We start from the raw sequence: 144,179 nt of genomic DNA, 5'->3' as shown, positions 1-144,179 counted from the left end.
GGAATTTGGTACGCTTGGCACATTGTTTATGTATAGTGCATCATAGGCTATAGTATATTTTTGTTTAGTGTGAAACTAAGCAGTTGTACAGTATATTGTGTCCACTTCAAAATGGCATAACAGTGATGTTCTGTTACATGAGTATTCATTTACCAGTATTACCCCTGCTGGCATTTTCTATATGCAGTTTCTTTCTTTTGTGACCTTGACCTGTCATGTGACCTCAGTAAACAGGAAGTGTGTTTCTCTCTTGGAAGAAGATCATGTTAGATTCTGCATACAGTACCTTTGAAATGTGAAATGTGTTGTTTTACAAGGTCAGCCATAGTAGTACAGCGCCCCTTGAGTAAATTAGGGTTAAGTGCCTTGCTCAAGGCAGATTTTTCACCTCGTCGGCACGGGTATTGGAACCAGCGACCTTTCAATTACTGGCCCAACACTCTAACCACTAGGCTAAGTGTTGCCCTATCTCCCTCAATTCTTATGCCTTTAATAGCATTGTCGGTATCTAACATATTCTTTAACTACTTACCTAATGTTGTGGATGGCTATTTTGTTGAACTTTGATAACTTTGTAAAGATTGACATGATTAAACATGCTAGCTAATGGCTCTATTGGGTTACTAACCCATTCATTAAAGCTAACCAACGTTAGCGTCTATTGACGATTCTATCTTCTGGCCGGGGGAGTTTTGTTAAGAGCCCCAAACGCTCGTTCTAAATGTTAAAACGCATCGCTTGCAATACAGTTTTTCTTTCATATCAGCGATAAATAATTTTCAAAAAACAAAAGCTTAAATGACTAAACACCTTTATAGGGTTAGGGTTAGTGTTCCTACACGGCCAAATCTCCATGTTACAGCACTTAATTATGGAAGACATATTTAGCTACAGGTATCTAGCATGCTCCAAACACCTGTGTGTAAGCGTAACCGGGAGGAAGTGTAGTTCGTCAACTGGAGGCACACACAGTGTAAGTATCTGTGCAAAAGTGCTACAATAAGTGTATCTTTTTTATTTGAAAGATTCTTTCTCGCTGATATGAAAGTTAAGGGGCATATCAGCATATGTTTAAAACAAACTTTTCGCGAGCAATGATTATTGACTTTTCATCGTGGGCGAAGCTAACCGCTGAAAACCCTATGGATAATAAGGGGTTTTGAGAGCTATTGGTTTACATGCGGATTCTAGCTAGCTATATACGTATCTGTTGTTTTCTCATGCAAGACCATGCTAGCTTTGTCAACAACAAAAAAAAGGAGGATGATTAGTTAGTAATTTTAGGGAAAGGATGAGTGAAATGGCAGCACTGTGCTGGGGCACCAATGGTGCATTCTGTACACAGTGTTTATGGAGGAGACTTCAACAGGGTCTTGTCATTGGCACTCTCTCTAAGTGACAGGGATGCAGTGGAGACGGGTCTAAAACTGGCTGGTGGGTTATTTTTAGAGTTGGCCGGAGGAGAGAAAAGTTGCCAGCCTCACAACTAGGTCAGCTATAATGCTCTACGTGACGATGAGTCGGTGTGTTAGTATCACAGCATCTCTGACTGGTCCAACTCTTCACCCAGACTCTGTCCTACAGAGCTACCGTCCTGTAGGTTTTCACTCCAACCCTGATCTAGCTATTAGCTGGTTGATAAGCTGAATCAGGTCAGTTACAACTGGGGTTGGAGCGAAAACCTACAGAAGGGGTAGCTCTCCAGGAACAGGGTTGGAGAGCACTACTCTAGTCTACAGTTCTGTACACTACCCAGCCTCTTACTGTGTCAAGTACAATACCACTAGGTCAGGACCAGTGGCGGTCAGTGCCGTTTAAGATGAGGGAGGGCGATTCTTTTTTCATGAGCATGGCCTTATTTCCATTACAGCATATTGGATGACTCTCATTCATATTTCATTCACCCAGTTCATTGTAACAGCGATAGGTTTAGGCTACTACATGATACTGAAATGTATACCCATCATGAGGTTACTACAACCTAGCCTATGAATTAAAGTTTACAACGTAGGTCGAGAGACAAATTTGAGGTGACAGTGACATTCAATGCTGTCTTGCACACTCTTGCCTGCATCAAGCTGATATAGGGTGTAATAATTAGTCCAACAGTTGCAAACAAGAGTTTCTATTGGACAAATTCAGGTATGCTTATCCCCGTTTTCTTCTGTTTGCTTCCGTTTAAGAAACGTTTTTCAACAGAATCGGCGGAATGAATACACCCCTGATCACGCGTAAACAGAGTTCACTCTCAAAACAGCCACGTTGTATTCCTTCTCTTCCCTTCACTTGTGGACTTCAATGCACAACACATCAGCAGTATTTGACCAGGTGAAAAAACCTTTCCAAGCCAAACGGCTACACACAGCCTACATCGTTGTCACCATATTAGCTAAAGTAACGTCATTGTCAGCATAGCTAATAGAACTAACACGTTAGTAAATCCGCTACAATCATGCAGTAAAGTTAGTGTACAGTCAGTAAGCAGTTACACCGGCGGGCCCAGGTAGCAATACATTTGTAATACCAAAAGCTTACCTTGAGCTTGAGTTCCAGTGTTGTGTTGGAAAGTCATAGCCAGCTAGCTAACATAGCATCCCTCTGTTTTAGCATGGTGTTTCAGTAGGCTAAACTAGCTAGCTGCATTTGCTAGCTAAGTAAGTGAAACTTAAAGTGAAAAGAAATGATGAAATTTCTCTCTCTCTATTTCTCTCTTGCTTCTCCTTCATTTTGGAAGAAATTAATTTGCTCAAAACTGTTCAACTATGGTCTTTCTCTCTCTTTGAGTGAACTCCTCACCACATTTTATACACTGCAGTGCTAGCTAGCTGTAGCTTATGCTTTCAGTACTAGATTCATTCTCTGATCCTTTGATTGGGTGGACAACATCTCAGTTCATGCTGCAAGAGCTCTGATAGGCTGGAGGACGTCCTCCGGAAGTTGTCATAATTACTGTGTAAGTCTATGGAAGGGGGTGAGAACCATGAGCCTGCTAGGTTTTGTATTGAAGTCAATGTACCCAGAGGAGGACGGAAGCTAGCTGTCCTCTGGCAACAACATGGTGCTACCCTACAGAGTGCTGTTGAGTCTACTGTAGACCTTCTTTGCAAAATAGTGTGTTTTAATCAGTTATTTGGTGACGTGATTATATTTAGTATAGTTTTATCTAAAAATTATAACTTTTTTAATGTTTTACAATTAAAAATTTTTATGAAATTCACTGAGGAGGATGGTCCTCCCCTTCCTCCTCTGAGGAGCCTCCACTGGTCAGGACTACTATAGTTACTGATGAAAAAGAAATTAACAACATTAAACCGATCAACATTGATGTACATTAACCAAAGCACATTCAGAATACATTATTGCTATCCCCTAACCACCTCATTTTGTTAGGAAATTACAACCTCCCTCTATCCTGCATCACAGGGTTTGCTTTTGGAAATAATTTTGATTTGTACAGTCATATTATAGTCAAATCACAGATCATCATGACTGTTTGTTACCGCTGAGCACACCAACCTTTTTACTGGTCAGAGACTCAAGAGGTAGATGACGGAATTACTGTAACATATGTAGATGTGTTAATTCAATAATGGAGAGAACAGGTTAGTGTATTTGTGTGAGAATGATGAGCCACTGTTAAAGTACCATGACCTCCATCTCAACTCGGACAGGTAAACAGTCTAATTGATTCCCACTGGCGCCTTGCTGGACCGCTTGCCATATTTCCAGTTAAATGCTGTCCTATTCCCAGTGTTTCCAGAACAGACGAGCACATCATCTGTACCACTGAAAACATGTCAAGTTAGAGCGAGTAATTTGTGGTGCTGAATGACAAGTACCAAGTACAGACTCCTTCTCAGTACTCTGAGCGCTCATTAGACAACACATTTTCAGATGTCACAGAGCTCCCATGTTTTTGTAGTTTTGGTGGGGAATAAACAAATACTGCTTGAATTCTGCAATGTCATAAGAATGAGCAGAAGGAACTTAAACCTCAATTGACATGTCTCATACAGCCGACTTTTTAGAACGTTGACAGCCATCTGTGTGGATTCTTTTCACTCCCACTAATGAGCTACTGGTCGAAGAGACCCAATCTACACAGGCCTGTCCCATGGGCCCAGTGCAGCTGCTGGGAACACACACACACACACACAGGCGTACACACACACAAATGTATGCTTTCACACACACTCACACGCATACACACACACATGCACGCACATACACAGACTATACCAGTTTCCTGCCATGTTTGAAAGTGTACTGTGGCTAACTTATATGTGAAGTCACACATGAATCTAAACTAAAAGTGAATGCATTGCACAAAACACCATGCAGTGTAGAGGACAGCACAAAATGTTGTGTGAGTTCCACTGAGACTTAAATAAATTATTTAACATACCTTCTGTGTTTGTGTGTATTGGTGTGCACCTGCGTTTGTGTGTGCGCATGTTTTTGCACGTGTGTGTTTCCTAGGTCTCTTCTTGTGTGAGAGAGAGAAATGCATTGTAAAGTGTGAAGGAATGTAGGCATGGCAAGAATGTGTTATTAAGTCAAAGTTTGTCTATTGTTGTCTTTCCCCCCTAATATTTCATACAACTTAATGCTATGACAATGAGTATAGCAGCAACTATTTGATCCCTATCATGTCTAGAAGCAGATGAGCTGGAATGCCAGTGATACAGCAGCTGAATAGGACTGACAGGAAGTGTATAATCAATGTCTCCCAGGACTGGAGACCGAGCCGCTCTCCTTTGTTTCTTTTTGTAAATACAAGCCTCTTTAACATCACAATATAATCCATTATCTCGCTCGGCAAGGTACATTTTGGGGAGTCGTCGTTGCACAAAACATACATTTTATTTTCCCTCTGCTTGGAGATCACTGGGTTGAGATCTAAAGTCATGCAAATGTTACAGGAGGGAAAAAATACTGGCAAACGCATTTCTAATTATTCTATATCAGCAGATTTGCAAGGAATAGAATGTATTTTTTATAAAGAGAAGAGTTTATGATCAGTGAGAGCTTTGGCATGGCGCTGTTTAGGAATTCACAGCATTTTGATCTAATCACAAAATCAAAATATTCATGAAACACAATGATATCTCCACCAGGCAGGCGGCCAGCCATTAATTTAGAAATCCAGGTAATTTATTAACGTTTATCAGAGGTTTAAAAAGTCTTCCTCTGTGTTTGTAATGCAGGTTAGGAGAGAGGCATTATTGTAAAAGTGATTCCTGATGATTTATAATGGTGTGGGTGCAATTTGGACCAGGTATTCAATTAGAATGGATGTTTAATTTTCAGCTTCGAGATATCCAGTTAAAAGTTATATTCAAATTGTATTTCCCACTACACACATATCTATTATCAGCATGTAGGATAACTCTGCTTTTTGCTTCTATCATTGCAACACTGTAATGATCCATCTTGGGTTTCATTCCCCCTATTACTTTAATTTACATTTACATTTTAGTCATTTAGCAGACGCTCTTATCCAGAGCAACTTAGTTAGTGCATTCACCTTAAGATAGCTAGGTGGGACAACCAGTTACAGTCATTGTAAGTACATTTGTCCTCAATAAAGTAGCTATCAGCAAAGTCAGAGCTAGTAAGGGGGACAAAGTCACGTGCGAGTGTTCAAGAAAGGCTTTCTTTTGTGGGGTGCGAGGGCGGGGTGCTGTGGGATTATTTAAGATACTCTTTGAAGAGGACTCTGCTGTCCTAGATTCAGGGGGAAGCTGGTTCCACCATTTGGGTGCCAGGACAGAGAAGACCTTGGACTGGGCTGAGCGGGAGCTGCCCTCCCGTAGGGGTGGGAGGGCCAAGAGACTTGAGGTGGCAGAACGGAGTGCTCGGGTTGGGGTGTAGGGTTTGAGCATAGCCTGAAGGTAGGGAGTGGCAGTTCCTCTTGCTACTTCGTAGGCAAGTACCATGGTCTTGTAGTGGATTCGAGCTTTGACTGGAAGCCGGTGGAGTGTATGGAGGAGTGGGGTGAGATGGGAAAACTTGGGAATTTCTGGATAAACTTGCAGGGGTTTGATGGCACAAACTGGGAGCCCAGCCAACAGCGAGTTGTAGTAGTCCAGACGGGAGATGAAAAGTGCCTGGATTAGGACCTGCGCCGCGTACTCTACGGATGCTATAGAGCATGAACCTGCAGGAGCGAGTCACTGCTTTGATGTTTGCAGAGAACGACAGGGTGTTGTCCAGGGTCTCGCCAAGGTTCTTTGCACTCTGCACTAGGGGACATCCCGGAGTTGTCAACCGTGATGGAAAGGTCTTGGAGCGGGCAGGCCTTCCCCAGGAGGAAGAGCAGCTCCGTCTTGTCGAGGTTGAGCTTGAGGTGGTGGGCCGACTTCCAAGCTGAGATATCTGCCAGGCACCCAGAGATGTGTGTCACCACCTGGGTGTCAGAAGGCAGGAAGGAGAAAAGTAGTTGAGTGTCATCCGCATAGCAAAGATAGGAGAGACGTGACGATATGACAGAGCCGAGTGACTTTGTCTATAGAGAGAAGAGGAAAGGGCCTAGAACTGAGACCTGGGGGACACCAGTAGTGAGAGTACGTGGTGCAGACACAGATTCTCTCCACGTCACCTGGTAGGAGCTGCCATCCAGGTAGGATGCAATCCAAGAGTGTGCAGAGCCTGAGACGCCCAGCCCTGAGAGGGTGGAGAGGAGGATCTGATGGTTCACAATTCGAAGGCAGCGGATAGATCTAGGAGGATGATAACAGAGGATAGAGAGTCAGCTCTGGCAGTGCGGAGAGCCTCCGTGACACAGAGAAGAGCAGTCTCGGTTGAGTGACCCATCTTGAAGCCTGACTGGTTAGGGTCAAGAAGATCATTCTGAGAGCGAGGAGAGTTAGTCAGAGAAAGCACGCTCAAGTGTTTTGGAGAGAAAATAAAGAGGTAGTCGTTTTTGACTTCAGAGGAGTCGAGTCTTGGTTTCTTAAGGAGGGGAGCGACTCGGGCCATTTATAAGTCAAAGGGGACGCAGCCAGTGGTCAGGGATGAGTTGAGAAGGGGATGGGGTCGAGCGGGAAGGTTGTCGGACGGCCGGACCTCTCTAGTCGCAGGATTTCATCTGGAGAGAGAGGGGAGAAAGAGGTCAAGGCGTAGGGTAGTTCTGTGTGAATGAGACCAGTGGGCTCAATAGGCTGAGTGAATGAGGAGCGGATGTCGTCAACCTTCTTTTCAAAGGGGTTGACAAAGTCGTCCGCAGAGAGGGAGGCTGAAGGGGGAAGGGGTGGAGGATTAAGGAGGGTAGAGAGCTGGAAAAGAGTTTCCTAGGGGTTAGAGGCAGAAGCTTGAAATGTAGAGTGATAGAAAGTGGCTTTAGCAGTGGATACAGAGGAAGAGAAGGTAGAGAGGAGGGAGTAAAAGGATGATAGATCCTCCGTAAGTTTAGCTCAGCTGCCCGCAGCTCTGTTCTGTAAGCTTGCAATGAGTCACTCAGCCACGGAGCAGGAGGGGAGGGCCGAGCAGGCCGGAAGTAAAGGGAAAATAAATTTGATTTCTTAAAGGCCCAGTGCAGTCAAAATCCCGTGTTTTGTATCATATTGTACAACAGATGATGACACTAACACTGTAATAATGTGACAACATTTTTGATAAGTGTCTTTTCTTGATAGTTGCTGGTTGAAAATACAATCTACACAGGACCTTCTAATCAGCAGGTTTGAATGGGCGGGAGTTTTGGCTTTCCATGGTGACATCACCATGCGGAAGATTGATTAATGGACCAATAAGAGTTCCAAACCTCTCTGCCAATACCAGCTAATTTTCAGTTTTTCCCCTCTCCACTCAGACCATTCCCAGACAGTCCTAAAAAAATTATTGCTTGAGAATAGTTGTTTTTCTTCTAAAAAGCTATTTTTGCCAATTTTAATGGAAATCTATTACAGTAAGGTACTTAACTGTTACCCAGAAATGATTTGATATTGATACAAAAAATGTATACTCGCAATAAAAAAATATTAAGTGGGGTTGAAAGACCGTTTCACCTCTGCGCCCCACCATCCCCCAAGCCCAATCCTCCTCCTCCTCCTCCTCCTCCTCCTCATCGTCATCATTATTGTCATCTGCTGTAGCTCGTTCAGTAATTGCATTGTCATCTTTCTGTCTAAACTGGCCTAGTAGATTGACTATATGTCATACTGTATGTGTGCTTGAGCTGTAATGTCAAGTTCCACATCCACCGAGTATCCTACAGTTCCTGTGTTGTTTCAGGGAGGGACAACTGCAAACTCCATATTACACATAACAGGTACAGGTAGAAGACCATCTGTGGTGCTTTTTAACACACACACACACACACACACACACACACACACACACACACACACACACACACACACACACACACACACACACACACACACACACACACACACACACACACACACACAGTCATTAACATGCTCTACTGTATTTATTTAGGGAATAGGTTAACAGAGACAAAACAAGATTTAATTCAGTTAATTGTTAAATGATATCTTACTGTTTTTCTTTAATACATCAGAGAATCCTCTCCTCTACATGTTTTGAATGCGTGGAGAGACTCTTTCCCCCCATCAGTGAAAAATCATCAAGGGGGTTCGGGCGTTTTTTCTTAATCAATTCGCTCTCTTGTGTTCAGATGATATCTCATTGTACATCTAGCCATCTCTCCCAGAAAGAGATATTGATATCATTCCATTGTTCAACAGAAAAGCTTGGGAGAACGTACGTGGAAAACGAATAACTGTTAGTGCGTCTGGATGTCATTGTCTTTGCGATATTACTGCTGAGTGAATTCAAAGAGCCTGAAGCAGAGCTAAGCCGATCCCCGGGCTCTGATCGCAGCCTGATAACCACAGGACAGATCAATAAGTGTGTTGTAAAGGTTAACTGCTGTTATGTTGTACGTTGTTATTGGACTACGTGTGTCACGGTGAATGATACTGACACCTTTTCTCCTCTTCCTGTTCACTGCTGCAGGTTGGGCTGAAGTGGAGGAGGGCCCCTGAAGAACCATAGACGAGGGTCAAGTGTGGAAGGGTTGAACCTGTCGCCTTCTGAGCCAGTCATCCATCCCCAAGACCCTAACGTGAATCCTCATAGCTTCAGCTCCTGAAACTCAAAGTTGATAGGCTTACAGTGGAAACTATCCTTGACTTTACTAACTAAAATATATACTTGTCTTTATTATTTAACTAAAATATCAATCAAACTATTAATTACATCATTAACATCTATTGCCACTGACCAAAGTGGATCCTACTTCAGTATTTTGTTAAATATAGTACGCTCCTCACTCTAAATTCCATAGAGGAACAGTCATGACATTTATCATACAGTATATGGGTGCTGAGCAATTAACAGCTTGTGCTGTACTGTAGCTACCTGGCTGCTTGTTGATGACTTTGTCTCTTGTTGCTGAGGTGCGTTAACTTGCCGGTCCTCAAGGATTATCACTGCTACCAAATTACATAACTGAACTAATGAGTTACATACTCACACAGATTCTACTGTATTCCCGACGGGCTGCCTCAGTCACTGCCTGAGTAAAATACCCCAGCGCTCCCAGAGGACCCATAACATAACACATCCCTGCCTGCCTGTCTCTCTGTGGAAAGGAGGTAGAAGGCTACAGGGAAAACGGTGGGAATTAAGAATGAATGGTTGTTCTTTCTTTTACCTGACAGGCTGTGCTGAATGAATGGTACACTTTAATCGTTTTCAGTGGGATGTTTAATTTTAGCCTGGTTAAACCTGACTGAATGCTATGCTCACCATTGTTTCACTTGGCATTCAGTCTGGTGTACCAGGCTAGTTTTATTTGTCTAGACGGTTGATGGGAGCAAGTGTCTGCTTACTGTACTGTAGCCTACACTTTTGTTCCTGATGTACTTAGTGTAAAGTAAGGCAACAGCTTCTTGGGGTGAACATGTAGGAGAGCATTCCTATTGTAAAACATAATTCATGGAATAAAGGTTTTTCTGCATTCTTTTCCTCCTGGATGGTAGACCAAATATTATTTTACCCCAATCCAACACTAAACAGCATTATTGTTGACATTGTGATACGACCGAAACTGAGACCAAACAAGCACTTGCGGTGGAATAACACTTAACTGGCGGTTTGCACCACTCCTCTCACAGAGCAGAAAATTGAGGTTGTGGTGTCATTTGTATTCACGGTAATATTGCTCTGCAAATAATATTCTGGTTTGTTTAATTGTTTCATGTTCAAGATGCATGTAGTTTCTCAACCTTCCACCTCATTCATTCTGTATGAACACGGCTTCATGCGTAGATCTATAGAGCAAAAACCTAACTAGCCCACAGATTTATACCAGATAAGATTAACAACTAAATAGTTTTGGTGTTATTTCCCGTGAATAGGCTTTAGGGAGGTATTAACTCAAACATGAAAGCTGCTAGTTTCCTCGCAGTGTATTTAAATATTAGTCATGGCTGTTCACTGAGGTCTAAGTTATTACCTGTTGTATTTATACCATGTGACACTGCAAACGGAGACTGCTCAAACATGAGCTCTTGAGATGATTACATTTGTCTAGGAATGTATTCTACCACACGATGAGAAAGAGAAGAGAACAGAAGAGCAAGCCTGTGAGCATGCCCAGGGAGCCTGCCCAGGCAACCATGTCTGACAAAAACACTAATTAGATTCCATACCACTTTACAATAAGGTACCCTTATACACTTTATTCCTTAACATTATACAAGATCCTGTAACACTTTACATTAAGGTACCCTTTTCAACCCTAAGGTAAAGGGTTTATAGCCAGTTTATAGCCAGTTAAGTATGGTTATTATGTCATTTATAAATCATTAAAAAACGGTATTTTAAGTCATGGGGTGATATTATTTATTCGTAGTAGGAATTATCCAACAGAATCCAATAGAATATCATAGGATCCAATTAAATAGATATCATATGTAATACAATCAAATACAACAATGATATAATCAAAAAAAGTTTCAACCGTTGAAATTCAATATCTAGCAATGTATCCACTTCTAATATAACTGATACAACTTTGCTAACAGATACAATATGTATTATGTTACAATGAGCTTAGCCCCCTAATTAATGAATGTTAATTCCCTTACAGATGTCAACTGTTTATTATTTCTCCCACCAAATTAAAATCTACACTGGGTTTATTATCTTTCTAGCTACTACTGTATATTACCTCCAGTCTTCATTATGAGCCTTTTAAAAGACACTTACCTCCGGATGCTAATTGTTTTTGTTTGATTTTGGTGACACTTTATCAGGACCGCTGGTTAATTAATAGCAATTATACATTAACTATTAAGAAGGCACCTTATTAATTAATAGCCTCAGATGCAATTAAATTACTGATGTACACACTAATTTAGCAACCAACTTTCCTTAATCCTGTGTAATTTCAAAGGGATTTCCAGAAACAGGAAAAGTGATTCTATTATTATAGCCGCAGTAGCTAGGTGTTAATTAAGACAGTAACTAGAGGGAGCATCTAACAAGGAGGGTAAGGGCCAGCTGGATGGAGTCTAGTGGGGAGGGGGCTGGCTGACTGGTGAGCAGGCTTGGATAAAGCATCTAGTGTGGGGCTGGGTAAAGCATCTAATGTGGAAAGGCTGGGCCATCTCTTCAAGTTTAACGTTTGTTTGTCACATGCACAGGATACAGCAAGTGTAAAACAGTACAGTGAAATGCAAGAAGAATGCAAGCTATATACAGGTCAATGTGGAGGGGGCTGGATATCTAGTGGGAGAGGGCTGAGGTATCTAGTGGGGAGGGGGTTTGAGCATCTAGTGGGGAGTGGGCTGGCTGGATGGAGCATCTAGTGGGGAGGGGGTTGGAGCATCTAGTGGGGAGGAGACTGACTGGATGGAGCATCTAGTGGGGAGGGCGGTGGAGCATCTAGTGGGGAGGGGGGTGGAGCATCTAGAGGGGAGGGGGCTGGCTGGATGGAGCATCTAGTGGGGAGGGGGGTAGAGCATCTAGTGGGGAGGGGGCTGGAGCATCTAGTGGGGAGGGGGTAGGCTGGAGCATCTAGTGGGGAGGGGGTTGGCTGGAGCATCTAGTGGGGAGGGGGTTGGCTGGAGCATCTAGTGGGGAGGGGGGCAGAGCATCTAGTGGGGAGGGGGATGGAGCATCTAGTGGGGAGGGGCCTGGCTGGAGCATCTAGTGGGAGGGGGGTGGAGCATCTAGTGGGGAGGGATGGAGCATCTAGTGGGGAGGGGGGGCTGGTTGGATGGAGCATCTAGTGGGGAGGGGGTGGAGCATCTAGTGGGAGGGGGGTGGAGCATCTAGTGGGGAGGGGGTAGGCTGGAGCATCTAGTGGGGAGGGGGTTGGCTGGAGCATCTAGTGGGGAGGGGGGCAGAGCATCTAGTGGGGAGGGGGATGGAGCATCTAGAGGGGAGGGGGCTGGCTGGAGCATCTAGTGGGAGGGGGTGGAGCATCTAGTGGGGAGGGGGTGGAGCATCCAGCGGGGAGGGGGGTGGATCATCTAGTGGGGAGGGGGCTGGAACATCTAGTGGGGAGGGGTTGTGGCAGTTAGTATGGAGGGTGCTCGGGGCTGCCAGGGATTAGGCTTGCTAAGGAAGAGGTGGGCTGGGAATTCACCCCTCACACCAAGGCCACATTCCTCTTCCACTAAGAAGTTCTGTTTTTTGTTTTTTTGTTTTTGTTTTACTCAATGAAGAAGCCTTCAGTTTGTTTGAATATATATTAGAAGATTTCTTTTTCACTAATATTTTCTTTTATAACTGTATTTGGGATTTCCAAGACCAAAACATGTCTTTATCAATCATGCTAAGACGTGTAGGTGTGTAATACAGCAGTTACAAGTAAACATCTCACAATAGGAAAGTGGGAGCTTAAAGTTCTTGGTCCCCCAGATTACTGTCCACTCCTCACGCTCTTCATTCCACCAAAACATTTAAGGTAACCGTTTCCTTCAAACTCTTTTGTGGACAACCAATGCATATGCATGCACATAATCATCCACCCAGAGCAATACTGTTCCTATTCATTCAAGCCTTCATTAGAAATTACCACTTTTTACATTCTAAAAACAAATGACATTATGTTTTTCTCTCAGCTGTGAAGACAGAGGAAGTAGACAGCTACAAGAGGAGCTCTTGGGACCTCAGTGGTACGTTTATTCCCATCCTAAACATTTTGGAAGAGAAATGCATTTCATAAGGGAATATGAGAGTCAACATGCACGTTGTCTGATTATGTTAATAGTAAATCAAATGACGCATTTAGCTGTAGTGTAATGCCTGAGAACCTAACAAGGACCGGTGCCAATGGGGTCTACCATTGTGAAGTGTAACCAACTCATGTCTCATTTTCACAAATAGTAGACCACAACCAGTAGATTGTGTGTTCAAGGATTGCTAATGTCACACCTTTTACACTTACTTGTTTTCAATGCCCTGCCCCTCCACATGAAAACGTATAGGTAGATCACACAATGCATACTTTAAGACAAGTCGAAACTATCTGTATGGCATTGTATTTGACAACTAACCTCAATAGCAGTGCAAATGTAATCATTATGAGTCACTAATACTTGGCAGACTGTTGTTTATGTGACATTGCACATGGATATGTTCTGTTTTGCCGCACTACAAATAAGCATAGCAGCTCTCCTACTCCTGATCAATGTGATTTTGACATTTAGTTCTTTAGTCAGAGTACATGAAACACTTTCTAAATTACCCAATGTCAGCATCCACACTAATTCATGTTTACTAAACTTGAAAGTGCATAGGCTACACTGAGAACCATAATTACAAATATGCCTTCAACAGCAATTTGTTTCTTGGTTGACAGAAAACATAAAAAGTTGGTCTTAGAATGAGCACCCAAAGCTAACAAACAAATGTATTTCAAACTATTTCAAGGCCATTTTGATCCCTCTAGACATCCTATCAGTAACATGTCCCTGATCGGTGAAGAAACTGCGAAACACAGTCAACCCAGCAATTAGTGCAAATTAACAGACATTTTAAAAAATGTCTTTGCTTAGAAAATGGCTGCTTTGTAGTTCAAACAAATTCCACTTTGGCCTTGGAGTGGGAGTTTTTCCTGCAAATGCTTAAATCCTAAAATAAGTACTGCAATCTTCTGGCACAGACGTACTGTAATGCTTTAAAAACAATTTAGCAACTGTCATCGCTGTAATTACAGTAACTAATTACCATCCTAGGCAAAACAAATAGCTTAACATAATATGCAGGCCCAATCAATTTAGAAGAAATGCAAATTCAAAAAGCAAAAAAAAAAAAGGCTTTTTGGCAAACCTAAAAGGGAATACAGGCGAAATAATACACTTTGTTTTATCCACACATAATTCCCAGGGAATATCATATCATGAATATTTGCATTCAGTTCTTATCAGTACATTTGCATTTTCCTCTTATCAGTCGGCAAGCCAGGCACAGCCAGATAGGGAGAGCTGCCTCAACGCCATACACACATTTCTAATGAGTCACGTCCCAGCCTGATATCATTTTGGCTAGAACTTTATCACCAAAACGAGGAGGTCATTTTCTCGTGGAGTTGGCTCATCTTGGAACTGTCTTTTGAGTTTTTTTTATTTTTTGATGTGATTCAACTGAGATTCATTTTTTAAAGCCCAACAAAAAGGATTATTTCCTCTCTTCCCCCAACTGCAACAGCCTCATATCAGTGGCACGTATGCCTGCAATGATTATCACTGTGTCATAAAATGTTTCAGTTTTATCAGAGTATTATTTTATTTGCCACAGCATCCCCCCTCTGAACAGACAGCTCATCTGCATGAAGAGAACAGCACCATTTGAAGCAGCAGCAGCAGCAGTGTCGACAGGCAGGCCAGGCGACAGGCTACATACACAGACAGCTAGCTCCCACTTCCCATTTTATTTAGTATACATATGCAACAGTCTCCGCAGGGAAATTTTAAAGTAATTGTTTGATAGCGTTTTTCAAAAAGGTATTCCACAATAACAATTTCATGGTGCATTGCAGAGTATAATTATAAATGTGTCTTTTCTCTTGAACGGCCGAGGCGAGGAAACACTGCAGGTCAAGTAAAGGATCCTAGTCAAATGGTCGTCTCATTAGTCCAATCTGTTTCTTCCTGCTAATTATTTTTTTTCACTCTCTGAACTACTCTGTCCCAGACCGCTGGATTCCCAGTGTTATGAATAATGATTTTCATTGTAAAATCGTTGTTCGTGCAAATATGTTTTGCATTAATTACAATGTTGATGTGACAAAATGTTAAACATTCTTTTGATGTAATGTAATCATGCATTTATATGCAGCATGCTCTATTTTCTTAATGCTTTCTGACAGTTAACAGATTTTTGTTCAGTGTTAGTTGCGTGGAATTAGAATGGCACAGAGGGGAAAATAAAAAAGACAACAGAATAATTCAGAAGAAAAAAGTCAATGATTAGTTTTTTAAACTAATATCAATGTACATCATAAATAGTAAATGAAATGGACAATGGCAGATGATTGACCCTCCGTGTGACACACAATGCACCTGTGATTGCAGTGGTTTTAGAGTAGCTATAAGTTACAGTACAGTACAGTACAGTACAATACACAGTACAGTACAGTACAATACAGTACTGTACAGTACACAGTACAGTACAATACACAGTACAGTACAATACAGTACAGTACAATACACAGTACAGTACAGTACAGTACAGTACAATACACAGTACAATACAGTACAGTACAGTACACAGTACAGTACAGTACAGTACAGTACAATACACAGTACAATACAGTACAGTACAGTACAATACACAGTACAGTACAATACACAGTACAGTACAGTACAGTACATGCAGAGGCCCATGCAGAAAACAATAGACAGGTGCGAAACACCAAAACAAAGACGTCTCCCATTCTCTAAGGCTTGCTTGGTTAGGGACTTTATCTCAGGAGAATATGCTGGGAGGGAATGTGAGGATGAATTTATTTATCTCCAACCATTTGCCAGCCAGAGAAATCGTTATTCCAATGTACAACCAGGAAACTGGATGGTTTTGGAGGTTGGTCCCCTCTCTGGGTGCTGCATGGCTGCTGCAGCTTGGGAGAGGGCAGCCAGCCGGCTTCACCTTAAGTATTTCCTTTAAATCTTATCTCACCCTTTGTTTAAACAGAGGAGCGAAGACATTCCACTTTGCCAGCCCATGAACATGTTGAGGCTCCATTCTGTTGTATTTCTGCAAGGAAATTGTCCCAACATTATAAAGAAAATGAAGATTGAGGTGGAATATGTGTTTGCAATATGTTTAGCAAGCACAATCTTTTTTATATGAAATAGGACGGACAGACGGACGAACAGATAGACAGAGGTGAAGTCAGGTTGGTTGGTGGTTGTCTCCATGTGCCCCTTCTCCCAGGCTTCTCCCAGGCTTCTCCCAGGCTTCTCCCAGGCTTCTCCCAGGCTTCTTCCAGGCCTGCCAAGGTGTGCCAGGAGCTTAGTGCTCTATGGAGCAGTCCAACAGCACACCACACCATACCCTGCTCTGGTCTCCCTCACACTGTTTTTCAGCAGGCTGCCTCTGCCTGCCACTAACCCCATCAGCCAACAGTCAACAGGCTTGCTGTGTGTCTCTGTATCTGCCGCTCTCTCTGCCAGTCCTATCTATATATCTACCAGTCTCTCTCACCCTTTCCCAGTCTCTCTCTTGACTTTTTCTTGCTTTTTATCTCTCTCTCCCCTTCCCTCTCTATCTCTCTCACATTATCTCTCCCTCTCTCTCCTCTCCTCCCCTCTCTCTTTTTCTCTCTCTCTCCCTCTCTCTCCCCCCTCTCTCTCTCTCTCTCTCGCTCTCGCTCTCGCTCTCGCTCTCGCTCTCGCTCTCTCTCTCAAATCAAATCGAATCAAATCAAATCAAATTTTATTGGCCACATGCAGGTGTAGACATTACAGTGAAATGCTTACTTACAGCCCTTAACCAACAATGCATTTATTTTTTTATAAAAAAAGTAAAATAAAACAACAACAAAAAAGTGTTGAGAAAAAAAGAGCAGAAGTAAAATAAAATAACAGTAGGGAGGCTATATACAGTGGGGAAAAAAAGTATTTAGTCAGCCACCAATTGTGCAAGTTCTCCCACTTAAAAAGATGAGAGAGGCCTGTAATTTTCATCATAGGTACATGTCAACTATGACAGACAAATTGAGGGAAAAAAATCCTGAAAATCACATTGTAGGATTTTTAATGAATTTATTTGCAAATTATGGTGGAAAATAAGTATTTGGTCACCTACAAACAAGCAAGATTTCTGGCTCTCACAGACCTGTAACGTCTTCTTTAAGAGGCTCCTCTGTCCTCCACTCGTTACCTGTATTAATGGCACCTGTTTGAACTTGTTATCAGTATAAAAGACACCTGTCCACAACCTCAAACAGTCACACTCCAAACTCCACTATGGCCAAGACCAAAGAGCTGTCAAAGGACACCAGAAACAAAATTGTAGACCTGCACCAGGCTGGGAAGACTGAATCTGCAATAGGTAAGCAGCTTGGTTTGAAGAAATCAACTGTGGGAGCAATTATTAGGAAATGGAAGACATAAAAGACCACTGATAATCTCCCTCGATCTGGGGCTCCACGCAAGATCTCACCCCGTGGGGTCAAAATGATCACACGAACGGTGAGCAAAAATCCCAGAACTACACAGGGGGACCTAGTGAATGACCTGCAGAGAGCCAAAGTAACAAAGCCTACCATCAGTAACACACTACGCCGCAAGGGACTCAAATCCTGCAGTGCGAGACGTGTCCCCCTGCTTAAGCCAGTACATGTCCAGGCCCGTCTGAAGTTTGCTAGAGTGCATTTGGATGATCCAGAAGAGGATTGGGAGAATGTCATATGGTCAGATGAAACTTTTTTGGTAAAAACTCAACTCGTCGTGTTTGGAGGACAAAGAATGCTGAGTTGCATCCAAAGAACACCATACCTACTGTGAAGCATGGGGGTGTAAACATCATGCTTTGGGGCTGTTTTTCTGCAAAGGGACCAGGACGACTGATCCGTGTAAAGGAAAGAATGAATGGGGCCATGTATCGTGAGATTTTGAGTGAAAACCTCCTTCCATCAGCAAGGGCATTGAAGATGAAACGTGGCTGGGTCTTTCAGCATGACAATGATCCCAAACAAACCGCCCGGTCAACGAAGGAGTGGCTTCGTAAGAAGCATTTCAAGGTCCTGGAGTGGCCTAGCCAGTCTCCAGATCTCAACCCCATAGAAAATCTTTGGAGGGAGTTGAAAGTCCGTGTTGCCCAGCGACAGCCCCAAAACATCACTGCTCTAGAGGAGATCTGCATGGAGGAATGGGCCAAAATACCAGCAACAGTGTGTGAAAACCTTGTGAAGACTTACAGAAAATGTTTGACCTGTGTCATTGCCAACAAAGGGTATATAACAAAGTATTGAGAAACTTTTGTTATTGACCAAATACTTATTTTCCACCATAATTTGCAAATAAATTCATTAAAAATCCTACAATGTGATTTTCTGGATTTTTTTTTCTCATTTTGTCTGTCATAGTTGACGTGTACCTATGATGAAAATTACAGGCCTCTCTCATCTTTTTAAATGGGAGAACATGCACAATTGGTGGCTGACTAAATACTTTTTTTCCCCACTGTATACAAGGGGGTACCGGTGCAGAGAAGCTGTTGAGAAGTCTTTTGGACCTAGACTTGGCACTCCGGTACCGCTTGCTGTGCAGTAGCAGAGAGAACAGTCTATGACTAGGGTGGCTGGAGTCTTTTACAATTTTGAGGGCCTTCCTCTGACACCGCCTGGTATAGAGGTCCTGGATGGCAGGAAGATTGGCCCCAGTGATGTACTGGGCCGTACGCACTACCCTCTGTAGTGCTTTGCGGTCGGAGGCCGAGCAGTTGCAATACCAGGCGGTGATGCAACCAGTCAGGATGCTCTCGATGGTGCAGCTGTAGAATTTTTTGAGGATCTGAGGACCCATGCCAAATCTTTTCAGTCTCCTGAGGGGGAATAGGCTTTGTCGTGCTCTCTTCACAACTGTCTTGGTGTGTTTGGACCATGATAGTTTGTTGGTGATGTGGACACCAAGGAACTTGAAGCTCTCAACCTGTTCCACTACAGCCCCGTCGATGAGAATGGGGGCGTACTCAGTCCTCTTTTTTTTCCTGTAGTCCACAATCATCTCCTTTGTCTTGGTCATGTTGAGGGAGAGGTTGTTATCCTGGCACCACACTGCCAGGTCTCTGACCTCCTCCCTATAGGCTGTCTCATCGTTGTCGATGATCAGGCCTACCACTGTTGTGTCGTCGGCAAACTTAATGATGGTGTTGGAATCGTGCCTGGCCATGCAGTCATGGGTGAACAGAGAGTACAGGAGGGGACTGAGCACGTACCCCTGAGGGGCATCCTCTCTCTCCATGCGCCAGCATTGGGCCCAGAGTCAGGTCTTGGTACATGTGAGGTCGATGCATTAGTGCCCCATTCTTCCCCCTCTCTCAGAGGGGGTCCGCTGTCCGCTCCGACTTCTACAACTGGTGAGCTGCCATCGAACCAAAACACTGTTAATCACAAACTCATGAGCGACTAAAGACCTCACAAATGAGCACAGAGATGGTGTTTGCCGAGCACGGATATGGGGGCCTTCCAAGGCAACAGATCAGCAGGCCAGTCTTTGTCTGTGGATCTGGGGCCTCATTCTGTTTGGCTGCCTTTGGGGCCAGTGGGACAGGGGATAGAGAGTCTTTGAACACAGCATTTGCAGCTTTAGGAAAATAAGCTTGTGGGTGATGGAGATGTTGCTCTGGCATAATGGATGGAGACTGAGATTAAACGGAACCTCTGTCTGTTTCTAGACAGTTGATACTGTTAGGGGTAGTAGAGATGTATTTAGATGAAATAGGCCACTGCTGTGGTGGAAAGCTACAGTTCTGTATTAACCAATGCGAAAGTGACATCAGAGGTCTTTTGATTCAGTAACTTAGTGCCATCAAATTCAACTATTATCTGTATCATCTTTGGCTTTCACGCAAACATCCACACACACATGCACACACACACACTAACACGAACACACACACTGAAAATTGACTGTTTAGAGCGGGGGAAATAGCATATGATGGAAGACAGAGTCTGTGCTGGGTGGAGTCGTACTGATTAAGTGATTGGGAACATTCTGTTACTGAAATGCTTTCTGCAATCCTGACGATAACATCATCCTTGGCTTTATCTCTGTTCTTGAACTTATTTTAAACATTCCCCAATGCTCTCTCTTCATTACATACTGTCCTCTTCTTTTGGCATCCACTTTCATTACTGGACTTATCTCATACATCCTTCCTCTCTGTCACTCTGTTTATTGTGTGGCAGGGGTTCGAAGATTAGCTGTTCCCACATACTCCTAACACCATTTTATAATGAAGGCTAGCTCCAGTCCAGCTGCATTGCACGCTGGTGCACTGCAGTCTGCAGACCAGTGCAGTGCTAGGAAGGAACTAAATATGTATTTATAGTTTATGTAAATTAATTAGACTGCGGAAAGATAGGCCCAAAAATGGGTGCATTTAATTTGAAATGGCATATATGGCAATGCATTTTTTATTCAATAGCTAATCCCACGGAAAATACCCTGTCTGCTGCCCATATAATAGTATATCATCCCAGCAGATTTGTTGCATATAGGTGTCTGATAGTATTTGATTGATGAAGAAAAGTGTGCATTGAATCAACTGAGAGTAGCCCTATTAGCCTATTAGCCTATTAGCCCTATTAGCCTATTAGGGCTATTAGCCCTAGCGTGTGCTGTGTGCTGCATGGGCTTTAAGGCACATGGCTGAATGACTGCAGCTCTAGCTAGAGTATATTTACTGCAAAGAAATCAAGGCCTCATCATCCTCATATCTACTGTACACATACAGTACGTCATAGTGTGAAAGATGGGGATTGGTTACTGAATGCTCTGTTTTAATACCCAGAATCAGTCTGCATGGGTATTCATTTAAAACAAGTATCATCTGAAGCAATAAGATGTCAGCTGTAGGCCTAGTACTCTGACAATTTGTTTTAGATTTGTCTAATTGTCTTATTTGTTTCTGCATGCACATGGTGATAACTAAGCTGTAGTGTCTTCTCACCATACAGCCTTGGCCAGTGGAATACTGCAGAAAACTCATATTGAGTGTGCATTGACATCTTACTGCCTCTGAAGCTAAGCAGAGTTGGTCCTGGTCGGTCCCTGGATGGGAGACCAGATGCTGCTGGAAGTGGTGTTGGAGGGCCAGTAGGAGGCACTCTTTCCTCTGGTCCCAATAAAATATACCAATGCCCCAGGGCAGTAATTGGGGACATTGCCCTGTGTAAGGTGCCATCTGTCGGATGGGACGTTAAACGGGTGTCCTGACTCTCTGTAGTCACTAAAGATCCCATGGCACTTATCGGTGTCCTGGCTAAATTCCCAATCTGGCCCTCATACCATCATGGCCACCTAATCATCCCCAGCTTCCAATTGGCTCATTCATCCCCCCTCCTCTCCCCTGTAACTATTCCCCAGGTCGTTGCTGTAAATGAGAATGTGTTCTCAGTCAACTTACCTGGTAAAATAAGAGTTAAAGAAAAAAAATTAAATACTGTATCATAGATTATTACAAGGAATGGAAAAGGAAAGTATCCCAATGAGCCGACGATATCATCAATGAGATTCCTGTCTCAGTCCCGCTTTCTGCATGTAGTGAAACCTTGCCCCTTCCAACAAAACGATACAGTGTCTTTCTCATCTGCACCATATCACCCCGTCTGTACTGCAGAAATGTAATTGCATCACTCAACAAGCAGGTTAAGATGGAGGGCTGGAGAAATTAACATATTAATTTTTATTTTTTACATTGAACATTTCCCAGTTGTTTTAATAACCCATCTCAGACCTGTGATCTAATCTACACGAACAGTACAAGCAATTAAAGTTAAAATTAATTACTGTCTCTGCTGATATTCTAATAACAGGGCTTTGAGTTTTGTAGCCAGGAAGTTGATATTTTGTCATCCGTGTTTTATCTCTTATGGCCGTGCGTGATTGTCTGTACTTAATGTAGCCAGGAAGGAGAGCAGGAAATGGTAGATAAAGAGGAAAGACTTTCCTTTTCCCACACTCCTGACCATAGCACCTCTCTTGACAGCTTCAACCCCCCACCATCACCCTCTTCTTCTTTTAACGGTTCCTTTATCATGACAGTATTTAGAGAAGATATGGTAAGACTGCCTTTTGATAGAAATTTGATAGGCCTTATGACTGCCTTTTGATAGAAATTATACAATTGTTCATTAGCAAGGGTAGATAATGCCCCCTCAGGTCTCATCTTCTCCCTTTGGGATCTCATTTAGCACTCGGAGCATTCAGCTCTGCATGCAGCAGCCTGCCACACGACTATAGACGTGACACCACACAGGGCCCTGCTCTGATCTGAACGTCTCTCTGCCACAGAGACATAGCTATTGGAAATGTCAAGCTATCTGAAGGGGATTGTATGGCATATGGGCCCTGTACACACTCTAATAAGCATGGTGGTGAGTGTCCCTATGGTGTGTGTATGGGTGATGTTACTACGACCCCTGTCCTGTTATTTTTCCTATAGGCTATTATGTTTAAAAGGGAAATGGTCTGCTAATACTGAATGTCATTGATCAGATAGAGATACAGGAAAGGCATAGTTAACTTTTATTCAATAAGAATTTGGAGTGGCTAAAATAATGAATGTAATGATTTTGTCATGTGCTACACGTCTTTATGCTAATAAATGTATTATGGATAACTTTGGCCATCATATGGTTAAAAGAGTTGTCAGAGAACGCATTCACGGTAAACGCTGCAGATGTCAGCTCAAGTGTAAATGACCTTAAGAAGTCAGGTGCAGTGTGCTTGTCTATAATGCGCTTTTGGTTGATTCTCAACCTAATTGTACTGTATGCTTACACACTTTCTTCTGACTTCAGTGTTTTTCCCTTATAAACTCAAAAGCTACATACAGTGGGGAGAACAAGTATTTGATACACTGCCGATTTTGCAGGTTTTCCTACTGACCAAGCATGTAGAGGTCTGTAATTCTTATCATAGGTACACTTCAACTGTGAGAGACGGAATCTAAAACAAAAATCAAGAAAATCACATTGTATGATTTTTAAGTAATTAATTTGCATTTTATTGCATGACATAAGTATTTGATACATCAGAAAAGCAGAACTTAATATTTGGTACAGAAACCTTTGTTTGCAATTACAGAGATCATACGTTTCCTGTAGGTCTTGACCAGGTTTGCACACACTGCAGCAGGGATTTTGGCCCACTCCTCCATACAGACCTTCTCCAGATCCTTCAGGTTTCGGGGCTGTCGCTGGGCAATACGGACTTTCAGCTCCCTCCAAAGATTTTCTATAGGGTTCAGGTCTGGAGACTGGCTAGGCCACTCCAGGACCTTGAGATGCTTCTTACGGAGCCACTCCTTAGTTGCCCTGGCTGTGTGTTTCGGGTCATTGTCATGCTGGAAGACCCAGCCACGACCCATCTTCAATGCTCTTACTGAGGGAAAGAGGTTGTTGGCCAAGATCTCGCGATACATGGCCCCATCCATCCTCCCCTCAATACGGTGCAGTCGTCCTGTCCACTTTGCAGAAAAGCATCCCCAAAGAATGATGTTTCCACCTCCATGCTTCATAGTTGGGATGGTGTTCTTGGGGTTGTACTCATCCTTCTTCTTCCTCCAAACACGGCGTGTGGAGTTTAGACCAAAAAGCTCTATTTTTGTCTCATCAGACCACATGACCTTCTCCCATTCCTCCTCTGGATCATCCAGATGGTCATTGGCAAACTTCAGACGGGCCTGGACATGCGCTGGCTTGAGCAGGGGGACCTTGCGTGCGCTGCAGGATTTTAATCCATGACGGCGTAGTGTGTTACTAATGGTTTTCTTTGAGACTGTGGTCCCAGCTCTCTTCAGGTCATTGACCAGGTCCTGCCGTGTAGTTCTGGGCTGATCCCTCACCTTCCTCATGATCATTGATGCCCTACGAGGTGAGATCTTGCATGGAGCCCCAGACCGAGGGTGATTGACCGTCACCTTGAACTTCTTCCATTTTCTAATAATTGCGCCAACAGTTGTTGCCTTCTCACCAAGCTGCTTGCCTATTGTCCTGTAGCCCATCCCAGCCTTGTGCAGGTCTACAATTTTATCCCTGATGTCCTTACACAGCTCTCTGGTCTTGGCCATTGTGGAGAGGTTGGAGTCTGTTTGATTGAGTGTGTGGAAAGGTGTCTTTTATACAGGTAACGAGTTCAAACAGGTGCAGTTAATACAGGTAATGAGTGGAGAACAGGAGGGCTTCTTAAAGAAAAACTAACAGGTCTGTGAGAGCCGGAATTCTTACTGGTTGGTAGGTGATCAAATACTTATGTCATGCAATAAAATGCAAATTAATTACTTTAAAATCATAAAATGTGATTTTCTGGATTTTTGTTTTAGATTCCGTCTCTCACAGTTGAAGTGTACATATGATAAAAATTACAGACCTCTACATGCTTTGTAAGTAGGAAAACCTGCAAAATCGGCAGTGTATCAAATACTTGTTCTCCCCACTGTTTAAGTAATGAGCACTGGTCATGTCACACTGACTCCACAGTTATACTGCGCAAAACAATCATGATTCTCTATGCCAAGAACAGACCAAAGTGTTGTGACAAACAGCCACGTTCCCCTCGTCGTCTCCTGGATCATCTATAAGGCGATTTCAACGTGCAGAAAATCAACTGTTTGGAGAGGGGAGACTGTGAGACTGTGAGACAGACAGGGATTAGAATCGACGTCCGGATCAGAATGAGATGAACATTACATTCAGAGGCAGAGCCACACGGGTTTATCTGCCCTTTCACGACTGCTGTCATCATCTGAGAGTTCCCCTCAGCCCAGCCGCCTCGCGCCTCGCAGCCAAGATGACACGTTTTTTGTTCTGCCTTTCGGCCTCAAAAAGTTGCACTTCTGGAAAAAAGTCACCTTGCAAAACTTATTACAGTTGTTTGAACGAATGAACCAAAAAAAGTCTGGAGGTGCCTTAACCTATAGGTGAAAATCACAGAATCAAATACCTACATCGAAGGCAAAGAAATCAAGGTTCCTAAAGGGATATGAGAGTGAAATATTAGATTAGAGTACTCTGGGAAATGTCCTATGCAGCAAGCCTTTTGGAAATATCTGGTAGATTTTTTAATTGCAATTTTCTGAGTCCTTTATGCGATATAAACATATTGAATGATTATGTGCTAATTTTCAAGTTACAGTTGAAGTCAGAAGTTTACATACACCATAGCCAAATACATTTAAACTCAGTTTTTCACAATTCCAGACATTTAATCCTAGTAAGAATTCCCTGTCTTAGGTCAGTTAGGATCACCACTTTATTTTAAGAATGTGACATTTCAGAATAATAGTAGAGAGAATGATTTCTTTCAGCTTTTATTTCTTTCATCACATTTCCAGTGTGTCAGAAGTTTACATACACTCAATTAGTATTTGGTAGCATTGCCTTTAAATTGTTTAACTTGGGTCAAACGTTTCGGGTAGCCTTCCACAAGATTCCCACAATAAGTTGGGTGAATTTTGGCCCATTCCTCCTGACAGAGCTGGTGTAACTGAGTCAGGTTTGTAGGCCTCCTTGCTCGCACATGCTTTTTCAGTTCTGCCCACAAATTTGCTATAAGATTGAGGTCAGTGCTTTGTGATGGCCACTCCAATACCTTGACTTTGTTGTCCTTAAGCCATTTTGCCACAACTTTGTAAGTATGCTTGGGGTCATTGTCCATTTGGAAGACCCATTTGCGACCAAGCTTTAACTTCCTGACTGATGTCTTGAGATGTTGCTTCAATATATCCACATAATTTTCCATCCTCATGATGCCATCTATTTTGTGAAATGCACCAGTCCCTCCTGCAGCAAAGCACCCCCACAGCATGATGCTGCCACCCCGAGCTTCACGGTTGGGATGGTGTTCTTCGGCTTGCAAGTCATCCCCTTTTTCCTCCAAACATAAAGATGGTCATTATGGCCAAACAGTTATATTTTTGTTTCATCAGACCAGAGGACATTTCTCCAAAAAGTACGATCTTTGTCCCCATGTGCATTTGCAAACCGTAGTCTGGCTTTTTTATGGCGGTTTTGGAGCAGTGGCTTCTTCCTTGCTGAGCGGCCTTTCAGATTATGTCGATATAGGACTCGTTTTACTGTGGATATAGATACTTTTGTATCTGTTTCATCCAGCATCTTCACAAGGTCCTTTGCTGTTGTTCTGGGATTGATTTGCTCTTTTCGCACCAAAGTACGTTAATCTCTAGGAGACAGAACACGTCTCCTTCCTGAGCGGTATGACGGCTGCATGGTCCTATGGTGTTTATACTTGCGTACTATTCTTTGACAGATGAACATGGTACCTTCAGGCGTTTGGAAATTGCTCCCAAGGATGAACCAGACTTGTGGAGGTCTACCATTTTTTTCTGAGGTCTTGGCTGATTTCTTTTGATTTTCCCATGATGTCAAGCAAAGAGGCACTGAGTTTGAAGGTAGGCCTTGAAATACATCCACATGTACAGCTCCAATTGACTCAAATTATATCAATTAGCCTATCAGAAGCTTCTAAAGCCATGACATAATTTTCAGGAATTTTCCAAGCTGTTTAAAGGCACAGTCAACTTAATATACAGTGGGGAGAACAAGTATTTGATACACTGCTGAAAATCCAGAAAATCACATTGTATGATTTTTAAGTAATTAATTTGCATTTTATTGCATGACATAAGTATTTGATACATCAGAAAAGCAGAACTTAATATTTGGTAAAGAAACCTTTGTTTGCAATTACAGAGATCATACATTTGCTGTAGGTCTTGACCAGGTTTGCACACACTGCAGCAGGGATTTTGGCCCACTCCTCCATACAGACCTTCTCCAGATCCTTCAGGTTTCGGGGCTGTCGCTGGGCAATACGGACTTTCAGCTCCCTCCAAAGATTTTCTATTGGGTTCAGGTCTGGAGACTGGCTAGGCCACTCCAGGACCTTGAGATGCTTCTTACGGAGCCACTCCTTAGTTGCCCTGGCTGTGTGTTTCGGGTCGTTGTCATGCTGGAAGACCCAGCCACGACCCATCTTCAATGCTCTTACTGAGGGAAGGAGGTTGTTGGCCAAGATCTCCTGATACATGGCCCCATCCATCCTCCCCTCAATACGGTGCAGTCGTCCTGTCCCCTTTGCAGAAAAGCATCCCCAAATAATGATTATTCCACCTCAATGCTTCACAGTTGGGATGGTGTTCTTGGGGTTGTACTCATCCTTCTTCTTCCTCCAAACACGGTGAGTGGAGTTTAGACCAAAAAGCTCTATTTTTGTCTCATCAGACCACATGACCTTCTCCCATTCCTCCTCTGGATCATCCAGATGGTCATTGGCAAACTTCAGACGGGCCTGGACATGCGCTGGCTTGAGCAGGGGGACCTTGCGTGCGCTGCAGGATTTTAATCCATGACGGCGTAGTGTGTTACTAATGGTTTTCTTTGAGACTGTGGTCCCAGCTCTCTTCAGGTCATTGACCAGGTCCTGCCGTGTAGTTCTGGGCTGATCCCTCACCTTCCTCATGATCATTGATGCCCCACAAGGATGTCCTTACACAGCTCTCTGGTCTTGGCCATTGTGGAGAGGTTGGAGTCTGTTTGATTGAGTGTGTGGACAGGTGTCTTTTATACAGGTAACGAGTTCAAACAGGTGCAGTTAATACAGGTAATGAGTGGAGAACAGGAGGGCTTCTTAAAGAAAAACTAACAGGTCTGTGAGAGCCGGAATTCTTACTGGTTGGTAGGTGATCAAATACTTATGTCATGCAATAAAATGCAAATTAATTACTTAAAAATCATACAATGTGATTTTCTGGATTTTTGTTTTAGATTCCGTCTCTCACATTTGAAGTGTACATATGATAAAACATTACAGACCTCTACATGCTTTGTAAGTAGGAAAACCTGCAAAATCGGCAGTGTATCAAATACTTGTTCTCCCCACTGTTTGTAAACATCTGACCCACTGGAATTGTGATACAGTGAATTATAAGTGAAATAATCTGTCTGTAAACAATTGTTGGAAAAATTATTTGAGTCATGCAGAAAGTAGATGTCCTAACCGACTTGCCAAAACTATAGTTTGTTAACAAGACATTTGTAGCGTGGTTGAAAAACGAGTTTTAATGACTCCAACCTAAGTGTATGTAAACTTCCGACTTCAACTGTACATATAGCTACATATCTCAAGTCAGAAAGTTTGAATGGAGATTTTAATTGGAGAAAAAACATGTGTGTCCCAGGCTTCATTCAAAGGTCCCTAATTCCTTAGTAGACAGCCATCTACATTTATTTGTGATGCAAGGAAAGTCATCTTCATTTTTAAGGGTTTTATGCCCTGATATCGGTGGCTTCACATATGTAGCCTACAATGTCATTTTGGAACTGGGCTGTTATGTCTAAAGGTCTCAGTGAAGGATTGAAGTGGACTTCAGATAGACGGCCTGGCCTCTATACATGTGCCATGTAGTTCACAAACACACATTTGGCGTTAACATTTATGTTGTTGCTCGTTGTGTGAGATCTGTAACATTAAAACATGGCTCTATTTCAACGTATCATATCTTATCCCAGCCCCATGGACAGTGTTTGTAGAGTAGGGTAAGGAAGTGGATACCCCCCTGTGAGGCTTGGCATGCTGTACTACTGCTACTGATCCACGGTGGTGGCTGTGGCTGTGGCTGTGTAGGCTTCTCCCATGGTACTAGACACGTTATGAGACGTGATTAGAGTATCTATGTCTGTGTCTGAGGGGACAACAGATGGAGCGACAGGACGTTGTGGAGGGGCGATGGTAATTAGGGGGAGAAAGGAGAGAGAACGGTAGCTTCAGAGCCACTGAGTTCAGTGAAGTCTTAAACAACACTACCCGAGTGGCACGGGGGCTTGTGTTGCCCTTTGGCCACTCAACATGCCACTGTTACACTCTGCTAGACTATTTTCACATTACATGTCTTTTCCCCTACTTTTTTAATGTGTGTTAATATATATTCTCTTTTGTATGTTACAAATCACTGTTATTATGTAATATAACAGCACTGGAACAGAGAAGTTAGAGCTTGGGTGCAAGGGTATCTCAGTAAAAGCATATCCCTCTGAAGAAACAACATTGTATAAAGAACACACGTACTGTATGCCCTGACCTAAAGACTGAAGCAGAAGGAATGACAATTGATAGTCTTGAGGGCCACATACACTTCACTCTCAACTAAATTAATCCAACTATTTTAAATGTTATATTACACACCTTTCATGTAACACACTCAAAAGGCTGGTCTTGACTCTTCATTTCCTCCTTGCACACACAGGCTAAAGAGTTGGTTAATTTCTCCATAGGATTAATTACTTTGTCATCCGTCAATCTGTGGGACCATGAAATAGCCACAGAGCCACTGAGCGAGCTGCCTGCAGGTTGCTGGTGAAATTATAGCATTGGAATCCCCATGGGGCGCATATTAATGAGTCTACACCGACGTGTTAACAATTCACATTAAAATGTAATGCATTCTTTAATTAATTAAGCTCTCATTTATAAACATCCAACACTTCCCACTCACTCCAAATTTGACCTAACAATAGAGTATTCATGTTTTATGTTAGAGGCATAACATATTTAAACGTCATTAATACATGGACACCAAGATAAACATATTTTTTTAAATTCTATTAGCAGTATTAGGTGATTTCTTTAAAAAAAGAGGGTTCCCCCATTTTAGACCAAATAATAATTACACATTCATTTAACGTTTTGGCCGGCATGGTCATGGTAACATTTTAGTTAAATTGGTGCAGAAGTGCTTGTATATCAAAGAGAACGTTTTACATTTTAGCCATGAACTTCTTAATTTGAGACTTACAAAGGCAATAATGTACAACTCTCAAACAAATGTGGGACGTCCTATTAACTCAAGGTATGATTTCATGATATAGCCAGGTTAGAAACCATACAATACTGGCCTACTCCATAACATCCTAGAGGCGGTCACTCAAACATTTTCAAGAGGGTCAGCATCTTTGCATTCCAGAGTCCACATTAGTCTCAGATTGATCTTGGGGGTAATGTTTAATTATCAGTGGTACCCAGACAGGAGCAAGAGCAGACAGCCAAAAGCACAGTGGGAGTTTTAGAGAACGGGTAATCTCCAAGGTGTGTTAGCCATGTTCAGAGGAATGGGAAATCAAACGACCCAACGTACTGGAGAATATTTTAGGGTTTTACTGGAAATTATTTACAAAACACATAATGTTAACATTTTGATAAGACATTCTCTATGATGATGTTCCAGTTTTAGTTAAAGGACCAGGCCTTTACTGGGGGATAACATGATATAGGCTAGATTTGGTCCTTTCCAGTTTGGCTTTAATCTCTCAAAGACATGTTTCTCTGGAGGTTAAACCCTATTCTGTATCCATACATGTCCATATCATATCCATATGTCAAACAGGCTCCGTTTTCTGCCACTATAAAATTCTAGCCACTTGCAGTATTGACTGATGGATTTGATGTAATTCAGAGCAAAGATGAAAGAATGTCTAACACAACAAATTATGTATAAAAAAAATAACATACAACAATGTTGATTTGATAAGGATGTTTATATCTTCAAAAGGATGAACACAGAGTTGGGAATTACCACATCACATGCTCTGTTTGACTGCTCAGCGCTGAGGCAAAATGTCTTCCTACCCATAATCACTTTGTTGTTAACGACGTCTGAGACATGCAGTGTCACCCCTGCCATTTAATCAAACAAACCTCATTTGGGTCAGCCATTTTGGCTCCAGGTGAACATCTCAAACTCATTATTATGGTCCTTAAAGCCCCACCCCTGTCCCCTACCAGAACCACAATGGACGCTGGTCACCGGAGGAGCTGGTGAGAGAAGCAGGAACAGCTGTTCGTCATCTGTCTTGTCTTGTCACTGCCTGTCTCACTAGCCTTCTCATCTCATGTTGGGGTTTTTTCTAAAGTTTTTGGTTGTGAATTTCACCATCCATGATGCACATCAGAAATCACTGAGACTTTGTGTTTGTGATTTCCCTTCCAAGCCTCTCTCTCTCTGCCTGTGGGATCCGCTGCAGTCCTTGGGCTTTTCATCAGCTGCCATTTTCGACGGCATGCAGTAATTTCATGGCTCATTGCAAGCACTGAAAACCTTTGAAACTGCAAATGTTAACTTTGCCTGGCCCGGAGCCATTTAGGAAGCGATTAATTTAGCAAACAGAAGTGAGCCACTTTCTCCTCCTAGCCTTCGCATAATTTTTGGTCTTCTATCGGTATTCGAGTTAGAGTGAGCAATGTAATGATGATTTCTGTAATTGTGGTGGTGTGAAAACGCTTCCTACCTCGACTGCCCTATCTAACTCCATCTCTCCTGACTGAGCCTCGTCTGCTTCCTCGTACAGTGAGAGCACGTACTGGAGCAGATTGAGAAGAGGAGGAATCACTTACAACAGGCTTGACCTTATTTCTTGTAGCAAGTTGTTAAAGCATCTAAAGGAACATGTTTGTTTATTATGAGTTCAGACTCTCCCTGCTGTGTGATTCTCAAATTTCACATTTGTAATGTATGTGCTATGATACTACAGTACTGTATAATTCCTCTGTCATACATTGAATACAGAAGATTTTTGGGTTACTCTTTATCGGAACTTTCATTAACAAGCCATTATAAATGCTTATACATGTTTATAAATAATTAAATATGTATTTATTAATGTGCTTATCAATGCATATTCATGTAAGTTATTCTAAAGAGTCACTTGTAAGACGCTGTGTTGTCTTTGGTGCTCTTAGAAAGTTCTTTATATTCTGTTGGGAGACTGTATGTGTGTGTGACCAGTCTTCCTGAGGGCTGTGTGTGTAATCAGTCAGTGGTTGTGTGAAGCTCTGTGCAGCTAGCCATGGTAGAGGCAGAAGGCTGTGGGTCGACCAGCCATCCCCTACAGCTGTCCCCCTGCGTTCTGGCACACAACAATACTGACTGAAACATGAAAACAAATTCTCCTGCCTCATAGCAATTAATTTCTCTTTGCCGGGGATACCTTCAGTTTTGACAACATAACATATAGCAGGTTGTGTACAGAAAATCTGGCGCTGCTCGGAACAAGAACAATAACCTACGAAAATCTTTTTTCCCCAAGAGTAATTTCTCACTCCTTGGGGAGCTGTAGTGATGCCTACATTTTACATCGTGGACATACCATTGTAACGTAAGAGTGGGGATTTCAAACTATTGTGAATATAGACGGTTCAAGTGAATGTGTTGTAATAGAATCCGTTGTGGAATTGAATACTTTTCTACATGGTAACAACACAGATACCGCAATATTCGATCAATTGTGTACTTTCAAAAACTAACAAGACCCACTCTAATGTAAAGTACTGTAAGGTCAAGAACTCTTGACAATTTCTGGGAAAGAAAAGGGAGAGAGAGAGAGAGAGAGAGAGAGAGAGAGAGAGAGAGAGAGAGAGATCTCACAGTAAGCAAAATGTTTAAATAGATCCATATTTCTATTCTGGTGTGTGTGTGTGTGTGTTTTGTGTGTGGGGGGGGGGGGGGGGGGGTGTGGGGGTGTGGGCGGTGCCGCGTGCTATGTTTAGGAAACAACTGCTTCCTTACCTGCATGCCTACAACCACATCTGTTTCCTGTTTTAACATGGCAACACTGCAATCTCCCTATGCCATTAATTGTATTGAAAGCCATTCACATAACCATGGCAGCAGTGTTCAAACGTTCCCCCCACCCTGCTTATCATAAAGGTCCCACATGTCCTAGCAATATCCCCAAAATAAAAATGATAAATCTCTCCTAATTACGTCCCTCGAACAATGTTGTTGGACAGCCAATGACATCAAATGAAATAGTGTTTTGATACTGCGAAAGTGGAGTCAAGGTCTTATATTTTCATTGCAGGTACATTGGACAGATAACTATGAGGAAGAGAACAGTAATTATATGGGGGAAATTACATCAGAAATTAAGGTAAATTGTGAAAGGGTTGGCTCTGTAAATGGGTTTGAGCCATGAATTAAAAAGGCCATTAACTGGGAAGAGGTAGGTGTTATCCTCACTGTGACCAAAACAAAACAAATGCACTAAATTGAAGGGGGGGTGGGGGGGTTGTATGTGTGTGTTGTGTGGGTGTGTTGTTTGTTGGGGTTGAGAGGCGTATTACCAGTGTATCCAATATAGCTTTTCAGTTTTGTGGTGTATTGTTGTCTATTGTTCCACAAATAAACATACATTAATATATTGAAAGATGGGTGTGACTTGACTGAATTGTTGTACCAATTTATTCTCCCCCCAACATACCTAAAAACATATGTTAGTTCAGTGTACATTAGGGTGGAAACTACTCTCTCTCAATATTAAAAAATCATGACGTTTCAGCCATCATCAGAAACATTGTAGTTCAGTGTACACCCATATTTTCTACACTTCTGTGGACACTGCCCTGTATCTCCCTGTGTGCCATGCCATGCACAGCATTCAAATTCAAAGAGCAGAAAATTGTCCTGCGAGCAAATTGTTGCTCAGTGACTCTATATCAAAGCCAAAGGATCTGAGTTTCATTCCACCACCACAGTTTTTATCAACCGCGTGTCTCATCTTTTCATTTTCAGCCCAGAGAAATGTACAGGTGTTGAGAGAGCTCCCCTGTCTGATAGAAGAGGAGACTGGGCCAACAAGGTGATCGGGCAAAATTTAGATGAAGTTTTCTTTTTTCATTTAATCAAAGTTGCTCCAGTCTGATGCCTTCTCCCTGGGCCAGATGTCAAATGTTTGTCTATTGATGTCAATGCAGAAGTAATCACAAAGTCAATCCATTCCACAGATGCCGGCTAGCTAGTTTCTGCACCGACCCGTTAGTCTCACCACTGCATCACATTCTTTGCTGAACACCTTTGAGGCATGTGAGATTATTTCTTCCATCTGAAAAAGTGTAACCTCTAGAAAAAAAGTCAATCACAGCATAAAGTAATTAAGCACATTATCAACGGTGAGGTTAATTAGAGGGCAAGCTAGACCAGTAGCATTGCAAACAGCAGCACACACACACACACACACACACACACACACACAGTATTTCCTTCTTTTTTTTTACATTAACCTACAGAAGCTGATTCTCACTGCTTGGATTCTGAAATTTATTAAACCAACTTTCAATCAAATTCAATTAATGAATACTCTATGTAGATCAAAGCTATTTCAATGTTTTGTCCTAACATTGCATGGCTCTGCTGCTGGCTCTATTTTGCTGAACCAGTCAAACAATTAATTGAATTGCATCAATTTAGACTACGACCCCATTGCAGGCAGAAGAGTGGCAAATTAAAGGTAGCATTTCCATAAGCACACATTAGGCTACCTGTGATTTGATGTATTGTATGCTGTTGTTTATAACATGAAAGAATAGCACTGTGCTGAAATATCATTACACAGTGGAGACAGCCTCTATCTCTGAAGCGCAGCCCAGTCTGAAATGGCACATGGAGTTGCATGGTTACAATAGCAAGAGTATTCCATAATTATTGACAACCAACATATACTCTCTCTCTCGTTTCAGAGTGATATGTCCCTCAAGCGCCACTCACAGTCAGCTATGTGAAGACGGCCGTATCTAGCAAACGTTTCTGGAACTAGTGGCTGAAGAGGTATACCATAGTAAAGGTATGTAACAGGGATTTCTTCTGTCTCCATGTTTGTTCCTCATATAGGCATCGAAATACTAATGTTAGTTGAGCTTTCTGTGCTTGACAAAGCTGTGGTACTTCTTTTGTTTAAAAACAAAAGCATAAGGAGTGCTCAGCCATGACAAAACAGCTGCTTGCTTGCATAAAACTTTAATGTAGGGATATAGACAGACAGCTCATATTCTCCCTCTCCCTCTCTCTCTCTCTCTCTCTCTCTCTCTCTCTCTCTCTCCTCTCTCTCTCTCCCCCTCTCTCTCTCTCTCTCTCTCCCTCTCTCTCCCCTCTTTTTTATCTTTAAATGGCATGAAGGTTGAGATGGCTGGAGTCCAAGATCATCACGCCCGAGACCACACAGATGAGGAGAGATAACAGTTGTCTCTCTGTGAGCCTCTCTCTCACACTGCCTGCCATGTTTCTATACAAGTAGCAGGAGCAGGGAGGGATGTGGTGGGGGGAAGCCACCTGCGGCCGTGACATCACCACTGTAGAGGCCAGGCCCAAAGGCTCCGTGGGCCCCCGCCTGCCTTATCACCTATCATGTATCACCTGCAGTTCAACGTCAAGCCCAAAGAGACAGATTTCATCTGTCATCTCTGAGAGGATCTCAATATAATTCACTCCAACCGATCTGACAACCATGCCAGCCGGGGGTGGAGAGAGGAGAGAAGGGATAGAGTTGCCAAACCTAATCTTTCAGATGACGAGGCCTTTTTCTGCTCAGTCATGTCCTTGTGTGCATTTGCAAAGGAGGGGATGAGATATCAGATCTGGCTGTTATTAGAAACAGCATCTTGGGTTAAGTGGGTCCTGTGGTTTCATTCCTGTTTAAATTGAATACATGAACAACTCAACTTACTGTTCTTTTTGTTTCAGGGTAATGCTATACTATTTCGCATGCTGAGGTATTTCAAGTATTCCAATAATTTCATGTAGTTGTTCAAGGACAGGGGAGGGGATGTGCCTTCAGAAAGTATTCATACCCCTTGACTTATTCATGTTATTTTGTTACAGCCTGAATTAAAATAGGTTAAATGAAAAAAAAATATCTCACCCATCTACACACAATACCCCATAATGACAAAGTGAAAACATGTTTTTAGAAAGTGTTGCACATTTATTGAAAATGAAATACAGAAATATCTAATTTACATACGTTTTCACACCCCTGAGTCAATACCTTGTAGAAGCACCTTTGGCAGCGATTACAGCTGTGTGTCTTTCTGGGTAAGTCACAGCCATTAAACTCTGTAACTGTTTTAAAGTCACCATGGCCTTACAGTGAAATCCCTGAGCGGTTTCCTTCCTCTCCAGCAACTGAGTTAGGAATTACGCCTGTATCTTTGTAGTGATTGGGTGTATTGATACACCATCCAAAGTGTAATTAATAACTTCACCATGCTCAAAGGGATGTCTACCAATAGGTGCCCTTCTTTGCGAGGCATTGGGCAACCTCCCTGGTCTTTGTGATTGAATCTGTGTTTGAAATTCACTGCTCGACTGAGGCACCTTACAGATAATTGTATGTGTGGGGTACAGAGACGAGGTAGTCATTCAAAAATCATGTTAAACACTATTATTGCAAGTCCATGCAACTTATTATGTGACTTGTTAAGCACATTTTTATTCCTGAACTTATTTAGGCTTGCCATAACAAAGGGGTTGAATACTTATTGACTCAAGACTTATTGACTCAAGCTTTTCATTTTTAAATAATTTGTACAAATTTAGAAAAACATAATTCCACTTTGACATGATGGGTTATTGTGTGTAGGCCACTGACAAAAAATCTTTGAAATTCAGGCTGTAACACAACAAATTGTGGATAAAGTCAAGGGTGTGAAGGCACTGTACATGTAGTAGGTATGTCAAGACAAAATCTCTTACAATTATCCATGATTATTTAATAAATCACTTCCATTGAAAATAAAGCCTAACTTATTTATTTGTTGTCACAAAACATATTGTTGGTGTAGATGTGTAGGAAATCCCTTAGCATTTTGAACACTTGCAAAAAGAAGTGGAGTGAAAACCCAATAAACGTCCATAAATGCCGTAAGCAAAACCATAAATGGTATCAAAAAGCATAACTTAATTAGAAAGACTAATCAATGTTAATGTCTTCATATTTAGTGAAGCAGGGTGGCATAATTAGGCTAGCGATTCCCGTCTCCACTCTTAGTACAGTCATGGCACTAACAAGGCTTGATGTCTAGAATGGCCGCCCACATAAAACTGCTAATTGCAGGTCTTGGCCCTCCAGCACACTCACTGTCATAAAGACAACAAGCGTTTTAGCGGTATGGCGTTAATAAATAATGACACTTTTACAACAGCAGTTTTTGGAGAACTCCCAAAAACCATACCAAGAGATGTTGGGAACTCGGCACACTTTCCTTTCAAATGACGATTTTCCTTGCATTTAAAGCCTGATGTGCAAATGTGTTTGGCTAATCAACAATATCTTACATAAAAGGTAATGTTACAAGATATTTACAGTATAAGACTACATTATAAAATAAAATAGCCTACCTGGCAAAGGGACCTAGTGCAGCACCTCTTTGACATTAGTAAATATCTGTTCATAATAACATGTTACTCTCTCTCACCTCTTCCATAATGAGAGGAGAAAGTTTATATGACAGGTGCATATACGATGAGCAGCAAAATGCGGTATAGAGGTAGCTGATGTGTTTGATCACTTTCCCCTCCTGGGGACCTGATCCATCAGCACTGTTCAAGGGTAACCAACCACTGTCTTATAACTATTATTATTCTTTCTTAATCGGTTTATAAATATTTATGAATCGCCAAAGCTACCCCCACCCGCCGTCTTGCAGCAGCTAGAATGGAAGCTCCACCTAAATACATTCCAGGGCTGAGCTGAGGCGGCCATGGGTTTGTAAGAGAGATAGTGTGGGCAGGAGATTTGTGACAGAGCAGAGCATGAAACCCATCAGTTGATGAGTGGAAATCCCTGCTTTCTAATTAATAGAGGTACACAGGCCAGGGGATAAGGAGGATCAGGGAAATGACATCAGGAAGAAGATACCATCACTCATTTCTGAGGCCCTTTGTCACACTTCAGAATCTGCTGTAATGAATCACTCAAGCATTCTGCAAGATACATTTAAATGGTTGGAGAAAATTCATTGTCCGTTGGAGAGCATTTCGATAAGAATCTTTTCTTCTCGCCTCTCTCTCTCTCTCTCCCTCTTCTTCGTCCTCTTCTTCTTTTTCTTCTTTGTCAAAGAAAAGGGGCCTCCTGATCAAAAAACGAAATCAAGACCAAAGCCAAGCAACAGGTGCACTCTCTGAAAAGCTGCTGCTGGAATCTGCAAGTGGACCTGAAAGCTTTTAAGGGGAGAGAAAGCAGATCTGAGATGTTTCAGGAGAAAGGGGAAGATTAACAGCCATAAGGTCAACAGGAAGTATCAAGGTCAGGGAGGGGAGGTGAAATACAGTACAATATAACACACATCATCTACCATTCTTCAAAGGTTGTAGGCTGCTTCTTCTCTCTGTGACTGCAGAGACTCAGACAGGCATAAGGTTGAGATGAGCTAGAAATGAGGACCTCCCTGTTTATTTAGCTGTTCTTTGAAATCTATGTGTTTGTGTTAATGTAAGGTTATTTTACAGTAGGTTAACCGCTGGTTAGTGTTGTTTGTCATATTCCCATGTATTGTTTCTGAGATCATACAAACTACAATTGTTTCTTTGATCAGTGAAACCAGTGAGGGGTATGTTGTTATGAATGTGGACAGTACGGTTGCATGTAGGGAAGAGATCTCTGTGTTGTGTAGAATATTGTGATTTCTGTTAACAAGAAGACTGTTGATGATGCTTAGATTTCTTTTCTAAATGTTTTCTATGTGCTACTTACTAATAAAAATGTACTGCACAGCCTATTGAACTGTTGAGGTGTTTTAGCAGAAGGGCACTATGCAAGGGTTATAGGGCTCTATGTGTGTGCCATTCAGCATAAGAAATGCACCTGTGATGCATTGTACATAGTGGGTCATAGAAAATGTCACCAAAATATCTTACTTTACTGTTTCAGTTGATATAATTGAGTCATTTCTTGTTATAACTTGGACCATGGAAAATGTAACTGGACAACAACCTCTTCCCCCTTCAAGAGGTATTGTGTAAACTTGTAGTTTCAGGGCCTTTGAAGCAAATTAATATACCAGAATATACTTTTTCATACATGTCATAAGGAGGTGAAATGGGAATAAACAAAGCAATAGTAGCTGTTGCAATGTTCACAAAACTGGCAGTTAAAATGCAACAACTGTACTATATACTCAAATATCCTTTAGTCTTTCTGATGGTTAAATCTGAAGCTAAATTAAGTGGGAAAACAAAATGCTATATATCTGGCAGTATCATACATTCTCACAGGGGATTTACTAAGGCTGCCCATGGACATTACTACTCTAATTTGTTCAGTGCACACAAGCATATTGCAAAAACGGTTTATACTACAAGTAAATATCGTTTCTGTATTCTCTCCTCAGCCTGGTCTTTGTTTGCTGTGAAGAGATAAGTTTTTTGGCTGCTAAGTAGTTCCATCCAACCCTGGGGTACTACTGTATTCCCCAGTGAAACCAGATTTGTATACTTTTTTCCCTTCTTTCTTTTTATTTTATTTAGCTCAAGCCTTATATCCCAATGCAATTATTTAATATACACCCACTCATAGTCTGCATATGTTACTTTTTAATTACAGGAAAAATCTAACTTGTTAGATGATGGGCTGGAAGGTGCCATTGCATTGTTATTTTTTTTCATCCCTGTATTCTGATTATGTGGGCTGGGCTCCTTTGCTAAGCGATGATAAGCAGAATTTCCATGTTCTCTGCATAATTAATCCATCTTTGCCTCTCTTCATGCCAACTCTGCCGTTATCGCCTGCACATGCCTGAATTGCAAAAGAATCCTCTCTTCAATTGGAAGTTATTGATATTCCAAAAAAAAGAAGGAAATCCTTAAATTTAAGCCACAGATTGTTAAATGGATTAATTTCGCGGCAATCGCAGGAATCTAATGTATGAAGACAGGCAAAGCAAATTGAAAGTGTCTCCTGTTTGTGGAGTTTTAGTCCCAAAATGATAGGGTTTATTGGTATGTTTTTTTCCCCATAGTCAAAAATTACCATTCATCTGCATCCTATAAAATACTTTTATATGGTTGAAAATTCAGAGGAATTTCTTTCAATGCCTGTCGTTTGGCTGGATGATAACAACTTCAGCTTCCACACATCTGGACGCTTTTGATACTGGCTGAAAGGAATGTCTGAATATTTAATATTTTTATCTGTTTTCATCGATGGTTTCACCATTAAGGATGGCTCGGCTATTTTGCATGGAGCCTGGCAGATGTAGATTTATTTTCTGAGCTGTCTACGCTCTGCCTTTCCCTGAATATATTGATGCATTTTCCCATTTTGCTGTGCACTGGTGCCTCTGCATATGTAATAAACTAGCACACACACTGTTATAAAATCAACCAACTGACAGTGGCATCATTCTGGTTTTTAGAAGCAGCTCTGTTATTGCCATTTCACAGGTTTCAAAAACAAATTAAACACATAAAAACATTTAAGATGTATATTATTAGTAATAATCATTTCATATGTGTAGGAGTTACAGTACTTATTGAAAATATAGACTAAAACCAACTTTAGCATTGACTTTGTAATGTAATAATTATAGATAGATCAACTCATTATTCAGTATATTTTCTTGGCAGTAGTTCCAGTTAAGATGTTGCCTCAATTGGATACAGCTGTAATTCCGGGGAATTCATCTGACAGAATAGAGAGTAGGGACACTACAGTAGCTATGCATTTAGCATCCAAATGTTATGCCAATAGTTTTCCCTATTGCAGCCTGGCATGGCGTTTCCCTCTGATGCTGATAATAGGATTCCTATAAAGACACACTCCTGAAACAAACCTCTGAATGTTGTGTACATGAGCTACTGAATAGTGGTGTGTCCAACATGGATACAATTAAAGGTTTTATAATGTGAGGACAAAACCCCAAAATATGACTCTTTAAGTTATTGAATGAGGTTTAATCCTAATGGATACCTCTTCCAAAATAAAGCCTTCAAAACTATTTCAAGACAACAGCATGACACTTTGATTAATAAAACATGTACCCTACCCCTTTTAAAGGAAACAGGCAATGGGCAAGTATATGCTTTTTGTATATGAATAGATATACAGTGCCTTCAGAAAATATTCCTACCCCTCGACTTATTCCACATTGTGAATAAGTTGTGTTACAGCCTGAATTCAAAATATATTAAATAAATAAAAATTACTCACCCATCTACACACAATACCCCGTAATGACAAAGTGAAAACTTGTTTTTATAAATTCTTGCAAATCTATTGAAAATGCAATTTATAAATATCTCATTTACATAAGTATTCACACCCCTGAGTCAATACATGATCCTTTGGCAGTGATTACAGAGTCTTTCTGGGTAAGTCTCTAAGAGCTTTGCACACCTGGATTGTACAATATTTACATTATAAAATTCTTCAAGCTCTGTCAAAGTTGGTAGTTGATCATTGCTAGACAGCCATTTTCAAGTCTTGCCACAGATTTTCAAGTAGATTTAAATCAAAAGTGGAACTTGGCCACTCAGGAACATTCACTGACTTCTTGGTAAGCAACTCCAGTGTAGATTTGGCCTTGTGTTTTGATTATTGTCCTGCTGAAAGGTGAATTTGTCTCCCAGTGTATGTTGGAAAGCAGACTGAACCAGGTTTTCCTCTAGGATTTTGCCTGTGCTTAGCTGCATTCCATTTATTTGTTATCCTGATTAACTCCCCAGTCCTTAACGATTACAAGCATACCCATAACATAATGCAGCTACCACTATGCTTGAAAATATAAATAGTGGTACTCAGTAATCTGTTGTATTGGATTTGCCTCAAACATAACACCTTGTACTCAGGACTAAAGGTTAATTGCTTTGCCAATTTTTTTGGAAATATTACTTTAGTGCCTTGTTGCAAACAGGATGCATGTTTTGCAATATTTTTATTCTGTACATGCTTCCTTTTTTTCACTCTGACTAATAGGTTAGTATTGTGGAGTAACTACATTGTTGTTGAGCCAGCTTCAGTTTTTTCCTATCACAGCCATTAAACTCTGTAACTGTTTTAAAGTCACCATTGGCCTCATGGTGAAATCCCTGGGCGGTTTCCTTCCTCTCCGGCAACTGAGTTAGGAAGGACGCCTGTATCATTGTAGTGACTGGGTGTATTGATACACCATCCAAAAGGATATTCAATGTCTGCTTTTTTTATTTATACCCATCTACCAATATGTGCCCTTCTTTGCAATGCATTGTAAAACCTCCCTGGTCTTTGTGATTGAATCTGTGTGTGAAATTCACTGCTCGACTGAGGGACCTTACAGATAATTGTATGTGTGGGGTACAGAGATGAGGTAGTCGCTCAAAAATCATGTTAAACACTATTATTGCACACAGAGTGAGTCCATGTAACTTATTATGTGACTTTTTAAGCAGATTTGTACTCCTGAACTTATTCAGGCTTGCCATAACAAAGGGGTTGAATACTTATTGACTCAAGACATTTCAGCTTTTCATTTAATTTGTAACATTTTCAAAAAAAACATAATTCCACTTTGACATTATGGGGTATTGTGTGTAGGCCAGTGACCAAAAAATCTAAATTTAATCAAATTTAAATTCAGGCTGTAACACAACAAAATGTGGAAAGAGTCAAGGGGTGTGAATACTTTCTTAAGGCACTGTAAATGAAAGGGGGAAATCACTATAATTGTGAAAACACTGACCGAGGCAAACTCCTGTTGAATTGTACCAGAGGATAAAATCAGGATAATCTCATAGCCTAGAACCAAATCACATCTTAGCTAGCTAGCTACTATGATTAACATTTACGTTAACAGTCTGTCACAATATACTAATGACAGGAGATCATAGGGACTAGCTATTTCAACTATTTTGATTATGTATTTTACATTCTGCAATTTCCCACACACAACATATGACATTGACTTCTCTTTACACCAAAATATCACTATTGCAAAGTAAAGATACTTTAGGTCTACAAGATACTTTAATGATTCTTTCTACATTTAAACATTAGAGTCTTTAAAAGGATGTAAGTCATGTAAATCCCAAATGATGTCACAATCTCCGACTTTTGACCATTTAAAAAGACATCCAGATTACCAATAAGAAAATGCTAAGGGACAGCACTGTCCCATGTCGCTCTTTTCCTCCTTTATAACAACAACAAGGTTTTATTTCCAGATTTACACATCACTCCCGATGGGAGTGGCATAGTGTGTTCATCTGGCCCCCTCTCTTTCCTTTCATCACTTCCCTAAACCCCATTTTAGCCTAATCTTTAAAATGCTTTGGGGTTGTGTGGCATTTAGATTTTTTTAGTCCATCTTTTTTATGTTGTTGTTGTGTTTTGTTGTCACAACCAAGTGATAATCATAAGAGCCCGTCGTTGAGTATCTTCCCTAGTAAACAGACAGTACCTGGATGTGGGTGCAGAGCAGAGCAGAGGAAGGAGGGAGTGGTGTATCTCTGGGGAGAGAGAGAGAGAGACAGATCTGGCTGTTGTGTTGTGTACTTCTCCAAGGCCCGAGGTGCTGTTGGCAGTGGGGACAGTGGAGTGGGCACACTCTCAGACATCTGTTTGCACGCTGCTGCTGGAACTGCTGGCTGGGGGGAGCACTCAGCCGGCACAACAACCACCTCCACCAGCACCTACCCTACCTTCGGTTGAAAATTGACTCTTGCAGAAATTGACATATTGATAGGGCATATACCTCATTGTGTGGTTTTAAATGACAATAGTGCTTGTTGTTGAGAGTAGAATGTAGTGTCCAAGATGCTATATGACAAGATTAAGAAAATGTTTAACGTATGATGTGACAAAATTTACCACAACTGGCCACGTAGATAAGTTGTCAGACTTATTTCAGAGGGCATTTGGATTTGTGAGAAACATTAATATAATAAATCTATAACCTCTTGAACTTTGGTACCGTACCTGATATTTTCACCAAAAAAGTAATTGCGTTCTTATCTGAGGCCAGAAGGACAGGCGTGGTTGGCACTGAAACTGCCCAAGCCTCCAGCTGTCTCCACTACCTACACACGCGTACACACACACACACACACACACACACACACTTCACGCATGTACGCATCTACGCACACACTCACACTAACACACACACACACTCCCATGCACACTTCACTTTCTCTGGCCAATCCCCTAACTACCACAGCAGCAACCAACAGAAGATATGTCATACTCTACTTTCCTTTTCAGGCACAGTTAAAACATAGTTTGAATTTTCAGAAAATAAACGCAAGCAACCCACCCACCTGACACACCACCTTCTGTGCTGTGATTGTGAATGACGATACTCAAATGTGACTCGACAGTTCTAATCAAATGATTTAGCATTGCATCGTATCAACCCTCTCCCTGTAATCAGATTATGAGTGCACTGTACTGTGTCTCTGTACACTGTATACCTTCACCTATTAATATGATCAACCTTGTGTCATTGATTTCCCCAGCGATGGAAACACTATCATGTTAATTATCACAACCATCTGGTCCAGACAGTGAAAAAGCTTCCTCTGCCTGTCTCTCACAGATTTGTAGCTGTCAGTCAGTCAACCCTCTGTCTTCAAACAAGTCACCAGGGCTTAGGAAGAGCAGAGCAGCAGAGACCACGAACGCTACTGTAGCTTCAGTCTCAGGGGATTTAGGAGTGGCGTTAGATTCATCTTCAGCTGGCAATTTGACTCTCCTTCTCTCACAATACTGTTGCTCGCATCTCCTATACCACAAATCACTATTGATTTTGGTGCTTGGTTGGTTCACACTGGAAACCCTTTTGCTGCATGGATATTTATTTTGTGGTGTTTTAAAAAATACAACCTAATTTCTTCACAGTATGTATTCCTTCAGTTAAATGTAATTGATTGTATTCAGTGAAGATTACGTTTTCAGTCGAATGAGACAATAACACGCTGGCATGCTGAATTTACCCTGACATACAAAATGATAACTTTATTGTGTTGTGTTGTAAATAACATGGTGATAATAAGAGGTATTACAGTTTTTTTCAATCGCTTTGTTGAAATTTTCACAAGTATGTGGTACATTTTCACAACGCTTAGTGCAAAACTCAAAACAGATCATCAAAATGGCAGTTGTTTCAAAACTATGGTTGCAAAGCTACCGGTAATTTACCAAAGTTACCGGAATCTTCAGTAATTTTGGTAATTAACAGGAAGTCTACGGCAATCTATCGTAACTTTGGTAATTTATACTTTAATAACTTCTTAAAAAATTACTCATGTAAAGTATTCATTTATTATATCTGTGTCCATATTGTCCGTGAGTTCCTAGTAGATAGACCATATGGTTCAAGAGAAAATAGACTAATTAATGAAAAAAGCATCTAATCAACAATGGCATTATTTTCAATTAACTCTGCAACTCTTCAAACTATTGACTTTTTTCACAACTGCCACCAGTTTGACACCCAAAACATGCAACCCTCATATCAAATCAAATCAAATCAAATCACATTTCATTTGCCACATCGCCGAATACAACAGGTGTAGGTAGACATTACCGTGAAATGCTTACTTACAGCCCTTAACCAACAATGCATTTATTTATTTTAAAAAAAAAGTAAAACAAAACAACAAAAAAAAGTGTTGAGAAAAAAAGAGAAGAAGTAAAATAAAATAACAGTAGGGAGGCTACATATTAAACACCAATGGTATTCACTAAATGTATGGTTTATATTTAGGATAATGTTTTACAGCTTTGTCATTAAAACATTTTTTATTTTAAAATCTTATTGAATTATTTCATATATTTTACCTGTGATAAGGGCGGCAGGTAGCCTAGAGGTTAAGAGTGTTGGGCCAGTAACTGAAAGGTCTCTCGTTCGAATCCCCGAGCCAACAAGGTGACAAATCTGCCATTGTGCCCTCGAGCAAGGCACTTAACCCTAATTGCTCCTGTAAATCGCTCTGGATAAGAGTGTCTGCTAAATGACTTAAATGTAAAATAAAGCCACACAAAGGGACCAGAGATTATAACAGACAATCCTGTGATAATCTGAAGTACCCAAAAGGGCCACTAGATTTGGTAGATTACATAAAATCCTTGAAAGATACCAACATTCTGGTAGTTTACTGGTAAAAAGTTTCCCTTTTCAAAACTCTTAGCACATTTTCAATTGACTAAGTACAACACACAAAATCATAGTCACTTTTTACCAAACTTAATCAGTGTTTCATCTAGAAATACATGTTTCACATTGCAACACATGTTCATATAAAGTAATTGCTTTTCACAATGCAATGCTCAATTACTTTTGATATGATTGTCTTCTCATTTGTTAAAATACATTTGACTTAATCCGACTGCCCTTAATTGATAATCACTTAACCTTTTGGTAAACCTATACATTTTAAACTGTTTTCTTTCTACCATAGATTTCGATAACTACATAATGAAAATGTATGTTTATAAAGTATAAACATATAAAGTATGATATATCTGTAATGTACAATTATGATGATGACTATTATGATTTTACTTCACAGTAAGTTTTAAACAATCTAATATTGACAAGATCAGAGATTTACTCTACCATGCAAATGAAAACAGCAGTAACTACACTTTGGTCAAAATTGAGTTAAGACTGAAATCAGGCTATTTAGTATCTGTTTTATCTTGTGACAAAGTGTCCTGGTTCAATTATCTTTCGTTTCAGAGAAAATGGAGTATCAAATTTGCAGTAACTACAAAATCCAAGTAAAAACCAAGGCAAACAGCAAGAAGTGAAAGTTACTGCACTCTGGCTTTGTTCCACCGTGTTTTGACTGCAGTTACTGCGGTTTGCCTTGGTATTCTATCGGGCTCCGAATTCAAGCCATCCCGATTATGACACAATCTCACAACACTATGAGACAGCCAAGAAAGTTGGATAAACACATTTAGATTTTAGATAGTGCACTTTGCTTTTGCTTTACCCAAATATTGTTTAAGGTCATGCAAAGGCAGAGTGCAGTATCAGCATTTTAGGGGTCATAGGTCAGATCAGTGGTCATGGTTTATATGTATAAAAATTACATTTTAGTCATTTAGCAGACACTCTTATCCAGAGCGACTTACAGTTAGTGAGTGCATACATTTTTCATACTGGCCCCCCGTGGGAAACGAACCCACAACCCTGGCGTTGCAAGCGCCATGCTCTACCAACTGAGCTACAGGGGACCTATCACAGATGGTAACTAGGCCTGTACCAAAACAGAGTTATAGTACTCTAATCCAGGACTCGGGCTTGGGACACCAGGGACTGGACTCTGCTACAAGGTTGAGTGACTACATCACTGCACTAAATTTTTGTCAAACAGTAGACCTGCCTGTAACATAAAAAACATGACATTTCAGATGTAAAATCCGTTGTTGACTGAGCTGATTTTCTCCTGTGTTTTTCAACAACCCAGACCCTTGAACCTTAACCCCTTCCCCAACCTTCTCCAGAAGCTGTTATATGCCCTTCATAATACAGTTTTTTTCATTCACTGGTGCAGTTTTTGTGGTATGTGGTACCTTACAGCACAAAAATCTAAACAGATCATCAAAATTGCTAATGTTTTAAAACTATAAGTACATTTTAAATTGACTAATTACAACAAACAAATTCACAGTCACTTGTTCCCTGCACCAAATCACTCTTTCAATTTGCTTACATATTCAATCTAAGTATCTGCTTTTTAAAATGTAATATTCACTTTACTTTTGATATGACTTTCTTGTTATTTGTTGACAATACAATTAACTATCACTTAATCAAACTGCAATGTAAATAGTCCATGTGGCCATTTGATTAATTGTTCAGCAGTCTTATGGCTTGGGGGTAGAAGCTGTTAAGGAGCCTTTTGGACCTAGACTTGGCGCTCTGGTACCGCTTGCCGTGCGGTAGCAGAGAGAACAGTCTATGACTAGGGTGACTGGAGTTTTTGACAATTTGTTTGGGCCTTCCTTCTATCAATTTGACATACATTTATGTTGGAAGGTAAAACCAAATCATATATGGATGTAGCTTTAAATACTTCATCATCATTCTCCATCAGCCAGTGTGCTTCAATAGGACAAAGAGTCACTATACGTGCTACCATTTGGAATGATAGTGTAGTGTACAATGCACTGCTGAAATACCTGGGTTATATATAACAGTATATTACACTCATTATCTGAATTTCATTGATACACTTTGAGCTGATGAATTTCAAGCAGAGAGACAGGCGATACTGTATCAGTTGACAAGTCACGTAAAAAAAGGAAGTGATCTTGTACAATGTTGCATGCTGCATTTTTACAGTAGCCAACTGCTTTACAATACCCCTATTTCTGATGATTGATCCTACATATATACTTTATAAGGATAATGAAACTGTAAGACTGACATATTTCTCAACATGCTCACAACCTGCCATTGGATTCAAATATATTTTTAAAAAATCTTCATGTCAAGTTATATTCAAATACTGTATGGAAAATGATATTTACCATCTGCTATTCTTTCTATTCAGCGTTCAAAAATACGTTTTGAAATGTGTATCTTGTATTTTTTTGCTATTGGATTACATGGTATTTCAAATGACTACATGGTGAGCCTATCATTATCTGATGTATTGGTGACTAAACAAAATCTTCTCATCATGGTATTTCACAGAAACTTTGATTTTGCATGAATGACTCAGGGGTGACAGATGTGTGAAACCCCAATAAATGCACAATCAAAGGTTCTGAACATAAGATAGGGGGCATTACAAGTGTTATCAGTTTAGAGTTTTGTACTTAAGAGTTTTTCAAAATATAACACTTACATCTGAAAAATGTGCCAAAGTGATTGAAAAACAAAAACCCTAAGATAATACATCAGTGCATTATCACTTATCTACCTACAACATATTTGGCTGGAGAACCAAAAAAAACTTTAAAGCCATTTTTCTCAGATTCACTGTTTGCCTTCAGTTCAGTTGGCTGCCCTGCCCTTGCCCTTAGTCTGCCTCTTGCTCTCCTATCGCCATGGGTACACCTTCCTGAAAACGATGGCACTATACTTTGGTTAAACCTGTTCTTTCTTAAAGATTACTGTAGATGCCCTTAAAGATTAGAATGTTCCAAAGTGGTTAGCCAAAAAGATGACAAGATAGTTGACACATTCATCATTCAGGGTTACTATCAAACAGATACTGTATGTCACATTTCTGTTTCGTCCATAACTTGTTTTCTGCTTGTAGCAGGGCGTATTTACATTAATATTTTTCTATAACTATAAGTCACATCCCACTGGGCACAAACTGGTTGAATCAACGTTGTTTCAATGTAATTTGGAAACTATTGTGACGTGGAATCTACGTGGAAAATACATTGGATTTGAACAAAGTCATCAACGTTGTTTTGAGGGTGAAATTTCAACCACAGGATTATGTCATCATGGTAACCACATTTCCACATTGACAAACCTTGCATAAAATATGTTGAATTTGTACCTTTAAAACAATGTCAGATATTGCAACGTTATATCCACTATCAGAAAAATATATATTAGGCTTGGCAGCGTCTCCTACTGGAGAATCTACAGCTACCCTTTGGTCTCCCATCCAAAGTTTGAACCAAGCCCAATTTAGCTATGATATTTGTCACTGACTATTGCCAATGTGCTATCGTGAGAATGAGCATGATTGTTGAGAGATCTCCACTTAAAAACTAAATACTGTAGATTCACTGTTGTTATCGAAGTCATTCCAAAGGGTAGGTTTAATAGAGCAAATGAAATGTGACCATACTTTATTGATCATCAATTATGTTAATTAGGCCTATATAGCATTTTCAAAGTCATCAATAGCTATTGTTCGAATTCAACCCAGAATTCCACTACAAATAGACAATACAATAGGCCTAGGATTTCAAGCTCTGGTTGATTTAAAATGTAATGATAATTAGTGATATTGAATTGTGTGCCAACGCAACCAAATATCAACATTTGAAGGAGATGTATATTTTGCTTGGATAGTTCCATCTGTGCCTACAAATAAACAATTATATGTTGGATTCACATCTCCATCTCAACCAAAAAATCTAAGTGAAAGAATAGGACTAAATCAAATCAAACTTTATTTAAAGTGCATTTAAAGTTTGATTTGATTCAGTCTAATTTGTAATTTGATACAGTGTAATTTACAGTACTGTGGGAAATTACATTCAGAGGGCAATTTTGAAACATGTATCTTGCACTTTTAGCTAAACCTGGAACATGACAAGAACTGTCTGTCACCAGGAGAGGAGCAAGCAAGTTCAATGTTGGTCACTGGGATATGGAAAGTGAAGGCAGCGGCAGGGGCCAACTGAAATAAAGAAGATAAATGCTTCCATCCTTAAAGGGATACATCGGGATTTTGGCAATGAAGCCCTTGACCTACTCCCCCAGAGTCAGATTAACTTATGGTAACCATTTGTTTGTCTCTGCACCCAGTATGGAGGAAGTTGGAGTCATTGCGCTAACGTTAGTTAGCATTGGCTCGCGAAACTACCTCCAACTTCCTGCATACTGGATGCAGAGACATACAAATGGTATCCATAAGTTCATCTGACTCTGGGGAAGTAGATCAAGAGCTTCATTGCCAAAATCCTGAAGTATCCCTTTAGGATGCAGCATAGTTGACTAGTTAACCCTTTCAATTATACCTAGTCTCAGACCCCCATTCCAAAGTCCTGGATTGGGTCATTTCACAGGTGACTTGCTTACCTTACTTGACAGTTCAACTGAATAATTGAAGAAGTCGATTTCTAGTTTCTGTGAATGTTTAAGAAATGCTACTTAAAGTCAGAGTAATACCAATAAAGGGGATAAAAAAGTTAATGTCAAAAAATGTACTCAAGGTGGTAGGCTGCAGCAGCAGTATTACCGGAGGGAAAATTTGGAATTCAACGCATTTTACATTGTAAAGTAGGTCTACTATGCAATTTTAATAAACCAACAAATATGAAATGTACTTTTCTTTTCCTACAATGCAATGATTTGAAGCTTCTATGGTGTCATATTCTGATAGTCAGGATTGGCCAGAGTCCAGAACAAAGTAAGGTGTGCATGTGTAGCCTCGCAAGCCGCCTGATCTCGCGAGCTTACATGAGTGTTCGCTGCACGGATAGCACCGACGTAATCAGTCTGGTAATTACAAGGCTAGCATGTGTGTGTGTGTGTGTTTGTGTGTGTGTTTGTGTGTGTGCAGAGAGGGAGAGCTTCTGTCTGTGTGTGCAACATTTTACAGCTGTTTATGTTTACTCTAGGCCTATGAAATGATCAGTTGGGTTTTCATAAATGAACAAATAAAATATCCTTCAGATAACTTAAAATATTCATACTAATCTAGTAGTGTCTAATTATTTTATCTAAAAACTAAAAGGGACATTTTGACATGGTTTCAAGTTTGACATGGTGGGAATCAGAATGAGCCGACTGAAACGCCCATCCAAAACCCGAGCCAAATATTGGTGGTTCAAAATGTGTTGAGTATCATTTGGCTAACCCCACAAAATGTGACATTCCACTAGTAGTTAACAATTAAGAAATCACTACTTGGGTAGCACACTCTAAAAGTCAAGTTTAAGAGCGGTGGCTACGGTACCCGTGGAGGCACAAACCTTATCTTCAAACAAAAGCGCGAAACGCTTTCACCTCCCCAGTCAGTCCGTGCGGATCGCAACTCAGTGCAGCCTCATCTCGGAGAACGCCATTGAGAAAGAGTGAGTGAAAGAGAGAGAGAGAGCTAGAGAGAAATAGAGCAGAGCAGGGAAGAGCAGAGCAGGGGAAGAGAAAGGAAAGAGACAGAGCTACATACTCTGTGAAAAAAGTGTCCATAATTCGTCACCCTTTCTTTCTCAATTTCCATCACAAACCCTACCGGCGCTTGGATGAACCAAAACCTATCGATCAGTCAGTGCTACACCTGGATCTCCTGACCAGCTCCGAGCAGGCATGTCCCGAAGGAAGCAGAGCAACCCCAGGCAAATTAAACGTAAGTTTTACAGCCTCGCTGTCCTTCTGTTATCTACCAAAGCTTGTTGGAGTAGTTAAATTAGGTTAGTGAGGGACTAGTTACTTCGGCACCGATGTCAATTGCCAATCCCAGACTTAATTGATACTGTTGATGTAGTTTCGTTCATTGATAAATTAGTTATGGTTTTGATCAATCATATGAGAAAGGTGTTCCCTCTTCTGATTTTTCAAATTATGTGTTTACAAATATAGGAGCGAGACTATGTTATTTTAAAGTTTGCTTGGTGTTTGCTAGTAAGTGGATAGGTTACTTTATAATATTTGACATTATTTATGTGAAGCAAATCAGGATATCTTTTTATTCTTGTGATATATTATAATGTGATAATATTGTTGTGAAAATAAATATGATCTACAGACATTAAACACCTAAAGCTAAAGAGTACATATCCTTTGCAAACTGTATTTTTGGAATTCTGTTTCCAATGAAACCAAATGAAGTATTATATCTTAAACCTAAGCCAATAAAGCCATTATGTAGTAATACTAATGAAGGAAATATGTCAGATGTACCGAATAGCCTACACCAAATGGGTAATGTCCCCCTTCACACACACACACACACACACACACACACACACACACACACACACACACACACTCTGTATAAATAAATTAAACCTAAATTAAAACTTTACAACAATAGCATGAACCCAGATATAGGTTGTGATTGTGTCACTGTATAAATATATAATTGGTTATACACAATTATAACTGGACAGGTTATATACATTGAGAAATACCGAAAAGTGTTAATAACTACAAGTTATATGTCAAATACAATGGACAGTGTTTTTGATAGTACTACATGTACTTGTTGCTGTGCTTCATCCCCCATTTCAACAAAGCATTGTGGCTCTGGATCTCTGATAATTCAAGGGTTATTTCAGTCACTTCAAATACCAACGCTTTGAGTGAAATACCAAGTGACATGAGACAGAATTGCTCTATATGGATTTTATTTCCTGTGATTTTAAACAAACTGTGAAATGTGTATGTAATTACAAATGTGGAATTGAAATGGATGGCCTAGCAGGCTTCCCAGTGGAAGTGTGTCATACTCACGGTGGTCATAACAACGTTGCATTTTAGGTCTGCTCTTTAGAGTCTTCTCTTTAGAAACTTGAAAACAACGGTGACTTTTTATTGTGCCTTTATTAATTTTCTATTGGCAAAGATTCATCGTATTCATCATACATTTCTTGTTATAAGCAGTGTAGTGGATTGTGGTGTTAAGGAACACCTACTGTATAAACAGCGTTATGTGGTTATTCAATATTGGCCATGTCAGTTTAGCTGTGTGACTGTCTATGTCGTTATTCTATATTGGCCTTGTCATTTAGCTGTATGACTGTCTATGTGGTTATTCTATATTGGCCATGTCATTTAGCTCTATGACTGTCAATGTCGTTATTCTATATTGGCCATGTCATTTAGCTCTATGACTGTCTATGTGGTTATTCTATATTGTCCATGTCATTTAGCTGTATGACTGTCTATGTGGTTATTCTATATTGGCCATGTCATTTAGCTGTATGACTGTCTATGTGGTTATTCTATATTGGCCATGTCATTTAGCTGTATGACTGTCAATGTCGTTATTCTATATTGGCCATGTCATTTAGCTGTATGACTGTCAATGTCGTTATTCTATATTGGCCATGTCATTTAGCTGTATGACTGTCAATGTCGTTATTCTATATTGGCCATGTCATTTACGCTGGGCTGATTCACTGGGAAACCCTTGTCCTCAGACTTGCGTTTATTTGAAAGAGCAGGTAGGAGGAAGCTCCTTTGGGATGTCTTATTGTTGTCTGACTCATAGACACTCATGAGACAAAAAATAATAATACTGTCCACTCTCAAGTTATTTTAGACAACTCTAAAATATATGTTTTTTTCAATATATGAAATGTCTATTCCAGTAATAGTGTGATTGGTAATGTGGATACAGTAAGAGGGAGAAATAGGTACTTTATTTATACAGTGTGTGTGTGTGTGTGTGTGTGTGTGTGTGTGTGTAAATGATTATTTTATTTTTACATTTACATTTTAGTCATAGCAACGCTTCCAGTGCTTATTAGTGATCTTTTCATACTGCCCCCTGGAAACCTGAGGAATTTACTTAATAGTGGCTACGATTAGTCAGTAATTGATTGCACTGTACATGGCTGTCAACAAAATATCCGTATATATTCAATGAAGATTTTTCAACAGTTATGTTTTTTTATTTTTGCAGTATCAGCAAAATTTCAATACATTACTGCACATGTCTATATTTTCTAAAAGATCTTCAACCGCTTGTCACTCACCGTCACAGCTTGTATTGTGAACTTACAGTCTGAACATACAGTGGCTTGCGAAAGTATTCACCCCCCTTGGCATTTTTCCTATTTTGTTGCCTTACAACCTAAAATATATTTTTTGGGGGTTTGTATCATTTGATTTACACAACATGCCTACCACTTTGAAGATGGAAAATATTTTTTCTTGTGAAACAAACAAGAAATAAGACTAAAAAACAGAAAACTTGAGTGTGCATAACTATTCACCCCCCCAAAGTCAATACTTTGTAGAGCCACCTTTTGCAGCAATTACAGCTGCATGTCTCTTGGGGTATGTCTCTATAAGCTTGGCACAGCTAGCCACTGGGATTTTTGCCCTTTCTTCAAGGCAAAACTGCTCCAGCTCCTTCAAGTTGGATGGGTTCTGCTGGTGTACAGCAATCTTTAAGTCATACCACAGATTCTCAATTGGATTGAGGTCTGGGCTTTGACTAGGCCATTCCAAAACATTTAAATGTTTCCCCTTAAACCACTCGAGTGTTGCTTTAGCAGTATGCTTAGGGTCATTGTCCTGCTGGAAGGTGAACCTCCGTCCCAGTTTCAAATCTCTGGAAGACTGAAACAGGTTTCCATCAAGAATTGCCCTGTATTTAGTGCCATCCATCATTCCTTCAATTCTGACCAGTTTCCCAGTCCCTGCCGATGAAAAACTGGTGTTCTGGGGGTGATGAGGGATGGTGTTCTCGGGGTGATGAGAGGTGTTGGGTTTGCGCCAGACATAGCGTTTTCCTTGATGGCCAAAAAGCTCAATTTTAATCTCATCTGACCAGAGTGCCTTCTTCCATATGTTTGGGGAGTCTCCCACATGCCTTTTAGCGAACACCAAACGTGTTTGTTTATTTTTTTCTTTAAGCAATGGCTTTTTTTCTGGCCAGTCTTCCATAAAGGCCAGCTCTGTGGAGTGTACGGCTTAAAGGGGTCCTATGGACAGATACTCCAATCTTTGCAGCACCTTTAGGGTTATCTTTGGTGTCTTTGTTGCCTCTCTGATTAATACTCTCCTTGCCTGGTCCGTGAGTTTTGGTGGGCGGCCCTCTATTGGCAGGTTTGTGGTGGTGCCATATTCTTTCAATTTTTTAATAATGGATTTAATGGTGCTCCGTGGGATGTTCAAAGTTTCGGATATTTTTTTATAACCCAACTCTGATCTGTACCTCTCCACAACTCTGTCCCTGACTTGTTTGGAGAGCTTCTTGGTCTTCATGGTGTCACTTGCTTGGTGGTGCCCCTTGCTTAGTGGTGTTGCAGACTCTGGGGCCTTTCAGAACGGGTGTATATATACTGAGATCATGTGACACTTAGATTGCACACAGGTGGACTTTATTTAACTAATTATGTGACTTCTGAAGGTAATTGGTTGCACCAGATCTTATTTACGGGCTTCATCACAAAGGGGGTGAATACATATGCAAGCACCACTTTTCCGTTATTTAGTTTTTTGAATTTTTTGAAACAAGTTATTTTTTTTATTTCACTTCAACAATTTTGACTATTTTCGGACATTTTAGCATTTTAGTTGAAAGTCGGAATATTTTTTTCAGTACCTATAAATATATTTTCAAAGAACACTTAGAAAATGCAAACGCTCCAAGACCCTATTGATGTAGACCGAACTATTGAGATTGTGTTTGTTGTAATTTAATAATAATAAATAAATTATATTTTGCTGCTCAGAATAATTACAGTGTAATTGGTATGCATGTGTTGCTATTCATGATTCTTTTGAGCAGAGAAAGCACTGCTGATCTATGAGGAATACGCACAAACCTGTATACTATAGCCTAGCATGATGTGCTAAACCCACTTGTGTAAGAACCAATCACAAGGAGGATGCCTCTGAATTTTGTTGTGAGGCAAAGAGAATACTGCCTTGATATGAGCGTCCTCATATCCACTGTGACCCAGGCGTGTCTGAATTACTATGTCATGTGTAAGAGGTTGTTAATGAGGGGTGAGTAGTGAGGATACAGTGTTGAAAGAACTAGAGCCCTAGTTAGAAACAGAAAGGTCAGGGAAGCCTCGATGTGTCCTCCTACCCCTGGAACTAGGAGCTAAGGAAAGGCCGGAGGACCAGGAACCAGGCACTGCACAGAAAGTCAGTGCAGACAGTCATTCTAAAGGACAAAAAGGTTGTTGGGCGCAGTTTTCCCCCTATCCTGCATACATTGGGCCGTTATCTAAAATTGTGATTTATGCAGTATTTTAATATTTTGCTTATTCTTTCCCCTTGGGTGCTCTCTGAGCGGTGATAAAAAGGCGAAGCTGAAAGAGCACCATTAATTTGCTCCGATGACTGGGGAGATAAGGACAGATAATGGAAAAGATAAGAAGGGAAGATATACCATCAGAAACCCGATTATTACCATTAAAATTCCAACCCAGCAATCTGCAGCCGGCTGATAATTCCCTCTCCATTTCCACCACTTTGGATGATAAGGCAAAAAATAGTCACTCAGTGCTCCTTGATTAGGCTGCCTGGATATCCCGATAATACTGTGATAAATTATGTATTTCCCCCTTGTTTTTTTCCTCTGAAACGTTACATCTGATTTTTTTCTTCTATATTTCTAGGTCGTCCCTGTATCCCCCCTCCTCTCCTCTCTTCCTCTCTCAAGAAAGGGATAAAAACCCATACACTTTTATTGGAGTAAGAGTTTGATAGAAAGAGGAGATAGTGGAGGAGGTGTTTTGTATGGGAGCACATATCAATGTTATCAGCCCATCTCTGTGGGCCAGCTGCTAGCTGCTTGTTGTTTCTAGCCTTATCACCCCGTGCCAATATGCCAATAAATTGCCCAGATTGCCAGCTAGCCGCTCCAAAGCAGGTCAGCTAAATTTGACTGAAATGATGGAAATATGGCTCATGCTCAGCGGATTGTGATTAGAGGAGAATATGATGTGTGAATTCCTTCAAGGCTCCCTCCCTCCCCCTCTTACCTCTCTGTGGCTCCTAGTATTATGGTGTGGTGTGTCCATACCTCTCCTCCCACTGAGGGGTACATTTTGATTCTTAATAGGAAGGCAGAGATATGAACAGAGCTGAATGGAAACCGGCTCCCCTCAGAGTAATTTTTCTGTACAATTGCTCCCAAAGTTTGGTGGCGTGTAGATGAGCCAAGATGATGTGGGAGCCTCTTCCCCCAGTGTTGTTTATGGAGGAATCCTATTGGAGGGGTGTTGAGAGGGCCGTGCTTAAGACATCCGATGTCAGATGTGCTTATTAAATTGACTTAGTACTCTTCCCTGGCCTAACTGTTGTATTCACTACAGTACATGGTGCTGCCTGTGACTTCATGAATTCCTGTTGTAGCGTTAGCTAGCCCTTTACCAGATACAGGACTGCTCCTCTCTGCTGTTAAATCATTCAGTTGAGTCCAGCACAGAAATGCCACTAGACTGTGATGGGTATGTATATGTTCATTCTAGAAGGATTACTACTAGATTATATTTAAGGGTGTAGATCTTTTTGACTGCTTAGAAAGACTTGATGTTACATCAGCATACAGTTGATCATATCAGGTGACATTTATACATTTATATCGTTGAGCAGTATTTATCAGAGGCAACTTACAGTGGTTTGTATGGGATAAGGGGTAGTGTTTACTGAATTGGTTGCCAACATTATGTGTGTGTGTGTGTGTGTGTGTGTGTGAGAGAATGAGTGAGTGTGTGTGTGTGTGTGCTTGTCTGTGCATGCATACGTGTGTGTGAGTGTGTAAGGTGTATGTGTTTGAGTGTGTGTGTTTTCCGTACGTGAGTGTGTGTGAGACTGGTGATTGTGGTCAACTTTAGCCTTGTGCTCTGTCATGAAAGGTCATCTGCCTACTAGAAGTGTTGTCTTCTATCTGACCTCTTTGTCACAGCTGAATCAACTTGTAAACCAACTCAAGCAGTCTGATGTTTCGGGGGGATCATCATATCTGTGTTTGGATGCCAGCCTCTCATATTTAAGGGTTTATTTTTCATTCGCCTGACAATCAGGCTGCCTCTCTTGTGCTCCTCATAGATTTCTGTCATATGAAGAATGGTTGTTGAATGCCAACTTTCCCTCAAACATCTGTTCCCTGCCAATAACAGCTTGTGTAGTGTTGCTGCCTCGTCGTTTTAGCTGAAGGATCCCGGTTCGCCTTCACTCTCTTTCTCAAGTACTGATGTTGCACCACCAATATATGCAAATAGCATGCTGTCTCCAGTCTTCACATGATTTCTGGCTATTTCATTTAACATTTATACGTTCAAGTATTGTTGTTGCGATTGTATGTCACATTGACATTAAGCGGCAGTTTTATAGGCCACATTTCTGATATAACATTACTAACTATGAAACGGAATGTAGAGTGTGGATGTGATATGTGTTTCCTTTGTTGAAAACACTGCCAGCTGAAGTGGTGGCTGAGCTGAAGTTGGCATGGCTGGTGAGTGTGTGTGTGTGTGTGTGTGTGTGTGTGTGTGTGTGTGTGTGTGTGTGTGTGTGTGTGTGTGTGTGTGTATGTGTTACAGTGGTGCTGCAGTGCAGCTTGAACAGCACAGTGAGATGTGGGCATTGGTCGCTGGGTCGCTGGTTTCAAAAGGTGGAGGTCATTTCCTGGCACTGTTTCCTCTTTGTTTTCCACTTTCCTGTAATTCCACCACCATTATTCCAGTGACTATTCACTGTAGCAAGTCATTATCTGCTCTTTCATAGTTGTCAATGGATTATTCAACATGGATCGTTGTCCTAAAGTTGTTTTTCAGGATCTGATCACAACAATGTTGAACAGTTTTAGGGCTACTCTGCTGGCTACATAGATGGCTCAGTCACTTTCAAAGAATTTCTATTTTAGGTCCCTTTTCATTTGCATGCTGTTGTAAATATAAATAGAAGAATAGGTAATTGTGCCCCAACAAATCCTAATCATTTGTTCCTCAGTTTATTTAGATTTGATATCAATGATGCCTTTTGAGCCCCAGGTAACAATTGACTTTCAGCCGTTTGAGTTAATAGCCTTGTCTCTAGCTAGTACGGATCAATATGTGTATTAATTAATCACCGCTATCAGGAGCCGGATCTGGTTCCATTTGTTGTCACATCAGCATAACATCAATAGAGAAAGTGGACTCCCTGATCGTCATGGCAACTTCATCTCATAGGTCAAAGAGAGTTTATCTTATCTTGCTGCCGAGAGTGGCAAACTGCTTAGGAATCTAGTTTAGACTCTAAGATCATCCATTTAAGCTTTTTTTCTTGTTGTTTCGGGAGGGGAGAAAAAGAGAGCTGCATTCTAATCACAACAGAGATGTTAAGATTTGAATATTGATCATTCTCCAAAGGCCATTATAGGATAGCTATGGCCTCTAGTCCAGCTGTTGTTCAAGTACGTCCTTTTAAGACCCAAACAAAGCTTTGATTATCTGAGTGTCAGCGTGTCACCACGGAGTATGTCTGTATAGCTGTCTGACAGTAGGGGACTGCTGCTGCTGCGGGATACGTTTCCTACTGCTACAGACATAGGCTGTGTCTGAAATGCCATCCTTCCCACTATGTAGGGAATAGGATGCCAAGTCAGACACACAATAGAATGTTTACAGACCCTTCTCTATACACATCCTGACACTTCTCTTAATCATGACACTATAAACATTCAAATATATTATTTGGCATGTTGAATAAGTAAAGTAAATTGATCGATTTTGGTATATCCCTATATCATCCACATTTATCTTGGTGCACAGTTCATTAAAAACTGTATTGTAGATAACATAGCGGTAGGCTAGTTTGTTTCGATAAAGTCTTTGTGTATATTATGAATATGGCCAGTTTTTCCAGGATGTGACTTTGTAATGTGCATGTTGATATGATATGAATATAATCATGTGTGGGTCTGTGCATCATCATGATGTGTCAGGGAGGTGGACTAGGGTCTGGTCCCAGAGGAAGTTGGCCTGGTGGTGTAGGGATCTGCTGGGTCCCTTTATGACTACGGCCCAATTGGTACACTATTCCCTAAATAGTGCACTGCTTTTGACCAGAGACCTGGTCAAAAGTAGTGCACTACAGTATATAGGGGATACATTTGGGTTGCACACCATGCCTCTACCTCATCAGCAGGAGAATAGTCCTCAGGCTAGGAGCACACAGGCACACATTTTTTTTCTCTCTCTCTTTTTGCCTTCGGGACACAATTGCCTCATTTAACATTCTCTATTTGGCCCCTGCCAAGAGGGGAAACAGCCAGGGAGTAAAAGAGCCACCACACATCATGAATTCTTTCATTTAACTTGTACATTCCCTTTCACCTTGGTGATGGCTGCACGTCTATCCGCCGCGATGGATGACGATATCGCTCAATGAAGGGTTTTTCTGAGGTTACTCCCCAATATCGCAGTTACAGTGCCTTGCAAAAGTATTATAATATAATATGCCATTTAGCAGACGCTTTTATCCGCGACTTCAGTCATCTGCTACATTTTTTTTTGTGTATGGGTGGTCCTGGGATCGAACCATACCTTTTAGCGCCGTGCTCTCCAGCTAGCTACAAACACAGTATCCCCCCTTGGCGTTTTTTCTATTTTGTTGCAATACAACCTGTAATTTAAATGGATTTTTATTTGAATTTCATTTAATGGACATACACAAAATAGTCCAAATTGGTGAAGTGAAATTAAAAAAATAAATAACGGAAAAGTGGTGCGTGCATATGTATTCACCCCCTTTGCTATGAAGCCCCTAAATAAGATCCGGTGCAACCAATTACCTCCAGAAGTCACATAATTAGTTAAATAAAGTCCACCTGTGTGCAATCTAAGTGTCACATGATCTGTCAAATGATCTCAGTGTATATATACACCTGTTCTGAAAGGCCCCAGAGTCTGCAACACCACTAAGCAAGGGGCACCACCAAGCAAGCGGCACCATGAAGACCAAGGAGCTCTCCAAACAGGTCAGGGACAAAGTTGTGGAGAAGTACAGATCAGGGTTGGGTTATAAAAAAATATCCAAAACTTTGAACATCCCACGGAGCACCATTAAATCCATTATTTAAAAATGTAAAGAATATGGCACCACAACAAACCTGCCAAGAGAGGGCCGCCTACCAAAACTCAAGGACCAGGCAAGGAGGGTATTAATCAGAGAGGCAACAAAGAGACCAAAGATAACCCTGAAGGAGCTGCAAATCTCCACAGCGGAGATTGGAGTATCTGTCCATAGGACCACTTTAAGCCGTACACTCCACAGAGCTGGCCTTTACGGAAGACTGGCCAGAAAAAAGCCATTGCTTAAAGAAAAAAAATAAGCAAACACGTTTGGTGTTCGCCAAAAGGCATGTGGGAGACTCCCCAAACATATGGAAGAAGGCACTCTGGTCAGATGAGACTTAAATTGAGCTTTTTGGCCATCAAGGAAAACGCTATATCTGGCGCAAACCCAACACCTCTCATCACCCGAGAACACCATCCCACAGTGAAGCATGGTGGTGGCAGCATCATGCTGTGGGGATGTTTTTCATCGGCAGGGACTGGGAAACTGGTCAGAATTGAAGGAATGATGGATGGCGCTAAATACAGGGCAATTCTTGAGGGAAACCTGTTTCAGTCTTCCAGAAATTTGAGACTGGGACAGAGGTTCACCTTCCAGCAGGACAATGACCCTAAGCATACTGCTAAAGCAACACTCGAGTGGTTTAAGGGGAAACATTTAAATGTCTTGGAATAGCCTAGTCAAAGCCCAGACCTCAATCCAATTGAGAATCTGTGGTATGACTTAAAGATTGCTGTACACCAGCGGAACCCATCCAACTTGAAGGAGCTGGAGCAGTTTTGCCTTGAAGAAAGGGCAAAATTCCCAGTGGCTAGATGTGCCAAGCTTATAGAGACATACCTCAAGAGACTTGCAGCTGTAATTGCTGCAAAAGGTGGCTCTACAAAGTATTGACTTTTGGGAGGGTGAATAGTTATGCACGCTCAAGTTTTCTGATTTTTGGCTTATTTCTTGTTTGTTTCACCAAAAAAAGTATTTTGCATCTTCAAAGTGGTAGGCATGTTGTGTAAATCAAATAATAATGATACAAATCCCAAAAAAATCCATTGTAATTCCAGGTTGTAAGGCAACAAAATAGGAAAAATGCCAAGGGGGGTGAATACTTTTGCAAGCCACTGTATTTTTGTCATCTGACGTCATGTTATATTATGAATATGGATATTATGGGTTCTGTTTGGGTTTTTAAACAGCTTAGAAGATTAACACTTGCCTTCCTCTGTTCTATTCTAAAGCAGAATGTTCAAGGACTCTAGTATTCTAGAATTCAGAATGTGTTTCGCGGGACACTTCTTCCCACTGTGGAGAAATACAGTTCCTGTGTATACATTTTTGGGGGAGAAAATTGTTCAATTAAAATCAAAATGAGTTCTGTTTTGTTTCAATGAGCAGATGTTGTGTTAATAATGTGCTATTAGTTACAGGTTGTTCACATGCATTATCACTACACATTCTCTTTCTGGCTGCCGGTCCTCCAGTGTAGGTTTGGTTGAATCCAGGCCCTTGAGGAGAGAGGAAGTGACTCAGCCTAGCAGCTGTGAATGTAAAAATTAGTTGTGAACATGATGTAATAACAAACATCCCAACCAGTGACTCTACAACTTTACCCTCACAGGAAGCAACAACATCCTCTGTTTTTATTTTCCATGACATATTAGGTGACTGAAAAGGGGTGATTTAGTCAACTTAATTTTTTGACCAAGATGTGAGTTGGCACGGCAGAAGATTAAGTCCTAATAGCTGTTACGTTTAAGTCTCTCGCTTGGCAGGAATTAGCCAAGGCTGTGAAGGACAAGAACAGTGAAAGATAGAACTTTGCATTTCTTGGGCATTAAGGATAAAACGCGGCAGGCTTCGTAGTTAAGGGATAGGTGGCTACAGCAGATTAAGTAGCAAGCCTTTCAGTTCAATTTGTACATCAGAATTTTCTCTGGGCCCAACAGCACAAAACACACAGCACTGCTAACGGTCCACTGGAAAATCACTAATGACAAAGCTTTGTAAATTGATAAACAATTTATGTCAAATGTGCTGAAAATATAAAACAAACTTCAAAACATGTTAATACTTTAAAGAGGCTCTGTTTTGATTCGCAGCATAGCGTGGCAGCAAAGCGTGTACGGCTGTTGACAGCCCAGTTTACATTCCCCTGATCAGAGGGCATATCTGCATATGATTAGCCTGGATGCACACAAATATCCATAATGGAATGATATGCCAATTGACACTGGTGGATGTTGATCGATTATGTTTTAAACGAGATTATGCAAATCAGATTGGAGGAAGAAGTGTGTCTGAAAGGCTGGCTGTGATGATAAGAGTGACAGGTTGCAAAGTGTTACTTCTCCTGTTCTGTAATTAGTCCCTAGCAGTTTGAACTATGTAAAATAAATAGCTATGAACTGAGATGGTGAAAGGCCTACCAGCCTTTCAGAATCAGGCAATTCTGTTAGGCAGCAGTGGATCTCATCTCAAACAATTCTAATCTGGTAATTGCTAAAGACTGGTTTGGTGACAGTGACCGAGTAGCTTTGGCTGAGCAAAATGCTTTGCCTTATTATATCAGATGTGTTTTTTAAAATCCAAGGTTACACCAATCAGCCATTCCCCAGGCCCAACATAGCTTGGCTAAAAGCTAAAAGCATCCTCTCGTTCAAGACATGATGTTGGAGTTAGAGTCCCAGTTTAGTCTAACTGAAAACTATTGATTCTGTCTCTATAAAAGGCTGGTATTAACATCCATCCCCTTGATAAAATGGTGGTGATGCTTTAGTGGTTGTAACCTGCTGGTCTACACAGACCTAGAGCCCAGAGCAGACCGTGGTCTCTCTGTGTGAAGCATGTGTCTGTGATTCTCCAAAGAGACACATTTGACCATAATGAAGTTTCTTAAGCTTCTGAAACAGGATAACAACTGGCTCAGATGATAAGCTCGAGCAAAACGGGGGAAAAAAGTAGAAGAAACTGATTGATTGATGTCTCTGGCTTTGCCACCATCACAAGCAGTTGACAGTTAGTTTAGGATCAGATGATTTCACTCACTAGATTGGAGTGAGGAGAAGCTAGGCAAATCTTAAGGACAAAAAGGTCAAGGGCTTCTCTCCTCTCTTTCTACTTCTCTCCATCTCTCTCTCTCTCTCTCTCTCTCTCTCTCTCTCTCTCTCTCTCCTCTCTCTCTCCCCCCTCTCTCTCTCATTCTCAATAGCTTGCTTTGACAAACAGTAAAATGTTGCTAAGCTTCGTGCAGACAGAACATACCGTCATAGCTAGTAATATTCTATGGAATGACTGACTATAGTTGGAGAATATAGCGCACTGTTCCTGTAGTCAGCATCAGCCCTAGAATTTTCCTTTGGAGTGTTGAAATCTGTTCTTGTCAGCAGGATCTGATAATGCTGTGTGGTACCATATTATGAACCAGCTAACCAGTGAGTACATGGAAGTTGTTTCAAGTGGAATCTACAGCAACTCTCTCTTTGTGGTTTCTGAGGGGTTGAACATGGAAATGTTACAATGGATGATTGGATGATTGGATGGATACTGTAAACAAACACAATCCACCACAACTCTCTACGTCTACATCCTCCTCAAACCACCAACAGAGAATCCTGTCCCAATACAAAGTTCAGTGCAAAGTTCAGTCTTTGTGAGATGTGGTAAGATACTGGATCCCCGAGTTGGAGTAGTAAGGTCTTGTCTAGTCTACTGCTCTTTGACTAGTGTGAAGTCATCTCTATTTCCAGTTAGCTGGTCTTGGAGTCTGGAAGTCACAGCAGCTTTTAGGTACAACTGTTTACTAAACTCTAAAGTTTTGTCATTCAAAAATGATAATGGTTATACTTTTTGACAGCCGCAATGATACCAATGTTTATGTGATATTGTGATATTGCGCATGTGTGCATAGACACACACACACACACACACACACACGCACACACACACACACAGACAGACACACACAGCCTTATGGAAATGATTATGAAGAGCACCATGATGATATGATGATTCAGTGTTGTGTGATGCGGTAGACTCTGTCTCTTCAGTCAGCCAGGCTGGGCCATCTCCATTTAACAGGAGCTTTGTCTAGGGGACGCTTTCAACATCAGGGTGTCACTTGGAATGAAGTGGTTATGATAATAGCAGTCAAACTGCACTATTATGAATCAGTTCTTTTAATCATCTTCCATTGAAAACCCATTCCCCCTCTATTGACTACAACCACTAACCTGACAAAACATGGATTAGCCCAAAGAGATGTTCAGACAATAGAAACCGTCCATCCGACCATCATTAGGGAAAGCAACCACTGGGTTTGTTTGAAGTGGTTGAAATGACAACCTTCTTGTCAAAGACTCCTCCAGGAGAATAAAAGGTATTTGTAATTAACGTAATAATTATATCCTATGTGTTTGACCTATGGTATCCGGCTACAATGCTTCAATCCTCAGTCAGAATCTGCTTCAGCAATGCTTGGCAAAGTGTGACGATACAAAACTCATTATGCAAAGTGAAAAATAATGAACTTTATTTATCAAAGATGTTTGTCAGTCAATGTTGTTATTTGGGTTTTGACCAAATACATTTTAGTTCAACTCATATCTTTCCAATGTCCCTACAAGTGATTCCAACCAATTGGCTTCATGTCTAAACAGGGTGGCTGGTTTTATCTGAAATACAGTTCTTGGTTTCATGTAAAACATCTCATTCTGTGGCTTTAGCTGCAGCTGCCTTATCGTTACGTAATACACTGCTTTCCCTGACTTCTTCCTAGTCATTTATTTAAATCCCCCATGTTTATATGTTTCACTCTCCTTTCATTCCTGTGATTGCCTTTCATAAGTCCAAAGACTCTTCAACACTTCTGGTAACTTTAGATATGTATTCACTGTGATACACTAGTTATTTTATTGTACTGTAGAGCATAGCCCTCAAACTCCACTCTGGACCTCGAAGCCAGTTCCACTGCGTTTTTTCATTCATACCTGCATGGTGCTCCTCTATGGCTCCAGTTCATGTGGTTGCTTTGGTCTTTGTCTGCCAGCTATCAGCATATCAGCAGTGTGTCTGAGGCCCAGTTGTATAATGCACCATTTATGGCTTTGTGGGGGGAGATGGCGGTCGGGCAGCGGAATCGCCCTGGGCCTTCCCCTCAGTGAGTGGATTAACATCGGCCTGCTTTAGCGCTACTCTACCACGGTGTGAAATCTGCCCCGCTCTGGGCCCAGGCAATGGGCCCTGCTACCCCGCTCCCCCCCTCAATGCAAAGCCTCTCCCAGCCATCTGTGAAATGCGGAAACTCTGTGTCTAAGTTGAGTTCAGATCCCAACCGCCAGCCGTGGCGGGGCCAGGAAGCAAATGGCCAGGCAATTGATGGTTGGGGATCAGCTCACTGATGTTGTGCCGCGTGTGCAGGAACCCTGCCTGTTCAACCCCCGCCTCCCCACACCGCGGGCGAGTTGGAGGAGGTCTGGGGCTCTGGGCGCTGGCCGAGAGATCTCTGCCTGGTTCCTGCTTGCAGGTCCAAATCCCCCCTCTGTGCATGCCTGCCTGCCTGTCTGTGTGGAGGCGGTGGCACTGCTCCCCTGGGCCCATGCCCAGTCCTTTGAAGATAAGATTTTGATACAGAGTCCCTTTCGGTACGTCGCTAGCTAACGGATGCTCTTTGTGTGTGTCACTGCCCATGCCTGGCCTCTGCTTAGAGCCTGGGGCTGCAACTGGTCATAAGGAATGTATAGGTTGTATTTAGGTGAGGGGTGGATAACTACCCAGATAATGGGTGGTTGGGATGTTAATGGTTTAAACATTAGTAGTAATGTTGAACCACAGTGAGTTGTTGATTAGTCTCCAGTGCCAGACTTTTGTTCATCCTAAATGTTTCAAAACATATATTTTCTCTGTAATTTCTTTATCTCAAGTTTTGTAGTTTATTTGATTTTGAAGTTTTTTTTTTATCCATTAAGGGTCCAGTACACAAATAATGATCCAAACTGTTGTGTTGAATTTGTGTTTCATCTCTATTATATTATGGTGATTATCTGATGGCTCTCTCTCTGGCTGATTGTGGGTTTCTTACCCATATTTTAACATTGGAAAGTCAATTTCAGCACTTCTCACTCTCAACATCTGCATGAAAAAAAGAAGTGGAGAGAAGAGAGCTCATCATAATCAGTTCTTTTTTGAGTGATGAACTCAACTCACAAAATTCCCTTGATTTTTTCTTTCACCCAGTGGCTTTCGAGTTCAGATCTGTGCATAATGTCTTGTGATTGCATGGCATTACGGAGGTTTCTGAAAGCCATCTCGCCTCTGAGTCCAGCACCACCACCACTAGCAGCAGCAGCACATCTTTCCATCCATCCACATCACACACACACACACACACACACACACACACACAGGCTGCTCATCAGTGATGGAGCGTTGATTGCTTTTTGATACCCCTCCAATATGGACGGTTTCCTGCATACATCCGCTAATTAGAATGTACTTACAGTGTCTGTGTGATAGCATACACCCTAAGCTCATCATCAGATCCCATGTCCAAGTGCTCTCTGTCTGTCTGTCTGTCTGTCTAACCACACTCAGCTTAGTCACTATGTAAATTCCCTGAGTGGAAAAGCTAGCAGAGCTAAAATAAATAAAAATACAAAAATCTATGGAAGAAAAAAATGTAAAAACAAGTGTTCGCTGGAAGCAGTTTGCAAGAGCAACTTGCAAGGTTTTAGGTAAACAAATATATTTATGGAGGCAGCAAATTCTACTTCGGAGGCAACTCCCTAGACGGGGCTTTAACCATGCAGACAGAGCACTCTTGAGTGAAGCTCAGCGGTGTGTGTAACTGTTCTTTGTTCTCTGTCCACTGTCCATGTCACTGTGACTCTGTCTCCTGCTTGTCTACAACTAATGGGCATACTGTACGTTTGTGTGTGTGTGTGTGTGTGTGTGTGTGTGTGTGGTGTGTGTGTGTGTGTGTGTAATGGGGCGTCTCTCTGAAATGTATAGCAATGCTCAACAGCCTTCACACATCATAGTGGTACACACACACACACACACACACACAAACACAGCGGCTCCCAAGAGTGAAAGAATAACGTGCAGGATGTGGAAGGAGGGGAGCAGAAACAGAAATCCCACTGCTGTTTCCTCAGGTAATCTTGACTGTGATCTTAATTCCAATAAAGTGTGTTTTTTTAGAGTATAAGCCAGATCCAAAGGCACTCGACTCCGCTGGTATATCTGGGGTCATACTTTATTGAATATCATTTCAGATAAGAAGTGTAATCCTTTGGGGGAAGTGATGTATATTGACCAGCTCAATAATAACCTGCCTACGTCTCCAGACCCTGTACTATAGTAAAAAGAGTAAATAACTATTTGTGCTCTCTGATCAATCAAATAGAACTTACAGGACTGTATGATACACCCAGATCCCAGAAGGGAACAACCATAATATGTACTGTACTAAAGAAGAACAGCATCTTATCCTTTTCACTGCTTTTGATCAGCAAAACCTAGGCCATTGGTGGCAAAGTTACATGTAGCCTGTTCACATTATTGAATGTAATAGGACTTAAGTCCTATTTGTGACAAATTATTCTCCAATTAACCCTATGGGCATCATTTCATTTGTCCCATCAGTGTCTGCATCTATTGGCAGAGGAGCCAACCAGGTGACCTGTACGGCTAGGGATGGTAGTGTTAACGGTTCTACCTCCAGCTTGTTGTCTTCAGTCCGTCAGTCAGTCAGTCAGTGAGAGAGACGATGTAGCCCTCTTCTCCCAGATAGTTCATCTCATCAGGGTCTGTGTGTGTGTGTGTGTGTGTATTATCTTGACTGGCCAGACTCATGACCTCTTGGCTCTGACAATGGCCCCAGGACTGGGGGACAGAACTAATTGGTAATATTAATATACATTTGACTTTGGGTATTGTATATATTTATAGAGAAGGACAAAAAGACAATTGAAGTGCCTCATGCAACAGTGCACAATGACGTGAAACATTTGTTGAATTGAATGCAAATGTAGCCTACGTCTTGGATTTTTTGGCTATTTGGGAGTTTTCCACGTTTGACAGATACCTCTGTCAGTAGGCCCAAGGCCTAACATATGGAAGTGAAAAACACAATAAATAAAATGTCTGCCTGATACGCTGAGAACTGTACAAATTCATGAGCCATCAAAGACTGCAATATTTATTTTCCTTTGCATTGCAAAAGAGAGAAATGAATGGCCAAGCTTCCCCTGTAAAGACAAACTTGAAAGCAATCACCGAGAGTTCTTTAAACCTTTTCTGTGTGTTGTGTATTATGCAGCGTTCTACTGTCTATGTGCCGTCTATGACTGCCTTTTGAAGTCCTACTCCCTGACTGTATTTGCTTTTCAGCAATTCTTTCCCACTGTGTCTCTGCTGGTTTGAAAGTGTGACCGACCAGGCGGTGAAAGCATCTCTATCAATTCACTTTGCTTCTTCGCTCCTCGGCCGGAGGAACACCTCCAATTGGTTGTTTAGTTAGTGGTTTGTAAAAGAATAGCATGCAGGTCAGGTTGTTGTCCGTGTCGGCCTAAGGTGAGTCTGGTGGAGCAGAGCAGAGAGGAGCAGAGCGGGGCTCCAGATTGGGGACATGAGGGAAGGACAGATGCCCCTATCACAGCCCTGCTGGCCCAGACCTCCCTAGCCCTGCTGGGGTGTGATCTTAGTACTACACTCTTTCAGATGTGTTTGTGTGTGTGTGACTACTGAGTTGTTCAATGATGTCCATGACTCTCCATCTCACCCTACCTCTCTCCATCTCACCCTACCTCTCTCCATCTCACCCTACCTCTCTCCATCTCACCCTACCTCTCTCCCTCTCCATCTCTCCAACTTGTTATTTTTCTGTTACAACGTCTTTGCAGTGTGATACAGTAAGCTTGCCGTACAGTGCATTCAGAAAGTATTCACACCTTGACTTTTTCCACATTTTGTTGTGTTACAGCCTGAATTTAAAAATGGATAAAATTGAGCTTTTTTGTCTCTGGCAAAGTGGAATGATGTTTTTCCAAATTTTTATAAAAGAAAAGCTGAAATGTCTTGAGTCAATAAGTATTCAACCCCTTTGTTATGGCAAGCCTAAATAAGTTCAGGAGTAAATATTTGCTTAACAAGTCACATAATAAGTTGCATTGACTCACTCTGTGTGCAATAATAGTGTTTAAGAAGATTTTTTGAAAGACTATCTCATCTCTGTACCCCACACATACAATTATCTGTAAGGTCCCTCAATCGAGCAGTGAATTTCAAACACTGATTTAACCACAAAGACCAGCGAGGTTTTCCAAAGCCTCGCAAAGAAGGGCACCTATTGGTAGATGGGTCAAAAATATAAAAAGCAGACATTGAATATCCCTTTGAGAATGGTGAAGTTATTAATTACACTTTGGATGGTGTATCAATACACCCAGTCACTACAAAGATAGAGGCATCCTTCCTAACTCAGTTGCAGGAGAGGAAGTAAACCACGACGTGGGGAACCGTGAGCTGCTAGCGGTCAAGCTCGCCCTGGGGGAGTGGAGACATTGGCTAGAGGGGGCCGCCCATCCATTTGTTGTATGGACTGACCACAAGAACTTAGCCTACATTCATGGGGCTAAGCAACTCGCGCCAGGCCAGATGGGCATTGTTCTTCACCAGGTTCCGGTTCACCATCTCATACTGTCCAGGGTCGAAGAACACCAAGCCTGACGTGCTCTCCCGGCAGTTCGACACTGTGGACCTGGTGGATAGGGACGACCCCATTGTCCCCAACGCCCTGATTGCTGCCCCAGTTTCGTGGGGAATCGATAGGCTGGTCAGAGCAGCGCTACGGCGGGAGCCCGATCCGGGTGGACGTCCATCGGGGAGGATGTACGTACCCAAGGCTGTGCGCTCACGGCTGCTTCAGTGGGCGCACGCGTCCGACCTCACCAGCCATCCGGGGGGCGCCAGGACGTTGGAGTTCCTGCGTAGGAGGTTCTGGTGGCCATCTGCTGAGGGGGATACGCGTGCCTTCATGGCTGCTTGCCTGGTGTGCGTGCGCACAAAGAGCTCATGTCAGCCTGTGGCAGGTTCTTCCGACCCCTGCCTATCCCCAAGTGCCCCTGGTCCCACATCTCGCTGGATTTCATTTCCGCCCTACCCCCCTCTGATGGATACGCAGTCATCCTGGTCGTTGTGGACCGGTTCTCGAAGGCTGCCCACTTCATTACCCCTTCCCAAACTCCCGTCGGCCCGGGAGACGGCTAAGTTGTTGGTGCAGCACGTTTTCCGGGTCCATGGCCTTCCCCAAGGTGATGTCGGATCGGGGCCCTCAGTTCGCCTCCAGGTTCTGGAAGGCGTTCGCCACCTGCCTCGGCGCCTCCGTCAGCTTGTCTTCCGGCTTCCATCCTCAGTCGAACGGGCATACGGAGTTTGTCAACCAGGATCTGGAGGGGGTGCTGAGGTGCTACTCCTCCAGCAACACAGCTACGTGGAGTCAACAACTGACGTGGGCGGAGTACGCCCACAACACCCTTCTCTGCTCGTCCACCAGCCTGTCCCCCTTCCAGTGCCAATACGGGTACCAACCCCCCCCCCCCTATTCCCCGAGCAAGAGGAGGCGGCGGTCCCGTCGGTCCAGGCCCACATCAGTCACTGTCGCCGCACCTGGAGGCAGGTACGGGCGGTGCTTAAGCGAGCCTCGGTCAGGTCTCAACATCAGGCCAACCGCAGGCGTTGCCCAGTCCCGGTCTTTTGCACGGGGTGTGGCTTTCCCCGCTCACAGTCGGGACTAATCATCTTCCTATTGGTGTCACCTGTGTCTATCTGATTCACCTGTGTATTTATGCCCTCACTTCCCTGTGTTCCCTTGCTCCGTTTTCTCTGCTAGTTTCACTATGCCAAGCAGTACTAATCAGTGTCTGATCTCGTGACGTATGGACAGGTACGTATGAAAAATGTATGCACTCACTTAACTGTAAGTCGCTCTGGATAAGAGCGTCTGCTAAATGACTAAAATATAAATGTAAGTGTTCTCCCTGTTTATTTATTATTTCAGTCATAGTTAGTATTTCGTATTTTTGGCTGTCTGCCTGTTTTTTGGCGTCTTATTTGCTCCGCCTTTCTTTTTCGTGTAAAGTCCGTTATTTTGTATCCTGGCTTCGGGGCCATCAGTAAAGTTCCTTGTTTCACCATCTCTGCCTACTGCCTACTCTCTAACCTGCACCGCACCTGGGTCACACCTCACACCAACCCTTACACAATACAACAAATTACTGACCACCACTCTCCATATTTTTCAATCATAGTGGTGACTGCATCGTGTCATGGGTATGCTTGTAATCGTTAAGGACTGGAGAGTTTTTCAGGATAAAGAATCCTAGAGGAAAACCTGGTTCAGTCTGCTTTCCACCAGACACTGGCAGATTGAAAATCTATGGCAACACTTAAAAATGGTTGTCTAGCAATGATCAACAACCAATTTGACAGAGCTTGAAGAATTTTGAAAATAATAATTGACAAATATTGTACAATCCAGGTGTGCAAAGCTCTTAGAGACTTACCTAGAAAGACTCAAACCTGTAATCGCTGCCAAAGGTAATTCTAACATGTAAATTAGATATTTCTGTATTTCATTTTCAGTAAATTTGCAAAAAAATTCTAGAAACATGTTTTCACTTTGTCATTATGGGGTATTGTGTGTAGATTGCTGAGAATTTTAAATGTATTTCAATCCATTTTGAATTCAGGCTGTAACACAACAAAATGTGGAATATGTCAAGGGGTATGAATTCTTTCAGAAGGCACTGTAGATTCCAATGAAGAGATACACGCAGTTCAACAAATTCCTAGATTCCGCTTGCTTCTCCTTCCTATTTTTTTTTAAGAGCGCCAGAAAATGCCTGGCCTATTTCTAACACCATTATCCTGTGAGTCTCTATGAAAGAGCACTCATTTTCTCTTCTGACGGTGGGGAGAGGGGAGGGGAGGAGACTGCGTAGACCCTGGCCGCATGGTCGTTATCTGCACCAGATGCAGGTTGACTTCAGACTTTCAATGGAAGGTAAAGAGAGGGGAAATTAATGAGAGCCATAAAGCCAGTAGGATAAATAATTAGGCAACCAACCATCCACCCCAAGATCCATGCAGCCACAGGAAAATCTGCCTCACTCCACACTAACTTTTAGTTTTCACTGTTTGTCAAAACTGTGGCTGATGTCAGTTTTTGTCTTTGGTGTGTTTTTAACTCAGTCTATTTACTTTTTGGCATGAAAGTCAGTGCTGTTACTCTTTTGCTAAGTTTTTCCTTTCTTCATGAACTATCGCTATGACAGGCCTCTCCGTCCTGCCAATGGTAATTGGTCAGCTGACTTCCTCTTTGAGACGTTCGTTTCAACGTTAGACAGAACGCTTGTGACAATTCAGTTGTCAAAATTGTGTTTGTAAATCAGTCGGAAGAGAAGGTGTCATACTGGAGTGAATGTTTGTGTGGAGTAAGCTGAGGTCATCATGCATTTGACATGTCCAGTGTTCACAGTTGGTTTACATATTCACCTCATTTTAATAACCCATATAATTCATTTATACTTCCGTGCCACCTATTTTATTTTGAGCTGTCAAGCAGACTGTGCCTGCCTTGGTATACTATCACTAGGCTTACGCAACTAGGTTACTGATGTCATTGCATTGAACTGATGGTTTCTCTAGCACGTACTACTTGGGATCAAAGCTAATGTTGTAGCATTAGAGGACAAGACAGTGGTAATGTACTGCCGTATATTACATTGGTATGTTTACCTGCTGTGTGTCTGTCTGTCCCGGAGGATTGTGTGTCATTGCTGTCAAACTATGTAGAGCAGATGGAGCAACATGTATTGTTCTGCTACTCCACCGACAGACAGACAGACAGAGAGAGAGAGAGATCAGTGAGAGACTTACATTATCCCACAGCAGTCTTTGATGGCTATTCATGTGTCTGCACTATAATCTGCTTTTCTAATCTCATTCAGAGATATAAATAAACAAGTAATGCTGTAAATAAAAGAGAGAAAGCACATGGGTGAGCATCGTAGGGATTATGGTAATTTTGAGTTGATAAGTAGAGGTGTTTAAAACATGACTTTTTAATAAGGGAGGAAGTAACTTCCTTAAACAGATCAGTTTGTACTGTCTGAACTCTATCCTGTAATTAATATGCAAATAATTAACATAGAAACAACACCATTTCTGTAAACTCTATGCATGGATGCATGCTGCAGTAAACAGGTTTTTAGACATATTTTTGAACTCATTATGAAAGTAATAGAAATACAATGTTTAAAAGGGTGTTGTCTTAAATAATCCTCCAGTGTGAATGTGATCCTCTAGTATTGGAGAAGGTAGTTCACAGCACACAAACTCCCCTGGGGATTCTATTGGTCAGAGAAGCTCTTGAAACACTTGTTTAACTTCAGATTAATGACTACCTTCTTAATGATAAAAGCTTCAATACTGGAGGATACCTACCTTCTTCTGAATCAACTTACCCATATATGCCAGTTGATTTCAGGGCAGTTTTTAATTCCACCTAATCTCTTCCAACATGACATTTGGAAACTCGGAAATCAATTATGCGTTCTCTACCCAAATGAAAGGAAAAAACGACTATATGACTTAAAAGTCGGCCTAGCTCACCTTTGACACGGTGCATTACAAAGGGAAAGGGAAATCACACTGCATACGTGATCCATAAAAAAGCCTTTGAAATGGATTGCAGGGCCTGGGTTGGATCCAGTCCTGGCACTAGTCGTGGCATTGATGGCACAGCCCTTGGGCACGGGGATACTTGGCCTGGACAAGATGTGACGGTTCCTGGGCCCGTATCAGTGGGCACTGGGCCGTCCTCGGGGAGCTTCTAAGCCATGCCGTCTGAAGAAGAACTGATGGGGTTGGCAGAACATGTGGGCATGCTATGGTTTTTATTTCAGTCAAAACAGCCCCGATGCTATCGCCTTCAGTCACCCAACCCTACACAGGCAGCATCAGCAAGCTGACCTAAATGATTTTGCTTCACACAAATTCTTCTCTTTCAAAAACGCATCAAAATGGAACTGAAGTTTTTCTTTTGTTCTCATGAATTGTTGTTTCATCTCAGGTGACATCAAAATGCAATATCATTAATATCACTCCTAAATGTTGAAATGTATAGAGTAACACCTTGAACTATCTAACTGGAAAGTTATATTGCTGCATCAAAAATGATTCCAATATGTTAATTATCAACACCAACCAAATTGTTTCTACTAAGAGAAAAATGGACAGCTGCAACTCTTTCAGAAGTAGTTAGTTGATAACTATCCACAGGCTAATGGAACCTATACCTTTGATGAGAAGTTGAAACAGGTGTTGCTGTGTAGGCTTGGCACAATACTAGACATAGCTGGAGGGGCTGTGGAGCAGAACAGAGCAAAGAGGAGCGGAGGGATCGAGACATTTAAACGGCCTCATCCAGAGGTGACAAGTGCACCATGTTCCCTGAACTGTAGGTGTGAGCCCGGTGCTGCCAGTACATATCTTCTCTTTCATTATCTTTTATTTTCGTATTATTTTAAATGGATGGTATTTTTTTTCTGCTAGAAGCTTTTTTGATATCCATTTAGATTGGAGGTTCATTAAAAAACCTCAGACAATAGAGTGACTTCTAATTAAGCCGCGCTGCATCTGGCCCCTGGCACCCTATCCCGTTGTTCCATATATTTTGCTGGAGAGAATTCATTTGTTTCTTAATTAAGAAAAACACCAATAGCGTGAAAAATCTGCTTATGGTACCTGAATCCTAATGAGTTAAATAGTGAGGAGGAGAACTCATTCCAGTAGCCCTAGAAATGAACTGGGACCTGATAAAAATGAACTAACTAGCCTTGCATAAATTGAAGCTGAGGGAGAGAAAGTGTTCCATCATTATGGCCAAGACAATATGCAAACTATCTTCAAAGAAATCAAATTGCCGGAATGTTTTCATTTGCATGTATTAACTATTACCATAATGAGTAGAAGTGACATTGGACCCGGATTGTGTGTCTGTTCGATTGATAACTCTGCTGCATCTGTAAATAGTCTCCCAGCAAAATGATGCTACCAGTCAAATCAGCGTTGAACTGTAGAGGTTTTTCTTTTTTTATCGGGAAGACAGCCTTCTACAAACCTGCTGCAGTGTTGAATCTGTGTCATCATTCTGTAACCGCTATCCTTAAACAGGAAGCGACTGGGAGACATTGTCTTTAAGACGCTGCGGAGGAGGAGAGGAGAGAACCTGGCTGGGGGCAGTGCCATGAGGCTGTTGCTGGACCCAGAACCAGATTCAGTAGGTAGGCACACTGCTCCTCCACCTCCCTCACATGTCTCAACCCTTCCAGGATACCAGCAGCTTACTTATCTCCTTCCTCAACACCCTACCATAGCCCACATTGGAGAGTCGCGGGCAACCAGCCAAAGAGACTGATGTTTTTGTACTGCAGGCGTCATGCAAAACATTTCAACTGTCTTAATATTCCAAATAATTTTTTCAACATGCTATTTCGGAGGATCAGCCACTTGGGTCAAATTATTCAATTAAGTGTCTGTTTATTACTGATACCAAAGCTGGGTGGCAGTTCTACTTATCACCTTTTCTGCAGATTGGTGTTCTCGCAGAATACCACCATAAAGATTGCCTTGCTGTAATTAAAATGGCACAGAGACAAATCTGGCGCAGGGGCTAAGACACGGGGAAATGAGGGAGGTAGGGGGAAATTGCAGGGGGCAACATTCTCTGTCATCCAATGAAAAAGTTTGGGCCACAAGCGTTTAACAAAACGGGTGTCAGAGAGGATATATGGCGAAGGAAGAGGATGGGTGTGAGGCGAGCAGAGAAAATGATGAGCCTTTGGGTGGCGTTGTTGTTGTTGTTATTGTTATTGAGGGCTGCTGTTGTAGGCTACAGAAGGCGGTTGGTTCATGAACAGTTGGTGGTGAATGGTCGGTCTCTTGTTGCCGTTCGTTTTGAACCAAACAGGTAAACAGGATGCTGGATGCTAGTCTGATTCGTCCAGTGGCACTGCATTGCTGTTTGGATGTCCTCCTAAACCACAGCCAAGCTTCCCTCCCAGAGCTGTGTTTGATGAGCAATTGGCAGGCTATAGAGACACGTGTACTCGCATCTCGTGGCAAACATACCTTTCACAGAGTCAGACTCAACAGACATGTGACTTCTCCGAGAAAAAAAAGGAGAAGGAAATCAAAGCAGCAATAAGCTGGGGATGTTAAACCCAGACATAAGAAAGACCTGAGAGACGACTTTGGATTTTGACAGAATCTTCATGCGCTTTTGACAATTTGCATTGTTATCGCCTGATAACTGGTGATGTTTTTACTTGGTTGTACATTTTCATGTGAAATATGTTAAACGTAAACCGGGCTATAACGATTCCCTTAATGACTTGGGGATCTTGCTCCCCCGGATCGAGTCTTAGCGGGCTTGCAGTGCGGGATGGCTGATATCTGAATATTAAAAGCGAGTTTCAAGCTCATCTGCAAATGTGATTTGCACATATCACACTTCTGCAGTCGCCAGGCTGCTTCATCGCCAAGCTTCTGAGCGAAGAAGAGAGAGAGAAAAAAAGAAGAGAAGAAGAAGCACATATGGGGTTGCTATTGATGTATTCCATATCTGACCTAATTTAAATCCCTGCCAACAAACTCATATGCATATTGTAGATTTGCTAAATTAGAGAGACAAACCTTGAGCTTCTGGGAGAGACAGGTGTAAACATCACTGTTGTCATAATGCACTTCCGATAAATATGATAATCATGGCAGCGTGCTGCTATAGAGCACCACATAATTTGGACATGATTTTGAAGCCTGAGGGCCCAGGGGAATGCCCTCCAGAACGAAGTTGCCCATTGACATGCTATACACGCCAAGATATAATTATGACTGCCTGTCTTTGTTCCTCACCAGCTTCCTCACAGAGACCCTAGTAATTTGGTTGTAATACGGAGGCATTTTGGAAAACGGAGGCTGTGATATTGTGGTGGTCTTTTCAACAGGATATTCTCTGGATTTGAAGGATGGAATGGTTCTTGGTTTTATTGTAGTACATTGTTAATGAAGTAATAATACTATTAATAATACAATTATTAATAATAATAATGATAATAATAATAATAATACAGTTATACAAATAACCATTAACAATCATAATACATTATTTTTTGCGTTACACAAACATTTCGTTTTGTCATATTTTTCATTTATGACATATTGGCATTATCAGATTTGAGACATTCTAGACTGAATAAAATGGCAGAATATCTTGAGGGCGGTGTGTTGTCTGTGACTGTAGCAGCAGTGGTGTTGTCATGATAATCCTCTCATTTGTAATGTCAGGATCAGCAGGTTATGGCTCTCCACCTCCCTGCCATGTCAAGCCTACAGACTAGTGTGGTGGATTGTCATTTTCTGAAGGAATATTTTGACAGAGCCTTCACTCCACTGGGCTCAGCTCAAAGGTCAGAGCTGTGCCACTTCCATTTACTGTGAGAACACTCAATCCCTGTGGAGGAGATGAGAGGAGAGGAGGCTGAGGAGGCTGAGGAGGCTGAGGAGGCTGAGGAGGCTGAGACTCCACTCTACTCTACTGCACACATCTCCACACATACACTGTCTGTCTGTCTGTCTGTCTGTTTGTCTGTCTATTCATTTTAAAGCATTTTCCTCTTGTTTGATTGTTTGAATCTCTAATTGTCTTATTTTTGAGTGGCAGTTGGATATTTAAAAAACACATACTGGTTTTATTATAGCTTCTGTACAATGTCTCAATGGTGCTGCTGTCATTATTACTGTATCATTTGTGCCTCTCTTCAGACACCACAGTAGGCTGCTATGTGAATCAAAATAAGGAACTTGTCAGTAGTTCTATAACACATTGTCGGCAGCCCCATTATCACTGTACCTGCACTGCTAAAGCTATCAGCTAGGTATTAACGCAGTAACATAGTAACGGTGATCAGGTTGTTCCACTGTAGGTTTTGACATCTCTGGAGGTTATTGGTGTAAACCTACCTCAGTCAGTCCCTCAGGCCAGGAGAGGAGAGGAGATGAGATGAGATGAGAGGATCGTTAGTAGGAGCAGATGGGTCGGGTTCTTCTGTCAGGGAACTGTTCTGTTTGAGTCAGTACAATGGACAGAAATGAGCCATGTGAAATCAAACAATAGATGATGAAATCAACATGAAATCTGCTAACTTCGTCCTGGAACAGCAGTCAGCTCAAAGTCAATAAGGAATCTGATTGTGTCTGTGCCTGTGCTTGCTTTCGTGTCATGCTAACCCAACCAAAAGATGGATCAGGCAGACCATAAGTGCAATCATATATTATTATCCGTAACACTTAGCCAGTCAGTTGGTCCCTTGCAGCAGCCATATTCCTCAGAGTACTGCTACAGCCCTGTAACCCAGGAGGAGGGAGGGAGGGAGGGAAGGAGAGAGAGAGAGAGAGATTTATGTTTATTTATTTTCCCATTTGTACTTTAACTATTTGCACATTGTTACAACACTGTATATATACATAATATTGCATTTGAAATGTCTTTATTCTTTTGAAACTTCTGAGTGTAATGTTTACTGTTAATATTTATTGTTTATTTCACTTTTGTTTACTATCTACTTCACTTGCTTTGGCAATGTTAACACACATTACCCATGCCAATAAAGCCCTTAATTTGAAATTGGAGAGAGAGAGAGAGAGAGAGAGAGAGAGAGAGAGAGAGAGAGAGAGAGAGAGAGAGAGAGAGAGAGAGAGAGAGAGAGAGAGAGAGAGAGAGAGAGAGAGAGAGAGAGAGAGAGAGAGAGAGAGAGAGAGAGAGAGAGAGAGAGAGAGAGAGAGAGAGAGAGAGAGAGAGAGAGAGAGAGAGAGAGAGAGAGAGATCCCAATCTTCCACCAGCTAGAAGCAGCTTCTTCAAATGCAGGCCAGATCAACAATTAGGAAGAAAAAAAAACCTGCTCTCCCTCTCTGTTTTAAAGGACAGTACTTTGAATGTCATTTGACAATTTCCTTTTAATTATAACTAATTTACAGAAAGATGCCCACCAGCTAATCTTTACAGGATAATTAACTTCTATTTTCTTTACTTTTAATTAAAAAGTAGAAAAGATTTAGCTGATCCATAAAGAATTGTTCTTTTGAAATGTTCATCAGACTTCACACTTCTTTTGGCGTTGTTAATATTTAGATCCTATCTGAGGCTCAGTCTCCACTGAGTTGGAGCAATGTTTTTTTTCCCTTATCCGCGGTATTAAGAAGTGGAACTATCAATAGTAGAAATAGGAACCAGAGGCAAATTAGAATTGAATTAATGAAGAAATTATTGCAAAAGCAACCCCCCCTCTTCCTTTAGTGCTCAAATGAAATTGACATCTTAGATATATCCATTTCATAGAAATTCCTTGATGGGAAAATATTGTTTTATCTACATTATTTGATACACTAATCTTTTTTTTCTTTCTGAATGCTCCCCCATTAAATTTGTTACAAATATATTTTCATGACTGGAAGCTGATTGTTGCAAAAGCAGTTTAACTCTTGGTGGGCACAGAGCTGTGACATACATTGCCAAACATTAGAAACATCCACCTAACATCTACCGACTCTACAAGGTGTCGAAAGCATTCCACAGGGATGCTGGCCCATATTGACTCCAATGCTTCCCACAGTTGTGTCAAGTTGGCTGGATGTCCTTTGGGTGGTGGACCATTCTTGATACACACGGGAAACTGTTGATCGTGAAAAGTCCAACAGCTTTGCTGTTCTTGACACAAACGGGTGCGCCTGGCACATACTACCATACCCCGTTCAAAGGCACTTCAATCTTTCGTCTTGCTCATTCACCCTCTGAATGGCACACATACACAATCCATGTCTCAGTTGTCTCAAGGCTTAAAAATCCCTCTTTAACCTGTCTCCTCCCCTTCATCTACACTGATTGAAGTGGATTTGACAAGTGACATCAATAAGGGATCATAGCTTTCACTTGGATTCACCTGGTCAGTCTCTGTCATGGAAAGAGCAGGTGTTCTTAATGTTTTGTACACTCAGTGTATACAGCACACAGACATTTACCATTTCACTTCTGAGGTTAGAGACACAGGTTATGTGGCAGATAGAGTATACTATACTGTATGGTATTGCCTACAGTCATTGGATAATGTACTTCCAGACTCGTGAGTAAGCAGAGACACAGAGAAAATATGATTCTATTATAGACATAAAGTAGCACTCTTACAAAGGTTAGGCATAGGTCATCTAGCAGTTAGAACAAATTACATTTCTTACCGTTATTGAATGGTGTTTCTCCTACATTTATTAAATGATGACTCTTTAGTAAGTGAGGATAGACGTATGAACAATATGAGGTGAGTCTGCTGTAGACATGACGTACAGTACCACGGTCCTCCTGATGAGCCAGTGGCTGAAGATGGATGCCCCCACTTAACCATGATAGCACCCAGGAGAAGGCTGAGTCAATGGCTTGATTGTTCAAGTGAAAAACATGCTTATAGTTATACAAGGGAATGTTCCAGTGAAGAACTATAAGTAATTAATAATATGTTTATAAACCAGTAATTACATTAAATATTTAACCTGTTACTGGAACTGGGGCTTTACATGCCACATGCAGTGTTATGGCATAATCTGGAATGGTTGCATTTTCTATGGAGACTAAGTTTAAGTGTGTATCACACATCCTTTTAGTTATGTGTAGATTTTTCAGAATTTGTACTTTAGTATGATCAGGCCACAGAGAAAATAATGGCTTGTGTGTGGCTGTAAGAATAAGCTAATGTTGGCTAGCTAACCCTTGAGTTTCTTTGAACCCTTTTCCTTTTATTGGTGCATATCATTTAGGCTATAGAGGACAACCCTGTGACTTTAGTGGGAAGAGCAGTCAGTCGTCAGTTGGGTGTCTGAGTAAAGCAAAATAAACCCAGGCAGCTAGCTCCACAGAGAAGCTGACGTCTGCCGAAGGCCCCAGGCCTGCTCTGAGGTACCTCCAGGATTGTAATGGGATAGTCAAATGGCAGTATGTTTTCATGCAATTCCAATTCCATTGGATGAAGAAATAATAATGTGCTATTTCCCTTTAATAGTGAGATGAACAATATGCAACTTAGCAACTCAGCAAACACCATCCAAATCCTGTTTGGACTTGGTTAACACTCTTCCCCACTACCATGAGGAATCAGCAGATAGAAGACCATAGCTCAGACAGTCATAGCCAACGAGTCTCTCTCTCTCTCTCTCTCTCTCTCTCTCTCTCTCTCTCTCTCTCTCTCTCTCTCTCTCTCTCTCTCTATCTATCTATCTCTGCCGTATCAATGATTCCATCTCAAACTGTGAGTCGTAAACTTTGAGAGCCATTTTAGAAATGTCATTGGCATGACTGACAACAGAGGCACTGCCATGTCTTCAGTGGAGCCATCCGGCAGCCTCACATAGTGATGTCTGTGTGTGTGTGTGTGTGTGTGTATGTGTGTGTGTTGTCAGCCAGCCTCAGAATAATCCCCACCCCCACCTCCTCCCTCTTTTCACCGCAATTCCCAAACAAGTATTGGTGGTGAGTTTGTTGACTGTTGATTGTAAGTGCTTGAATTTAGGAACGCCGCCATTTCTAATCACCAAAATTACATTGCTTAGCAACCGGAAAGTTAAACAATGGCATTGCTTATTGTCGGTCACAGACAGCGGCTCTGAGAACACATCAATCTCCACTGTTCCACCACTCCTCCAACCGTTCTGTATACGCAAATAAAAATGAATTCACACACAGACCCAGTAAAATATACAGATGGTCATTTACTTTTGACTGCATGGTGTTGCAACATTAGCTGCACACATTTAGTCTGATCACAGAGTTAGAACAGGCGGTTCTCTTTTATTAGATTTTATGCAATCAAGTACTTGAAGATGAAGAATCCCTTTGAGGGTTGCTGTTACACATTAAGCCATTAAGAATTGCGTAAATGGTGTATCTATTTTATTACGGTGATCAAGGATTAAATGCGAGAGAGCAGCCCTGTAACACATACAGCTGGCCTTCTCCTAAGCTGCCAGAGCCCTCTGCTTCCCAAAGGTCATTATAGGAGAAGAGAGACCATCAGAGAATATGTTGCCCCCAGTCTTCCTCTCTCTCTCTCTCTCTCTCTCTGCTCTCTCTCTCTCTCTCACTCACTCTCTCTCTCGTTCTCTTTCTCTCTCGCTTGCTCTTTTTCTCTCTTGCTCGCTCTCTCTCTCTCTCTCTCTCTCTCTCTCTTGCTCTCTCTCTCTCTCTCTCTCTCTCGTCTCTCTCTCTCTCTCTCTCGCTTGCTCTTTCTCTCTCTCTCTCTCTCTCTCTCTCTCTCTCTCTCTCTCTCTCTCTCTCTCTCTCTCTCTCTCGCTCTCTCGCTCTCTCTCGCTCTCTCTCTCTCTCTCTCGCTTCTCTCTCTCTCTCTCTCTCTCTCTCTCTCTCTCTCTCTCTCTCTCTCTCTCTCTCTCTCTCTCTCTCTCTCTCTCTCTCTCTCTCTCTCTCTCTCTCTCTCTCTCTCTCTCTCTCTCTCTCTCTCTCTCTCTCTCTCTCTCTCTCCCTCTCTCCCGCCCTCCCTCTCAGGCTTACTACCACACTAGGAAACTGCACAGGACCAGACAAAATACTTATTCTGGTTCTCAGATCAGATAGAGTGAATTTGTTTATTTTCTCAAGCTGTGTGGGTAACAGCTATGTGTGTATATCTCTGTGTGTCTGGTGGTAGGGGTGTACAGTAGTTATACGTGAAGAACCCAGTAGCTTAGTAACTTGAGACAACGTCTATATTTCCCCCTGCATAAGTTAGTGGCCTACCGTGTGTGTGTGTGTGTGTGGGGGGTGTGGTGTGTTGTGTGTGTGCATGCGTCTGCCTGCATGTGTGTTTGTGTGTGTGTCTGCGCATATGGTGTGTGCATTAGTTAACCTGGAAGTCTAAAGGCACAGTATCAGCATTGGCACAAAGGGCCAGTCACAGTGGAAGTTGGCAGGGGTTGAGCTGAGCGGCCCTATTGGGTTTTAGGCTGGCATTATGCATTCATGTTTAGTCTCTCTCAGGTGCTATGTTTTATCCCCAGGCCAGCTTGGACCCATTTTCAATGGACCTTCTGATGAAAAACTGTATAGGTGGGAGAAAAATTATTTCCATGCTTCTAGAGATCTGCTGCATTGTTCCGTCAGATTCAATTACCTGACTTCTAATTAGGAGGCTATAGAGAAGGCCTGGTTTGTGATCCGGACATCACACTGTGGAGCCGGCTGATAATGGGTGGTATCGCTATCACAGCCCAACCACAAGCAGATGGGCTGGAAAAAGCAAGCCATGAAATAAGCAGTCACTCATACAAGCCTAAGATATTTGTTTAGAGCTCAATTTATTTTGGATTCCTAAATGTTTGTGGAAGTATGTTGTGTTTTCCTTTCTTCCGTTGAGTTCATTGACACGCTGTGGAGAAAACAAATCGACTGATAGTCTGTATTGAGGATTTGAGCGTTTAGCTAGCTACCTCTGCTCCCAGGTGCTTGACTCATGAATATTATGTTCATCATACAGTAGCCTATGGTCAGAGTATTAGCCCATGGTTTATTTAGACTCCACAGGGTATTACCATATCAGTCTAGGGCTCCATTGGGCTCAGTTGATTTCTATCACACAGAGGCCATGGCTTGAACAAAAGAAGCACTGTGATCACAGTTGGTCTGCATTCAGCTCAGCACTATTAGCATTGGCTGCTTGACTGCGTTAGTATTTGAACTGGGCTGAAGTTTCCTCATTTGGCTGAAAAGCATTCATACCTAGATGAATAGGGGTGATACAGTCAGGGCTGATGGTCAGTGGCTGGCAGGGCTGGAGCGGACACAGAAATACCTGACCACTGTAGCAATCATGCAGGTTTGTTGGATACAGGTATGGCAGTGCTACTTAAGGTTTCGATGGGAATAGGGTGTTTGTCTGGGTCAATACTGAAAATAATAAGCTTTCCAAAAAAGAAGGAAGAGCATTATTTGTGATGTTGTTGTTTAGTGTTGCGAAGAGGAAGGTTGTTAGTGGGTGGACGGTGTCAGTGTCCTACTGAACTCTAGAGGAGGGCTGATGAGAAGGTAGAGGATCACACATTCCTTTGGCCTGTTCCCCAGCACCTATAGAAACCAATGATTTATATATACACTAGATGACTAACAGGATGCGCTGATTTGAATCCACTGCGCCTCCATCTTTGCACTCTCCCACCAATTGTCAAAAATATTTTGGAAACTATAGAAATGTATTTAGTAATGTTAACATTTGTTTTTGCCATGTTTATTCTATTATAGACACATTAATGCATACTTTAAAATTATATTATGTGAGTTAATAAATAAATATATATACGTAAACATTTTTCTTGAAGTATAGCTAATTTTTAAAAAAGTTCTAATGTTAATGTCCCCTCTACAACAAAAAAATACTTAAATACATGTCATTTTGTCCTTGAAACATTGAATTGAAATACTGTAGAATTCCATTCATTCCTATGTAGGACTGCGTCTTCTGGGGAGTGCCAATATGGCCGACCGGTGGCTTCAAACCCTCGCATTGGCCAATACATAGCATCTGCAATCCAGGGTTTATATACATCACTGATAGAAACGCACCAACAACATCCATATAGTGGGTCACATAGGGAATGTGGCAGGATTTTAAACAGTACACAACTAAATATAGCTGGGGATGCCACTATCAGAAAATGAGTTAGGAGTGCAGTGCTAGTCATTTAGAAAGTCATTATTCTTATCATTGCTGTCTCTGAAATAATTTCAGGTCTCTCCATGCAATGAATACTGTATATTAAACTAAACATGTGAGGGAAGCATTCAAACTTTGGTAATCTACGCAGACCCCAAGAAGTAGCCATCCAAACTCCTTTCATGTGTCGGACTATGTTTGGATACCATTTTATTTTACAATATGCAATAATACTGATGTTTCATGAAACATCTGTATTGGTAAAATGTTTTAGTTTATTTGGTCATCAAAACTTGTGTTGCTAGAGTAGAGAACACAAGAGGACCATAATAGCAGACTCCATCTTATCTCATCTTTCCCATCTCTTTTCTTATTGGCCATGAAAATCTCTCATCTCTTATTATTGAACTACAGATCTATTTTGTAAGGCCAAATAGTGGTGTTTCATTTGCCCTGCAATGAGGTAGAATATTTTAGTTGTACACACGCATCCCCTTTTCAGCTGTGTAATGAATGTAAACGTATACAGACAGTGAATAGAGAGGTATTTTCCTCTTCAGTCGCACCGTCCTCAATTGCCTAGGCAGACGGGTTTAACTCCAGTCATGCAATCTCCCCTTGATAGTGGAGATATGAATCTCTCAATATCATCTGAAGCGATGGTGGAGAAGACTCATTGACTCCATTCATGCTTCACTCTCCTCCACTCCTGGTGGAATCAGTAGAAGGCATCAGATAAGATCATAAAACTGTATCCTAATTTACAGCCTCTCTCTCTCTCTCTCTCTCTCTCTCTCTCTCTCTCTCTCTCTCTCTCTCTCTCTCTCTCTCTCTCTCTCTCTCTCTCTCTCTCTCTCTCTCTCTCTCTCTTTCTCTCTCTCTCTCCCCTCCACAGTGCGTCTATTAGAGATGTGTGTGCTAATTCGTTTTATGTCCAGGGCTCCTGCAGATGTAGCCTGCTACAAAGGAGTCATTTAGAAACCTAATGAAAAGAGCAAGCAGTTTGTGGAGATCAGGGGGTCTTTTATGAAGCTCCGCACGGGAAGAAAGGGAAACAGGAGAGGCACACCAGTTTTGTAACATAAATTATTGCTTTATTAAAAGATGAGGGGCTCTTCTCCCCGCTACAATGGAACAAACACATAGGAAGGTGCAGAGAGGATATCGGTGTAGTATACGTATGTAGCTTTCTGTCTGTCAGAGCCTCCAATATGGCACCTGATAGAGAGGCTGCAGTGTAGCTCAAGTGTGACAGACAGAAAGAGATGAATGTTTGTATCTACCAGCCACTGACAACGCCACGTTTGATATGATTATTCACTCTCGTTTAAACACGCAGACACAGAAAAAAGGGGGAGAGAAAAAGTTAGGAGAATGATGCAGGTTTCAGTGGACTGGCAAGAGTGTATTTTTGAAATGCAAACTAACCTTAAAGTTAAATAAATTCAGTCATTTTTTGCTATTCTAATTTCCTTGGGACATTATAGATATTTTGGGGGAGGAGGAGAGTTGTGCAAGATGCATTATTTTAATAGCATTCAGATGCAGGGCGAAATGTTTTCTGAACTAATACAATTCAGGCTGCAGTACTGTAATTCCATCAGCACCAATTTATTGAAGCAAAATAGTAATATGCAAATATCAGAAGAGATGTACAGCTACAAGCGAAAACTCTGAAATCATTTAGATTTAAAGAAATAATATTGCACAGAGGGGGGGAAAATTAATCACACGGAAAAATGTCTCCTTTACGATTGCACTGGTGTATTACCTGGGGGCATGAATTGTAAATGGGAAATCAACATTGTACCTTCTGATAAGGCTAACAAATTAATACAAGTATTTTATTTCCACCTCCGATGCTGACGCTCGTGTGAAAAGTCACAGAGGAACTTATTTTTCTTTCTCTCTCTCAGAGGTTTTGTTCAGTCGGTACCGGTAATTTGTTTTACAAGGCAGGTTGCTTTCAGGTGCAATACATCCACAATGCACTTCTTCAATGCCTAGTTTAGATGGAGAGGTTATGTGTTTAATTGGAAAAGAACATTCAGTTTTGGCTTGGGTCCATCTTGTCTTATACAGTATGTCTAAACTTACAGTATATACCAAATAACTGTTAACTGTGTGTGTGTGTGTGTGTGTGTGTGTGTGTGCATGTATGTCCAGGTCCCCTAGAGGATGGCGCCCTGGGGGAAGAAGAGGAGTGTGTGTCAGAGGAGAACGAGCTCATGGCCAAAGATGAGTTCTCGACAGAGGAGAACTTCTCAGCAGAGTTTGAGTCAGAAAACATGAGCTGTGGAGACATGGAGTACTTCTGCAACAAAGGTGACCTGGATTCTCCTAGTTCTCCTTGTTTTAATAATTCCCACATGGCAGTCATAGACACTGAAATACATGGATTCAACAAATGGTCCCATTTTCAATAATTGTCCCTAGTACTTACAGTATACAGTGGGGGAAAAAAGTATTTAGTCAGCCACCAATTGTGCAAGTTCTCCCACTTAAAAAGATGAGAGAGGCCTGTAATTTTCATCATAGGTACACGTCAACTATGACAGACAAAATGAGAAAATAAAATCCATAAAATCACATTGTAGGATTTTAATGAATTTATTTGCAAATTATGGTGGAATATAAGTATTTGGTCAATAACAAAAGTTTCTCAATACTTTGTTATATACCCTTTGTTGGCAATGACACAGGTCAAACGTTTTCTGTAAGTCTTCACAAGGTTTTCACACACTGTTGCTGGTATTTTGGCCCATTCCTCCATGCAGATCTCCTCTAGAGCAGTGATGTTTTGGGGCTGTCGCTGGGCAACACAGACTTTCAACTCCCCTCCAAAGATTTTCTATGGGGTTGAGATCTGGAGACTGGCTAGGCCACTCCAGGACCTTGAAATGCTTCTTACGAAGCCACTCCTTCGTTGCCCGGGCGGTGTGTTTGGGATCATTGTCATGCTGAAAGACCCAGCCACGTTTCATCTTCAATGCCCTTGCTGATGGAAGGAGGTTTTCACTCAAAATCTCACGATACATGGCCCCATTCATTCTTTCCTTTACACGGATCAGTCGTCCTGGTCCCTTTGCAGAAAAACAGCCCCAAAGCATGATGTTTCCACCCCCATGCTTCACAGTAGGTATGGTGTTCTTTGGATGCAACTCAGCATTCTTTGTCCTCCAAACACGACAAGTTGAGTTTTAACCAAAAAGTTATATTTTGGTTTCATCTGACCATATGACATTATCCCAATCCTCTTCTGGATCATCCAAATGCAGTCTAGCAAACTTCAGACGGGCCTGGACATGTACTGGCTTAAGCAGGGGGACACGTCTTGCACTGCAGGATTTGAGTCCCTGGCGGCGTAGTGTGTTACTGATGGTAGGCTTTGTTACTTTGGTCCCAGCTCTCTGCAGGTCATTCACTGGGTCCCCCCGTGTGGTTCTGGGATTTTTGCTCACCGTTCTTGTGATCATTTTGACCCCACGGGGTGAGATCTTGCGTGGAGCCCCAGATCCATTTCCTAATAATTGCTCCCACAGTTGATTTCTTCAAACCAAGCTGCTTACCTATTGCAGATTCAGTCTTCCCAGCCTGTTGCAGGTCTACAATTTTGTTTCTGGTGTCCTTTGACAGCTCTTTGGTCTTGGCCATAGTGGAGTTTGGAGTGTGACTGTTTGAGGTTGTGGACAGGTGTCTTTTATACTGATAACAAGTTCAAACAGGTGCCATTAATACAGGTAAAGAGTGGAGGACAGAGGAGCCTCTTAAAGAAGAAGTTACAGGTCTGTGAGAGCTAGAAATATTGCTTGTTTGTAGGTGACCAAATACTTATTTTCCACCATAATTTGCAAATAAATTCATAAAAAATCCTACAATGTGATTTTATGGATTTTTTTTCCTCAATTTGTCTGTCATAGTTGACGTGTACCTATGATGAAAATTACAGGCCTCTCTCATCTTTTTAAGTGGGAGAACTTGCACAATTGGTGGCTGACTAAATACTTTTTTCCCCACTGTACATACTTTAACTGTATACATACTGTACTATTAACATGGTAGTTACAGGAGCAGTGGTGTCTAAGAGCCCAAAATGGTTGACTCCCCATTCATGTCACTGATAAGATGTTCCAACTCTTTGAACGGCATGGTACACAGAACCAAACCTAGACACAGGCAGGGCATTCTGGCAGTACATATGTAACAATGTGAGAAATGCTCCTGCATCTCTGTGTTCACTGTTGAATCTGTCCTTTTTTATATCTGATTCACACAATGTACCTTAGAGCAGCGGATTGATCTGGATCTCTCCCTCCTCTCTCTCTCTCTCTCTCTCTCTCTCTCTCTCTCTCTCTATGTATCTCTCTCTCTCTCTCTCTCTATGTATCTCTCTCTCTCTCTCCCTCTATGTATCTCTCTCTATGTATCTCTCTCTCTATCTCTATCTCTCCCTCTCTCCCTCTATGTATGTATCTCTCTCTCTGTCGCTGTCTCTCTTCCTCTATGTATCTCTCTTTCTGTCTCTCTATCTCTGTGGCTTTGTGTTGCTCCTATGAAGGCCCTCCATGCCCACTGGAGAGTAGTGAGCTAGCGTGTCACTTCCCTACCTTTGAGCCAGTACAGTACTCTGAACAGTCTGAACACTCCCAGCTTACACCTGCTACTGCTGGGAGGACTATCAGCCACAAAACGCCTAGCGCAGTCAAACCCATTAACTACTCTTTGAACTCCAATTCAATTAGATTGCTGCTGTATTTTTGTTTCATTTTGGTCACACCCTGCCATCACAGGAGTTAATTTGCGTCCTGCTCCAGGTTACAGTGTGAAGATGACAGAGCTGTCACACACATACACAGAGGTGCATACATGCCCACATATACACACACAGACACACACACACACACACCTCCCCCATACCCCCAGTTTTAGTCCCCCAGGTGTCCCCAGATTCACTGGCTCATGAATGCCATACATTTGACTTTTAATGAAAAACCAATACTTTGAATGTCTCACGTCTCCTTTTCCTTCAATAAGAAATGTTTTGAATTATTATTTATTTTTCACACCTCTAAACTTTTAGGATTTGAAAACGTCTTCAAAAAAGAAATATTTGTATGCTTTGCATAGGCTATGCCCTCAATAATCATATCAATAACAGTGTACCTTTGTTCTTTAAAAAAAAAACATATTTGAAAACGTTCCGAAATTGGAATTAACAGCAAAACCTCCCCTGTGCCTCTGGTATAACTGTATATTGTGAGAGTTATACACAGCAACAGGACAACCACTGAATAGATTGTGATTCACAGACCTATTAGCTCTAGTATAAATTGAACACTACAGTATGTGAAAGTAGCCCAAGGAATATTACAATTTAAAATGTGATTGTACAAGTCTTCAAAGAGCCCTGGAGAAACCATTTGATAGCTCCATTGTCTTGGATAAGACCAAGTATGAGTGTGTGTGCCTCAAATCTCCTTTCACTTTCTGATGTTTTGGAATAAAGTAAAACTAAGAGTTGTCCGAAGTGCCAACTGTTCCTTTTCGAGATACATAAATAATCTTGCCCTTGTCATGTACAAGCTTTACCAGTCAGATTTTTTTTTACTTTCACTATCTAAGCTTAGCTAAGTCTCCCACTTCCTCTTAAAACCCAAGTGATGTCCTATCCAAGTTTCTTTTCTTTCCTCGTTGCAATTTCTGCACAATCATCAGGTATAGCCATTTTCCAGCCATGTTTCATTGCTCAATGAGATCTCTTTAAACCTCATTTAAACCTATGTCTGAGTGGCTTAAATTTACCCCACTTATGTTGAAAGTGCCTGCGAATTAAACAGGACGCAATCCTGGACCAGCATTAAACGGTTTAAGTGTGTTATTCCTCAACTATAGGAGGAAAAAAAGGGCCCCTTGATTAACTAAACCCTCTGAAATGTGATGGCTGTGGTGTAATTAGTCCGGTGCGGAGTTGAACGTAGGTTTTAAAGCAGCCACTCATCCCATGGCCTTTATCTTGTCTTCCCTCTCGCCTCTCTCTCGGAGAATACGGTCTCCCCTGTGAAGGAAGGGTTCTCCACTGAGCCACACTGTGGGACTTTGTGGTCTTAGCTTAGCCTTGTATCTGTGTAGTCACTCTGCGAAATGGGCTTGTCACAGGGACCTAAAACCTCCATTAAAAGTTGGAGCCTATAATAGGTATTAAAAAGCTGTGGGAACACAAAGAGGAGGACCAATTTTCATTAACATATGAAGCACTTATTAACTTTGATCGGAGTGCGGTGAAGTAGCAAAGCCGCTTAAAGGCGCAAAGGTCAAGAAGTTGAATGCCACCAAATCTTACCCGTCTGCCTTACCCTTGCAGAAAAGGCAGGGCCTCCTTCAGATAACTGGTGGAGCACCTTGACGCCCCAGCTTGACTTGACTTGGTCGTGACTAAGACTCTTCACCCAATTCATAGGGCCATGGTTGGTTGACTCTGGAACCTGTTCATTCTTCTGTTCCTGTCCTGCTCCTTTTATTGACTTATTTTAACACACCATACTATGTTGTCACCTTGTCTTTTAGCAACTGCTTGGAGTACTTCAGTCTTATTAAGTCAGGTTTTGTGTCTGTTTGGCAGCATGCGTGATACATTTTTGTTGTTGTTGCATCGTCCAATGTTTTAACAAAGAATGAGTCTATTCTTTCCCAGAATCCCTGTCCCTTATCCACATTCTTATTCAGAATGTCATTTATGTAATCTGTGTTTCTGTAAACTGTGTAATCGTTCCACTTTGTGGACACCTGAAACTATTTGGAGAGTGTATCACTCTTCAGTTCTACCCATGCCTACTCATCTACCATGAAATTATTGAGAGGCTCTTGTCTGTCAGTGACACCACACATCATAATGGCTCTGAAACTACATACATTGGTGTGAAATGAAGTAGCCAGCTAGAATAGAACAGGGAAGCTCTGTGAGAGGAGAGCATGTGAATCAACATTCAATTAGAGAGAGGGGTTCTACCCATGAGCACTCTGGACAAACCACACCCCTCCACCACACACACACCAACCTTCCACACCCCTGCAGAAACAACCTTGGAGTTTCCTTGGCAATTAAATAATCTCTTCTAAAACAACTTCCTGTGCACGGTCCACTTCCCATTTATGGAGGCCTGCTAGTGAAATGAATGCAGAGACAGGAAGACACTCCTCACACCTGATTTATACTCTGTTGTCACACCCAGAGCCATAATTGTGAGAAGGATGCCATTTTATTTCCAGAGCGGCATCACTTTTACTGAAATTGTGAAATTTCACCTTGTTCTTGTACCCCTTTTTATTGCTGTGGAAATATGAGAGGGAAGGGGATGGGGGATGTCTGTGAAGTTTAACACAGTGTTGGCACAAGCTGCTCTGTGCGTGTTCGTGTGCGTGTGTGTGTGTGTGTGTGTATGAGAGAGAGAGAGATTCACACCTATTTACTGATGACGAAAAACTCTTGACTGAGAACATTTGATACTGATGGTAGCAAAGTGCATACAGTGACCGTATAACATAAATGTAATTGCATTTCTAAGAATGAGACGATTGCATTTATGTTCCAAACACCGTTAATAGACCCAAATTATGGCATTACAATGCAGTCATACACAGTTTACTTTCTCACAGTTGAAGGGGACCTGAATATCTGGTAGGCTACTCATTGTGGTAAATACAAAATCACATTGACCCTCGATTTGACCTTTCAATGGCTAATCTGAATCATAGTCAGTCAGAGACATATAGCAACAAACAGAAAGTGGCAGAATTCATATGCCACTCTTTGTGCCATTCAGAAATAATCAGGATCCTCACCAACAGAACATCTCCTCCGTTCTCTGTTTTTTTTTTTGCCACAGCTGCCAGCCCAGTGCCTGGAATGGTAAATGTGGAATTTTAATGCACAGTTGATGCTGAGGAATATGAGAAATGCTAATTTGTGGCGCGATAAGATGAATCGAGACATCCCTTTAGCCCCATTTGACTCAGTGGAGGAAATTAATCATGAATGTTTGTTAAGTATGACAATCTAACTGGGCCAGATCTACATGCTCCCAGACTGGAGGGAGAGTGAGATAAAACCTGGTGCTACAGACGCCCAGGAAAACTGCCAGATTCTGTAATGATGGGAATTTATTGGCGGTTAAAGAGACAGTGGCAAGGCTTATTCACTAATAACCTCCCTCCATTGGAGAGCTCCACTGCATAGTGTTGGTGGGGTGTTTTGACACTGCCTGTATCTCTGAAAGATTTATGATTTATTCTCTGTAATGGTTTTTCTGAGAACAGAGACAGAAGTCTTAGAGGTATTCTTGACTTTGGTGGGGACAGTGTCTTTTTGGAATGGCTGATAACTACATGTTATTTGCTGTATCAACAACCTTCTTTAAACATGAATGACCTTCTGTCATTTGCCTTTGATTAGATTTAGCTAGTTGATTTACCTCAAGGCATTCATTAGAAAGCGATGTGATCTTGATAGCAGTTTGGTTATTATGACAACCTTGAGACTAACGTAGATCTATGGTCGAACCCAACCCTAAATCTTAACCTAACACATCCTATGGTGGGTTAAACATACAGTAACCATTTGCTTTACTAACACCATTTAAACATCAGCATTCCCTATGCTACAATAAGACCATGTAGAGGGAGTAGCAACCTGTCTGTTGGCTGGCTGGTAAGATTAGACGTCTCTGAGCTCCTTAAAGTCGCATGCGAACCAGATTGACATTTTCAAGGGCTTCCTTGGCAGAGACAATGCTAAAATGGAGAGAAAAAGCCAATATGACTTTGTTCCTACCTTGCTGGAGGAGTTGTTTGTGTAAATCGCCTATAAGCTTATTGACCTGGATGTGTGGCACCCGACCGTGTGTGACTGTGATTTGGCTGGAGAGGCTGTCCTTTGATGAAGCAGCGATAGGGAGGGCTGATTCTAACAGCTCACTGACTCCTTGAAACATGCCCGCCAAACCTGCCCCAACATACACTGTGCTCTGTACCCTACCACATGCCCTCCCTACCCTACCCCATGCTTCCCTACCCTACCCCATACTCCTCACTCCACCTTTCTCCATCCTCACTGTCAGATACATTCTCTTTCTCATTCACCCCTAAATGTCTTCATTTGATTGCACATGGAAAGAGATTTAGCCGGCGGTAGATTACGATGAAATAGACTATAATGTAGATCATTGACAATCTGTATCCTTTAATAACACCGCAATAAATAAGTTATATCAAACACAGCCCCCTCTGAATGAAACGGAATGCTTTAATAGTCTATTTGTATGGCAAAAAGGTTTTGAGATAGCTCATGCACATTGAAGTCATGAAGATGCTGTATGTATCCCTGTATCTTTTATCGTACTGTAGCCTACATACTGGTACAACATTTTCCTCCTTGCTGGTTTCCCCTGCAACATTTGCTAGAGAGGAAACTTCATCAAGCCCAATGCTTGCCTGTGACATTGTTCATCTCTGTGAGGTTGCCTGGGCGATTGTGTTTAAAATGCATTGCAAACGGTGGTTAGATAGAAGGCAGCAGAAAATCCGTAATCACTGCTTAATTAAGGAATCATCTTGTAGCTTCATTTCCTGAGCTGTAATTAAACACTTCCAATACGTTTCGTTGCAGGGCTTAACATGTTCGCCTGAGATCAAGGTACTGCCTTTAATGTTATCTCACCCGGCTTCTTTAAACTCGCTCCACTGAAAGGAACTGTTGATATTCGCCCTTTGTTATCCTAGTCATGACGCCTAGTGATCCCCAGTATGCTAAAGAGCTTCTCCAGCTAACTGTACTCCATGCCCCCAACAATAAATAGCGAGGGGGATTCAGTGAGTGGGCTCACTGATAATACTTACTGGGAAGGAAGGCAAGGGGGAGAATTTCGCCATCCCAAGCAGACACTTGCATAAGCTAAACTGGGTCACTGTGACCTCATGTTACTGTTAGTAGGACAGTGCTGCAGACTTCCTTCACTTGTCGTTTTTTTTTGCTCTCACAGAGAGGCAGGAAGCTGCTGTCCTTTTGGCAATGTTTGCTGCCTTCTTTGAAGTGAGTCGTGTGTAGAAAGCCAAACAACCGTAGTGAGTGTTGATTGATCTGAAGATTAACCCAGGATGGAGACAACGTTAAGGCCTTATTCTGGACTGTATAGACGTGTCCGATATGGCACCCTATTTACTATATAGCACACTACTTTTAACCAGCCAGTAGTAGTAGTATTCATAGTACCTTTACATCAGAAGGGTCTGACTAAATCCATCCCTCCACTACCTTCTTCAATGAAGTCTAATAATAATCCATCAACGCCCTTGGACGTACACTGTAGGTTTAACACATCAAAGCAATTGAAAAGATTATGTGAACAGATAGAACTAAGTATCCCTCCACTATGGACAAGCCTACCACCACCAAGCAGGGCAGTAGAGCTCAGAGACTGAAGTCAGGGCTGGAGACGTAAACATTTTTACATTCTAATAATTTAGCAGACGCTCTTATCCAGCAGTCTCCCCTCCGCTCTGCTAGTGTTTTTAGCCACATTGAATGTATTGGATTTAGAAAAAGACAAGGGGTTTGTTATAGAATGACTTAATTATCTGTGGACCTGGACATGCAAAACAGAAGAGGTTTTCAAGGAAAATCTAGGAACGTGGTAAGCAGCATTGGTTGCTGTTGTGGCTGTGTAGGGTGTACAGTGCTGTATGTTTACCAAGGTATTTAAGCACTTTACTTCCCAGGTTAGAGAAAGATAGCTAAATATCCCTGGGTATGTCCTCTCTCCGCTTCTCCCTCTCTCTCCACCCCCTCTCTCCCTCTCTCCCTCTCCCTGTCTCCCCCCCTCTCTGTTTCTCTCCCCATCTATCTCTCTCTCGTTCTCTCTCTTTCTGAGCCTCAGTCCTGAGATCTGCTGTTCTGCATCCTAGAACACACATTCTCCCTCCTCCACAATAGATCAAACAGTAATAAATAGCCACGTTCCTCTCTCTCTCTCTCTCTTTTTTCTTGCTATGCCAACTTTCTTGCTCCTCCTTCCTTCCTGCTACACATGGGCTTCCTCCTGTATGGTAACTCATGGGAACTGCACCAGCCGGTGGTCCCACAGTAATTCAATGCACTGTACTGGACTATATTGCATAGTAACAAAAAGACAGTGTATTCAAAGCTGCAGGGCTGACATTGCTTAATGTTAAGAAAACAGTATGTATAGCTTACGTAACCGTTTATTTATTGTTTTGAGCCATAGACCTTTAACATTAGTTACAGTGCCTTCAGAAGGTATTCACACCCCTTTACTTTTTCCACATTTTGTTGTGTTACAGCCTGAATTTAAAATGGATTAAAATGGTTTGTGTCCCTGGCCTACACACAAGACCCCATAATGCCAAAGTGGAATTATGTGTGGAATTATGTTTTTAGTTTAAATTAATTCTAAATGAAATGTTTGAAGCAATAAGTATTCAACCCCTTTGTTATGGCAAGCCTAAATAAGTTCAGGAGTAAAAATTAGCTTGACAAGTCACATAATAAGTTGCATGGACTCACTCTGTTTGCAATAATAGTGTTTAACATGATTTTTGAATGACTATCTCATCTCTGTACCCCACATATACAATTATGTATAAGGTCCCTTCAGTCGAGCAGTGCATTTCAACCACAGATTCAACCACAAAGACCAGGGAGGTTTTTCCAATGCATCGCAAAGAAGGGCACCTATTGGTAGATGGGTGAAATTATTAATTACACTTTGGATGGTGTATCAATAAACCCAGTCACTACAAAGATAGAGGCATCCTTCCTAACTCAGTTGCCAGAGAGGAAGTAAACCGCTCAGGGATTTCATCATGATGCCAATGGGGATTTTAAAACAGTTACAGAGTTTAATGGCTGTGATAGAGAGGATGGATCAACAACACTGTAGTTACTCCACAATACTAACCTAAATGACAGAGTGAAAAGAAGGAAGCTTGTACAGAATAAAAATATTCCAAAACATGCATCCTGTTTTCAATAAGGCACTAAAGTAACTCTGCAAAAAATGTGGCGAAGAAATGAACTTTATGTCCTTAATACAACAGTACCACTCTTCATATTTTTAAGCTTGGTGGTTGCTGCATCATGTTATGGGTATGCTTGTCATCGGTAGTGCTGAGCAATTAACCGAAATGTCGGTTATTTTTCGGTTTGTAAACAACAAATTGACCGACATCGGTTCAATTATTTGAATTCCATTTAGTTTGTGGGTTTTTCTGTGAGCTCAGTGCGCACATTGCGCTGCAGTTCTCTAGAGATAAATCAGATCATGCCCGAACTGTGCGATGTAGTAGGGAGTTGTAGTTTCCAACAGGCCAATGTTCTGCATAGTTTAGCGCAGAAAACTTGATAATAACCACAATGACCATAATCCATTGCGAGACATAAGAATGCGCGATCAAGAGGGATACATAGAGAGCAGTTGCTTCACGAGGTATTTTTTACCTGAAAATACATTATCTAAGTGATTGATAGTTCGTATTTAGCAGTCATAAATGTATGCCTTATGTACTTTGAAGAACTACTAAAATAGTGATTTTGTCAGACAGCATAGGCAGCAGCTCTATAGAGATGAGATGAGATCACTTGGAATGAAATAATAAAGCCATCAAATAAAACAAATGTAATATACACAACAACTGAAATATTTTATTAAAGTAAAGTCATGTTAAAAAGTGATAAGCAGTAATGGGCAGTTACTACCATCATGGGACTTGTATTAATTGTTTTATTCTGTGTTGTTACAGCATTCAACCCACATGATGCATAGTGCATTTAATGTGTTTTTTAAAAATATCGAAACCTAAATTGAAAATCGTGATTCTTTTTGAATAATCGAACCGAAACCGAATCAACCTCAAAAAGCACTAATCGTTCAGCACAAGTCATCTACAAGTACTAGGGAGCTTTTTAGGATACAAATAAATGGAATAGAGCTAAGCACAGGCACAATCCTAGAGGAAAACCTGGTTCAGTCTGCTTTCCACCAGACACTGGGAGACAGATTCACCTTTCAGCAGGACAAAAACCTAAAACACAAGGCCAAATATACACTGGAGCTGCTTACCAAGACGACTTTGAATGTTCCTAAGTGGCCTAGTTATGGTTTTAAATAAAATCGGCTTGAAAATCTATGGCAAGACTTGAAAATGGCTGTCTAGCAATGAACAACAACTAACTTGACAGAGCTTGAACAATTTAATATTGTACAATCCAGGTGTGCAAAGCTTTTAGAGACGTACCCAGAAAGACTCACAGCTGTAATCGCTGCCAAAGGTGATTCTAACATGTATTGACTCAGGGGAGTGAATACTTATGTAAATTAGATATTTCTGTATTTCATTATTAATACATTTGCAAACATGTTTTCACTTTGTCATTATAGGGTATTGTGTGTAGATGGTTGAGAGAAAAAATATATTCAAAACATTTTGAGTTCAGGATGTAACACAACAAAATGTGGAATAAGTCAAGGGGTATGAATACTGTCTGAAGGCACTGTATTGTCAATGATATCTGAACACTATGACTTGGATATAGTCGTATGTCTTCTTCATTGATAACAGTTGTTTCAACTGTAATATATGGGTGCCCCTCGATCAAACATGTTCTGGCAACAGTATGATTACTGTATGACCAACCTGTCCCATCTCTCCGTCTGTCTACAGGTGAAGAAGATGGCAGTGGAGAAGCAGGGGAGTCAGACATGGATGGACAGAGTGAGAAGACCAGACACCCAGCTATAGGACCAGAGGACTGGGATGGACCAAGTACGTTTACGTCATTTCTCTCTCTCTTTGTAATGTCTTTACCTGGTGGTTAGCATCTGGTTGTCTGGCAGTTATCTGACATCCCTCAACCAGAAAGCCATATTTCAACCAGGAAGTTACTTTTTTATGACATCTAATGACACATGTTGCCCGATGTGAATGGAATGCACCTCGTAGGATGAGTGCCTTCAAATCTACCAGAAAGGGAAAGAGCAAGGTCCATGAGATATAACCTCAAAAGTCTCTAAAGTTGGGATAAATTGTGCTTCCTAACAACAATAGATGGTAAAACTGGGAAAAGTGATGTGGTGAGCTAAATGAGTATATTATCACCATTGAATAGTAACTTAACTTACCAGTGTTGAATGGGTGGATGAAATTGCTTTGCTCTTAATCTTATTGTATATGTGCTTGAACATAAAATGGGACCCCAACAGAAAGCTTATAATAAAAAAACTAACTATATTTATTTTCTCCTTGAAAATCTCATTTTACCATGCAGATTTCCCTTGCTTTTCTTCACAAGGGTTTAGAAAAATGGTTGTATCTTGTTTTTTCCGTCTTAAAAGTCACTTCATCAAAGTGATGGATAATACATCGAACAAGATAGCAGCACAGCAATTACTGTTGAGGGCATTACATCCACATTGCTGAACACACAAAATATGATTCCCTTCTAATGCATATGACCTTAAGAATATATTGCAGCAGGTACATACGTTTATAAAAGTGGGATTTGGACAAGTTGTGCTGGTGCTGAAGCCCCCTGCGGTGTGCATTTTATACTGACAGTGAATCAGTGTTATCGGCCCCTATCAGATAATGCATTTATCATTAAATTTTACATTTGCATTTAAATCTGGGGAAAGAAATGAGCATTGCTGGTTAAAGATTAGAGAGGCTGGGCTGACAGTAATATAACATCACCATGATCAGTCAGGAGACAGGGCTGAGGGGGTCAGCGCTCCACTATGGGGGCCACCATGACAAAAAGACAGCAGGCATCACATGACGAAGAGAAGGCCTTTTGGGCCGGGGGAAAACGCTGAGCTTAAAAATACTGCTGTCTTTGAAAGGGAGATAGGATGGGAGGGGATGGGAGCTCTATGACTGGCTGTAATTATATACCGATCTCTCTCTGTCTCTGTCGCTCTCCATCTCTCTCTCTGTCTTTCTCTCGCTCTCGCTCTATCTCTCTTTCTCTCTCTCTCTCTCTCTCTCTCGCTCTCTCTCTCTTGCTCTCTCTCTCTCTTTCTCTCTCTCTCTCTTGTCCTTAGCCGTCTGAATATTGAGAATTGCAGGCTCATAACACAACACTAACTGCTGGACTGACTGGGGGGGTGGGGGTGTTCAGTAGGGAGAAAACGTTTGAAACTGAGTAAGGTCCTACCTAACTGAACTACCTGACTGAACTTGTCCAATACTAATAGAGATTTCCGTTTACCGTTGCCAAACATTTTGATACGGTGTGCCCTACTGAACATGACCCTGGCTTGTCTGTCTCATACTTAGGGTTTCTCTCAAACTCTAACTCCAGAAACATGACTTCAGATGAGATAGCACTACTGTCTCACTGACCACTCCTACATACAGGCATTGGGGAAAATAAGTATTTAGTCAGCCACCAATTGTGCAAGTTCTCCCACTTAAAAAGATGAGAGAGGCCTGTAATTTTCATCATAGGTACACGTCAACTATGACAGACAAAATGAGAAAAAAAATTCCAGAAAATCACATTGTAGGATTTTTAATGAATTTATTTGCAAATTATGGTGGAAAATAAGTATTTGGTCAATAACAAAAGTTTCTCAATACTTTGTTATATACCCTTTGTTGGCAATGACACAGGTCAAACGTTTTCTGTAAGTCTTCACAAGGTTTTCACACACTGTTGCTGGTATTTTGGCCCATTCCTCCATGCAGATCTCCTCTAGAGCAGTGATGTTTTGTGGCTGTCGCTGGGCAACACAGACTTTCAACTCCCTCCAAAGATTTTCTATGGGGTTCAGATCTGGAGACTGGCTAGGCCACTCCAGGACCTTGAAATGCTTCTTACGAAGCCACTCCTTTGTTGCCCGGGCGGTGTGTTTGGGATCATTGTCATGCTTAAAGACCCAGCCACGTTTCATCTTCAATGCCCTTGCTGATGGAAGGAGGTTTTCACTCAAAATCTCACGATACATGGCCCCATTCATTCTTTCCTTTACACGGATCAGTCGTCCTGGTCCCTTTGCAGAAAAACAGCCCCAAAGCATGATGTTTCCACCCCCATGCTTCACAGTAGGTATGGTGTTCTTTGGATGCAACTCAGCATTCTTTGTCCTCCAAACACGACGAGTTGAGTTTTTACCAAAAAGTTCTATTTTGGTTTCATCTGACCATATGACATTCTCCCAATCCTCTTCTGGATCATCCAAATACACTCTAGCAAACTTCAGACGGGCCTGGACATGTACTGGCTTAAGCAGGGAGACACGTCTGACACTGCAGGATTTGAGTGCCTGGCGGCGTAGTGTGTTACTGATGGTAGGCTTTATTACTTTGGTACCAGCTATCTGCAGGTCATTCACTGGGTCCCCCCGTGTGGTTCTGGGATTTTTGCTCACCGTTCTTGTGATCATTTTGACCCCACGGGGTGAGATCTTGCGTGAAGCCCCAGATCGAGGGAGATTATCAGTGGTCTTGTATGTCTTCCATTTCCTAATAATTGCTCCCACAGTTGATTTCTTCAAACCAAGCTGCTTACCTATTGCAGATTCAGTCTTCCCAGCCTGGTGTAGGTCTACAATTTTGTTTCTGGTGTCCTTTGACAGCTCTTTGGTCTTGGCCATAGTGGAGTTTGGAGTGTGACTGTTTGAGGTTGTGGACAGGTGTCTTTTATACTGATAACAAGTTCAAACAGGTGCCATTAATACAGGTAACGAGTGGAGGACAGAGGTGCCTCTTAAAGAAGAAGTTACAGGTCTGTGAGAGCCAGAAATCTTGCTTGTTTGTAGGTGACCAAATACTTATTTTCCACCATAATTTGCAAATAAATTCATAAAAAATCCTACAATGTGATTTTCTGGAGAAAAAAAAATCTCAATTTGTCTGTCATAGTTGACGTGTACCTATGATGAAAATTACAGGCCTCTCTCATCTTTTTAAGTGGGAGAACTTGCACAATTGGTGGCTGACTAAATACTTTTTTTCCCCACTGTATCTATCTACCTGGTCAAAGCCCCAAGGATCCATACTCATATATGTTAGTATATCATCATTGCTACACTATCTACATAATTAATATAGTTTTGTTAGGATAAGGTGCACTCCCTCTCAGTTTCAGGTAGTCTTATTAGTATTTCTTAACATCCTTTATGTTCTACTAGTCCATGAGGGAGCCAAAGTTTTCAGAGCCGGATGTGGCTGGCACTCCTTCTGTTGTCTTTGTGGGCAGTGGGCTACAGTCTAAAGTGGGCAAGAAATGAATCTTTGTGCATAATAATGCCATTCACTATCCCATCACGCCTGCCATGAAAGGTCATTTCCCATTTTAATTTTGTCCCATTGTGTTGGAAAAGTCAGATGGGCATGTTATAATTTGAATAAAGAGCGAAATCAGACAATCAGATACGAACATTTTGAAATTACATGGCTTCCTGTTCAAAGCGATTAAAAGCAAATTTATTTAGTTTGAGACTGTCTACGCTGTAATCTCTTTGTAAATGTTCAGATAGCTGTAGCATTCAAATTCTCTTTGTTATTTCTTGTCTTAAGTTTAAGCAGGTGCGATAAAGATCAGCACCGGATCATTTTTAATCACTCAGTGTGTGTATCTGAATAGGATGTATAATGGCTGTTACATAAAGAAAGGGGGCGTTTTTTTCTAATGAGGTGGGCTCTGAACATCCTCACCTGTCTTTGGTGTTCCTATTCAACCACCCCTGGACATTTTCCTCTGTCGATAAAATGACAAAAGCAGCTAACAGAGTACATTCTCTAATTGAACTTTTCATCTTTATGTACCGTGTAAGGATGAACACATATCAAGTGTTTTAATATAGTTGTTTAGAGGAGTCTCTTATCCAAAGTTACTTACAGAACAGTTGACACGGACAGTGACACATGTTTATGAGGCCCATGTGGGAATCGAACCCACAACATTGGTGTTTCCAGCACCATGCTTACCCACAGCCATTGGAACTACTAGTTTCCCAGTGTTCCTTCCTATATAGTATGACAGTAGAACCATGTGACTCATTAATCTGATGGGTGTTCTGCCTCTGAAGTCAGTTCTCTCATAGAACAGAGAACACCCAGGGAGTTCTCAATAGAACCATGACATCCCTGAAGCAATCAGCACAGAGATCTGCTGTTTCAAGTTCATTTGGCGTCATGGATATTTGAAATCCATGTATAATAATGGGAGATAACCCTGACTGTAAAGTACTGCTATTCTTCACTGCTATTCTTCACTCATTTCCATGGACTACTTTGTCTTCGATACAGATCTGCCACTCTTCCTCAAGGCTAAATGAGAGTGGTGGGTTTTAGCTAGCGTTAGCTTCTAATGAACTTCTGCACGTTGTAATCTACATGTCTGCTCTTATGAGCCACACCCCCGTGAAAAGACATGGAAACTCAGTTAGCTTCAGAGGAGGCTCTCTCTCATTGCTTCTTGTGTGGTTTTGTCTCGATACTGTACAGAGTAAAACGTTCTCCCAACGTTTTGTAGGAATGCAGTTGTTAGCTTAGGCTTACATGGCTGATTAAGCAGACACTTTTATGTATATCTGTAAACATAATGTAATCTTCCATCTCGGTGTTAGCATGATACAATGTCATTTTACTGTTAAAATCAACTAAACAACACGCTGCCTCTATTTGTACTACGTAAGATACATCTGACAAACAGTCTTCCTTGAAGATAATGCGTCCAAGATTGCACCATCAGCTGGGTGAGAAGTTTTGTGAAGGAAACGGGGGCAGGGAAGGAGAGGGGAAGGAGAGCACTAAACACAAGCAAATGAGCAGAAGTGATGATCACCTTGCCCATAATTCTTTCTGCTTGACTGGTCCTGAACAGGGCACACTGCCCACCTACCCTTCTCTCTGTGCCAGCTGGGCATGAGCCACGGTCGGACAGGTTGGGGTCAGCTGAAGGAGTGGCCCACCGAGACGATGTCCAACGGTCAGACAGGAACAGACCCCTCCCCTATCCACCCACCCCCTTCATCTCCCGCCGGCCTCCACCCCCTTCATCAAGTCATCAAAAGCTGCACAGCAAAACATGTCTGTCCTCAGATGAAGACTACAGTAGTCTCACAGTTTTTTACTCCAGCCCACCTTTGAGTGTTTGCCGATGGCGATGTTCCCGCCTACTGGTCCACACGAAAACAATAACGTTTCAGGTTTTATGCACATATGTCACGCGAGGAGAATTTGTAGAGCAGATGGCCACGATACCTTGGCAGGTGCCTCGACAAATGTTTGCTATCGCTGTGCTGCTATTTATATCATTGTGAAACATAGAGTCACAAATATTTGAGGACGGAGGAACGGACAGAGAGACTGTTGGCCCTCTTTGTTGTGAGTCAGAATGACCACCAAAATAAACAGATTAGGGTTTACAAATGTAGGATCTTATTTTGAGCCAGTTTGCTACAGCAGGAAAATAATCCTACAGCAACAGGAAATGGGGATTATTATGTGGATTATAATTAATGGACATTTTTTGTATGGGGTTGATACGTTTTTCATTAGGGCAAATCAAGTCTGACATTTTAAAGTGGAAATTACGAACTTTAGAAGCCTTTTTAAACCTTGAATACACTACAAGTTTGCATTTCCTGCATCGGTATTTCCTACATCGGTATACTCCAGACAATAATGACCTGTTGTCAGGACTAACTTTTTTGCCGATACAGTATAATACAGCAGATGCAGTGTAGCAGGTTAGTTGTCCAAATGGGGTATCAAAAAAAGCTACGAATCCCCTCGTACACCTTCATGTTTTGTGGCTACATAATTATAGCACACTATGAGCTAACTATGAGATGACCCCAGTCCGCAAGCTTGGGCAGCACACTTCCTATACAGACCCTTGTCATCACACCTCTAGAAGACTCCATCTTGAATGCACACAGCCACTTTTAATGAGAGTTCTTCTGGCACCTGACAAGTTCTGCACGGCAACAGTGCATTTTTAATTCTGACTCTGAAGTCCATTAATTGAGGATGTGGTAAGGAAGGAAGGAGGAAGGGGTGCTGGAATGAGAGAAAGAGACAAACGGAGTGCACAGATGCAGATTAGGGCTGCAGAAGATGAGGGTGTAAAAGGGATTTAATGCTAGGATGGATTAGAGAAATCCTTGTAACAATGTTAAATAATTATAGTTCCAGTCAAGATCAAAGCACCATTGATTGAACCCCTCAAGACTTCAGCACACAGTCTTGGAAAGCAAAGATTGGTAAACTAGTGCTCAGACCACTCTGACTGCTCCGGTTAAATTGGATTGGAAATATTAGGATGTAGATGAATCCTTCAGGAGGAGTTTGCAGAGCTTTTGTATGCCGGAAATGTAGCTCGCAAGATCCATTTGAATGGTTTGATACAGATGTAGGATCTTAATTTGAGCCAGTTTGCTACAGCAGGACAATAATCCTGCAGCAACAGGAAATGTGAATTATTATGTGGATTATAATTAATGGACATTTTTGTAGGGGTTGATACATTTTTTGTAAAGGAAAATCAAGTCTGAAATTTCAAAGTGGAAATTATACACTTCAGAAGCCTTTTTAAACCTCAAATACATTACAAGTTTTACATTTCTTGCAACAGGGTAATAAAATTAAGATCATACATCTGTAGAACTGCCTGTCTGGGCACAATGATCATAAGACGGGATGTAGCAGCCACCTCTTCTGATAAATAGATAGATACAGTACCTAAAGCATTTTAAGTAGACTTACAGACGTAGTCTGGACTTTTATTTCAGCAAAGTAGAAAACTGAGGAGACTCGTTCAAGTTGTTTATAATTTATTTCCTAAAATCAACAGATTTGGATGTACATCATAGCGATTCTCTCTCAAAAGGATGTTTTATCTCTCCCAGTGGTTTTATTCAAAGCTTTTTTATCAAGTCTTGGAAAAATAATGATGAGATTTCAGATACTGATGATGAAACTATGAACAACAGCTAGGAACTTTGGGAACGAAAACATGGAAACTAAACTGCAATCTCAGCACTCATTTTCTCATCAGGGTTTTTCTGAAATTGTGGGCCATCCCTGGCCCAGAGCGAGCAGTGGATGAGTGGTGAACGTCTAAGCTGGTACTCCACACTACAAAATAGAAACTTGCTATGCTCTCTCTACTTTACATTCACTTCCTCACACAGACACATACATGTATAGCGTACACACACACACACACACAAACCATGGAAAATTATGTTTGATTGTGTTGATTAAATATGCAACAAGAGATTAGAGAAATCACTCCACTCATATGCTGCAGTTCTTTCATGCAAATGTACTCTTCTGATCCGATATACTGTACTAAGAGGCTTTATGGCAAAACGTCATGGTTGTTAGTTATATAATCTAAAATAGGACTAAATTAAATCGCTGTTATTATCACTCTAGGTATTTTGACTAAGAGTTTGCTTAGGTACAGTGTGTGGGCTTAAACAGTTTCCTTAAAATAGTCAATAGATATAGATTCTATTGATTGTCACATTTTTCAAGAGAATCACTGTATCATTGGATGTCCACAACAAAATCACGTCTTAATTTTCAGTTGTTTTTTTTATGACAGAATTCAAAGAGAATGAAAGCTGTTGCTATATATGAAGCTGAACACAGTTGGTGGCAGTGATTCTGCCCTGAGGGACTTGGTTCCCAATGCAGCTTTTTTCTTTAGCACTCTGAATATGTTTGTTCTGCAATGCTTATACCCTCTGAGGCTGGCTAGATGAGAAATATAGCAGTCTTCTACTTCTTTGGGTGAATATGGTGTGTGTATTTAAAATTTACATGGAGATGTTTCGTGCAAGTTATTTGAGAGGATGTAATACAATGAGTTACTCAACTGAAACTTAAGGGAAGTTGAATTTTTTCGAGTCCCTCTGCACTCCATAGGATTTCATTTTTCTGTAAATATATAATATATTTGGGTGTCTTTCTCTGTGCTGCTCCTCCATGATTCATTGAGAGTTCAACTGAATCTTACTGAGTAGGTGCACTGGGTCATATTTTATGTACATACAGTACCAGTCAAAAGTTTGGACACACCTACTCATTCAAGGGTTTTTCTTTATTTTTACTATTTTTTACATTGTAGAATAATAGTGAAGACATCAAAACTATGAAATAACACATATGGAATCATGTAGTAACCAAAAAAGTCTTAAACAAATCAAAATATATTTTATATTTGAGATTCTTCAAATAGCCACCCTTTGCCTTGATGACAGCTTTGCACACTCTTGGCATTCTCTCAACCAGCTTCATGAGGTAGTCACCTGGAATGCATTTCAATTAACAGGTGTGCCTTCTTAAAAGTTAAATTGTGGAATTTATTTCCTTCTTAATGCGTTTGAGACAATCAGTTGTGTTGTGACAAGGTAGGGGGGGTATACAGAAGATAGCCCTATTTGGTAAAAGACCAAGTCCATATTATGGCAAGAACAGCTCAAATAAGCAAAGAGAAACGACAGCCCATCATTACTTTAAGACATGGTCAGTCAAAACTGAACATTTCAAGAACTTTGAAAGTTTCTTCAAGTGCAGTCTCAAAAACCATAAAGCGCTATGATGAAACTGGCTCTCATGAGGACCACCACAGGAATGGAAGACCCAGAGTTACCTCTGCTGCAGAGGATAAGTTCATTATAGTTACCAGCCTCAGAAATTGCATCCCAAATACATGCTTCACAGAGTTCAAGTAACAGACACATCTCAACATCAACTGTTCAGAGGGGACTGTGTGAATCAGGCCTTCATGGTTGAATTGCTGCAAAGAAACCACTACTAAAGGACACCAATAAGAAGAAGAGACCTGCTTGGACCAAGAAACACGAGCAATGGACATTAGACCGGTGGAAATCTGTCCATTGATCTGGAGTCCAAATTGGAGATTTTTGGTTTTTCGTCTTTGTGAGACGCGGTGTGGGTGAACGGATGATCTCCGCATGTGTATTTCCGAAAGCATGTTGCTTTGTTTGACACTGTTGTTTATTTGAAGGCACACTTAACCAGCATGGCTACCACAGCATTCTGCAGCGATACGCCATCCCATCTGGTTTGGGCTTAGTGGGACTATCATTTGTTTTTCACCAGGACACCATGACCCAACACACCTCCAGGCTGTGTAAGGGCTATTTTACCAATAAGGAGAGTGATGGAGTGCTGCATCAGATGACCTGGCATCCACAATCCCTCGACCTCAACCCAATTGAGATGGTTTGGGATGAGTCGGACGGCAGAGTGAAGGAAAAGCATGTGTGGGAACTCCTTCAAGACTGTTGGAAAAGCATTCCGGGTGAAGCTGGTTGAGAGAATGTCAAGAGTGTGCAAAGCTGTCATCAAGGCAAAGGGTGGCTATTTGAAGAATCTCAAATATAAAATATGTTTTGATTTGTTTAACACTTTTTTGGTTACTACATGATTCCATATGTGTTATTTCATAGTTTTGATGTCTTCACTATTATTCTACAATGTAAAAATAAAGAAAAACCCTTGAATGAGTAGGTGTGTCCAAACTTTTGACTTGTAGTGTATATTTGCGCTATTTACGTTACCTCAAGTCATCAATGCATATGGTTTGGCTGTGGGAATGTACATCTTAAGCTTTACCCTCCCTCTCTCTCGCTCTCTCACACACACACACACACACACACACACACACACACACACACACACACACACACACACACACACACACACAGTCTCTCCTCCTAGTGAAAGGTATTGATATCAGAGCAGTGGCCCCTGCCTCTCAGACAGTGTATGTGGTGATGAACAGCTGTGTCCAGCTTGGCCGCCTGGTCACGCCAATTCCAGCTGGGTTTTGTGTGAAGGTCGGGGGTCGGGCACTGGTTGTCAACTGAATTAAAATACCAAATAATAGTAATAATAATGATAATAAAAAGTTAATAAAAAACTGCATGTTCCTCCCTGATTGTGAGTGTTGTGGTATTCAATTATGCAATTTTCATTGGCATATTAATCATCTTTTCAACAAACAAGCTGGCGTTAATTAAAGCAAAGCATGGATAAAGACGTGTTGCCGGATCATCACTCCGTTTATCACCGTGCACAGACCCGCAGTTAAGTCAATTCCGGCTGTGAGATGAATTTCAACGTTCTCCTCGCTTTTTCCTGTGTGTGTGTGTGTGTGTGTGTGTATAGTTGTGTATGTATTATGGTCAGTGTGTGTGTGGCGTGCGAGTGCTTGCATGAGTGTGTGTGTGGTTGCTCACATATTTATGCCATTGTATGGAGGGAGGGCCAGTAACGTTGCATGTCAGTGTGGGAGAGGCTGAATATGTAAGTTGTGACTCATTTAAATCAGACCCTCCGTAATAGAAAGCTGTCTTGGTTACCTATTTAGTGGAAAGAATGGTAACAAATTACAGGCTACAGATTTAACCTCACTACCTCCTTATTACAGTTATGATTATACTGCATTATACTGTTTAAAAAACATCATAGTTATTTGTAATTATTAACACCACAATATAAAATGTATGTTTTGGTTCTTAGCTTGGTGCATTGGAAGGACAATGGAGATGATTGAGAATCTGTGGAGAGATATATTTGTCCTAATCACAGCTCACTGATCAGCTACCATTCATTAACAACCCAGAGAAACCCTGGGATGTGATGTGAGTAGGCAGAGCCATGCATACACTTGAGTCAGTCAGTCAGTCAGTCAGTGGGCCACCAGAAAAGAGCTCCATCAGCCAGCCATCTGACTGTAGACATGTTGCTTGTCCCTGTCCCCGGCTCCTCCATTGTGGAGCAACCTCTTAACTTAAACATAAGATCTTTGTGGTTTGAAGCACTCGGCTGCACCGCGCCCAATGAGAATCTGAAAGGCAAACAAGACTCTGGTCTCGGCGTTGCCCATCACAAAATCATCACACCACACCACCACCACATGGAAAAGGAAAAAATGTCTGTTTCTGCTGCGTTAGCTCGAATCTAAATGCACTCAAACAGACTGCTGCACTGGGGCAAGATTCCCTCTCAAGGAAGCAAAAAGGAGAGAGAGAGAGAGAGAGAGAGCGAGTGGAAGTGAGAGAGAGAGCGTTAGAGAGAGAGAGAGAGAAGTCAAAAACCCACATAACAATGCCAGAGAAAAATCAGAACATTTTCCACCGAAAGATGGGCCATTTCCAAATCCTCGTGCCCTATCAGACAAATTAAAGTAAATCAAGCATGAAATGAAGCAGAAGAGCCCGGAGATAAGGCTCCTTTAAGTCGTTTACAGATTAGGATAGAGAGAGAGGTGCATCTGGTCTCTGGCAGTGAAGGAGGCTAGTTTCTCATTTCACAATAGCAGTCTGTGTATAGGATTACTCTCCCCTGTCACTGACATGGGAAGCAGTGGGGGAAAAGCCATCCACAAAATGTTGCTAAATATGTCCCTAATGTCTCCAACGTACCAAACTTCACTTGTCTCCCATCTGAACGGGGGCGATATGTTATGTTATAGCATGTCATGGAAGTGTGTAGTAATCCGATTGTGCAAATTTTTTGTCAATTAGATGTGTTGTTATTTGGGGTGCCTTCTATTCTCAATTGTCTTTCCACCACCATGTGACTTAAAATGTACATGTGATTCAGGATTGGCTAGAGCGGATCACATGACTGTGGCAGTCACTTCTTCTGCCCACACTGAGCCTGCCTGAAGTCAGGTGGAGAGAATTCGACAAACTTAAATCACCATACTGTATGTTCAAAGGTGCATATGTGCAGTGTGTATTTATTTCACTTTAAATGTAACAAACTGCACTATTACTGTAATTAAAAGACGCAGTTACTGTTACAGTGTATAACTGCCTCACAAAATATGATTTACAGTGAGGGAAAAAAGTATTTGATCCCCTGCTAATTTTGTACGTTTGCCCACTGACAAAGAAATGATCAGTCTATAATTATAATGGTAGGTTTATTTGAACAGTGAGAGACAGAATAACAACAAAAAAATCCAGAAAAACGCATGTCAAAGATCTTATAAATTGGTTTGCATTTTAATGAGGGAAATAAGTATTTGACCCCCTCTCAATCAGAAAGATTTCTGGCTCCCAAGTGTCTTTTATACAGGTAACGAGCTGAGATTAGGAGCACACTCTTAAAGGGAGTGCTTCTAATCTCAGCTTGTTACCTGTATAAAAGACACCTGTCCACAGAAGCAATCAATCAATCAGATTCCAAACTCCCCACCGTGGCCAAGACCAAAGAGCTCTCCAAGGATGTCAGGGACAAGATTGTAGACCTACACAAGGCTGGAATGGGCTACAAGACCATCGCCAAGCAGCTTGGTGAGAAGGTGACAACAGTTGTTGCGATTATTCGCTAATGGAAGAAACACAAAATAACTGTCAATCTCCCTCGGCCTAGGGCTCCATGCAAGATCTCACCTCGTGGAGTTGCAATGAACATGAGAACGGTGAGGAATCAGCCCAGAACTACACGGCAGGATCTTGTCAATGATCTCAAGGCAGCTGGGACCATAGTCACCAAGAAAACAATTGGTAACACACTACGCCGTGAAGGACTGAAATCCTGCAGCGCCCGCAAGGTCCCCCTGCTCAAGAAAGCACATATACAGGCCTGTCTGAAGTTTGCCAATGAACATCTGAATGGTTCAGTGGAGAACTGGGTGAAAGTGTTGTGGTCAGATGAGACCAAAATGGAGCTCTTTGGCATCAACTCAACTCGCCGTGTTTGGAGGAGGAGGAATGCTGCCTATGACCCCAAGAGCACCATCCCCACCGTCAAACATGGAGGTGGAAACATTATGCTTTGGGGGTGTTTTTCTGCTAAGGGGACAGGACAACTTCACCGCATCAAAGGGACGATGGACGGGGCCATGTACCGTCAATCTTGGGTGAGAACCTCCTTCCCTCGACCAGGGCATTGAAAATGGGTCGTAGATGGGTATTCCAGCATGACAATGACCCAAAACACACGGCCAAGGCAACAAAGGAGTGGCTCAAGAAGAAGCACATTAAGGTCCTGGAGTGGCCTAGCCAGTCTCCAGACCTTAATCCCATAGAAAATCTGTGGAGGTAGCTGAAGGTTCGAGTTGCCAAACGTCAGCCTCAAAACCTTAACGACTTGGAGAAGATCTGCAAAGAGGAGTGGGACAAAATCCCTCCTCAGATGTGTGCAAACCTGGTGGCCAACTACAAGAAACGTCTGACCTCTGTGATTGCCAACAAGGGTTTTGCCACCAAGTACTAAGTCATGTTTTGCAGAGGGGTCAAATACTTATTTCCCTCATTAAAATGCAAATCAAGTTATAACATTTTTTACATGCGTTTTTCTGGATTTTTATGTTGTTATTCTTTCTCTAATTGTTCAAATAAACCTACCATTAAAATTATAGACTGATCATGTCTTTGTCAGTGGGCAAACGTACAAAATCAGCAGGGGATCAAATACTTTTTTCTCTCACTGTATATTCACATTTCTATTGATATTTTATTTTATTTCTTGTCATAGGCTGTGTATTGAATTCTTTTAATTAATTGTCTGACATGTGCTGTATCCGTGTTTTCTTATACTTTCTGCTTCATATGTCCTTCTGCCAGGAGTAATTTTATGGCAATTGATCCTACAGTACAGTATAGTACAGTATGTCTGATGTAAATCATTTAGAGAGGATTGTAATCAGAAAGCCAGTCGGGAGATTTTAAACCCTTTAATGCTCACTCACCTTAACCATCACTTCAACTCAGATTTACATATTCATTGTCATATTCATTTGACAGTGTACAAAACCAGCCAGGGGTAATTACAGTTATTTATGGAAAATTGTGTTATACTGACATCTTGGAAAGATACCAAATGCACAGAAATTGAAATGCACAGTTCACCTATAATATATATTTAATATATGCCATTTAGCAGACGCTTTTATCCAGCGGCTTACAGTCATGCTTGCATACATTTTACGTATGGCTGGTCCCGGGAATTGAACCAACTATCCTGCCGTTGCGAGCGCCGTGCTCTACCAACTGAGCTACAGAGGACCACCACTATACTATATAGACCTCAAATATACCATACCTCACCTATACTCCCATTTCCCCTGGAAAACACAAATGCAAACACATACACTCTCACACACACACACACACACCGACAGACAGTAGGTGCATGGCTCTTTGATGCCACCCGTAGTGGGCTTGGTGGATTTTGTTTCACTCCTCACATGTATCTTTTTTGGCGGTGATGAGAGGTAGGCTTGGCTGCTACACTGAGTCTGCTCTGAGAGAGACAGGGAGCTGGCCTCATCAGCGGGTAGTTGCTCTCTAAAACCCCAACCTTGACCTTCCCAGCCCAAGTCTTAGGTTTAGCCTCTTTATCACACCATCTCCAGGCATTTAAAAATACTCCTGAAACTGGATGATTTAACCCGCTTTTACGCTGTTCACATCAAAACTGGATGAAAAAAAAGCTTAATCCATCTTATCTGTTGACTGTCAAACTGCTCCGGCTAAAACCTACTCACAAAAGACAACTAGGTCACCCAGGAAAAACAGAGTTCCTGTTTACAGAAAGTTTGAAATCTGGTAATTGACTTGGGGAAGAGGTTTCAGGAGCTCTTTGAAATACTCCAGTCTGTAAATAAAGTGTTAAATTCAATCCCATAGATAACAGTTACTACTAAATATGTTTGCTATTATAGCCTTGTTTGCTTGATTTATTTTCATAGATTTATTTTCCCCTCTTAGAACTGATTTATATCAATATTGTAAGTAAGCAAGTGTTCTAAACTTCACTAGTTTTGTTCATAAAATTCTGTAAAGCATTTGTGTTTTAGCAAGCATCCAACCAGTCACAGAGTTATGTGCATGCATTACTTATAAACATATTGAATCGAATAGAAACAATTATTCAGTCTGACAGGCCAAATAGGAGTGATATCCTTCTGATGTCTCTCAACATGTAAAACAATCAAATCTAAAGAAAAATGTGGCGTCCTCTAGATGTTGTTTGAGATATCTGTGTGAGGAGACTTTCATCCTTTTAAGTTTTCCTGTCATATTTTACCAGCTATCAATAGGCATATAAGATGGATGTCTTGGAGATTGTTGTCTTTATGCTTGCTGCTAACTTCACAAGGCTTTTGATCAAACTGAACACTTGACAACTGGCATATTCCTATTGTTCAATGATAGCATACTGCCTCAGTGTTTACGTCAATTATATAAATCAGAGACAAGTTCTCAGTAGATATTATATTTATTTTCTGTTCATATTACAGTTCTCTGATTTGCCCTCTTGTGATTAAATGGGATCTAAACAGCAACAATATATTATATTCTCAATCTGCCAGAATCAATAGAAAGTCTTATACCTGTTTGATCAACTTCTTTGTATAAAACTATATTATGCATACATTTGTGCATGTTGTTAGCAATAGAATCACCCCAGTCCTCTCTGCTTGTGTCAGGGCTTAAATCATAATCTCTATGGCCTGTTGAACTTTTCCCCCAACAAAGCCTTGCCTGCCTTGGGGGCCTCAAACCAAAGTTGACCTATAGGGGCCAGCCTAAAAACAAATCTGACCTATAGGAGTGTCTTCAAAACAAGGCTGATCTATCCACCTGTGGGCTATGGGCACAGCCAAACAACGGAAGGGATGGATTCGACTTCTGCTTTACTTCCCTACGCAGTGCGCCAAACTTGCCAGAGTAAATTATTTGAAAGAGTCAATTTATAGAGTATAAAAGTCAAGTAAATAAGTGTATAAGTGTAATTTTATATTTATTTAATTCAAGTTCGCTAACTTTAGCTAGACCTACTAGTAGGATAGTTGTGATAATAACGTTAGTTGTGTTGTGGCAGAGTTAAGGCCTGGGCCATCCACCAAGCCAATAACTATAACGATAACTATAATAATAAACTATAGGCTACATAACTATAAAACGTTGGTGAGCATCCGCACTAGAGGAAAGTTTATCGTTTATCATTCTACAGTCCTACACCTGTCAATCAACTGGTCAACGCATCCTACTGCATGCTGACTATTAATAAGGTGGTAACACAAGACCATTTGTGAGGTCTCTAACACACAGATACTGGTTCAGACCATTCAGTGCTTTCAGGGTGTGTTCATTCTAATAGTGACAACTGCAAATAATACTTCCAATAATACTTCCATGTACATGTAGGCCTAATGGAAAATAATATAGTAAATCGTGTTTTAAATGTAGCAATTCAACAACAAACACTGTTTAGCCTGCACATCTTTTACTGCATGTCATTGCCTCGTTGCTCAAGTGGTTTTCAAGTGATTTCAATTTTTCTAATAGTTGTCAATTCCTTCTGTCTTCTTTTTCACTGTGCTCATCACTGTATGTCCTGTGCAACTATTTTGCAATGCATCAGTGCAACAATGTTATCATAACCGGCCAAAAGTGATTACACAATGCACTTTCTTTCCTCAACTTTCCCAACATGCATTTCTAAGTTGTAGGCAAGTTTTACATTCAGCAATTAGCAAGAGCAAGCCTGCTTCTTTCCCCGAATAGGCTATTAGTCCTAGTATAAAACATGATGAAAATAAATGTCCTATAGATTTTGTAGCCTATAGCTTTTCCGGGATTTCACGAGAAGAGTAGAGGCTTGCGTAGCCTATAGCCTGTTGCACACATGAACAGCTGGAAGAGAGAGGCCAGTGATGTGTAGCTGAAGTAAGACGCTATATATTAGCTAGATATTAGGCCATTCATTAGCTAAATATTAGGGCTATAGGCTAAATATTTACCTGTCAAAGTGCAAGAAATATAAATCAACAGATTATGAAATGGCAGATCTGTAGTGCTTTCCTCCAGGCTGCGCTCTGTGGGCTGGGCAAAGCTCCACTATTGATTAGGCCTAGGCCTAAGTTTTTAGACAATAAAATGATTATACCTGGGCTACAACAACACAGTACAGTGAGGAAAGTATTATTGTTATCAAGTGAATACACAAGTATTGTCCATAGGCTGTAAACTGTGATGTAGGCTAATTTGAATAACCGCTCACACCTCCTGTTTTGTTTCATGACGAAATAACGGCAATAGGCCTACAGTCTAGGCCTGATTATGCAACCATTTGGATCAGTTTGGGTCTATTCCCAAGTTTAGAAGGCCCAGAAAGATACATTAGCAGGCCACTAATATGGTGTAGGCCTATTTTGTCAGGATGTAGCCCGGTGTTAAGATAGGCCTACTATAGGAAAATATGGGCTTATCCTTTCCAACTCCCCACCCGTTAATGCTGTAGCCTATTTTACATTCAGCAAGCAAGAGCAAGCGTGCATCTCTCCTCCAATAGTCTATTAATAGGCTAAAGAAAATAAGGCAAAATAAGTGTCCAACAAGCTTTTGTAGTCTGGCTTTTCCTGGGGCTCCACAAGATTTAAAAGGAATAGCCGTAACAGCGGAGAGGCAAGGTGCGTACTTGCGCAACAGAACAATGAAGACAGACATGCTCGAGATGTAGCCTATAGCCTAAGTTAGAAGCGTATGCATATTATCCCATAATTCAAAAGCTCAATGTTACTGCAGTGAATATCTAGTCAATTTACACAGAGAAAGAAACAAAATGTTTATCGGATAACAAAATCATAGGTTAGGTAGCCTACACTATGTTTACTCACAAGGCATCAGTGCCTCAGCCCAGAGCATCAGCCCAAAAAGCTACCGTATTGTTTCTGTTTTTTAGGGACAGGAAATGCATCCTACCTAGGCTAAAACAACACAATGTAATGAAGAAAGTGAGTACAAAACTCTAGTCTAGCCTGTAAACTGCAGTGAATAGCCTGTCATTTAAATAACCGCTCAAATGCATATTGATTTCGAAATAACGGCATCTAGCCTGCCTGATTGGGCAACCCTTTGGAACAGTTATGTTTTTTTTCTCAGCAGTTTAGCCTACAAGGTCCAGGGACATTAGCAGGACAGTAATATGATGTACAAGACTGACCTATAGGAGTGTCCTCAAAACAAGACTGACCTATAGGGAGTGTCCTCAAAACAAGACTGACCTATAGGAGTGTCCTCAAAACAAGGCTGACCTATAGGAGTGTCTTCAAAACAAGGCTGACCTATAGGAGTGTCCTCAAAACAAGGCTGACCTATAGGCTCCGATCACAAAGCAAGACTGAACCATTGGAGTGTCCTCAAAGCAATGCTGACCTATAGGAGTGTCCTCAAAACAAGGCTGACCTATAGGTGTGTCCTCAAAACAAGGCTGAACTATAGGGGCCAACCCTTTCCCTCCACCACTTCCTCTTAGCCAAGCACATGCGGTTGTCTAGAAACTTGCTCTCCCAAAATGGTCAAGCTTCTCCTCCCTCCCGCTGCTCAAAAGGAGGGTGTGAGCCAGCCAAGCAGGGGGTTCTCGTCTGGGAGAGAGGAGGAGGAGGAGGAGGAGGGGGAAAAGGTCCATCTGTGTTTTAAAACAAGTGTCTTGCTCAGAGATAATAGTGCTGCTCTGGGTTATAAATGATGCATTTTGTTCTCTTGGACCTGATAATGGAGGTTTAGGGGAAGAGGAGGAAAGTTCATCGCTCTCTTATCAAGGCACACTGGCATTTCTCCTTCAGCTGTAACATTTCATATCACATCTCTGCTCCTTTAGAGATGTAGCACCTTTTGTGGAGAGATACTGTACATTCCATTTCACCCTCTATATGCTCCATGTGGTATATTCATTTGTATCCCATTTGGCACTTCTATAACCTGTTCCGTCAAATAGCGATGGTTGTGATAGCTGTGTCTCTGAACTGACAGACATGGGGTTATTATTGAATGTTGTCACAGGAGTCTCTTACTGTACTGTACACCTCTCTACATAGATTGACATGGTTTCAATTGTTACCATTTTATGATATCCAGTGAATATCCAGTGAATTGTTGTTTTTAAGCGTTGTTACATTCAAGGGATAGTAGGAAAGTGGTTTTATTAGTTGAAAAAAATGTTTAACCATGGAAATATGATTTATTTATGTATAAATACATATAACTAGAATTTGTATAGGCGACCAAGGTAAGTCTTAGTTTTCAGTTGGTCACTGAACTAATATTCATTTTAAATGGCTACAGTCAAACCACTGTTAATCTGCAGCCACCTGACAATGTAATTAGTCATTTATGAACCTCACTGTAGGGAAATTATATTAAGTAAAATCCAAATTAGATGAAGTTCCACACCAGGAGATGTAGAGTACATTATTATATGGAAGAATATTTGAATACAAAGTCTATCCATCATCATCCATTAGGAATCCACCATAGTGTTCAAACATTTAGAGATCTAATACTGGATTTAAAAAAGAGGTGATGGGTTCAGCTTTGGGGTCTCTCTCTCTCTCTCTCTCTCTCTCTCTCTCTCTCTCTCTCTCTCTCTCTCTCTCTCTCTCTCTCTCTCTCTCTCTCCCACCCCTCCACCATCTATTCTTTAAATCCCACCAAGATGGCACCCTGCCACTGAGACTGCTCATTAGCATTCAGAGCTATGCCAGTGAAGAGAGACACAAAGAGAGACGATGAGGGTCCCTATTTCTCTTTCTCTCTGTCCCTCTGTCCGCCATAACAGCAAAACAAACAGATGCCAGCGTTGAGCATCTTGGGTGCTATCTGAGGAGGATCTCTCCACACACAAAGGGACATTCATTGGGCTGCCAAGTATCAGTGGAGACCAGAGAGAGCAGGAACAGACCCCAGAGTCTAGCGACAGATGATGATCTTATCGAAGGGGGAGGGGGAGAAGGGGGGTGACTCTTTAGTCACATCATCAGTTGCCTCTTGCCAAGAACCGTGGCATTTCACTATTGGGTGTTGAGCAACGTTGAGGGGGACAGAACGGGGTAGGGTTTGTCAGAGCCTCCTGTACTGGAGCTCACTGAAGGCTACTCTTTCTTCAGGCCTTGTCTTTGATTTGTGAGAAAGGGTTCAATACTGTTTTTATTTTTTACTTTGTCATTAAGGTTTATTAACGTAATGAGCAGAGTTTTGGCACTTGAGTTGTAGTCTTTTAAAATAGTCTCAGTACCTCAGAGAGGAAAAGTTTGATAAACAGTGTTATATTACACCATTTTGGCTGGGCTAAAGATTTCCCAAAGGAGGCTTCTTTGCTTTGACCATCCAAAATAACATAGATATCAGGGAGTATAGATTGTCCACAGACCCCATTTAGATAAAACCAGTTGGCTATTATCATAATGCATATCTATATATTCTTTATCTATAGATAGTGGACTCCTAAATGCTGGTGGCAAATGGAGAGATAAAGTATGAAGGCTTATTATTTTTCAGCTGGTGTTTTTGTTGAGGTCGGAGGATTGTATCTGCAACAGATGTGACACACCAGCTGGAAGCCAAGGTCCTCAGGCAACATTTGGTACGGGACACAAACAACTGGCACACAGACACTGTATGAGGACCTCAAACCTCCAATTGAATTGTACCCCCCTCTCCCTTCTCTCTCACACACCTACAACTCCCATCCCCCATCTTGTACCAACCAGAAAGAGGGGGGGAGGAGAGACAGAGAGAGCAAGAGAGGGGGAAAGAGAGACAGAGAGAAAGAGAGAGAGACTACCCGCCCGCTGGGGATGGCTGTAGCTAGCGGTCGGTGTGTCAAGCAGGGCTAAACAGGAACCAGCATCCAAGTGGTTAAAGGGCCTCGCTCTTATCAGAGGACAGACAGAATGCATCAAGCGGTGGCCGCTTCTCCCATGCGCTCCTTCTCCCTTGCATCGCACTGAGGGAGCCTGCTGCCTCTGATGCTGGCCAGCTGTGCTCCAATGTTTAATCATTTCCCTCTTAATGAGCTTAGCCACCTTCCACCACACCGTCAGTAACGCAGTGGGCTACAGGCAGAGAGGAAGAGGAGGAGAGAGATGATCATCCCAGTTAATTCTTCCACAAAATAAAGTTTAGTAGTCTGTCTGGACATACAGTAGACAGTGGTGTCATTGGTATCATACAGAAAGGAACGTTTAGAGTATTGAGACGAAAATATTACACTGTTTGATTCTAGTTTTGGCATATATTTGTACATTTATCCAACATCAAGTAATTGTTCGGGCTGTAATGTTCTTGAAATGTAGGTATATTTTATAGCTGAGTGTGTAACTGATGGTATCAAAAGATAATTATTTCTAAAGAAAACTCTTCCTGACTCCAGGGTGTGATGTCACCCAGGTGTGTGTGATCTTTAGGAAACAACAACAACGTAGCCTATTGTTAGCATAGCCACCCGTCACCCAATGTTGTTTATGCATGAGAAGGAGCACATTAGATGAAAGCATTTCCATACCAACAGACTGACACAATAGCGTGTCACAGATACAAGGCTGATATTTACAGAATAGACCTCGGCTGAATAGGTCATTATATCACAGGAGCGTTATTATAAAGTTCAGTGATCATTTCACTTCACTCAACATGCACAGAATACATACCCAGAATACCGACTAGCTACAACATCAGTGCACATCTAGGTTAAAAGAAATGTTGCGAACTATAAATGTATGGTTCATACATGTGCGGTAACTACAGTAAGAACTTATCAACTATGAGAAATACATGAATACCTTCTGGGTCTGTATAGATTGTGCCGTACTGTATATTGCATTCACTTTACTGTAACAAAGGTGGGAAGATTATATGAAAATGTGCCTCAATAAAAGGGTGATAAGTTATTATGAGTGCTGAAGACAATCATAACACTTGGGTTCAGTCAGAGAGAGAGTAGACGTTCACAGGAAGATAAAGCAGATAGCGCTTGAGGGGGTTGAGGGTCTAAATCCTCCAACCAGGGCACTCAGAGGTTGTCAAGGCGACCGGGCGGAAATGTGCACTTGAGAGGCCTGCATGACTTTCCTTTAACCCAGAAACCCAGCGGTGACCACGCTACGGCCCCAATTATCATAACTATTTGATTAATCACTGTCCCAAAAAAGTACACTGAAATCTAAGAGATAAGATAGCAGGGGTGTTTTAGTTAGCTGCGCTAACAGTGCTATCCTGTTACACAGTTCATTAAGTGTAGCTCTGCACAGCACTAACAAGGGGCCTAGCTTCTTCCTGGATCAATCCGCTGCCTCTCTCGCTGCCTGCCAGTCGCTAAGCCTGGCCCTGCGATGTCTCACAGAGATTATCTCTAGAGAAGACACCTTTCAGGCAAGGTTACCGGCCTGTTGTTTTGATTTGAAACCCTCCAACTGATGATGCTTGATTCACTCCTTATTAGTTTGGCTTCATAAGCAGGTGGCTTAACCTGCACTGTTTAGTGGGTTTTATGAACATGAGGGACTGTAGATCTAAATGCATGGGGGAAAGAAATAGTAATCTGTCAATGTGCCCTTGAGCAAGGCACTTAACCTTAATTTACTCCAGGGGTGCCTTACTACTATGGCTGACCCTGTAAAACAACACATTTCACTGCACCTATCTTGTGCATGTAACAATAAAACATATATATTTTTTATGGATATTACTTTGATTTGTTATTATTTGTCCATTGTAAAAATGATATGCATGTATAAAGAAACATTAAAAGCCAAATACCAGGACACCACAAGATGGCTATCCCAGAAAAGAAAGAGGAGCACTTTTGTAATGATCTTTGAGGTTTATTTAAGGACAAACGATACTAATTACTGTGTTTTCTAGGGAACTGGACAGTTTGGCTGACTGTTTTTAGATTCTTGGTGTTTTATGATATGGATGACTGTTTCGATGCTTGGTGTTTTATAGGAGAGCTGGATGCGTTCCACAAGGATGGAGAGCGTCGGATCCACAGCCGGCAGCAGCTCCCTGTGGGTACCACGTGGGGACCTTTCAACGGGAAGATTGAGATGAACATTGATGGCAGCGGCATGGTAGGTCATGCTTTTAATGTCTGTCTCTTCTTTCACTTATTCTGTCAGAGTCACATTGTTGCTGGGGCTGCCTGGGAACATCTTACCACCAAATTATCTGTCACCCTTTTTTGAAACATTCTGTAATGTAATTAATGGTTTGGGCCCAAGACTTTAGTCCATAACCTAACCTTCACTTTGCAAAAAATTTACAAAAGTTAGTATTTTTAGATCACCAGTCATCTGTCGTTCCTAGAGGCCTTGCCCGCCAGGCTACTAGAAAGTTCCTTCCACCAATACAATACCGCGAGAGTGGGTGGATAGGGGTAAAGCCTATTCTACTGGAAGGAGGAGGCAACCAATTCCCATGACAAGAGTCAGACCCATAGAGTTGACTGTTCAGCCCTCACAAAAGGCTTTGAAGTGCATTCATTTTAACCATTTAATCTGCATATTTTACGACTAAACACTTTAATTGGGGAATTTTTTAGTTGAGTCCAGACCCTCGATTCAATGAACTAACAAGACATTATATTTGATGTTACTATTCTCAACCCAGCTTTACATCAATCAGCTGGCCCCTCTAGTCTTAAGACGTCCCAGTGAAGTTCCTCTTTAAACGGCTGGAAAATATGTTGACCTGGTGCTCTGGTGAAACGACGAGTCCTCCAGGGTTTTGATATTTCATTTTGCATTCGGATTAATTAAGGAAATTCTTATTAAAAATTGTAACCAATCTCACATTCATCCTGTTAAGAAACATAAGGAAAAGTCCATGAGGATTTTAGACTCAGAGGCCCTGCCCATTCTCTCTGATTTCTTTAACGCTATAACTTTATTAAATCATTCTCTGAGCTTTCTGACTGTTTTCTAAGCTCCCCTCATGGTTCTAAAGTCATCAATGGCTTTAAATATTTCATCTAACCATGAAATATGGATTCTTTTCGGGTCCAGGCCTGTTATCCTCAAGCAAAGAGTGATTCTAAGGATGAACACCTCAAGCCACTACTGTGCATTACATGCAAATATAGTTCTCTTCCATTTTTGCATGAATTTACATGAGAGGTATGTAGCCAATGTGACAGTCTATTGCCCTCAGAGTGAACAAGTGTCAAATGTATCCTCATATGGTTGAGCTGCAGTTATCAGAGTATTTGCACCAAAGGTTTCCTACATTTGTATACTTCATAAACATGTGGTTAAGATGTAGTAAGTAACACTACGTGCTGAAATAAGTACATTTAAAAATGATCACATTCTAAGAGACTGAGCTGTTGGACAATATTTGAATGATCTAGGTTCTTAGTTACAGCCCTCTGCCTTCGCCTGAATCCTTCCCTGAGATCCTCCATTCTTTAGGCGTCTAACTGAGCCAGGTGCTAGTCTTCACCTGTAATGGGTTGTGGAGGGGTTAGAGAGAATATACCATATTCTCTCAATTAAAGGTAGAGGAAGAGCTCTCTGGCATATTGCCTTTAAGGATCTCTCCTGTGTGTGTCTATTCTCATGGGTACATATACCATGCTTCACTGCTTGCCCTCCTCTCCTCTCCTCTCTTAGTCTCAGTCATCTCTCAAATGAGCTGCTGGCTGTTAGCAACTTCACACAATACCTCATTAAAGCCTAGCTGAACTCCAGTAGCGTATTTTGGTTTTATTGAGCTGCCTTTTTTTTACTGTAATACGAACATACTTCATATTCAACAAATCTATAGATAAACAAGAAAGCTGGCAATCAATGCTCTCCTATTTCCATCAGCGACTCATCTTACACTGCAAGGCTTGTAATACCAACCACCTGGTCATTAAGGAGTTTGCTTGTGTATATACAGTAATACTGTAAAACCCCCATTGGCAACTTCCCCAGAAAGGTATTTTAGCTGTTGTTTTCTAGTGGGGAGAGGAAAGGGAGTTAGTTGTATTCTGCGTCTTAAAAATACTCACATTTAAAGACAGAAACCAGCTCAAATGTCTCACCAACAGAGAAATGCCTTAGGAGGGCAAATAAAATAGGGACTAAGAGAAAGGAGCAGTGTAATGGAGAGAAAGAAAAGAGAGAGCTGGGTAGTTTTGATGCATGTCAGACCAGCCTCGTGTTCCTCTACAGGGTCAGGAAGGTAGTATAAAGCATTTTGAAGGTAGACGTAAACCCTGATTGTTTCATGGGTCTCTACTTCATTCACCCAAGAGGGGCTCTCAGTCATTCTCATGAAGTATGACCTCTAGGGACTATTAAATCTCTTCTCTCTGTGTTAGATTGTGAAACCACAGAGGTGAATGAATTACCCCATGGCATGGCAGCTCTAAGGCAATAACGTCACCTGTCTTTCTCTCTCACACTTTGAAATCCAAGCTGGAAACATGTGACCTTCTTGTGTGATATTGATATGCCCTCGCTGGAATCAAAAAGGGTCTTTCAGACACGTCACTCGCAGACTTCTGTATCTAGATCAAGCAGCCTTCCGTGATTGTAGCATACAGGCAAACTTAGCTAGTACTGTAAGTCATGCGGTCTCACCACTTGAAAAAGTCCCAATGATGCAGAGATTCATTGTGATTATTCCATAAAGCTTGCACTTGTGGTGCTGTCCATCATGGTAGTAACAGAGACTGTCAGGGCTGGCCAGTTGTGTGTTATGAGTCTGATGATTACACCAATGAGGAGCGTAGTGTTCAGGAGTCAGAGGGGACGAGTGGTAACTGCATACAAACTGTGTTAGCTAGCTGAGCTAAAGCCTAGGATTCAAGATGGAGGAGCTAAAGCAATTCTTCAGGTTTCAGGCAAGGTTTCTCATCAACAGTGGGGTAGTGGAGGGTAAACGCAGCTTTAATATTGCGGATCGATTTTGGGTTCTATCAATTTAATTGTTTGCATCATTTCTAATCTCCCCCTTTTTCTTTGTTTAACTCCACCACCCCTCCCCTGATTGGAATAAACTAACGGACTACTGCTACTTACTAGGGCCGGGACGATATCTGTATCACAATATTTTTTCCATGGCAAAAATTCAAACACAAAGCAGACCAAACTCTTTGGTCCTTTAAAAACCTGCTGTGTGTAAAATAGTGTGTGCTATAGCTTAAAAATAAATAAATGTGACTCTGGGTGACAACATAATTATGTTTTTTTCCAACATTAGGGCCGTTTTCGTGTTTTGTTTACTTGCCACGATACTTACAAGTATGGCGATACTGGTATTATCCCGGCCCTACTACTTACAGCTATTTTCACTCACATGTACGGTACATGTAGTCAAATAATTATGCATATATTCCTAATTTCCTCTTTCTTCAAGTGCTGGATTATCACACACAGCGGCCAATCCACCATTCTGATCTTAACTCCAACCCTCAGATGTCCTCAGATGACCCCCTCTTCCCAGTATAATACCATTTTGCTATTTCCTTTTGCAGTACATCCCTCCATTTTACTGTGACGTCTTATGAGGGTCTTGAACCTCCCTATTTGTAACGTTCCTACCGATATTGCCCTAAAAAATAAATACTTTACCCAAGAGTATAATGATATTTTCCATTGATTGTGGTTTTTCAGATCCCCTAACAATACAGTTTGCAGGTCCATCTGAACCCTGATATAAAAGAGAGCTACCTTTTTTTACCACTACATCATGCCAGCTTGGGTTATCCAACTACATCCATTCCATAGTCTGGTGAGAGGTGGTGAGTCTGTAGTGCTGGTTCTCCAGAGCCAGACAGAGGCAGCAGGCAGAGGGACCTGGCGCTCGGTAATTCTGCTGTGGGTCTCTATGGGTGTACTGTGGGTCTGCTGTGGCTCTCTATGGGTCTACTGTGGCTCTCGGTGGGTCTACTGTGGGTCTGCTGTGGGTCTCTATGGGTCTACTGTGGCTCTCTATGGGTCTACTGTGGCTCTCTATGGGTCTACTGTGGGTTTCTATGGGTCTACTGTGGGTCTGCTGTCGCTTTCTATGGGTCTACTGTGGGTCTGCTGTTGCTCTCTATGGGTCTACTGTGGGTCTACTGTGGGTCTCTATGGGTCTACTGTGGGTCTGCTGTTGCTCTCTATGGGTCTACTGTGGGTCTACTGTGGGTCTCTATGGGTCTACTGTGGGTCTGCTCTGGCTCTCTATGGGTCTACTGTGGGTCTGCTGTGCTCTCTGTGGGTCTGCTGTGGCTCTCTATGGGTTTTCTGGGGGTCTGCTGTGGCTCTGTGGGTCTGCTGTGGCTCTCTATGGCTAGGGAGTGATGGATGACGCTGGGGGAGAACAGCAAGTGGTGCATTACAGTTGTCCAGGCAGGACTAGCAGACAAGAGGAAAGAGAGAGAGAAAAATAGGGGGGAAGAGCATGACAGGAAATCTGGGCCTCTGTAGGACAGAGATAGGGTCACATCTCCAGCCTTTATCAAAGAGGAAAGCAGATTTCACAGTTGATAGGAAGGCCGTGGCAGCAGCCCCAGGCCGCAGGGGTGCTGGGTTTGTTGTAAGGTACTGTAGCTATCCACACACAGCCTGCTGCTGCTATAGGAACCTGTTAACACACACACACGCCTCTGGTTAGACACTCAGACCTGCTGGATCAAAGGTCCAACCAAAGTTGTTCTTCATGCTTTATCAGTGTTAGATGATCACACTAGTTCTAAATGTCCCTCCCTTTTTCCTAATTGATATTGTCTTCAAAGAAAGAAAAATTAGTGGTACGTTAATGACAGAATACGTTGAACTGATTTCAGCTTCTCAGTGCATTGTATCAACCATAGAAATATAATGTTCTCTCGATAAAGTAATTTACCCCAGAAGAACGCAGGGACTGAAGTCCAAATAAAATAATAGTGTGTGAAGGAGTGAGAGACCAGAGAGAGAGAGGGAGAGAGAGGGGAGAGGCAGAGGGCCCAGAGAGAGAGAGGGAGAGGGAGAGGCAGAGGGCCCAGAGAGAGAGAGGGAGAGAGACCAGAGAGAGAGAGGGAGAGGGAGAGGCAGAGAGAGAGGGAGAGGCAGAGGGCCCAGAGAGAGAGAGGGAGAGAGACCAGAGAGAGAGAGGGAGAGGGAGAGGCAGAGGGCCCAGAGAGGGAGAGGGAGAGGGCCCAGAGAGAGACCAGAGAGAGGGAGAGGGAGAGGCAGAGGGCCCAGAGAGAGAGAGGGAGAGAGACCAGAGAGAGAGAGGGAGAGAGAGAGGCAGAGGGCCCAGAGAGAGAGAGAGGGAGAGAGACCAGAGAGAGAGAGAGAGGGGAGAGGCAGAGGGCCCAGAGAGAGGGAGAGAGACCAGAGAGAGAGAGGGAGAGGGAGAGGCAGAGGGCCCAGAGAGAGAGAGGGAGAGAGACCAGAGAGAGAGAGAGAGAGAGAGGGAGAGGGAGAGGCAGAGGGCCCAGAGAGAGAGAGGGAGAGACCAGAGAGAGAGAGGGAGAGAGAGAGGCAGAGGGCCCAGAGAGAGAGAGGGAGAGACCAGAGAGAGAGAGGGAGAGGGAGAGAGACCAGAGAGAGAGAGGGAGAGGGAGAGGCAGAGGGCCCAGAGAGAGAGAGGGAGAGAGACCAGAGAGAGAGAGGGAGAGAGAGAGGCAGAGGGCCCAGAGAGAGAGAGGAAGAGACCAGAGAGAGAGAGAGAAACCACTAAGCGAGAGCCCAGACAGAAATAGAAAATGAGCTGCCCAAAGCTGCAACCCCAGCTTGTCAGTACCCTGTTTGGTTGCGTTCTGTTCTGCCCAGGGTTGGTTTTTCTCTCTCTTCTCCTCTCTGACTGATGGAGCTGCCAGCACTCAGCCTCATCCTTCACTTCTCTCACTTCTTCCGCTGATCAATCAGACTATTAAGCTCCAATTACACCAGCCAGCCCCGCCACACAACCAGGTGAGCGACAAGCACATTCAGCCAGCCCAGTCCAGACACGCACGGCCCTAACAGCCAACACTCCCAAATTAACCCAAATGAATAGTGACACTCAGACATATATTTCTGCAATCGGGGGCTAAATGACACGTCTGGGTCGAAGCTATTGAGTAGCAGGTGTCTTAGACGTAGTAATTACACAAAGCGGGACAGGATGTGAAAAAAGGCCCACGGCTGGGCCAGAGTAGGCCCCAGTGTGGTGGTTAGCTGGGTTCCGTCGCTAGGTGTTGATAATTGATTCAGAGGCAGGCTAATAATAAGCTGCAGATTTAGAGGTCTCTCTGTTTTAGATGCATGATGAGGATGTAGCCTCCTGCTCTATGCTCATAATGCTCATTATAAAGGTATATTGTAAGGCCTGTTTTCAGTGAATGCTGCTCTTTTTACTTTAGCCATCAGTTGGTAGTGATACTAAGATATTTAGGACAGTGTACGTATTGAGGTCAACCCCTAAAACAGACAGAAAACATGGTATGTATCTACAACAGGAGGCAGGTGAATTTATATAATTATTGGTCATATCCTGGGAACACTACATTTGTTGTTGTTGTTCCTTATATATCAGAAGGAAATTAAAAAGGACAAGAGACAATTTTTTTGTATATTGTAGGCTATATTGTCTGAGACATTTGGTCCGGTGTGATGTGTTTCTGAGTGGAGAGACAGGAAGCCACATCAGGGAAGCAGCTGGCAGTGGAAATGTCGTCACATGTGAAGCAAAGGGCAGAGACAAACCCTGTGTCATGTTCTTAACAATAATGTGTTCGCATTAAGATATTAAGACATTGTTTTAGTTTCACAGTTCTTTAAAAATCTACATTTCTATCATGAGTTTTGTCAGAAATATGTGTATTATATACTGTAACCAAATGATTGAGGCTAGCTTCTACAGTATTCTTTATCATTTATAGTATTATGTGTGTTTTCTGAGAAGAGTAGACTCTCCTTTTGGTTGTGAACAGAGTGTCTTACCTGGAGAGTAGACAAAAAAAAAAAATGACAAGATACTTTAATTTGCACCTGGGAGAGAGGTGGTGTCTGTCAGGCCCAGGAGGGGCTATTATTGTGTCATTTAGAACAAGGTGAGAAATGAGGTCCTGCCGTCCATGCTCCAAAAAAAGCTCCAGAAATTATTCAAGCCATCACTCAGACATTTATCTCCTCCCGTTCCCACCCTCTCCCTTCAATATGTTTATTGTTAGCTACCCCCTAAACTTGAACAAGTGGTGGCGTGGATTTTTTTGCTCCGAAATTATATTTTTCTTCTTGTCATTGCTTCATTAATCAAGAGAAGGCATTCTGAAAAATGTTTTGTTTTGGAGGCTGCAATCTATTTTTTTGTGTGTGTGTTGTTGTTAATCTGCGCCCGTGGCAGGTTTCCCCTTCGAAACGCAGCGCTAAGCAGCGGTATCGCAGGCCTATTGTTGTAGCCTCTGTCATAGCAAGGAGAGCCTGATGCAGGCCTGGGCTCGCCTGATAAGGAAAGAGGATTCAACATGGCTGGAAAGGAGAATCAGTGGGACTTGAGAGTGGAGTACGGATGGGGCAGACGTGCACAGACGTCCACGCGCATGCGGGTGCACGCACACACACACGTGCACACAAACACAAGCACACAAATGCATACACACACTCACATATAAGCATGCACACACATGCACACACACAAATCATCATCATCATTGCACTGGCACATGCCCAGGCAATTATTTACAGTACAACATCCAATTACGTATGCAAGAAGACACCCCAGGATAGTAGTTACAGTACACCACCTCTATGTTACTGCTTACTGGCAACACACTGACTGCCACAGCACACTAATAAATAACCAAAAAACAACAATGTATTTGATTTATTTTATTTTGTATATAAGGTCGACCTATCCTTTCTGTCTGAAAGTAATACCCTCTTGGATGTGGTTGGTAAAACCAGACTATTATCTGCACTAACCGGATTAGAATTTCTATGTTGGACACACAAATAATTTTGGCACAAAGAATGTGGCTCCATCTAATGAAATAATGGCCCCAAACTTTAGGCTGGGAACCAATTTGTGATTGCATGCATCAATTATTTATTGGGCTTAAACCAATATTAAGACTGGGGTCTCTTCAGATGGGTGAAAATGGTAATTATCTGGCGTTCTCTCTGACTTTCACTGCGCTCCACATTTCTATCAACACTATTATTGACCAGCACTCACATTAAAGAGTTCACATCATTATTTTGATCAAAAAACACATATTCCACTGAATTCATCCCTCTCTCAGTCTAAACCATCAGCTCGATAACAAAGATCTGGCAACAACGCTTGGTTAGGCATACTTGTAAGTCGAATGGAGGCTAGGGTTATGACCTGTGTCAGAGGGGGGTGTCCAGGCCCCGGGGCCATTGTTTGGTGCCTTTCTAAGCTCCTTTCTATGGCTCCTCTCTCTGTGCTCTGCTGGGATCCATCCTGTGGCCATGCCGCCATGCCGTGGTGTATTAGCTCTGAAGGGCTCAGTGCTGCTCAGTGCTACTGGGGTTGGGGCTGTTGGGGCTGAGCTCCACTGTTTGAGATAATGCATGGTTGACTTGATCTACAAGTGAACCTGACATTCTCCTGTCCTTACATCACCACAAACAGATATGGCAGGTCCCCAGATAAGGAAGGCAGAATTCACTGACTTGCTTTGTGCCTTGCAGCCCTGCTGTGATGGCTACATAGTTTACTCAATCATGCTATACATACAGGGAATGGATCTGTACACTGAATGTTACAGTGAGAAAGGATCCTTTTTATGTTGAGTTGGGGCTTCAAATAGATATGCCAAATTAAGATAATGAGAGAGAGAGAGAGAGAGAGAGAGAGAGAGAGAGAGAGAGAGAGAGAGAGAGAGAGAGAGAGAGAGAGAGAGAGAGAGAGAGAGAGAGAGAGAGAGAGAGAGAGAGAGAGAGAGAGAGAGAGAGAGAGAGAGAGAGAGAGAGAGAGAGAGAGAGAGAGAGAGAGAGAATACACTGAGTGTACAAAACATTAGGAATAGCTCATTCCATGACAAAGACTGACCAGGTGAATCAAGGTGAAAGCTATGATCCCTTATTGATGTCACTTGTTAAATCCACTTCAATCAGTGTAGATGAAGGGGGGAGACAGATTAAAGAAGGATTGTTAAGCCTTGAGACAATTGAGACCTGGATTGTGTATGTGTGCTATTCAGGGGCTGAATGAGCAAGACAAAATATTTAAGTGCCTTTGAACGTGGTATGGTTGTAGGTGCCAGGCGCACCGGTTTGAGTGTGTCAAGAACTGCAAAGCTGCTGGGTTTTTCACGCTCAACAGTTTCCTGTGTGTATCAAGAATGGTCCACCACCCAAAGGACATACAACCAACTTGACACAACTTTGGGAAGCATCCCTGTGGAACACTTTCGACACCTTTGAGAGTCAATGCCCCCAACGAATTGAGGCTGTTCTGAGGGCAAAAGGGGGTGCAACTCAATATTAGGAAGGTGTTCTTAATGTTTTGTACAATCTGTGTATAACATACAGTACTGAGGTGTAGAATGCATATGGTCCTCAATAAATGCATAAGTCCTCAATAAACATAATTTGACAGCTGATATACACATGAACATTCAGGAACATTTGTTTCATTTGACATTGAAGCTCACATTCACTTTTCTAAGTTACACACTATGACTTTTCTCAAAGGTTTAGGAATGTTAGTGAATGTTTCCGCTAGATTTAGAGTGGGTACTTGTTGGGTTATGATGTGTTGTAGACACAGTGTACCTCGCTTCAAACGTGTTACTAACGAGGCAGACAGTTTAGAACCATTTAGATCAAGTTAAAATGTCACACATTTCTTTCTTTTACAGTATGCAATATATCTTACCAAATGAATGAGTATATATTCCATTAACATACACGACAGACCTCTATTGCAGTGGGGGGAAACAGAAAAGTGAAAAGAAGTTGAGTGGTGCCAGCTGCTTTGCCATCTGTCTCTGTCATGGCAGTACTTGTGATATGTTGAAGCAACTTCCCTGAGAAGTGCTCGAGATAATCCTCGATTGTTTCCATTTGCAAACTCCTGATAGTATTCTACATTACAGTGGGGACTAAAGTTATTTATGGTGCTGGTTAAAGTTTTAGATGATTGGCCATTCCCTTCAGCAGTCAACACACACACACTCTCGCTCTATCTCGTCTATAATCACCTAAAACATATGCTACAGTACTTCATCATCCTTATCATTATGTTATCAGTATTTTGAGGAAGTTCCAGAGAACTTTCAGTCCTAGACAACTATGTTGCTCATCCCACTAGAAGGCATCATTACGTGCAGGCCCCATGGTCTGGGGTGTCTTGGTACATGTATGCAACCCTGGAGACCGTGGATCAATCCCCGTCTTCCCACTTTGTCTCCTCCTAATCTGTCTCCCCCACTGTTTCTAATCTGTCTGAATAAAGCAAAAATGCCCTAAAAAAGAGATATTGAAGAAAGCATCATAACATGTCGGCTGCTTGATGTTTTCAGGACCCTTTTATACCATGCCACGGATGCCCTCCATTATTTATAACATGCTGCCACCACATCACATCTCCCCACACGTAAACCAAGCCACTCTAAGACTGAGTCTGAAATGGCACCTTGTTCCCTATATAGTGCACTACATGGGCCCTGGTGAAAAGTAGTGCACTATATAGGGAATGAATAGGGTGCCATTTAGGACTGCTGTGTTGTCTTTCCTCTTGGTTGCGCTGGTGGAGGAGTCGAGGAACACAGTGGAGGCTTTGCTTGCTTCACCTCCTCCAGCGAGAGCGAGTCCCTGCTGCTGGCCTCTGATAAGTCCCCCCTGTCCCGGCCTCCAGCCCCCCAGTACTCCAGCCCCCCCAGCCTTGCTAGCCTGGCTCGGGGCCCACCAAAGCCCAAAGACAAAACCCTGTCAAATGACTCCAGATGGATGAACAGCAGAAAATGAAAGTATTCCGTGAAGAATGCTGATTTGGTCGGTGGTCACATGGGTCTTCTATCTACGGAGGCTTTGAGATAAAGAACCCAGATAAGACCAGAGAGAGGAGGTCTGGACAGTGTCGGCTTCACAGGCCTGGTGGTCCAGCACATAGCAGTGTGTGTGTGTTTGTAAATATGTGTGTGCGAATGCGTGTGTGTGTGTGTTTATGAGGCTGTCAAAACAGGAATATTACACCACAGGGTCGTCAGTAAACTAATTGCGGAACAAAGACCATTTCCAGTCCTGGAACCCCATCTTTTAACAGTCCGTGTGCTGAGACTGTGATAAGGGAGTTCACGTCTAATGCATTTAGTGGGGGCAAGTTCACCATCTTTATCTTATTTACTTACCTCAGTGTAAATATGGCCGGCTTTAAAGGGGATTTATTAAGACCCCCATTTCTCTGAAGTGCACGCGAGAGTCAAACTGTTTCTGTGTCATAGGTATACAATCAAATCATTATGCAGTTCAGGGATGGCCAAAAGGGTTGCGCAAAATCGCTTCCTTATATATAATGCCACGTAGATGCTTTTTTATTGCATCGTGATTTCTGACTTCACAGAGAAGAAATTACAGTTCAAAGGAATATATTAAAATCCAAGGCTGTACCTAAAAGGGGCATTGAGGTTTATCAGGGGTTTATTCAAGCACCATCTTGCCTTGAATGTGATTGTTTGTCTTCACTGACTTATGACTGCTCCTAGGTCTGTGGTTATGTGTGGAGGGATAGCTTGTGACCTTAATGGCTGATAGACTTTGTCTCTTCTGTCTTCTTTGAAGAAAGGCTCCTCCATGTGCTTATTCCTGTGTGTTTAAAGTGGAGCTGTCCAGAGTATGAGCCACCTGGCTGGTTCAGTGACCCTGGGGGAACAGTAATGTACCATACAGGTGAACACATCGCTGGCTGTCGCTTCTCTATTATGTGCTTACATAGCTTCTCATGGCTCCAGGAGCCGAGCCCTAAGTTACATGCAAAGATCAAACAAGTCCCCAATTGAATTCAAATAGGAAATTCAAACAGCGAGAACTGAGGCGTTCTATGTTATTTCTCTGACCGAAGCCAAACAGAAGAAAGACATGCATGTACAGGATGTGTACCTCCTAGTCATTATTAAGTAGTGAAGCGTGCATTACAAATTCAACTTTCTCTTTCTTTCTTCCCTACTTCAAATAATGATACATAGGCTACACATTATATTCTGTAGCTGCAACTTGCAGTACATGGATTAACATATGAATTTGAATGAAACGTCCACTTCAGCCAAACAACTGGTTGGTGAACAGGGACAATAGACCAGAATATGTCACAGGCCTGTAGTTTGTCTGTTGCACTAAGGAGGAGATGATCATAAGATATTGCATTGCTGATGTGGTTTAGTTATTTATATACTTTTTGAATTGTAATTTAAACATATTGTTCATCAAACCTCTCATATCTACTTCCTCACATAACTCTTCCCAGAGAGAGAGAGAGAGAGAGAGAGAGAGAGAGAGAGAGAGAGAGAGAGAGAGAGAGAGAGAGAGAGAGAGAGAGAGAGAGAGAGAGAGAGAGAGAGAGAGAGAGAGAGAGAGAGAGAGAGAGAGAGAGAGAGAGAGAGAGAGAGAGAGAGAGAGAGAGAGAGTCTGGAAGGCAGGTAGGCAGGTAGATCTTACACTAAACTGGGTGGGTTTGGAGTTGGAACAGCTCTTACTTCCTGGAGGTTTGGGAGAATGGAGGATGCTTGGAACTCATTGGTTTCCCTCACTCACTCCTTTTTTCTGACTGTCTTTCTCTGCCTCTCTGTATTACTCCATATGTGGCTTTAGGTACAGTGAGGGAAAAAAGTATTTGATCCCCTGCTGATTTTGTACGTTTGCCCACTGACCAAGCTGCTTGGCGATGGTCTTGTAGCCCATTCCAGCCTTGTGTAGGTCTACAATATTGTCCCTGACATCCTTGGAGAGCTCTTTGGTCTTGGCCATGGTGGAGCGTTTGGAATCTGATTGATTGATTGCTTCTGTGGACAGGTGTCTTTTATACAGGTAACAAGCTGAGATTAGGAGCACTCCCTTTAAGAGTGTGCTCCTAATCTCAGCTCGTTACCTGTATAAAAGACACCTGGGAGCCAGAAATCATTCTGATTGAGAGGGGGATCAAATACTTATTTCCCTCATTAAAATGCAAATCAATTTACAACATTTTTCACATGTTTTTCTGGATTTTTTTGTTGTTATTCTGTCTCTCACTGTTAAAATAAACCTACCATTAAAATTATAGACTGATCATTTCTTTGTCAGTGGGCAAACGTACAAAATCAGCAGGGGATTAAATACTTTTTTCCCTCACTGTATGTCAAATTGTAATGATCAATCAACATGTGGTATCTAAGACTCAAGGTCACTTATTGCTCATATTTGGTTACAATCAGGAACAGATAGATACATTCAAATAAGTAATAACTGATATGTGAACCTTGATGCTTACAGCACTGTCAGTAGGATGTAATTTAAATGATCAAATACTGTATGTATATTTCCCATGGCATACAGTATAGCTGCCATGATCTACAGACTAAAGGCACAGCAATGGGTAGCTGCCATTATAGCAACAACAACTAAAGGCAGAGTGATTGGTGTCCCTTTAAAGATTCCAGGAACAGCAGTGACTCTCAATTTAATCGATTTAAAACGAAAAGTCAATTTAACAAAGTTGAAAAGAGAAAGATGTGTGTGTGGGGAAGAGGGAGGTAGAAAAGAAATAAGCATTATTTTGCACTCAAGCAGTAAACTAACTGCAGCACAGAGCGAGCGCAGGGAGGGAGAAGATTTCTGCCGAATTATCTCCCACCTCACATTTGCTCTTAGGCAAGCAGTTTAAAAGCCAAGCGATTGAGCCAGTGATCCAATTTGAAATGCAGAAATGATTAGAGCAGCTTGCCTCATTTCATATCGAAATGCTCTGATTTATGACAGGGCAGCAGCCAAGATCTATCTCCAAAGGGAATTAGTGTGGAAATTTGCATATTTCTGTTATTTAGTCTCCCAGTAGCAGATGCTACTGTAGGGGGAGGGAGGGAAGAATAAAGCTGCATGAAGGTACTGTATCTTTTTATTTGGGCAGATGTAACTATACAGCCATTAAAATATTGAGAGAATGGCTTGAAATGAGACCTGAGAAATGGATGCATTGGAAGCATTTCCCAGTTCATGTAGGATGTTGACAGATAATCGTCTTTTTGGGGGGTTAAATTAAAGGAAAATATACATAAATATCCATACACTGAATATGAGCTTTCTAAACATGCATAGAAACTTGGAGATGGATTGAAAGAGAAAGGGTTTTGGCCATTTATTTGACAGAAAGTCCCTGGAAAGTCATCCGTCCTTGAGGCTAAAGAAATATTAATACGGGAATGAGATAACGAGGGCTAGAGGAAAATCTCCTCTAATGAAATTTCCAGTTGACCACATGCAATTTGTTTCATGGTGGTGAACAACTAATTGCAATGGACGTTATCAAGGTGTGTGCTGTACTATGCTGTAAACAGGTCCAAATCCTTTATCCCTATATAACTGCACCGTAGTAACATATAATATATAAACTTGACATAACACATCCATAAGCTTTTCTGCCCTTATTTTTTCATATAAAGGGATAACCCGAGTCTTATATGGACATGACACATCAAAACTATTAGTTGCATGTTAAAATATGAACGCTGGGTCAGGCGCTATGTGTGGGAGTGAACCCCCTTAAAGATGCTCAGACTAAAACTGGGTTTGATTTCTCTCCAGTTGGGGATCAGGACAGATACAATACTACAGTTGTGACCTTGGCAGAAAAAAAAACTAGGGGGAAAAAGATGAGGAAAGAATCATTCCCACCAAGGATTGATATCGATTTCCCCTGGCCTGACCGTGAAGCGGGTTAAGAGTTGCCCAGTGTTGGTGAAATGGTCAGTGGTGATATCATTAGCTTGTTGTTTACACAGGAAACCAGGGAGTTAGGAGGAAGCTGAGTGTCTTCCTCACCTCCTTCAGCTGATCTGAGGATCATGGTATCAAGGAGGGATTAGTAGCGACTTGGGATTTGTGTGATTGGTTAATTTATTGCGGCGATGGCAGGTCTTTCATCTATGGCAACATTTAATCAGCCCAGCCACAGAGGCTATTACAGGTTAGCTCCTTTCTGGAGTCAGTCCGGCGCTGCCATCAGCGCCATCACAATTCCCCTGAAAATTCCAAATTATCTGGAACAGGCTTTAGCTTCTCAGTAATAAAAATTAGAACAGATTCCTGATAGAAGCTTTTCCTCACACAGGGCCAATTATAAATAGCTAGGGCTCTGACTTTGGAAGGAAGGAGGAAAAATCCAACTATGAGAGATGTGCAGTGGAACTTATCGCTCAGCCCCTGCTCTTCGCTCTGATCCAAATCCGTGTGGCTGAAAATTTATATTAGATTTTATCACAGAGGCCTAAGTCTAGAAAAATCAATGAAGGTTATCTTTTATGTTGCAGCAACTTGTGGAAATATTGATTTTCATTTTATAGCGAATTTGGAGCATCAGTTTGTAATCACTTCCTAGCTGACTACACTGTTTTGGTCACTGTATCTTTTACACGTTGGTTGAACGGTAACAGGGCTCAGAAAAAAACCCTAGGAGAGTATTGAAACCACTGGAGTGAGGGAAGAGGGTGGATAAACCACAACACACCATGAGGAGGAAGGGTGGCTGGTTTTCAACAAGGGATGGTTTTCAACACGTATCCATGACATTACTTTATAAACTGACATATTTTGTCACATTTATCTTCCATGTAATTTACAGTAGCTACTTCAAATTTCCCTATTTTATTTTATTGAAGAAAAAACATTTAGGGACAGAGTTAATTGTCATACATTTTCAAATTTGAACATCAGCATTGTCTTTTTCTCTTTTTAACTTGATCTGAATGAAATAATAAATCCACCTATTTTAATTTCTGTGAATGGTGGTGAACACTCTCTTAATCACTGTCAATAAAATGCATGATCCGTAGACACTGTAGAATAGCAAGTCTTAATATTAGTTTGAATGAAACCTTATTGTATGTGGCTTTGGATTTTAAAGCCAGTGGTGTTGATGTTGTAATATCCAATAGGGGTCAGTATTATTTGCGGTTCTGAATGCATTTATTCATGAGGAAGTGGAGCAGGACAGAGTCACTGTTATACGTCACATTCCTTAGTTGTGATTGGTAGCTAGAGAAAGGGGTATGTTTTTATTTTGTATACATCCCCTTCATTCCAGAGTAAATCAAAATGTTCTGCTTGTCACTCTGGCTTTGTCTGAAGCTTTGACTACATATGTACTGTATTTACTGTAAGGAAGAGGGCGTTCATTTAAGGGTAAAATGCTTGGTGACATCATTGTGTGTTATACCCAGAATACAGCTCCTCTGCATTCCTTTGTCTGGAATACTTCAAAGCCCCAACATAGTCATTATTTAGGGTAGTACAATTAAATGAATAGCGCATTTAAATTTCAGCTAAATGAAAAATACAGCTATATGATAAATTGACCATTATTTTGATAAATGTATTCAGTTAATGTATTAATTTACAATTGGTTACATTTAGTTTTATTAATAAAAGTTATGTTATGATGATTTTGACAATTAATCGTTATATTAAGAAAACACATTGAAACAAAAATAAATGTAATAATGTAAATAATTCAAATTCAAATACAATATCAAAGGAAATGTAATCCAGTAAATATGATTGCTTTCTTACAGTATTTCTAATGTTGAAAACTATATATATTATTATTAGTCTGTCCCTGGTGAGAGGCAGTGTAATATAGTGAATTCCCAGAAGGCCTTAGAGACTAGACGGACAGGAAGAGGAGAAGAAGAAGCCTCACACAGCTAAATAAGAGAGATGGCCCCCAGTCTGGAGATCTGACAAAGGGTTAATCCGATTCTCATTTTAGATAGTAGTCGTAGCAACAATCAGATCCGTCTCCTTTGCTCCTTTTGATAGGGGTGTAAGATTTACAGGTTAGCTGAAGATATAAGACTTTATTGTCAGGCTAATTTGAGATGTGAAATAGAGGACGGCTTAAATTACGGAGGTCTCTCTCTGTTCCTCTGCCAGGGTGGGATAAGATACCTAGATAATAAGGAATAAGAAAATCAACTGACACAATGTGCTGTTCACTAGGTCTGACTGGCAGAAGTCCACCATTGCTTAGAGCTATGTAAGAACTAGAGTTGAGGTTTTCTTTTCATTTTATATGTATTGTTTAATTTGTGTGTGGTAGACTGAATGAGATCGGAGCCCATATGCTGTCTGCACTTTTGTTATTGTATGTAGCCTACAGTATTTCTGTTTTCTCAGGAAAGAGAGAGAGCCCTCTAACGAAAGATGTCTGTGTGTGTGTGTGTGTGCGTGCGTGTCTAAACACTCCTTCACCCACGTGCGCAATAAAATATATTTTGTGTGTCTGTGCCAATTCAGACCTTTAACATGTGAAAGTGGCATTTTGGCATTTGCATTTATCCTTGAAGGGTTGTTGCCTTTCCGAAGAAATATCTGAAACTCATAGTGCGACAACTAGTGCTTTTCTGTTGCATTAGGCAGATGGATGGTGTCTCATGGCAGCCTGTTTCAAATGGAAAAATTAAATGAAGTGTCGAAGAGATTGCACCCCAGCCCATTTTCTCTTAGCTAAACTATTTCTGTCACACCCTAATGAAGGAGGGCCTGGGGGTTAAAAAGTAATGGCCTTGAAATACTGACATTTTTGCCTGCTAGCAATAGGGTACTGTAACGGCTGCCCAAGAAAGCTGCTTCTACCCCTCTCCCCTCTCCAACAGTACTGAAGATGTACTCTTGGCTTTCATTACCCTTTGTAAAAAAATATTTAAAAAAAGAAGCCATTTGAAAATAAAATAGAATAGAAAATCATATAAAAATAAATAAAAAGGCCTTACAATCTGACCGAACCCTCTCCATGTCTGGTTGTGAATACATTTAGCCGGGGCCACATTATCTATCTCCCTGTTTTCCTCCATAGAAATAACTTAAAGCACCAACACTTGACCTGAGCCCAGAAGAAAAATGATGTTACACATTCAGAATAATTTGCCGGCATATTATAAAACGTAACCTCAATCGCCCTTTGAAATGGATACTGATTCTTTAAATTCTTCCCTGCCTGTTTCAGGAAATAGTGAGATCCCAGCGATAGCGCAGCACAATGTGCCTAAAGTTCACTCCTGAACACTCCTTCACTCTAAAAGTCATCGGCATTCTGGGCATCCGAGATCTTCTTAATCTGGGAGATCTGATACTGTATCATTGGGATCAAAGGGATCAGGCGTTAGCAGCACTGTATGCCCCCCTCTCCCCCCACCCCCCCACCACTCCAGCCACTCTCCAACCCAACTGCCCCCACCACCTTGATCCCATTCCTCTGCCCCAACCACCCCGTACTCCACCCCCTCCACCCACAACCCTCTCAATTCCCAAATATTCTCATTGCGGGGAGAAGAAGAGGCCCTACTAGCTTATAAAATGAACCTGTTTATGGCTTGCAGAGAAGAAGAGGAAGCGGAACTTGGTGGCTATTATTAATTATTGTTTGTTTAATCACCAAAATAAGCAAATGATTAGTGTTTGTTATCTGTCCCCGTCCAGAAGATGAAGAGCTGTGTACCGGTGGTGCTCAGCGCCGGCCCCAGGTGGCTGCTGGATGTGACTTGGCAAGGAGCAGAAGACAACAAAAATAACTGTGTGGTGTACAGCAAAGGTAAGCTCCAGCTCCAGACTGCTGTATACAGTCTGTTATCTCCCTAGCAACACCACAGCAGCCAAACACACTGTCTAACAGACAATCCCCCCACTTAAGTTCTGCTGTCTGTCTGTCTCTCGCTGTCTTTCACTCCAAATAGTTTTTTTTACATCCCTCTGAAGTCATTTAGTAGATCAACCCAAAGTCTTGATTAGGAACGGAAAACAACATACGAGACACAAAGTCAGGGGTTTTAGATTTCACATGAGGTAAATATATTAATTCGCTTTTTGTACTGAGTCTGAGTGAATTCCCCTCTGTTTACAAATTACAATTCCCCAAAATTATTATGTAGACGATAATCTGAAACTTGCTAATGGCATATCTCTCTTTTTATGTGATTTTGGATGATTGGGTGTGACAATAGAGGTTGTGAGTCTCGAATCACACTGAAATAAAAATGAGGGATTTATTTGCTGTCTGATACAGCTAGAATACCCTTATTAGGCAAGCTCAAAATGGCTGCCCATCCATAGTTCATGATTGGGCTTAAGGTTACTGATTGTAAAATGCTAATATGGCACACTGACACTGACAGTACGGTCTTCAGACTTCACTCTTTATGAAAGCACTGTGCTTCTGACTGGCTGCTGCAGCCCATAATTGGGTCTTGACGGGTGTATCCAGAGACACACAGGCACATAAATAAGTAAATAAAGATGTTTGAATTCAAAAGGGACGCAAGAAGTGGTTTCTATTTATCCCGTTTTCAAAATGATTACCCTGTGACTAGACTCACGAAGGAGCTAAAATGGAGTTTCTTCCCCTCAAAGTGAATCAGAGCGGGAACTGGGATTTGCAGCCCGGATTTTCTTTACGGTCTCCCAATTCCCATCTACTAATCACTAGACTGCACTGGGGAGTTATCCTCTTAACCGGCTACTTAACTTTGTGCTCTTTATCACCAAATCATTAAAGTTTATGATAAGCTGTTAAAGGAGATTATGCACTTCTTTAAAAATCTCCTAATCTTTTTGCCAGGAGACTGAATATATGAAACAAAAAAGGGAGTAATAACAGGATTTGGTCCCGTTTTGTTAAGTCTATCGTTTCCCCTCCCTGTCTTCATATTCATTATAGAAGACATCCAAGAGACAGATGTAGTTGCAGTACTGTCATCATCGCACACAAACTGACGTTATGGATCTGTGATCACTTCTGCAGCATTGTCCTTCATATCCCCTTGTTCATAGCATCTAGTTTACCCTTATTCAATTAGAAAATGAAGTGATGTGAAAGTCAGATCACAAAGAGAAATCCCCCAGTGAGAGCCATTTGTGTTGTATTAGTATAGGGCCACTAAACCCTTCTCCACAATCACACGCCTGCCAAGCGATAATAGACGATAAAGAGGGGTAAAATGCAGAAAATACAATTAATTTCAATTTGGAAATAATTGTATAATATTTGTCACCTTACTGTGTGTAGTCATTTTGAGACAATAATTGCAGCTCTAAATCTGTAGGCCTAGACAGAATCAGCATCCATCCAGTTTTTCTATTTCTATGGCCCCAGACAGAATCTCTCTAGTTATTGTACATACTCTATTTAGTTATTGTATTTCTATGGCCCCAGAGAGAATCGCTCTAGTTATTGTATTTGTATAGCCCCATGCAGACACCAGACAGTACAGAATGACTCAGTGATGACTCCCTCTCTACATGAAGCAGACACACAGACACACATAGCCATAGGACCTCAGTGTTTACATCTCCACCCAAGTGTTGCTGTTTGTCTGTTTGTCTATTTTGCGCTAAGAAAGGCAGTTGACTTATGGCAATCAGTGAACATCTCAATATACTGCATGTTCATTGGTTCTCGCTGAATATGGCTACTTGGCTCAGTGTTTCAATCAACTCGGCTTTCTTGAGCACTGTCTCGGACATCTTCTGTTCATGGATTGAGGAGTTCCTCTAAACTAGAGTTGGCGCTATGTTTCACCCTCCCATATCGTAGTTTATTGTTGGGTGATCTGAAAGTAAAATGTGTTGTCAGTGTGCTATGGCTTCCACTGAATGTTCACGATCTTCAACCACTGACATTCTATGGGACAGAGAAATAAGTGGGGAAATAGGGAGAAAAAAGAGAAATGATTCCTGATGGACTGATGTAGTCCAACCGTGTGTAATGTATAATACATTCTAGTTCACTGTGGAACAAGGACTATGTGAGTTGGTGGAATCCCCATTGGGCTGCCCCGGGCAACCAGCTGAAAACACGCTACCACGGTTACCACATACCTAATATTAGATATGGAATTTTGTTTCCTGGTTCTACTGAATGTCCCTTTTTTAAATGATTTGCCACTCACTGTCTCTATCATTTTGTGTTGTTGATATTGACAAACAACACACTGTAT

The 144,179-nt window shown here is 41.6% G+C and overlaps 1 protein-coding gene across 1 annotated transcript; it reads left to right on the top strand.

Annotated features, from left to right (window-relative positions):
* Window positions 1-51,622: 51,622 nt before the first annotated feature.
* On the top strand, window positions 51,623-141,801 carry LOC121586051 (zinc finger protein ZFPM2-like; the record flags this gene model as incomplete). Its single annotated transcript, XM_045217664.1, has 5 exons — window positions 51,623-52,032; window positions 88,398-88,556; window positions 99,963-100,064; window positions 123,038-123,162; window positions 141,667-141,801. Coding segments are annotated over exons 1-5 (561 nt in total), but the record flags the coding sequence as incomplete, so codon positions are not given.
* Window positions 141,802-144,179: the final 2,378 nt, after the last annotated feature.

Source organism: Coregonus clupeaformis, unplaced genomic scaffold (assembly GCF_020615455.1).
Source record: "Coregonus clupeaformis isolate EN_2021a unplaced genomic scaffold, ASM2061545v1 scaf1169, whole genome shotgun sequence".
NCBI lineage: Eukaryota > Metazoa > Chordata > Actinopteri > Salmoniformes > Salmonidae > Coregonus > Coregonus clupeaformis.
Note: the sequence above shows the minus strand (reverse complement) of the source record. Positions and strands in the feature narration are given on the sequence as shown.